The 111245-nt window shown below is 41.3% G+C and overlaps 5 protein-coding genes across 6 annotated transcripts in view; all 5 read right to left on the reverse strand.

Annotated features, from left to right (window-relative positions):
• Nucleotides 1-19898: 19898 nt before the first annotated feature.
• LOC128513128 (serotransferrin-2-like) lies at nucleotides 19899-43846 on the reverse strand. Its single transcript, XM_053486781.1, has 17 exons — nucleotides 43793-43846; nucleotides 39465-39598; nucleotides 37645-37747; nucleotides 37212-37412; nucleotides 36262-36385; nucleotides 35931-35986; nucleotides 35615-35775; nucleotides 33116-33263; nucleotides 31869-32035; nucleotides 31680-31776; nucleotides 26008-26028; nucleotides 25597-25761; nucleotides 25302-25443; nucleotides 24374-24441; nucleotides 23350-23528; nucleotides 21741-21879; nucleotides 19899-20086 (listed from the first exon to the last, which is right to left on the reverse strand). The coding sequence occupies exons 1-17, from the start codon at nucleotides 43830-43832 to the stop codon at nucleotides 20040-20042; spliced, it is 1992 nt and encodes a 663-aa protein (XP_053342756.1). The 5' UTR covers nucleotides 43833-43846; the 3' UTR covers nucleotides 19899-20039.
• Nucleotides 43847-53599: 9753 nt separating this feature from the next.
• ubxn7 (UBX domain protein 7) lies at nucleotides 53600-73299 on the reverse strand. The gene is made up of 11 exons (XM_053487155.1): nucleotides 73194-73299; nucleotides 62888-63041; nucleotides 62741-62808; nucleotides 62569-62634; nucleotides 61548-61660; nucleotides 61294-61440; nucleotides 57453-57543; nucleotides 56797-56924; nucleotides 56085-56538; nucleotides 55439-55518; nucleotides 53600-55314 (listed from the first exon to the last, which is right to left on the reverse strand). Exons 1-11 carry the CDS (start codon nucleotides 73297-73299, stop codon nucleotides 55153-55155), a joined length of 1569 nt encoding a protein of 522 aa, XP_053343130.1. The 3' UTR covers nucleotides 53600-55152.
• A 916-nt stretch (nucleotides 73300-74215) lies between these two features.
• On the reverse strand, nucleotides 74216-82958 carry ppp1r7 (protein phosphatase 1, regulatory (inhibitor) subunit 7). The gene is made up of 10 exons (XM_053486991.1): nucleotides 82904-82958; nucleotides 81139-81234; nucleotides 80805-80860; nucleotides 80157-80222; nucleotides 79924-80054; nucleotides 79531-79693; nucleotides 78889-79005; nucleotides 78700-78804; nucleotides 78239-78325; nucleotides 74216-76898 (listed from the first exon to the last, which is right to left on the reverse strand). Exons 1-10 carry the CDS (start codon nucleotides 82941-82943, stop codon nucleotides 76722-76724), a joined length of 1038 nt encoding a protein of 345 aa, XP_053342966.1. The 5' UTR covers nucleotides 82944-82958; the 3' UTR covers nucleotides 74216-76721.
• A 3274-nt stretch (nucleotides 82959-86232) lies between these two features.
• On the reverse strand, nucleotides 86233-94723 carry gk5 (glycerol kinase 5). The gene is made up of 16 exons (XM_053487081.1): nucleotides 94392-94723; nucleotides 93900-93993; nucleotides 93542-93617; nucleotides 93373-93466; nucleotides 92973-93104; nucleotides 92765-92840; nucleotides 92247-92308; nucleotides 91974-92047; nucleotides 91831-91891; nucleotides 91228-91354; nucleotides 91010-91114; nucleotides 89762-89856; nucleotides 89401-89504; nucleotides 88923-88982; nucleotides 88709-88842; nucleotides 86233-87932 (listed from the first exon to the last, which is right to left on the reverse strand). Exons 1-16 carry the CDS (start codon nucleotides 94518-94520, stop codon nucleotides 87739-87741), a joined length of 1617 nt encoding a protein of 538 aa, XP_053343056.1. The 5' UTR covers nucleotides 94521-94723; the 3' UTR covers nucleotides 86233-87738.
• A 1809-nt stretch (nucleotides 94724-96532) lies between these two features.
• xrn1 (5'-3' exoribonuclease 1) overlaps nucleotides 96533-111245 on the reverse strand; it is a 24506-nt gene continuing 9793 nt past the window's right edge. Inside the window, exons 19-40 of one of the 2 annotated variants that reach the window (XM_053486612.1) lie at nucleotides 111102-111205; nucleotides 110842-110970; nucleotides 110324-110486; nucleotides 109221-109334; nucleotides 109040-109138; nucleotides 108807-108922; nucleotides 107898-108134; nucleotides 107461-107596; nucleotides 106898-106954; nucleotides 106669-106801; nucleotides 106304-106373; nucleotides 103647-103863; nucleotides 103450-103536; nucleotides 102718-102813; nucleotides 101705-101782; nucleotides 100710-100841; nucleotides 100224-100362; nucleotides 99954-100087; nucleotides 99644-99757; nucleotides 99076-99178; nucleotides 98442-98593; nucleotides 96533-97835 (exon numbers count right to left, since the gene is read on the reverse strand). In XM_053486612.1, the coding sequence (XP_053342587.1) occupies nucleotides 97572-97835; nucleotides 98442-98593; nucleotides 99076-99178; nucleotides 99644-99757; nucleotides 99954-100087; nucleotides 100224-100362; nucleotides 100710-100841; nucleotides 101705-101782; nucleotides 102718-102813; nucleotides 103450-103536; nucleotides 103647-103863; nucleotides 106304-106373; nucleotides 106669-106801; nucleotides 106898-106954; nucleotides 107461-107596; nucleotides 107898-108134; nucleotides 108807-108922; nucleotides 109040-109138; nucleotides 109221-109334; nucleotides 110324-110486; nucleotides 110842-110970; nucleotides 111102-111205 (2874 nt within the window). In that variant the 3' untranslated portion in view covers nucleotides 96533-97571. Of the gene's footprint in view, nucleotides 97836-98441; nucleotides 98594-99075; nucleotides 99179-99643; nucleotides 99758-99953; nucleotides 100112-100223; nucleotides 100363-100709; nucleotides 100842-101704; nucleotides 101783-102717; nucleotides 102814-103449; nucleotides 103537-103646; nucleotides 103864-106303; nucleotides 106374-106668; nucleotides 106802-106897; nucleotides 106955-107460; nucleotides 107597-107897; nucleotides 108135-108806; nucleotides 108923-109039; nucleotides 109139-109220; nucleotides 109335-110323; nucleotides 110487-110841; nucleotides 110971-111101; nucleotides 111206-111245 lie in introns of both variants that reach the window. The other variant, XM_053486611.1, reaches the window with a different exon arrangement.

Raw genomic sequence — 111245 nt, forward strand, 5'->3', positions numbered from 1 at the left:
CTGTCCTCCCCACTCTCACTGATCACTCAGGATTGTTGACACTCATGTCTGTGTTTCCTTCTGGCTCTCCCTTTCAGTTATGATGTCATAGTTAGTCCTGCCGGAGTCTCTGCTTGCACTCTACAGTAAATATACATTGACATTATACATTGTTTGACTGTGACCAGACCGGACTGCCAACTCTTCTTCTCTTCTGCTCTCTCCTCTTCTTTCTCTTCTCCCCTGTCTGTGCATCTACCTGTCTCTCTGTCAAGCTATGCATGTCGCTCCTGAGCTGCCAGTGATCCAGACCCCCTCTGCCCTCTGGACCTCTCTGACTCGTCCTGGTGTCCCTCTTCTGGTTGGAGATCTTGTCACGTGGACGCCCCCCTGTGGGGGATGCTGTCTGGGATGTGTGTGGTGACTGCGGACGGTTCAACTTTACCATGAAGACGGTCCTGTCCTTGGCTGATGCAGACAGCTGTTCTCTAAGGACTTGTGACTTCAGTCGCTCGACAGTTCAGGACTGGAGTTTCCTACAGTCTACCTGAGCCTCCAATAACCAACTGGACTCCATTTTGACTTTAACACATCTCCTGTTATATCGAGCTTCCAGTCTCACACAGTATGATGCAGATCAATCCCTGCTATCCTTATCACCCAGATGAGGATGGGTTCCCTGTTGAGTCTAGTTCATCTCACAGTTTCTTCCTATTACCGTCACTGGGAGTTTTTCCTTGCCACTGTTGCCATCGTCCTCGGCTTGCTCATCAGGGCCTTTGAGGGTCTTATCATTTTGATTCATACACATTCACATTTCATACATACAAAATTGTTAAATTGTGTAAAGCTGCTTTGTGACAATGTCAATTTTTAAAAGCGCTGTACAAATAAAATTGAATTGAATTGAACTGTATATTAATATGGCTCTGCTTTTTTTGGTGTTGTTATATATATATTTGTATCATTTTGTATATTTTTTCTTAGTAAAGTTACTTTATTTATTGAACTCGTCAGTGGCGCTGTCTACAGTGAAGGTCCTGAATTAGCCGACATCAGTTGCTCAGGAATCGATTTTTCACTCTTTTTGCATGACAGTGTTAAGAAAGACGGCACTTTCTATGTAAATTAAACATGGCACTAAATTCTTTTAATAATGTTTATTTCGACATGGGTTAACTTATTATTAGCATGCCATAATAGACAAATATCTAAATAAAATCACCAAACTGTCGCTAATATTTTAATGTAACCTGTAGTGACAGTGAAACAAACCGAGTATACAATCATAGTTGATTGACAAACAGCTGACAACACTCTTCAACAGCTTCAGAAACAATGTGAAGCATGTCAGTGGTTGGGGTTGTAAAGCGCACTTATGGAATGAATACGATGAGATGACAGAGTACAGGTTTAATTCCCCTACAGTATCTCATCCAGACGGTTTCGCGCGGTGGCCGTAAGTATGGTTCATCATGATTCAGCGCGAGTTTTGGTGCCGTGGTTAAGTTTACATTTTACCACGCAAAAAGATTCAACATGTTTAACATGCGGAAGCTCACGGACCTTGCAGATCTTCGTGGAACCCCGGGCAGTAACTCGAGGCGGCTCACGGTGCCTAATACCCCTATCTCACCTACTGTATGCGCTTTGACTCACGATGAGATGCGATGTTAGCCGTGAGCTGCCGCGATTGCCCGCCGAGTTCCGCGAAGTTCTGCAAGCTTGGATGGAAACGTAATCACATCTCTGTTTTTGTTTTTTAAGTTTGTTTTCAGTGTTTTAAAATCGGCAAAATTACCACCATGGTGTACATTTGTTATGATAGAGACACTCTTGTTTCTATTGGTATACAATGTACTCACAATTCAACATTTTTAACTCCGGATCCGAGCTGGCCGAGTGAGATCCTGAGGGACAACAAAGGACGCGACGCAAAGCGGCGGCCCCGAGGGAAACGAGCCGGCGTCAGGAACAGGCTGAGAGCTCGTGCACACCACACACCTCTGCCTAGCATCCTGCTCGCCAACGTCCAGTCACTGGAAAACATGCCCGATGACCTCAGGGCCAGGATAAAGTTCCAGAGAGACATTCAGGACTGCAACCTCCTCTGCTTCACTGAGACATGGCTGAACTCAGCGGTGCCAGACCACGCCATCCAGCCGGCCGAGTTCTTCTCAGTTCACCGCATGGACAGGACGCGGGCCTCGGGGAAGTCAAGGGGAGGCGGCGTGTGCTTAATGGTGAACAGTGCTGGTGCAACAGCGCGAGCGTTGTTCCTCCCACACGCTTCTGCACACCAAATCTGAAACTACTGTCCATCATATGTCGTCCTTTTCATCTACCTCGGGAGTTCACATCGGTCATAATCAGCGCCATTTATATTCCACCCCAAGCGTACACGGACACTGCCTTATGCGAGCTGCATGAGGCACTCACACAACACCAGACACAACACCGGGACGCTGCGCTTATTGTGGAGGGGGACTTTAACAGTGCCAACCTCAAACGCGCAGCGCTGAACTTTCATCAACATATCACTTGCCCCACCAGGGGTAAAAGGACACTGGACCACTGTTACACTACAGTCAAGGACGGCTACAAGGCACAATCTCGCCCTCCGTTTGGTAAATCCGACCATGCCGCCATCTTCCTCATGCCAAAATACAAACAAAGGCTGAAACAGGAAGTTCCGGTTCAGAGGGAGGTCACGCGCTGGATGGACCAATCGGTGGCCGCGTTACAGGACGCACTCGATGACGCAGACTGGGGCATGTTCAGAAACAGCTCAGGTGATGATGTCAGCGTGTTTACGGAAGCGGTTGTGGGATTCATCGGGAAACTAGCGGATGATACAGTGGAGAAAAAGACTATCAGAAAGTTTCCCAACCAGAAGCCGTGGGTGGATAAAACCATCCGCGACGCTCTGGGATCTCGCACTGCTGCCTACAACATGGGACTTGCGTCGGGGGACATGGAACCATACAAGGCTGCGTCATACAGCGTCCGGAAGGCGGTAAAATAGGCGAAGCAGCGCTACGGGAGGAAACTACAGTCACGACTAAGTTCATCGACTACAGCTCTGCATTTAATACCATAATTCCCTCCACACTCACCACCAAGCTGGAGCACCTGGGACTCAGCTCATCAATGTGTCAGTGGATCTCCAATTTTCTGACTGGCAGACCACAGGCAGTGAGGATGGGCGGACATGTCTCAGCCTCACTCACTCTCAGTACTGGAGCCCCCCAGGGTTGTGTTCTGAGCCCCCTGCTGTACTCTTTGTACACCCACGACTGGCCACTACCACGTGGCCACTACCAACTCCACCGCCATCATCAAGTTTGCTGACGACATTGTCGTGGTGGGCCTGATCACCAACAATAATGAGTCGGCCTATCTAGAAAAGATTGTAAATCTGGAGAACTGGTGCCAGAGGAACAATCTCCTCCTGAACGTCAGCAAGACAAAGGAGCTGATAGTGGACTTCAGTATAAAGCAGGAGAGGAACTACCAGACCCCCATCATCAACAGGAGCCCAGTGGAGAGAGTGGACAGCTTCTGATACCTCGGTGTTTACATCACGCAGGACCTGTCATGGTCCTGTCACATCAACACTGTGGTGAAAAAGGCCTGGCAGCGCCTCTACAACCTCAGACGCTTGAGAGACTTTAGACGGCCCTCTAAGGTGCTCAGGAATTTCTACACCTGTACCATAGAGAGCATCCTGACGGAAACAATACGACCTGGTTTGGAAACAGCACCATGCAGGACAGACGAGCTCCACAGAGGGTGGTGCGATCAGCTGAGTGCATCATCCGCACCAAGCTCCTTGACTGTTAGAATTATTTTATATATAAAGGAGTAATTTCTACTCTCTTGCTCTCTTCCTCATAGATCTGATATTAACGTGTTAAATCTTTCCTGCTGCTATCTTCCTGTCTCCTCTTGGATCTGCTCTTTAAGGTGTGAACGCTCCCACGCTCACCTACCCATTGTCTCTTTATGTCTCCCCCCCCCCCTCCCCCTCTGTCTCCTTCCCCCTCTCCCCCTAACTCGAGCCAACATTTTGTGATCTGTCTCTGGACGGACACCTCTCTATCTTCCTCTCCTTTGATTCTTCAGGATCTCACCAGGACATTTACAATGGTTCATGTTCTTTGTAGTAACATATGTCTATGGCACAGGCGTTTGGTCAAACATATAAAAACCCCATCTTTTGCTGTTAATAAACAGAGACCTTTCTGACAGACAACGTGTGTGTGTGTGTGTTTGACTGAGTCTCTCCTGGTGCCAGAGAAGCTTACCGGTGCACAGCGGACAGACCGAGCAATTTGACTCTCCTACTACGTAACTTTGAAAAAACTTTACAATCTGGGGGCTCGTCTAACCTTTTCTCTCCAGGAAGGTAAGTTAAGCATTATTTTTGCTATTGTACTTCCTTTCTTGGTCAGAAAAGTTTTTGAACCAATAGTTCATTTTACGTGGTAAATTGGCGTATATTTGGGGTATATTTTGGAAAAAGAAACTTTGCTACTTCGTGCTACTTCGGGGGTGTTTTAAAAAGTTCTACGTTCACTAACTTTTGTTGTTGACGTAATTTATGCATTACAATATTAGTTATTTAGTGAGGCATTTGTAGCGTGCACTTTGTGTATAAGCTGGCCCTGGCGTAGAGGTGCGTGGTTAGAAAATAAATACATTAATTGGTTATGGCCATATTCCTTAGAGTGTTCTTTGGAACAGGGAGTGGCGTGCAGTTGCAGTTATACACGTGGGATGTGCATGAGTTTTATTGTCTCCCTGACGTAGAGGCGTGCGAACTCAGCCCGGTGCACCTGAGGTTCGTTTTTCTGAGAGTGTTCTCAGATAGATTGTCTGAATGCCTTATTAATTCACTATATTGGCATTTGATAAATGTGTGGATAATCTCCAAAGGTGTAGAGGCACGTGAGATTTGAAATAGAATCCATATTCCTGGTAGTGTTATCAGGAACGCGGAGATATTGCACATTTTGATAATACACTTATAAATTACAGTATTCTTCAGTTTTAAATAGATTCTGATACACTCTGTTCGAACGTCACACGCAAAAAAGCAAAAAAGCTTAAAGTGTCCGCTTAACTTCGATAAGCTTGGTTTGTTTACTAACTGTAACTTACTAACAAAATAGGAAATGGTCGTTCCAAACAGTCTCTTACTCCTAATGATTGGATGTATAATTAAGGATTTGGAATTTTATTAAACCTTTTGTGTCACCTATTCGACAGGAGTAGGTTTTAGGAATTAAACAATATTAAAAATTAAAAACTGCATGGTTTTTACACAGGGACTTTCTTCGTTAATAATCTAGATCGCAATTCTGCTAAATCTCTTAAAATTTTTCTAGCAGGGACCGGACACTAACCTGCCATACAACTCATGGGAAGAATGGTATGTGATCTGGATGTTAAAAGCAATTTTATTGCCTCGCTCAGAGGAAAATCTAATCACACATCACCTACAATAAGTGCTAATGGTTCAAAGAAACCTGTTAAATGCCACACTATTATATGCAGAAACTGCAATGGACAAGGACACTGGGAACGTCACTGTAAAGAAACAATTTGCAGATACTGTAATAAATCAGGACATTGGGAACAGGAGTGTAGAAAGAAAAAGAGAGATATCGAAAATGATTGTTTCTTCTGCTCCGCAGCTCACCAGATGCCTCAGACCATCCCATTATATAATATGAGCCCTGCCAGGCATATTCTTAATATGATACAGTGGCTCTTTATGCTTATGATGTCACACATGATTTTGGAAACATGTCACATGCTAATCTTGTCTTAATCTTTTACAGGCTAGTTTACCCCCATCGCAATTGGCTATAGTGACGGTCAAAGGTCATAAATCTGGTGACTCTGAAGAGGTTTTAGGTAATTGTTTAGCTGATGAAGTTGCCAAATGGGCCGCCAAAGAAGCACCTTTGTCCCCACAGGTTTGTAGGGATACAGTATTCTCTTTGAATTAACATTTTAATGCCACTTTAAAACATTTAAAAATTTTATATATATTTCCCCCCATATTCCTATTTTTCTATATTTTGTGATATTTTTACATGCCCTTATTTGTACAGTTTGTTAATTTTACTAGTTACATTTATTTTCCTCTGTATTTCATTTCTTTTTATTAAAGGGGTCATACAGGCCTACATGCACTTTTTTAAGCTGTTTGGACTGAACTGTGTGTTGGGAAAATGCGTACACAACCACTCTACGATGATAAAGAGCCTCCCAGTGGTTTTCTTTTCATTTATTACAATAACATCCCCCTTCTGAAATCAGGCCAATCACAAATGCCTGTCGATGTGACGCCAAACCGACAGAGGCCGCTCCTACACTAGTTGATTGACACTGGTGTTTTAGCAAAGACCCGCCCCGAGTGAGAAGAAGCTGTCGGCCATTGTTTTTCGCCGCTGGAGCAAAATGTTGCCTAAGCGAGTGTTGTGTATAGTTGTTGGGTGTAATAGCAAACACAGCAGTCGTCATTCACTACCTAGGGTTAGTGACCTAGGGTACCTACCTAGGGGTAGGTATCTGAGCCACTGAGGATGCAGTGGCTGAATTTAGTTTTTGAAGCTAACGTCCCCGCTGATCTACCTAAATGCGTTCATGTTTGCGATAATCATTTTTCACCAGACTGCTTTATAAACGCGGGTCAATATAAAGCAGGTTTTACTAGGAAGCTGCTCCTAAAAAATGGATCTGTACTAACACTTCGTGTTCCTGCTTCATCTTCACCAGGCTCGTTGAGTGTGATTTGTTTTACTATGACTCTTTGCAGATCGCCTTTTCTAATAATCACGATGAATGCGGAGTGTAAGTTAACTCTCATAGAACATGGTTATGGCTTCTTCTCTATGTACATCCATCTCTATATAATCCCTAATCGCCCGTTTATAATAAAAAATGCATTAAGGTCTAGTTGCAAACTGTGTACGTAGTCGGAAAACTATATTATGCTTACCTTTGTTAAGTTAGATGGTTTATAACGATGTCTGTCGAAGATTAAGAAGTCATGTAAACACATCAGTAAACACATCGCGTCCGTATCTCTCTCAGTAAGCTTCTCCGGTTTTTGTTGTTGTTGCTTGCGGCAGCGCAGCCCGTTAATTCATGCCCATGCAGTGATGAGAAAGACAAATCGAGTCGATGCATGTTCATTCTTTTAATTTCTGCGTTGTCAGGGGATATTAAAACTTCCACGTAGGTTCCGTACTTAAATCAAACCAAAAACGACTGAAGAAAACAGGCTCAGGCTCTATAATCCAGCGTATAATCCAGAACAGAGCTAGTTTTTACCAGGTAAAATTAGTGTTTTTTTTACACAATGATTTTGAATTTTTAATTAACGTATAATACAAACTTTTCATTAGGACCCTAAAGATCATATTAACATTTAATGAAAAATATGATGTGTAGGACCTTTAATATTTATTTCTTATATATAGTTTTTATTTTCTTTTTTAAGGTCACTGGCGGTCGTACAAGCATTTCACTGCATATCGTACTGTGTATGACTGTGTATGTGACAAATAAAATTTGAATTTGAATCATGAAAAATAGCCACCTCAGGAAAAATATGAAAAGGGCTGAAGTTTTGTCTAAAGGCAAAATTTACATGAACCTCGTGGCTCTGCGGACTGCTCCGTCTTCAGTTTAACACAACAACACGCTGTATCACTGCCAAATTGTTTGCCACCTGTTTAATATTAAAAGTGCTCGCCAATTTTAGTGCATTAGTCAGATTATAAAATAGGATAATTTAAAGTCACTCTATTAGTTCTGATATCAAAAAAAAAAAAAAAAAAAAATCTTAAGGCCCCCAAGTGCCGCAGTGGTAAAGCGCTCGCCCTATCATCCGGAGTTCGCTGGTTCGAACCCCGGGTGATGCTGTTTTCCTCTCACAGCCGGAGGCACAGAGAGAGCTAATTGGCCGAGCTCTCTCAGGGGGGAGGGATGAGAGGTACTTGTGCTCCCACATTAGTCACGGCGCTACAGCCAATCAGGGGCGTCTGTAAGCTCGCGCACACGAAAGGAGCGGCTAGCGCTTTCCTCCGAGTGTGTTACTCCGCCCCTAACGGTGCGTGAGCGAGCAGTTCGAAAAGATGCGGTCGGCTCGCGTCACGTGGTTCGAAGGAAACACGGGATAGCTTTCGTCCTCCCGACTGAGTGGTTGTAGTAGCCTTGATGTGTGTGGGAGCCCCCTAGTGACAGGGAGTAATTGACCACGACTAGATTGAGGAGAAAATCGGGGAAAAAAGAATTGGACAGGAAATAAAAAAAAAAAAAAATAAAAAAAAAAAATCTTAAACAGGCTTACAGTATATTCCATCATTAATACGACTTTAATAACGTGCCATAATGTGCTTCCATATGCACGACTAGCGTCTTGAGCTGAAACTACGCTAAGAGTGAGTTAAGGTTGGTCCAGACCAACCTTACGAACGTGTGACTTACCTAAGAGATACTTAGCGTACGAATGTTTTGGAAAATGCGCCATAACGTTAAGAGAGAGGTTAAGTTACAACTTAAGAACTATTTAGCGATAAGAAGCTTTCGAGAAACCAGCTCAGGCCTATATGGTAGAGCGGCCAGATGGAAGCCACTTCTTAGTAAAAGGCACATGGCAGCCCGTCTGGAGTTTGCCAAAAGGCCAGCTCTAGGAAGAGTCCTGGTGGTTTCGAACTTCTTCCACTTACGGATGATGGAGGCCACTGGGCTCATTGGGACCCTTAAAGCAGCAGAAATTTTTCTGTAACCTTTCCTAGATTTGTGCCTCGAGGCAATCCTGTCTACAGACAATTCCTTTGACTTAATGCTTGGTTTGTGCTCTGACATGAACCGTCAACTGTGGGACCTTACATAGACAGGTGTGTGTTTCTCCAAATCATGTCCAATCAACTGAATTTACCACAAGTGGACTCCAATTAAGCTGCAGAAACATATCAAGGATGATCAGGGGAAACAGGATGCGCCTGAGCTCAATTTTGGCGAAGGTTGTGAATACTTATGTACATGTGCTTCAAATATTTGCAAAGATGGTAATATCTTCAGGAGCCGACCATGCCAAAATAATAAACCAACCCCACTACCTAGAGATACAAAAGTCTACCTAACCTAACAACAAAAACATACCAAAATACATTGAGTCTTACCCAATTTCCTGTTATTATTATTATATAATAAATAATTTCCTGTTATTACCCAATTAGCATAACCAGGAGAAAAAGAGCGGAGGACAAAAAGGGAGTTGACTCCCTATTTACCACTATGTACAGGATGATATTTACACAGTATACAAAGTTATGTACAGTATAAAGGGCAATAACAAAAATCGAGGTCGAAAAGAGCAACAATACACAATAAGTCCAATATACACCAGCAAAACACCATAACAAGTCAAGCAGGTGTCTCTCGAGCAGCAGGCAGGATGGCGTTTAAATACAGTTGCGTAAAGTGCTAGTCCAATAGAGATACAGGAGGCAGGAGTAAGGCACACAGGTTCAGGAAGTGCTTGTCCAATAGAGATAAAGGAGGCTTGAGTAAGGCACACATCACTGACCGATCCTCCAATCAGCACCCCTCTCCACAATAGAGGCCAATTAAACCTGCTTTACAAACAGAGAGAGAAAAACACACCCAAGAGAGCAGGCAACACGGAATAATATAAAAAATATATACACTACCGTTCAAAAGTTTTAGAACACTCTCTAACTCCATGATGGTTCCTGATTTTTATTTCTTTCGACATTGTAAAGGAATGCTGAAGGCGTCCAAAAATTTATTAATCTCCTTTGAACGGTTAATGGTGAGATGTTTCTGCTACTTCCTCTAAACTGAGGTGCTGTTAATTGTTCATTTTTCAGGCTGATAACTCTAAATGAACTTTTCGTCTGAGGCAGAAGTAGGTTTTGGTCTCGCCCTCCTGGGATGGCCTTTATGAGAGCCAGTTTCATTATGGTGCTTGACGGATTTTGCAAATGCACTTGACAATACTGTTCCCTGCAAGAACTACAGAAAGACTGACCTCTGTGTCTTAAAATAACAACTAGCTCTTGTTGTTACGTAATTACCTAATCCCATATGTGTTATTTTAGAGTTTTGGAATCCCCAGTATTGTTGTAGAATGTAGAAAATAAATCACTAAACAAAAACAAAGAAATTTGCAAGTGTTCTAAAACTTCTGAACGGTAGTGTATGTATATAATACGTCAGGGATGTAACACCCTCCCCCTTAGGATTGAACATCAAGTTCAATCCTTACTCAGACTCACAGCGAGATAAAGTGTCTGATACAATGTTTTCAGATCCCTTTTTATGTCGAATATCAATATTGAATCCCTGCACAATTATGGCCCAGCGCATGAGTCGTTGTTTACTATTAGTCATACGTTGTAAGAACACGAGTGGGTTGTGATCAGTAAACACCACTATGGGTTCAGAACTGGATCCAATATACACCTTAAAATGCTGAAATGCAAGTAAGAGGGCAAGAGCTTCCTTCTCAATGGTACTATAGTTAAGCTGGCAACGATTAAATTTACAGGAGAAGAAACTCACAGGGTAATCGATACCATGCGCATTTTCTTGGGTGAGTACTGCACCCATCCCGGTACCACTGGCATCTACCGCAAGTTGGAAGGGGTTACTAAAGGTGCACTGTGCAGCAATCGCTTCACAACATTAAATGCATCTTGACAAGTAGCAGACCACACAAAAGGGATCGAGTCGAGTTCTCGTTTTGTCCTAGGGGCTGGAAATGGTGTGTATGGAGTTAATTACGTGCCAAAATTTAACAAACAAACACAATCTGCTTTGCAAAGAAAAAAAATCTACTTTCTCACAAATGCAGCGTTTTGCAAACAAACACAATCTGCTTTGCAAAGAAAAAAAATCTACTTTTTCCCCAAATGCAGGGTTTTGCAAACAAACACAATTTGCTTTGCAGAGAAAAAAAATAGACTTTCTCACAAATGCACCCACCGTATTTTCTCGCAAATGCACCCACCGTATTTTCTCACAAATGCACCCAACCTATTTTCTCACAAATGCACCCAACCTATTTTCTCACAAATGCAATGGAGCAACAGCAGTTGACGCTATCATTCAATTTACTTCATAAATTTGACGTTTGAGGTCTCGGGAGAATAGAGTAAATTGACCGATAGTGCCATCTGCTGTTTTGGAAGAGGAAGTTGCTCCATTGCATTTGTGAGAAAATAGGTTGGGTGCATTTGTGAGAAAATAAGGTTGGGTGCATTTGTGAAAAAATACGGTGGGGTGCATTTGTGAGAAAATACCGTGGATGCATTTGTGAGAAAGTCGATTTTTTTTATTTGCAAAGCACATTGTGTTTGTTTGCAAAGCGCTGCATTTGTGAGAAAGTCGTTTTTTTCTTTGCAAAGCAGATTGTGTTTGTTTGTTAAATTTTGGCACATAATTAACTCCATACTACTCCTGTCATTGGACATTTCCGTTCCCACGCTGTCATGCTCTTCATCACGCACCCTTGTTTTCCCACGCTGTCATGTCACTTTCACGCCCCCACTCCGCCCCGCCTGCACACCGGTTTCTCATTCAGTGCTGATTTCCCTGAGCTTATAAGAAAGCGCAGTGCACCAGGTCTTTGCCAGATTATTGTGTATCTCGAACCAGTTTTCTCGCGGTTACTTTAATAGCCTTCACATTGCCAAGTTGTTTTCCGCTTCTCATTTCTCTTCTCCTCGCCTTTCGAGTCTGATTTGTTTGCTACCCTGACGGATTACATGGCTCACGACCCAACGTGTGCTCTCTCGAATATGGCTTATCTTCACGTCTCGGCACAGACACCGCGCTGACTGACTTCCCGGCTCACGACCCAACGCGCGCTCTCTCGACTACGGCTCGTCTTCACGTCTTGGCACAGACACCACGCTGACGGACTTTACGGCTCACGACCCAACGCGCGCTTCCACGACTACGGCTTATCTTCACGTCCCAGCACAAACACCACGCTGACGGATTTCCTGGCTCACTATCCAACGCGCGCTCTCCCTGACTTCAACCCAGCGCCACGCTCGCGGCACGATTTCAGCGCCAGCGGATTTGTCTGCTTTGCACGCGCTCATTTATCCTCGACCAGTCAACGCCTCGTTCCTGCACCTGCGTCTGGATCCGCCTCTGCGAACCGACGGACACCACGTCTCTTCGTGACAGATCCTCACAGAATAATCTGGCAATACCATGAATCCAGCAGGATTAGACAGGATGAGACAGGTGCTGGAGAATCAAGGCGCTCTCTTGGTAAACATCAGGAGGAGCTGGTCACTACCAGACAGATGCTCACTGACGTCACTGCCCAAATGCAACGCCTCCAGATGCCTGCATATGACTATGCCATTGGATCTTAGCTGCCTCAAGTGGATGGAACGACAGAGCCCTAGCCGACGTCTTCCTGAAAGGTCTGTCGGAGGCACTCAAGGATGAGTTAGTTTCCCGTGAACTTCCTTCTGACCTCCATGAACTCATGGATATCGCTGGGAGGATTGACTCGCGCCTTCGCTCAAGGCAGCCAACCCCGGAGGTCACCACCCGCCAGAAGACCTTCACCCCCAGGTCGGCCCATCCCTTCCTTTCCTTGCCACAGATTAATCAGGAGGAGCCTATGCAGCTGGGCAGAACCCGCATCTCCAATGAGGAGAGACGTCGCCGCCGCCTAGAAAGAGCCTGCTTCTACTGCGAGGGGTCAGGTCACATTCTGAGGGACTGCCCTTTAGAAAGAGGCGCCCTCTAGTCAGACTGGGAGCCCTAGAGGGCGCTTCTCCCAATAAACTTCCAGAACCACGCCCACTGCTCTCTGTAACACTAGTTATCAGCGGCCAACCTCACCCCATCCAGGCGCTTATCGACTCCGATTGGAATCTGATCAGCTCCGAGATGACCAAGGCGTTGTGGGTTCCCTGCACGCCGCTGGATCATCCCCTGTCCGTCCAAGCTCTAGATGGGAGCCCCCTTCCAGCCATCACCCACAGATGGCTGGGGTCACTCTAAGAACATCTGGGAACCACTCTGAGGAGATCTCCTTCTTCGTTATTAATAAGTCCCACGCCGCCTTAGTCCTCGGTCTTCCATGTCTAGCTCTTCACGGTCCCCAGATTGACTGGATCAAACATGTGATCACGGGTTGGAGCCCCTTTTGTGCCACGTCCTGTCTTCATTCTGCACTCCCTACACTCCCTACTACAGCCAAGGCTGAGTACACCCCAGATATCTCCAACGTATCCGCTCATTATCACGATCTCCAGCAGGTCTTCAGCAGGACCCGACCCATGTCGCTTCCTCCTCATCGCCGGTACGACTGCCCCATCGACCTTCTCCCAGGCACCTCTCCGACCAAAGGCCAACTGTACTCCTTGTCTCGCCAAGAGAGAGAATCTATGAACACATACATCACAGAGGCCCTCGCTGCCGGAATCATCCGCCGATCTTCCTCCCCTACAGGGGGAGGCTTTTTCTTCGTGAAAAAAAAGACAGGTGCCTTCGTCCATGTATAGATTACAGGGGCCTTAACGAAATCACCGTCAGGAACCGCTACAGAGTCTCTTGGAGAACAACCTCTATGTCAAAGCGGAGAATTGTGAGTTTCACACATCCTCCACCACCTTCCTGGGGTTCGTCATCTCCCCGTCCATGTTGGAGATTGAACCAGCCAAGGTCCAGACTGTCATTAGCTGGCCCACACCAACCTCACGGCGAGACCTCCAACGGTTCCTGGGGTTTGCCAACTTTTACCGCCGCTTTATACGAGGGTTCAGCTCCATCGCGGACTGAGCTACCATTTCTAGTGTGGACTGACCATAAGAACCTGGAGTATCTACGCACTGCCAAGATGCTCGCCAAGCCAGATGGTCACTATTTTTCTCCAGGTTTAATTTCATCCTGTCCTACCGGCCAGGCTCAGGGAATTCCAAGCCAGAAGCCTTCTCACGCCAGTTTTCACCCTCCCAGGAGCCCACGTTGGAAGATACTATCCTCCCGTCCCACTGCCTCGTCGCCGCTATGGAACTGGACATAGAGAGCAAGGTTCGGCACGTCCTGGCTCAGGAGCCCAGACCTAGTGATGTTCCACCCAACCGTCTCTTCGTTCCCCCTTTGCCTCCGCTCACAAGTTCTGGAGTGGGCCCACAGATCCAAGCTATCTTGCCACCCAGGCGCTGCTCGAACTCACTTCATTATCCAGCAACGATTCTGGTGGTCCACGTTGAGGTGGGACGTGCCCAGATTCGTGGCAGCCAGCGACATCTGCCCCTGTTGTAAGAAGGACAACCGGCCGACTGCTGGCCTTCTCAGACCTCTACCGGTTCTTTGACGCCCTTGGTCCCACATTGCAGTTGATTTTGTCACCGGCCTACAACTGCATCATGACCATCGTGGACCGCTTTTCCAAATCGGTGCACCTTGTGCCCCTTCCTAAGCTGCCATCTGCCAAGGAGACCGCAGAACTACTCGTCCTCCATGTATTTTGGCTCTATGGCCTCCCCAAAGACATTGTGTCAGACCAGGGTCCTCAGTTCACCTTGCGTTTTTGGGGTGCGTTTTGCAGGCTCGTCAGGTCCACTCCCACCCTATCGTCAGGTTTCCATCCCCAGTCCAATTGAGAGATTGAGCGTATGAACCAAGCACTAGAGGTCTCCCTCCGCTGCATGACGACCTGGGACTCAGCAAGTTTCTCTCTTGGGTCAAATATGCCCACAACTCTCTGCCCTCCGCGTCGACAGGCTTGTCCACGTTCCAGTGCTGCTTAGGTTACCAACCTCCACTCTTCCCAGTCCAAGAAATGGAGGTGGAGACCCCGTCAGCCCAACACTTCGTCCGTCGCTGCAGGCAAACGTGGCTAGGCGCTAGGCGAACTTTACTACGAACCATCTCCTCTTACAAAAAACAGGCGGACCCAAGTACCTATAGGAGACCGAGTCATGCTCGCCACGAAGGACATCCCCTTGAAGACTCTGTCACATAAACTGTCCCCCCGTTTCGTCGGACCGTTTACTATAACCAGGATAATCAACCCATGCTCAGTCCGACTTCTACTCCCCTCGTCCATGCGACGGATTCACCCCACGTTCCACGTATCCCAGCTACGACGTGTCATAAGTTGTCCATTAAGTGATTTAGGTGATTGTGTAAAGCTGCTTTGCGACAATGACAATTGTTAAAAGCGCTATACAAATAAAATTTAATTGAATTATTGAATTAAGTGTGTCAAGGTGCAGCGAACACCACAAGCTAAAACTCTTCTTCTTTTAGCTTAAAAACCTAAAAGTGTATTGTACAAAAAATATACCACACTATAAAAAAAAAAAAATCCAAATTGCAAATTTTTTTACTAATTTTATTCCAAATTAGGTGGGACCATAATTTTAAGCACAGTGTTGAATTTACTTATAAAATCAATTTAACTGAATTTTACTACTTTTTTTTGTCCAACAAATATAAACTATAGAGGGATATCCAGGACAATATTCAAAAGGAACTGCTAATTTTTTTTGTGCAAACTTTGCATTACCGTTTGCTTTTTCATCTTCGCGAACGCACACTGACTTTTAAAATGAAAAAGAAAAGTCCATTTGCATTTGCATTTTCCATGTCTTACAATTCATAAGCCTGTCATATTTAAATAGCTAAATCAATTACCACGTTTGCTTATTCACTTTCTCTGCGTCAAGCCACCAAAATTCAAACGCAATCGCTGATTTGCAATTGCATTTCCAACATGTTACACAGAAACCTGTCAATCAGTGTCAGGGGCGGGTCTATACTGTGGGGCGGGATTGTGTGGGAAGTGACGTCACTCGCAGTCGCCGACCAAGAGGGAAAAATTTGAGCAATAAATAAAACTCTAGTTTGATATTTTACACCAAGCTCAGACTGCTATTTAGGTATTTGTGGAGTTCACTCGCTTCATTGAAGGCAATGTTGAGTTTACTCTCTAAAACTTGAAGAGAATAAATAAAAATATTATATTGGAGTGTGTAAGTTAATAAAATTAGCTATATTTAATTTGATTATGTGTTCATTTCGTTCCCTAACGTTCGCTTTTTTTCTTTTTCTTTTTTGTTATTCTGCACTATTTTGCCGCTTGGAAGGCTTTAAGACCCAGCAGAATTCTTTGCCGCCTGGTCCATTCCATTTCACCGACCGCCTTTTGATTTCAGCCAATCAGTGTTTCTGAATGCAAACCATGTATTAGTGTTCATCCGGCCGCACAAAAAACAGGAAATCTGTCTGAGGGAACAATTGGTCGACATGGGAAGTCGTTATTATCTTAAGTAAATATTGTTAAACAGATACAAAACAGTAAGTTATAGGGTAACCTTGTTAACCTTGTGGTTCTGTAGGCGTACAACAGCAATGTGTTGCACATAACGTATAGTCTAAAACACTGAAAATATATAAACATGTTAAATAGCACCTAGTATTTCAGAAGATGTGGTTTTTTTTTTAACATAGATCTTTTTAGCACTATTTAATATACTATACACACACAAACACAAACAGGGCCATACGTATTGGGACAGACAAGACAAGAGTGTTTGCTATGGAGTTAAGACATCATTATAACTATGATTAAAGGATGAATAATAACAAAAGTATGTCACAAATTATTTCTGTCAATTTCAGTATATTCATGTTTTACCAGCTGAGGAGAACAGCGTATAAAAAGTTTCATTCCCCGTTCTAATGTGAGCATATAAATATTAGGACAGTTGGCTCACAGTTGTTTCAGTTAGTTAGTTTTAGTTTTATCTATTGCTTTTGCATACTGTCTACATATAAACCATTGTAATCAAAACAAAAAAGATGTCTTGAAATAGCCAACAATAAAATTTGTCATTCTGTTCTTTTGCCTTATTTATCTTTTAATTACATTTACAAATGTCTGTGAGTCCACAGCAAAAAAAGAAATTTTGTCTTTGCTTTCCCAGTATGTATGGAGGACACTGTATATATTTATTCATTTAATATTTTTCTTTTCTGTATGTAATATTTATTTATGTTGTGTTTTAAACAATGAATGTCAGTTTAATTTTTAAACTGATTTTAGTTTGTCCACAGTAGCTGAGAGGTCCACTTGAAAAGAGAATTGTTAGTTTAAGTATCGGCAGTCTCTACTGTATGAATAATTAAGCACTGATTTCGTTCTTGTTTGCTCAGTGGATGTATCTGTACAACATCTGCCAAAAAACAGTTTTAAATTTTATTATAAGGTTCTCATATTTTTAGGTATTTTTGATGACTGGAGTAAAACTTTTTTTCAATTTTAGCATTCGTGCTGACAAATGTCAGAACTGTCAAATAAAATATTTTCTTTAATGATGATATTTTTTTGTATTGTTTACAATGTTCAAATTCAATTTTTTTTATTTGTCACATACCGAGTCATACACAGTACAATAATGCAGTGAAATGCTTATACGACCGCCAGTAACCTTAAAAAATAAATGATAGCTTACACATATGGTTTGCAGTACCTGCGTTTGATTTTCTAAAGTGAGAACCTTACAGGAATCTATGCATTGGATTTAGAGCTGTAAATAAAAATAATTAAAATAAGTCGAACCGACCCTAAAAATTTTAATGCAACCAGCTGCAAAACTTTTTTGAGTTTACTGAACTTTAGTTCTGTGTAGTTGTGACTACCCATTTCTTAAAATTCACTTAACCCCTTTTTTGGGGATTAGTTAGATGTACTTTTTTAGGAAGGTATAACTAACTTAAAACAGCAGTTTCAATCAGCTTTTTAAAATCATTTGTCTCAACTTCAGCCACTAAAGTTGAGTGAACTCAAAATTGCTTTGCAGACCGTTGCCATAACTTTTTAAGTTGTCAACTTTTTATTAAAAAAAAACTTTTTACCCACTGCTGAGTAAAAAGTTAAATATTTTCAACAGGTGTTACGTTATCGCTGGTACTATCTGCTTGAGAAAATGTCAGTATAGGGTCTAATACACAGGTTGACGAATTAGCAGAAGAGATGAGTGAAATTAGTTAGACCAGTCTACAGTTCCTGACATCTAATTTATCAAGTTTGAGCTTTTCACAATGGGAAATGTTCTAATGTCCTGAAGTCTGGCATTACAAGTCTGGATGGAATAAAGTTATTTAATAAGTTTAAATGTTGGAATGGAGATAAATGACCAAAACTTTTAAAGAAAGATAAGTCCTGGCAGTGCGTACTCAGTCTGGCTGAGATCAGATCGGCTTGAGAGCTGGAGAACTGGAGCTTTTGATCTTTCTTTTTTCTTTGTCTTTGGGCTGTTCCCTTTCAGGGTTCGCCACCGCGAATTATCTGTCTCCATCTAACCCTATCCTCTGCATCCTCTTCTCCTACACCAACTAACTTCATGTCCTCTCTCACTGCATCCATAAATCTCCTCTTTGGTCTTCCTCTAGACCTCCTGCCTGGCAGTTCCAACCTCAGCATCCTTCTACCGATATATTCACCATCTCTCCTCTGAACATGTCCAAACCACCTTAGCCTGGCCTCTCTGACTTTATCTCCAAAACATCTAACGTGGGTTGTCCCTCCGATGAATTCTTGATCTTATCCATCCTCGTCACTCCCAAGGAGAACCTCAACATCTTCAGCTCTGCTACCTCCAACTCTGCCTCCTGTCTTTTCTTCAGTGCCACTGTCTCTAAGCCGTAGAGCATCGCTGGTCTCACCACTGTCCTGTACACCTTTCCTTTCATTCTCGCTGATACTCTTTTATTGCACAACACACCTGGTACTTTTCTCCACACATTCCAACCTGCCTGTACCCGCCTTTTTTCTCTTTTCCACACTCTCCATTGCTCTGGACCATTGACCCTAAGTACTTAAAGTCCGGCACCTTCTTTACCTCTGCTCCCTGTAGCCTCACTATTCCTCTTGCTGGTTCCTCTTATTCACACACATGTATTTCGTCTTGCTGTGGCTAACCTTCATTCCTCTGCTTTCCAGAGCATACCTCCACCTCTCCCAATTTTCCTCCACCTGTTCCCTGCTCTCGCTACAGAGCACAATGTCATCTGCAAACATCATAGTCCATCGAGACTCCTGTCTAACTTCATCTGTCATCCTGTCCATCACCAAAGCACACAAAAAGGGGCTTAGAGCCGATCCTTGATGCAGACCCACCTCCACCTTGAACTTTTCTGTCACACCTACAGCATCTCACCACGGTCTTACAGCTCTCATACATGTCCTGCACCACCCTAACATACTTCTCTGCCACTCCAGACTTCCTCATACAACACCACAGTTCCTCTCTCAGCACCCTGTCGTACGCCTTCTCTAAATCTACAAAGACAAAATGCAACTCTTTATTACTTTCTCTGTACTTCTCCACCAGCATCCTCAAAGTAAATACTGCATCTGATGTACTCTTTCTAGGCATGAAACCATATTGCTGCTCACAAATGCTCACCTCTGCCCCTAACCTAGCTTCCACTACTCTTTCCCACAGCTTCAGCGAGCTGTTGTATAAATATTTTGTGTTGACTACATGTTTCTGAACTGCACTTCACTCAGCTGTTGCAGACAACCGTTAACCCCGAGAATCATCACAGCTCAGCTACTGGAATATTTGCAATGTAAGATTTTATTTATCTCACCCCTAACCTCTGCAATCATTCTGGTAATAACTTTACTGCTCATTATGCAGTTTTCAGGATATTAGTAGAAAATTTATTAAGTTTGATCCAATCCCAGTCTCAGCATTTCACAATAATATTGAGCGCTAGATCAGTTTCAGTCATGTTATTATTTACCGTGTAATTAGTGTGTAGCGTTGTGTATTTATTCTTGTTTCAGTCTATAGTGATTCTGTATTAATCCAAGACTCAAAACGTTGGTTGTAATATATTTTTTTATTTCAGACATCTAAAAGAATGGAAATCAATGACACCAAGGTGTGCTTTATTCCAAGAAGGTCAGAAACTGAGGAGAAGTGAGAGAGATCCACAGAGGTTGTGTGACGAACTGGACCATTTTAGGCCGTGGTTGGACACGAGCGAGCGGTGCACGCCTCCTCCAGTTCTGTGAATGAAAAACAAAATAAATAAAAGAGACGTGACTGTGTGGAATGTCAAGGTTGTGATACACAGTTGTGTAGGCGTATAGTACAGTATACAGGTGTACTGTAATCAAATGTAAATAATTATATTGTTTAAATAATTATGTAAGGCACAAAGGATTATCTCATATTTCTACATGTTGTATTGAACAATGGTGCAACAACAATAATAATACATTTTTATACATTAATCTGCAGCACAAAGTGTAGTCCCTGTGCAAAGGACAAAAACAACAACATGAGTATTTAAGATTGTAAAAAGATTTGGGTAGAATCGTGGACTAGTAGCTAAGAAAAAAAGAAAATAAAAAAAAGTAAAACGAATTGTAACTGGCGTTAAAAATAAGTAAAATAGTTTTTCAAAGTATTACTTAAAAATGCATAACAAAAATATAATTATATAATCATCTTAAAATCAATAAAGATACTAACGGGGAAAAGTTTGCTCACAGTGATGTTCCATAAGTTTACTTTTTAACAGTAATTAATTTCTTGTGCTAGCGTTACACTTACATTGTTCCACCACTTCACTGTTTACAGTTAAGGGGGAAAAAACAGTCTCCTTCTTATGTTTTTTTTTTATCGGGGTCTAAACAGCAATTGTAGACTCAGGTAGCAACAGCTTTTGGAATGTAGTTTTTCCCAAAAAACTTGAGAATTTGGAAACCATGTGGGAAAAACTAATTAAAGCACGTAATTCAGTAACATTTACAAACAGCTAGATTCTGCCCTAAACTCCATTACAACACCCCACAACACATCACAGCCTACAGCAATGTCCACCGTGGACTACGATTCCCAACACCGCACTACACAGTCACGCTCAGACTCACACTGAGTTCTAATCAGATGCACTCTATTTAAACAGACTCTGAGCTCACACGCCTGACTCTTCTGTTTGTTGTTTTTTGGATGTTTGGCGTTTTTGGCAGAGCATCCTGTGATACTCTGTTTGCTCATTAACCGACCTTCTGCCTGTCCATGTTTATGATCCTGTATCCTATATATGCCTGCACTGTTTTTTTAGTAAAGAAACGGTAATTTGCATTTGTATCTGTTAAAGTTTCTTCATTACATGACACACATTTAAGAACAACTTGGAAATGTCCTAATGCCATAAATGTAAACGTAACATGACACAGTGCTTGGGGCTTTTATTTTTAACTGAGTATTAAACAATTTTTGGACTGAGTTTCCTGAAAAGCTCACTCTGACAGGTGACATGAAGGCCCTCCATTTGTAAACAGTCTTTCTCACTGTACTTTGTTTAGTTCATTTTAAAGAGTTTGGAGATGCCCTTATAACCCAGAAAACCTAAAAAGCTGGTCTGTTAGTCAGAGTTATAAGATTAGTTAATTGTGTGCATTTCATTCATAACATTCTACTCCTAATTACTAATTATTAATGAAATCGGAAGGGTGTACTCATTTTTTCCCATCTGGTTTCAGAATCTTGTTCTTTTTTTATTATTGCATCACACAATTGTTATTTATTGCCTGATAAATAAAAACATACACTTGAATTAAGGCATATTTTCTTTTCCCCATTCCTGTAACTGTATTTGAATTTGTATTTCTTCTTTAATTCTCTCTCTCTCTCTCTCTCTCTCACACTTACCAGACTTGCTCTGCTTACACTCGTGCAGAGACTTTATGGAGTTTAGGTATTTTGATCCAAGGAAGTCCTGATAGGATTGTTTAACTTCTTGGAGACACTTTGTAGATTCTCTGAAGAGTGTTATGGTGGAGAAATCAATCTTGAAATACAAAAAGGAAATTTTAACAGTTAATATGTTAATATTAACATCAAAGATTGTGTAAGCTGTGCCAGTACTAATGTCTCAGCAAAAATCATCAAAGTGATTAATAAAGAGACAGTGAGAAGAAGATTTTAATTCTGGTCACAGGCATAATGTATTAGAAAGGAGTATCTTTGGTTACACGCAGCGTTCTGCTCTATCAATCATCTAAAAGCCACTAGTAGGAGGGCGGTGTAGTACAGAAAACCTTCAGCTACTCGTAAGTATTGTCGATGTCAAGATATAATTTAATTTACACAGGGTAAAATCAGGAGCAGTGACAATAGATTTTTTAAGATGCCTTCCGTGACTAATTTCTGAAAAGAGCCTAAAAACAAATCTAGTGACTTCTAAGCATGCATTAGTTGTGTTCTTCCTAAAAAAGTTGGCACACCATGTTCAGTTTTTTATAATTTGCACAGTTTATTCAGCAGGTAAATTGCCTTCAGTCATTCTCTAATATTTGGAACATCTGGCAGGTTCTGATAGTGAAACACAAGAGTTTAAACGGCTGTTACACTTTTATCTAACAGACTATTAAGAAAATTACAAATAATTCAATCGGATTTCATTGAGGTTTGACTCAGATCATTAACGGATTATTATGCTGTATGTAAACACAGATACAGTTAACCCTTGGATTGCGAGTAAGGATGCTTGTTTATCAAAGCAGTTGCATATCGAAGCAAATTTCCCCATAAGCAATAATGGAAACTCTGACGATTCCTTCAACAACCCAAAAAAATAATATAAAAATAATGAATACAAACTATGAAGTAAAAATAAAAACAAATTAACCTGCACCTTGGTGTTAGACAAAAGCAGAATCAGGAGTGGCGGGACTACTGTGTAGGAAGACTTTCACACACTGTGCGCAAACACACACAACACACACACTACCAGAATCACTCCTCTAAACAGATTGATCTCCTGCACTGCTACAGCCTTTTTAACTTTTTTTTCTTCATGGAGGCCGTTGTTGCAGTACAGTTTCTACAGAATAATCACTACACTTGGACATCGAAAAAAAAAAATCCTTTACTCGCACACACGCACACACACACACATGGCCACAATATATTATAGTAAATAGTACACAAGTGCACGGATGTTGACAATACAAGTGGCGCACGCACACAGAAACTGACGCTTGGCAGACAAAGGGTATACGCTCTACAGTACTTGTATATCAAGACCCCGCTCGTTTAACAAGTTAAAATGAATGTAAAAATTTATCTCGTCTTGCAAAACACTCGCAGACTGAGTTTGGACATAATCCAAGGTTCCACTGTACTAATGTACTAAGGGTCATAGCATTTATTAATGGATTACTAAATTATATTTGAAATATACAAGCGCACAGCAGAAAGCACTAAATCTGATACAGGATGGTGTAGCAGATGAGCTGTGTTTGGTGTTTCTACTCACCTGCTGGTTCTTGAGGAACGACACAATGTCATCATGTTTCTCTGGACGAGTGACAACAGCGTGAGCTGGAACTTGGGCTAAATTACAATTCTTATACTCAGTAATTGCAGCAGAGCCAGTGGGACAGATGAGTTTAAAGTCTGATGATTTTAAACCTTTAGCCCAATCTGGTCCATTGCCTGGAGAGACATGTTGAATTCATGAATATAAACCCAAAGATGATTACTAATGCATATAGATATGAGATGTTCAATACACTATAGTTCAAATAAGAATGCTTGCTTTAACCAAATAAAGTATTACACTAAGGAGTATGTGTGTTTCTGCTACAATAAAATCAATATTTTATTCAGTATTTTTTTAAGCAATAGTTAGACAGCAGATCAGCATCAGAAATGTATAACACCATTAATTACTGCATAGTCAATAGTAAAGTCCTATCAACATAATTGCTGTGTAATTACTAGTAATGAACTAATATTAATTAGTGTGTTATAGAAAATGTTAATAAAGAACTACTTGTTTTTTTTCTGCATAGACACCTATGAGTATTATAAATGCTACTAAATTTAATGCTGCGGATTTAGTAACAAAACAAGCGAGTTCCTGTTCTCACTTATGTTATTGCATATTGTTATTACAATAACAACAACAACAAATGCATCTTGTCATGGTAATGAGAAACTGTAAAAATGTATAATGATCTCTTCTGTCTACAGAAATGATTAAGTATCAGAACGAGGGCTTTAATATAAGCCTGTGATTTGCAGATCTAAATTGGATTCCTGTGCGTCCCGATTACATTTAAATGAGTTTTTAAAATGTACATTAATTCTAATTTTTTAAATAGAAAAAAAAACTTTCAGGGATTTTTTTTTTACTTACATTTAAGTACATTTACTTACATCTTTTATTTTTCCATTACAAAATTGAGAATTACTGCACGTGTAGCGTGATGCTAACCTGACCCCAAGATGACGCGCTGTTTAACAAATCATTAACATTAATTAGATCTCTGACTCACCGTCTGTGTTTTCTGCTACAGTGCTGTGCTTAATAAACGCCACTTCACCAGCATTTTCAGCCATACACCTACAGGACACACACACACACAAACACACACACACACCCACACACACCATCTTACTTTAGTAATGAACCTGTCTTTAGACTCTCTGTCACACCTGTGCCACCACGGCCCCGGGGAATAAGGTCAAGTTCACCGGATTACTGAGCCACCGCTTTGTCTCCCCCTAGTGTGTCTGTGTTGGTATGTCTCTCAGGAATGTATGATTAGTTTCACCTGTGTCTCGCCCTTGTGTGTCCCTATTTAAACCAGCCGAACCCGTCGGCATATGTCCGTTCACTGTTGTTTTGTCATTCCCGTCCATGTGTGTCCATAACGTTTGTTTGTGTCTTTGCTCTCTCCTCCTCAGGACTAAACGGTGTCTGTAGGGTCCGGGCCGGTGCATGAAGGGGAAGTGTGTCAAGTTCAAGGCTGAGCAGTTCTCAGTGAAAGGCTGTGATCTTTGTCTTATTTTCGGTACCTAGAGACTCTTTAATTGTGGTTGTCCTCCTGAGATCCCGCCTGCAGACCCGGCCTGAGAGAGTGTTTGTTTTTTTTGTTAATAACTAAGTTTATCCTTTGTTCACCTCTGACACAGCAATAAAAGACTTGCAAATTAACCCCTGCATTTGCATCCATCTCATACCAGCTCGAATCATGACGCTCTCCTTTAATCCTGACCTGGCTGCTGCTTCTGTTAATAAATCCCACTGCATGACAGAGAACTGATACAGTGAACAGGAAATCTCCCAAATCAGCTGTCAACTACACTTCAATATACATAAACCTGCATCTAGACGAGGTTCTTCAACAACATGCTGGTCTCTAAGGGTTATAAATATAAATGTAAATATAAATATAATGAGTGATGTGATGTGAATCATACCTAAAGGCTCCACTGTAGCCGTAATAAGGCTCATCACTGCTGGCTTTGCATTTGTTTTTTCCAGCTTCACCTCCCTTACATAATGCACACAGGGTTGAATCAAGATCTGCACCAGGAGCACAGCTTTTACTGAAGTACGTTGCTGAAAAACAAAAACATGAAGCTCTAGCATGTTATATTATAAAATCATTTTTATCTGCATGACCAGTTTTATAAATCACTCATAACGAGTTTGTATGAAGGAGGTGTGAGGTTGATGATGTTATAAAACAGGAAGCCCGATTTCTGGACTCACCGAAGTTACAGTGTTTGAATTCTTTATGGAGGAGACCCATGGGAATGTTCCAGCCTGCTGTACGACCCACTGCAGTGTGACACGACGTCTTGCCTTGCATCGTATCCCAGGTCAAGAGAGAGTTCTTTCGCACTACAGCCACTGCGTAATAGGTCGAGGGGTCTCCTGAAGAGAGCACATGATGACGCAGTAAGGAGTGGTGTTGAGTTTGACGCATGATGTTACATTTGTGTTAAATCATTTATATTACATAAACACTGCAATGTGGTCAGTCGAATGAGAGAGAGAGAGAGAGAGAGAAAGAGAGAGAGAGTAGAGGAGTGCTGGTCAGGGTGAGTTTAAGGAGAAATTTTCCCTCCAAACTCCATTTCTTTGTATACTTTAGAAGACTGAGGAAGTGAGTAAACGTACCTGATGCAGTTGTACACTTTGCTGTTGAGAAAAAAAATAACAAAACTGAATTATTAGTTATCCTGCTTTATGAACTAAAAAAACATAAAAATACTTTTACTGTCCATAACTTGATTATTTTTCTCTTACAGCACATCACCAAGTGTTTTATTCCTCTTATCTGTTTCTTGAAAAAACATGTCATACTTTGTCTTTGTTTAGAGCTATATTTAATGTTGGGCCACGTCAGTGAAACTAACCCCTAGGCTTTAGGCTGTCACTTAAATTATAGCTGCTATGAACACTTAGTCTTTATCAGTCACTATTCTCTGTCTTTAAGTTATTTAAAAAAAAAGGAAGCTTGTCATGCTACTGAGAAACTACACAGGAGCTTAAACTCCTCTGTCCTGATAAAAATGTAAAACCTAAAATTACAGTTCTACCTCTGACTGTTACAAACCACTGACATTGGAGACTCCTTCCTTACATGTTAGGCCCCCATCCCACTGAGCCGAATTTACTACCAAATCTAGACCAATGCAAATTCGTTATGACCTCTGGTGTCACGCACACTCGCTTCGCGACCGTCACTAGGACCCGGAAGTAGTACAGTTGCGTTTCAGGAAGCATAAAAGGAGACTAAATGGCGCTTCACATCCCTCAGGCATTGAGTTCGCCCATGTCAGTTCTGACGGTTTGCCAGCCATTTCATGAGTACTCACTGTCATGCACACTCGGAACGCGACCAGCACTAGGACCCGGAAGTTAAGCGGTCGCGAACCAGGAAGTATAAAAGAGGTAAACAAACCATAGCACCTCGCTCAGTCATTGAGTCGCCGATGCTACGTCGGAATTCTTCAAACCGTGAGTACTCACCTTCTTGGTTTAAAATCCTGATCGAGTGTGTATTTATAGGACGCGGGTTAGATTGTGTCTTTCCCTTGCTCCCCATTCGTGAGAGTCCTTAGATCAAATAGCGTGATTATCCTGCCCACTCGTGTTCGTCCACGTTTGGGTTTACCATTCACGCAACAAAGGGCTAACCGCTAAAGCTACGTCTTCTGGTCACTCCAGGTTGGTTCTTGACACTCACTTTCTTGAGTTTACTTTCTGATTTAAGTGTGTGTTTATAGGACGCGGGTTAAATCTGTGTTTTTCCCTTGATCCCCTTCTAAGAGAGTCCTTAGAATAATTCGCGTGGTTATTCTGCCTACTCATATTGCTTCCGCGTTTGGGTTTACCATCCACGCTACAAAGGGCTAACCGTTAAACTGCTAAGTCTTCTGCTCAGACCCGGTAAGAAGAGAGAGAAACTCACCGGGCCTTTTCCAACACTCCACCACGATAACCCTCGTCTTACGGTTCAGGACACTATGAGAGCAAGTTAGGTCAGGCCATATCTGCTCCACTACCGTCATGCTCAACACTGGTGTACCACAGAGCTGTGTGCTGAGCCCCTTTCTTTACTCCCTCTTCGCCCACAACTGCAGGCCTGTGTATGGATCGAACAACATCATCAAGTTTACAGACGACACTACGGTGATCTGCCTCATCAGCAACAACGATTAAACTGCCTACAGGGAGGAGATCAAGCACCTGGCCACTGCACGGATAATAATCCGTAGCAGACTGAGGAACAGCTTCTTTCCTAGAGCTGTCTCCTAATTGAACTCTGCCCCCCACTGACACCTGCCCACCCCTCACACACCCCTATACTCTTCCCATTACCATTACACTATTTAATATGGACTGCACTTAAATGTACATAACTGTTTGAAAATACAAATATCCACTCGCAATACATTTGTAAACTTCTGATTGAATATATATTCGCACATGTCTACTCATGTCTAATTCCTGTCTATAAAAAAGCAACCTGCACATTAAGTTCACATCTATGTGTGCATGCCTACTTGTAAATTCCTGTCTATAGAAAATAGCAACCTGCACATTATGTTCATATCTATCTGTACATGTCTACTTGTAAATTCCTGCCCATAGAAAATAGCAGCCTGTATATTATGTTCATATCTATTTGCAACTTCCTGACTATAGTTAATAGCAACTTATATATATTGTTTATCCATTGTAGATTTATAATTATAGTTACTAGCAATCTTTATATTATGCCCACACAATATCATTCTGTAATAGTTACCCATAGCTTCTCCCTGCACATATCCCTTTAGGTGTACTTAGAACTTATACCTTTTTCTGCACTTTCTGCTAATTGCACGTCTGGTTAGACCTAAACTGCATTTCATTGCCTTGTACTTGTGTAATGACAAGCCTCTGCAATGGACCCGCCGCCTTCCAACAATTTATCAACTATGTCCTCTGAGACATGTTAGGGCGGTGGGTGTTTGTTTATCTGGATGACATACTGATCTACTCACGCACAGTTGAGGAACACGTCCAACATGTCAGGGCAGTTCTCAAGAAATTGCTCGCCCATCAGCTGTAAGTTGGAGAAGTGCGCTTTTCACAAGCGCTCCACCACGTTCCTGGGTTTTGTCATCTCGTCCCAGGGTGTGGCCATGGACCCGCAGAAGCTTGAAGCTGTGCGTCTTTGGCCCCTACCCAAGCCCCTCAAGCAGCTTCAATGGTTCCTCCGGTTTGCGAATTTCTATTGTCGCTTTATTCAGGACTACAGTACAGTTGCAGCACCTTTGACCGCCTTGACCCGACCCTCATCTCACTTTACCCTTAACCCTGCTGCCATCTCCACCTTCCACGAACTTTGTCACCGATTCACCACCGCACCAATCCTCCTCCATCCGGACGCAAGTCAACCATTCGTTGTGGAGGTGGACGCCTCGTATGTGGGCACCGGGGCCGTTCTCTCCCAGCGAGGTCCAGACCAGAAACTACACCCATGTAGTTTCTTCTCCAAAAAGTTTGACCCCACTCAGCAGCAATACGGGGTAGGGGCCACGAGCTGCTGGCCATAAAGTGAGAGTGGAGGTTCTTCAGTGGGGCCATTCGTCTCCCCACTTTTAACATCTGGGCACTCGCCGCACCTTCCAATTCATTCAGCGCGCCTACTGGTGGCCATCCAAGAAGAAGGATGTCGGTGAGTTCGTCCAGGCGTGCCCTGTGGGTGCCTGGGCAAAGGATAACAACCAGCCGACACCGGGGGAACTCCAACCATTACCCGTCCCTGGCCAGCTCTGGACACACATAGCTGTCGACTTCATCACAGACCTGCCGGTCTCCGAGGGAAAGAACACCGTCCTGACTATTGTCGATCGGTTCTCCAAGGCCGTGCACCTGGTGGCCCACGCCGGACTCCCGTCAGCCAAGAAAACAGCCAAGCTGATACTAGAACACATAGTCCGCCTGCATGGGTTCCCAAAGGACATCGTCTCGGACATTCAACCTGCAGTCTGTCCTCTGGGTACCACCCCCAGACCAATGGTCAGACGGAGCGGACCAACCAACAACTGAAGCGCTACCTAAGACCGCCAGCGCTCCTGGGCCCGCTACTTCATCTGGGCAGAGCTATCGCTCAACCTCTACATCTCGTCTGCCACAAACCTAATCCTATTTGAGGTATGCCACGGTTTCCAGCCTTCCATGTTTGAACACCAAGAACCGGAGGTTGATGTACCGTCAGCCCAACAGTTGGTCTGCCGATGTACCCTCCGGGACGACTGTACAATGTAGGTGACAAGGTATGGTTATCAACCAAGAATCTTCATCTCCATACAGAAGCACGGAAACTTTCACGCCCTATAGCATCACCCTCTGGATCAATCCTGAAACCTACTGGCTACAGCTGCCTGTGGCGCTCCGAATTCTACACCTCCCAACTCAAACCCTTCACCACCTCTCCTATGATAAGGAGGTACTGTCACACACACTCGCTCCACGACCGGCACTAGGACATGGAAGTAGTATTCAGGAAGCATAAAATGAGACAAGATGGAGCTTCACATCGCTCAGTCATGGAGTTCGCCCATGTCAGTTCTGACAGTTTGCCAGCCATTTCGTGAGTACTCACTTTCTTGAGTTTACTTTCTGATTCGAGTGTGTGTTTATACGATGCGGGTTAAATCTGTGTTTTTCCCTTGCTCCCCTTCTGAGAGAGTCCTTAGAATAACTTGCGTGGTTATCCTGCCCACTCGCATTGCTCTCCGTTTAGGTTTACCATCCACGCTCCCTCGGGCTAACCTCTAACTGCTAAGTCTTCTGGTCAACCCGGATTCGTGCCTGACATCTGGAATGTCATAAATTAATAAAATTAATTTTATGACCATTTATGGAGACCTTACCAATTTTTATCACCTCCTTACCTGTTCAGCAGCATTACATATTAAATGTAGATGGAAGTAATGACAAAATTAACAAAGTGATATTTTAAGGAAAACAATCATAATTAATATATATTACATGTTAAAGTCCGGTGCACAATAGATATGTTTTAATCTAAAATGTTTGGGACCAATGTTTGGTTTGATAATTCCTCTCAATTTCTTGATAAAGTTCAATGACAAATTTACCATCTAAATTTTATTCCTAAAATATCTGTGGCATAGCTGCCAACTTCTCAGAAAAGCTTGGAGTGAGATTTTGAAAATAAGGGCATTTGTTTTGCGTGCACACACATGCGACGCCCCCACCGCACATACACCTTATCCTGCATGATTCAGGTTCTGTTTTACTCTATTAGGACAGAGAAAATTACAATATCTGCATTGAGTTTAATTAAACACAAAACACTGCATCACTATTTATATTCACGGCAACATTTAGAGATAACACACTTGATTAAGAGAGAATCCTACAAAACACATGCAATATTATGTGTAACATATGACGGCTCCCGACTACTGCCGAAGATCAGAATCAAGTCACAAAACAAAAACAGAAATAGATTTAAAATATATACATGAATTTAATTAATTCCTCATGTCACTTTATGCAGTCAAACATAAAGTGACAATAGAAATGAAAACTAATAAAGAAGTAAAACAAAAAGCAAAGGTAATAATAATAATAATAATAATAATAATAATAATAATTAATAGAGAAAGCACAGTCAAAGGAGAATCATTATTGATACAAAAGAAGAAGCGAAGCAAAGAAAATGAAAAATAAAATTTTGAATATAAAGTGAATCTTTCATCTCTCTCTCTGTCTCACACACGCGTGGGTGTACAATTTTCTCTTAATTATGTTTTTTAGCTGTTGAGTGTCATGAATATTAAAAGTGCCACATGATTAAACTCAATGCAAATATGTAGTTTCCTCTTTTGATGAACCTATATCACTCCTCGCACAGCAGGTGCTTTGACAAACGCTTTTTTCTCTTTGCAAGTGTTTTGGTAAAAAAAATTATATTGTAGCAACCCAGGAAAAATATGTAGATAAATGGTTCTCGTCTCCACACCCAGTAGAGACCACCTTAAATTATTATGTAGCAAATACGGCTCGGTGGAATGGGGCCCTTTACAGTACATGTTAAAATTTTAACATATACTGTAAATGGTGCACACGTCCCTGTGAGACACCTGTTACTATAAAAACGAGAAGCACATTAATAAATGTATAAACCTGTGAACTTCTGACCAATCGTAATTCAGTATTCAGCAGCACTGTGGTGTAAGGATAATGTGGTTAGGGATTGATGATAGTTCTTTAGCAGGGCTTAGGGTGCGTTCTTATAATGATCTTCATCTGATTTCTCTCACCTTCATCGTACTGCTCCACCATGGCCGGCACCAGGCCACACGTTCCAGCAGTGTACACTTCTCCTCCATCAACGGAAATAGCATCAGCCCGATCATACTGCACACACGAAGAAAAACATTTTCAATAAAAAGAAATGACTAAAACAACACCTTGAAGCTGTGGAATCATTACACTCATTTTCTCTTTACCATGATCTTTTTGATGCAATCTTGCACCGTTTTTTCAGTTTCACACACAAGCCTGCTGTTGCCTTCATCATCACTGAGGGATGCGCTCCATTCATCACACTTTGCTAACTGAACTGTACCCACAGTGCACCATCTAATCTTCTTAGATGAATCACTGGGTGTTTTTTCTGGAAAGAAAAAAAGAATTGATTTGTTATTTTTTATTATCCACACCATGTTACCTTTCAGTCGCTGCAGGTTTCATTGTTAAAATAAAAACTGGATCTAAATTCAAACAAGGTGAAGTACAGTATATAATTTTTACTTGTTCTCATTCTAGGGAAGCTGATTCCACTAGTTTGACAATAGAAGGTTTCCTCTAGATGTCCGTACATCAGAGACTTTGACTATCTTTAAACGACGACTCAAGACTCATCTGTTTCTCCAGTACTTGGACTAACCCCCCCCCCCACCGAAAAAAAAAAAAGAAAAAAAAAAAAAAAAAACACTTAGTTGTGTTGGACTAATGGCACTTAGTTATTAACCTAGTTAACCCAGTGTAAGTATGTATCCAATTATGTAAACATTAAAGCACTTTTTGTAAGTCGCTCTGGATAAGAGCGTCTGCCAAATGCCTAAATGTAAATGTAAATGTAGAAGGAACCTGATTAGAAGGAGTGACATTATAACTAGTGTAGATGAGAAACTCACCTGTTGCTATTTACTTCTAAGGCGTTGTCATGGTAATTGCTCTCATAGATACCCAGACTTGTATTCTATCATGATAGCAACTATGGCACTAGATTAATTCCCAACCCACACTGATTAAAACTCTATCAGCCCAGGAAAACCGTTCACGTGGTCATATTTTCTACTGGAAACATAACCAATCAAATGAGTTATTTGGAATAAACACCTGCTCATTTCAAATTCATCCAAATTAAATGACTTTTTATTAGATTTTTATTAGATTTTATTTGATTTTCAATTGTGGGGGGTGGGGGTGTTTGGTTATGTGTTTGGTTATGTAGGATTCAAATGACCATGTGGTCCAGTAGTGCTGATGAATTACTGTAAGACTGTTCTAAAGAAGACACTCGTTTGGAAAGTCGAGTTTCAGTATCAAGAAAAAAACTATTTATCCTTGTGAACATTGTGGTCCTATGGTTTGTGACCCAAATTGGTGGACAGGATATTGGGAGGTGATGCAATTTTGTGGAGTTTATATTTAAATATGCATTTTCAGTAGTGAACAGTGTGTACGTTACCTCTCTTGAGTGAGTGGATGGCGTTCCAGTACTCTCCTCCCAGGAAGATGTAGGAGGTGGTGAGCTCTGGAAGCCTCTGCAGCTCCGTCGTCGCGTCTTTAAACATTAAGTCTTTCACAGGGCCCTCAGAGGTGAACAAACCCTTGCCCTGTTCAAAAGCATATTTCATATTTTTTATTGTTCAGCCTTAACTCATAGTAAACAATGTGTGTACATATGCTTGTATATGTAGTATAAAACCCTCAGTCATGAAACGTGTCGTATTTGATTAGCGAAACTGCTGGAGTAAAATGCTTACTGTAAAAACAAATAATCAATCACTGAACAGACTTTCACTGGTTGTTTCTCTAAAACAAACTCCTAATGTTTAGTGAAGGATGATAAAACTGTGTAGGACAACAGCCCTTAACTAGACAGGTACATTTTCTGAAGAAATAAACTGGGGCCTCTGGGCCTTTTATAATGACAGTTCACAGGATCAGTTGCTAAAGTGGTTGCTAGGGCGTGGCTTGAAAGCTTCACAATGATTCTGAGGGACTTATTGGTTGCCTGGGTAAAATGAGCCCGCCCCCATGTCCCTGTGACAATGGGATCCACAGTTAGGTTCAGTTTATCCAGTTCCTCACTATCACTAGGGGCCCCATTAAAGCTGCTACTACTACTACTACGATTCAGTGTTTCCTCCAAATCATGTGACGTTAACCCTATCCTATGTAACACACTTGGAGGACGCTATTCCCCCCCTTCTGCTTGCGTGAGCTCACAGTCGCCCCTGATTGACTGTAGAGCCGTAATTAATGTGGGAGCATTCCTTTCATTTCTCCCCCCTGAGAGAGCTCAGGGCTCTGGAGCCTATCCCAGGAAACTTAGGGCACAAGTCAGAAGTCAGGTCGAGCAGCTGGCTGTCTGGTGCAGTCACAACAACCTGGAGCTGAACACGCTCAAAACAGTGGAGATGATCGTGGACTTCAGGAGAAACCCACCTGCCCTTCCCCCACTCACCATCATGAACAGCACTGTGACAGCAGTCACACTGGAGTCATTCCGGTTCCTGGGCACGACCATCTCTCAGGACCTGAAGTGGGACATTCACATTGACTCCATTGTTAAAAAGGCCCACCAGAGGTTGTATTTCCTTCGCCAGCTAAAGAAGTTCAACCTGCCACAGGAGCTGCTCACACAGTTCTACTCAGCCGTCATTGAATCCGTCCTGTGCACTTTAATAACTGTCTGGTTTGGCTCAGCTACAAAAGCAGACATCAGAAGACTACAAAGGATGATTCAGACTGCTGAAAGAAGTATTGGCACCCCCTGCCCACGCCGCAAGAACTGTATACATCCAGAGTGAGGAAAAGGGCTCGGAATATCACTTTGGACCCCTCACACCCAGGCCACCTTCTATTTAAACTTTTGCCGTCGGGTCGATGCTACAGAGCACCAAACACTAGGACAGTCAGGCACAAAAACAGTTTTTTTCCCCAGGCAATCTCCCTCATGAACAGTTAAACATCATTTTTTTGGTATAACCATTTCAAAAGTTTCATGTTAACTGCTCCAGCGTGTTCTTTATACAGTGTGTAGGCGACTGATTCAGACACGTCACATCCATAACTCCAGTTTTTTCCAAATCATTTATCACAAATCTGCACTATTTGTGTTCCTTCGAGTGTCTCGTAGTGTAACGCTTTCTGCAGATTTCATTAAAATCCAAACCATGTAGTGAACCTGTTCTCTCTCGTAAATGTTTCTCAGTTTAATATCACGTCCATTACTGATAAAAGGCTGTGTATTTTCAGGGTGTAAATGATTCTAATTATTTTGAGGATTTTTTTCTTTTTCGCTGAGAAAAAAGAGGAGATTATATTTAACGTGATAAACTGAAAATTAAATTCACTGACACTAAGCTTTGGTGCTCTGAGGCCTTTTGGTTACTGATATGTCACATCCATAACACTGGGAAAACGCTGGAACGCTAGTGCACCATGTAGGGAGTACAATCCCTAGTTCCAGATTCCGAATAGTGCCCTTGATCAGGGGTTAGAGAGAGATTTGGTATACAGCCTTGTGTTAGAAGTGAGTTAGCTTTGTAGCTCGTGTTAGCTGTGAACAGAACAACACGGACGATTCAGAGGTGATTCAGAACAACTTAGAAAAATCAATAATGTGACATTAATGTGTTGATTAAAATGACATAACATTATCAGATGTGTTTTCTTGCTCAAAGGGGTTTGAACGTAAGTTTTGGCAGGCAGCTGCTCTCTCCTCAGTACTGCCATAATGCCAACTTTATCCCATGCTGACAGGTTATAGGAGTTAAGCAGAAAATTATTTGGATTCAAAAAAATGCAAACTAATGAAAAAAAAAGTTTAATATTTTTTTATTAGCAGGTTTAATCTCGCCTTTCCCACCCCTGCTAAAGCGTACAGCACATTTAAACTCACAGACTACAGTATATTTTCAATAAAGAGCAAAAACTATTAATTTATTAAACCACGTACCTTTAGTGTGTTAAGAACATTTTCGATACGGTCGGCCAGGTCTTTGTCAGAGCGACTGACGACGGCGTGAGCAGGAACTCGGGCCCAGTTGCAGGTTTTATACTCAGTAACAGCCTTCCTGGTGCCGTCTTTACACAGCAGCTCATAATTGTCCCCGTCATCTAATAAGAATTTACCTTAGTCTTAATACTTACTCCTTAATACTTTATACTTCACCTGCATTTAATGAAAGCCATGTTTTTAACATATTCATGCACAAAACTGGTCTTAATACTTACTCCTTATTAATGTTTATTTTATAGAATCCTTTACTTACTGAGTGCTGTGAGGTGTTTCACAAACGCCACGTCTCCAGCTCCATCCTTCAGGCACCTGCAGGTACAGGAAAGGTTTTACACCATGCAATTAATTATCATCTACAGGGGTTTGTAGAGAAACACAAAGAAATGTCCAAAAAAGTTCAAATGAATAAAGAAAACAAAGTAAATATGTAAATTATTCTGCAAATCTGCTTTGTGACAATTGTTAAGGTTGCAACCACTGTTAAAAGCCCTAAAGAAATACAACTGAATTGTTTGAGCTGATATTATTACAAGCTGCATGTGTGTGTGTGTGTGTGTGTGTGTGTGTGTGTGTTTTTTTCTCACTGGAAAGCTCCACTGTAATCATAATACGGGTTCTCATGAGAGCGCTTGCAGTTCTTACACAGCTGGCACAGTTTTAGGTTTGTCGCTCCTGGCACACAGCTCGCTGAGAAGAACTCTGCCACCGCTGCAAAACAACAACACACACACACATAAACACACATTTATCCACATTTACATTCAATTTGAAATCTCCATAAAACAAGTTAGTTTCTTTTGTCCCTTTAGAGTATAGCGGTTATAAACTGTGGTTCACCAGCTTCACCTCTTTACCCTTGACTGTTCTGACACTGGAGACTCCTTACATAAAAAGTAATCTGCTTACAAAAAAGTCAACATACAAATGTATACGTATATTTTTAAATATATTGACGTGGAGATACTGTACACATCCCTGTGAGCGAGCTTTTACTGTAGAATCAATTATGTAATAAAACGGGTGCTTTAATATAAGATGGAACCTCAGTCTGCGAGTGTTTCACAAGACGAGCAAAAATTTTACGTAAACGAGCGAAGTCTTAAAATACGAACAGTATTGTGGGTAACGTCTCCCATGCTCAGTCTCAATGCGCGTCACTCGTATAGTCAACATCCTCACACCCATATACTGTTTACTATAAAACTGTTACCACGTGTGTGTGTGTGAAGCATTTTGTGTTTGCTTCACACACACACGTCATCCCAGGGGGGCTTCTTTGTCATCCTCTCCCTCTGGTCTCAGTCACTACAGCTACAAGTAAATTGAAGGTTAATTTGTTTTATTTTTACTTTATATTTTGTATTAATTCTTTTTATATGAATATTTTTCAGTTGTGGAACAAGTCGTCAGAGTTTCCATTATTTCTCATGGGGGAAATTCGCTTTGATATTCTTTAATGTTTGATGTACAAGAACACTTCTGAAACAGATTATGCATGAATGCAAGGTTTAACTGTAGTTGAAAACTCTCTTACCATCCTCCAGAGGTTTCTCGTCGATGCCACCCCATGTAATCCCCCCATTCTTCTCTCCCATCTCGAGGAGAGTGCCGATGGGGATGTTCCAGCCTGCAGTTTTCCCCAAACCAGTGTGACAGGACTTCTTCCCACGAAGATTATGGATATCAAAGTCAGTGCCTTTCTTTACTACAGCTACAGCGTAGTAGCATGTCGCTTCTGAAAGACATTAAAAAGTCATTACTCATACCATGCCTGAAGTAAGGGAACTTAGGGCACAAGGCAAGGGATACACTGGATGGGGTGTTAACACATTACAGACACACACTCAATCATACACTAATATATAAATATTAGTAATAATGATGTTGTAAAGAGAACAAACTAGCTTTTTTTTGTTTGTTTGTTTGTTTTGTTTTTACATTTTATTTTAGGATTAGTTTAGACCTACCTGTGCCGTAATGTTCTGCGAGGATGGGGTGAAGGTTATGGGGCAGAAGACCAGCTGTGTAGATATCTCCTCCATCCAGAGTGATGGCATCTGCTTCACCATTCTGATTAAACACATTCAGATCATTTACAGATTTCACTATTAAGTCTTTTCTTTCAAAGGAAAACAGCTAAATTTAAAACAATATTAATAGAAAAATCAGATATTACTCAAATAAAAAGCCAACACCGTAAGATCACACAAAATTCTTTAATTGAAATCACCAGGCCGCAGACCGGTACTGGGTCATGGATGATTTGGTACCGGGCCGCACGGAAAGCGATGTGCAGATGGAAGCGAACGGGAGACGATCTGATCATTGTTCAAAATGAAACACTGCAGAATCTTATACTGAATATGAGAAAAAAAAAAAAAAAAGTTGGGTTGGGGCTACTGCAGTACACTACGTGTTTATTTCAGCACTCAGAGACAGAGCTCACCTTTGTGTTGCATTTTGAGTGTGATTCGCTTAGTAGATTTACACAATGTTTACACAATCAAAAATGTGGTGCCGTTTTATCAGTATGTGATGCATCAAGTATGCAATATACAGTATACAAAAAGGACATCGTTGTCCAGATGCACAACACAACATTAATGAGACACCTGAATGTGTGTGGAATAAATACAAGAGTTCAGTGTTTGACCTTAAGAGGAATGAACCACATACATCCGTATAAAACTTCATTAGAAACCTCCTCCACTGGGTTCCACTCATGTGTTAAGACTGGGGTTTTAGCAGCAAACGTTTAGGAAAACAAGTATTCTGAATTCTTATCCATGTTTCATGTTTTTTTAATTTAACATTACTGTATTAGGTGTGTTTGAGTTTACATTTAACCTTTGGAAAGAGCTTGAGTAATCAAATGATAAATTGTAAATTTAATAAAAGGTTCAGGAGATACAACTCCTTTATTTACTGATGTTAAGTAAAAGGTCCAAACTAAATACAGTAAACTACTGAAGTGAACCTGATCCTTTCAATGTGTGTAAACTTGTGAAGTGTGAACCTGAACAACACTGTTAACAGATGACATTGTATTGTGGTAATTTGATTTATTCTTTATGTTGTGTAACTGCTTTAAGTGAAAAATTGCCAAGTTGCTAAAACATAAAACTGTAGAGCTACCTATTGAAGTAGAAAAAGTGTTGACTTTTAAAACTATTGAAGCAGAAAAGGTTAAAATGTTAAAGTTTTGAATGTATGTTATGAAATAACTTTGAGTGTGTAAACATGCCAAGGAGCTGATAATACTAAAACTAAAGACACCGTATGTACCATAATGTGTCATTTGATTTTGTTTTTGTTAAAATGTAACTTACAAAAATGAGATTGAAAAAAGAGATCATTTAATAACTGATATTAAAGTCAAGGTTTTGATATCAGTACCTGTATCAAAAACCCTGAATGGTAACTTCTTAACTTCTTAATTCTTGTCACTACCCCAACTCATAACCTCAACACCGTATTATTACGTTATGTTGTCGCACTGTCACTTAGTTGCGCTTTGTTTGCACATCTGCACGTGCACTTTATATTGTCTGTTGTCTGTAAAAACTGTGTAGATAGTCTTCCTTAATTAGTTAGTTTTTGTTAATTTATGTTGTAAGTTTATGTTGCATGTAGCACCTTGGTCCTGGAGGAACGTTGTTTCGTTTCACTGTGTACTAACTGTATATGGTTGAAGTGACAATAAAGCCGACTTGAACTAGAACTTGATCCACAGGTCTATGTGCAGCGGTGTGTCAGTGACTCAACCACAAATTCACTCCTATTTTACCTGAATGGCTTTGATGCAATCCAGAGTTCCTGGCTTCTGCACGCAGGTTAGTGATCCGAGCTTCTGGCATTTCTTAAGCTCTTGTTCTGACTTTAAACACCATCTGACTGGCTGGGGATCAGCCTGCACTAAGGCTGAAATGACAAAAACAAAATCACAATTAAAAATTACAATGTCAGTCACATCTGCCTCGTGCATTTACTGCCTCATGCTTTTTTTTAACTAGTTTGAGTACTTTTCCATTGCAGAAAATGAAAACTCCTTTGTGATTCCTCATGCATGTTGTTTTAGTCAAGACCTTTATAATTATTCTACCATCATCACTCAGTGAAGTTTGGCCCATAATCTGTTAACTACTAATACCCCCATCTCACCTACTAATACCCCTATCTCACCTACTAATCCCCCTATCTCACCTACTAATACCCCTATCTCACCTACTAATACCCCTATCTCACCTACTAATACCCCATCTCACCTACTAATACCCCATCTCACTTACTAATACCCCTATCTCACCTACTAATACCCCTATCTCACCTACTGATACCCCTATCTCACCTACTAATACCCCATCTCACCCACTAATACCCCTATCTCACCTACTAATACCCCATCTCACCCACTAATACCCCTATCTCACCTACTAATAGCCCTATCTCACCTACTAATAGCCCTGTTTCACCTACTAATACCCCTATCTCACCTACTAATACCCCTATCTCACCTACTAATAGCCTTGTTTCACCTACTAATACCCCTATCTCACCTTCTAATAGCCCTGTCTCAGCTACTGATACCCCTACCTCACCTACTAATACCCCTATCTCACCTACTAATACCCCTATCTCACCTACTAATACCCCTATCTCACCTACTGATACCCCTATCTCACCTACTAATACCCCATCTCACCCACTAATACCCCTATCTCACCTACTAATACCCCCATCTCACCTACTAATACCCCCATCTCACCCACTAATACCCCCATCTCACCCACTAATACCCCTATCTCACCTACTAATACCCCTATCTCACCTACTAATACCCCCATCTCACCTACTAATACCCCTATCTCACCTACTAATACCCCCATCTCACCTACTAATACCCCATCTCACCTACTAATACCCCATCTCACTTACTAATACCCCTATCTCACCTACTAATACCCCATCTCACCCACTAATACCCCTATCTCACCTACTAATACCCCTATCTCACCTACTAATACCCCCATCTCACCTACTAATACCCCATCTCACCTACTAATACCCCTATCTCACCTACTGATACCCCTATCTCACCTACTAATACCCCATCTCACCCACTAATACCCCTATCTCACCTACTAATACCCCATCTCACCCACTAATACCCCTATCTCACCTACTAATACCCCTATCTCACCTACTAATACCCCCATCTCACCTACTAATACCCCCATCTCACCTACTAATACCCCATCTCACCTACTAATACCCCTATCTCACCTACTGATACCCCTATCTCACCTACTAATACCCCATCTCACCCACTAATACCCCTATCTCACCTACTAATACCCCATCTCACCCACTAATACCCCTATCTCACCTACTAATACCCCCATCTCACCTACTAATACCCCTATCTCACCTACTAATACCCCCATCTCACCTACTAATACCCCATCTCACCTACTAATACCCCATCTCACTTACTAATACCCCTATCTCACCTACTAATACCCCATCTCACCCACTAATACCCCTATCTCACCTACTAATACCCCTATCTCACCTACTAATACCCCCATCTCACCTACTAATACCCCCATCTCACCTACTAATACCCCATCTCACCTACTAATACCCCTATCTCACCTACTGATACCCCTATCTCACCTACTAATACCCCATCTCACCCACTAATACCCCTATCTCACCTACTAATACCCCATCTCACCCACTAATACCCCTATCTCACCTACTAATACCCCTATCTCACCTACTAATACCCCCATCTCACCTACTAATACCCCCATCTCACCTACTAATACCCCATCTCACCTACTAATACCCCTATCTCACCTACTGATACCCCTATCTCACCTACTAATACCCCATCTCACCCACTAATACCCCTATCTCACCTACTAATACCCCATCTCACCCACTAATACCCCTATCTCACCTACTAATACCCCTATCTCACCTACTAATACCCCTATCTCACCTACTAATACCCCCATCTCACCTACTAATACCCCATCTCACCTACTAATACCCCATCTCACCTACTAATAGCCCTGTTTCACCTACTAATACCCCTATCTCACCTACTAATACCCCTATCTCACCTACTAATAGCCCTGTTTCACCTACTAATACCCCTATCTCACCTACTAATACCCCTATCTCACCTTCTAATAGCCCTATCTCACCTACTAATACCCCTATCTCACCTTCTAATAGCCCTATCTCACCTACTAATACCCCTATCTCACTTACTAATACCCCTATCTCACTTACTAATACCTCCATCTCACCTACTAATACCCCTATCTCACCTACTAATACCTCCATCTCACCTACTAATACCCCTGTCTCACCTACTAATAGCCCTGTTTCACCTACTAATACCCCTATCTCACCTACTAATACCTCCATCTCACCTACTTATACCCCTATCTCACCTACTAATAGCCCTGTTTCACCTACTAATACCCCTATCTCACCTACTAATAGCCCTGTCTAACCTACTGATACCCCTATCTCACCTACTAATACCCCTATCTCACCTACTAATACCCCCATCTCACCTACTAATACCCTTGTCTTACCTACTAATAGCCCTGGTCTCACCTACTAATAGCCCTGTCTCACCTACTAATACCCCTATCTCACCTACTAATAGCCCTGTTTCACCTACTAATCCCCCTATCTCACCTACTAATGCCCCATCTCACCTACTAATGCCCCATCTCACCTACTAATAGCCCTGTTTCACCTACTAATCCCCCTATCTCACCTACTAATGCCCCCATCTCACCTACTAATAGCCCTGTTTCACCTACTAATCCCCCTATCTCACCTACTAATGCCCCCATCTCACCTACTAATACCCTCATCTCACCTACTAATAGTTTTGGCGCTGTGATTAGGTTTCCATCTTTCTGCGCGTCGGTCCCCGTGTAGTCAAACCGCACAGGTGAGATATGGGTATAACAGCAGGAATAACTGTGGGAGGGGCGGGGTCTCACTGCTGTGCAGCTCACGGATTACATAAATTGTCTGAACAATGGATTACACTTTTGAAAATATATATAAAGATTTAAATGGTGGATCTAACGCGTTAGATTACTCGTTACATCAAAAAAGTAATAAAAAAACGTGTTACACCCAACACTGTTTAAGACAATGCCATGCTAATGTAACCAGTTTTACTTACAATATTTTAATCATTTAATTTGGTTTAAGATAGTTTAAGAATATTAGTTAAAGTGAACTGGTGAGGAGGATTGTTTGTGTAGGTTTAAGAAAAGATAACTATTTCATATTTCTTGATCTCATCCAGAGGAAACGCTGCCTGACCTCAACATGCACTCAGTCACCAGTGATTGACAGGAGAAAGAGAGAGAGAGAGAGAGAGAGAGAGAGAGAGTGTACAGGACACTTCATACAGTAATACAATAGACTGTTACTGTATACAAGACTCTTATTAGATTCTTTTAAATGGGCTCAAACTTTCACCTTTATACTGTATATCATGGTATTAGTCAGTTTTATTTTTCTAAAAAGGCATTTAGGAATGTAGTACAACATCTTACAGATAAAAAGAGGATTAATTGCTGTACATTTATTTGTTATTTATAGAATAAATAAAAACTACTTTTGAGTTTGCTAAAGACAAGCATTACATTGGACATGAATTGTACTCTCTCTCTCTCTCTCTCTCTCTGTGTTTCACGTTTTAGCACCAAATTTCGTCCAAAATATTCCATGTGATGTTTGATGTTCTACTTTAATTGTAATGAGAATGTTTGGACTTTAGAGAAGGTCTGGTGCAGTGGGCTGAGCTGTGTGTGTGTATGTGTGTGTGTGTGTGTACACAGTCAGTGTTACACAATACAAGAGTGTAAATTTCAGAATAAACCATGAGCAATGCAAACCATTCAGTAAGAAATAATTACAACAGCTCGTATAGTGGTGAAGATGATCTAATGGAAGTTCCAGGATCAAACACATAATCTCAAAATAAGTTCACGTTTTAATTCAGATTCAAACACAGTTTAAGTCTTTAAACCCTTTACAACATGATGAACACTGTATGTATCGTCTTACCGAGGCAGGAGAGGATGCCACAGATGATGAAGAGCTTCATGCTGGACTCCTGGTTGCAGCAGACAGTGTGTGTGACAACGAGGGAACATTTATAGGGAGCCTAGAACTGAGGGGGCGGAGTCAGGATTATAAAGAGGTGGCGCTTATTTACAACTTACCCTAAATAAGATTGAATAGGGTGATGTGATATAATGGACTTCTGCACGCTGTACTGCACTACTTGTTTAAGAGGGGACTGATTGGAATGGGTTTTTTGGGAAATTTCAGGAACAGTCCATTTTTTCTTCCATCTTCTGTGAACGCATGAGAGGTTTAGAGGGCCGTGTTTTAAATTAACCAGTAAAGCACAAAAGGACGTTCTTAGACATTTCACAGATCCGGATATAACACAAATTTACACACACATTTGGTAAAGTCTTCGTTTTATAGATACGCAACACAGACGCACTTACAAACTATCACAAGAGCTCTCCATGAGGTGCAAATCGACCCCCCTCTCTGCATCTGTGTCTCTGTGTAAAGAGGTTTGGGTTACATAATGATCTTTCCTATTTATATACATAACATTCTGCTGTAATTGCACTGCATTACACTTTAAATGGATAAAAGTTAAGGAATCTTAATCAATCAACCAAGAAAAAAATAAACATAATGCTGCGGCTTGACAAAAAAAGTCTAAAATATTTCTAAATATATCTATATAGTAATCAGAAATTGTGCAGGTCACTGTACTGAGGATGAACTGTCGCTATGGGAACGATAGCTATCAGAGCGAGTGCATTAATATAAACCTGCACTACTATCAGAACCTCTGTTATAGAGAATTAATCAACGCCTTCTCAGGACACGGGATTAAACCACACTGATGTCATTTTCATGTGTTTGAAGTACTGATATTGTTACATTTTTGCTATAACATTATAACTATTTTTTAATATAAACACATATTATTCATGAAGCTCTCTTCAGTTTAGCGGCGCACTGGCTGATTTTTCGCGGGGTTTTGGTGAAGCGGTCTGATGTGTACACGATCAATATTACACAGCACAGGAGCTGAAAGTTCACATCGAATCAGATCACCGAGCTCACTATCACCGGCGCTGACACACACTCTCCGGACCTTTTAATTTCTTTTAAAGCTTTTTTTTGTGGTTGTACGTACCAGACATGAGCTTAATTCCATGTTATCGTGAGGTCAAGCCCACACAGTCTTACACACACAACACTCAGTACATGAAGCAATGCTGGAAAATACAGGACATTTGGGACAGAATTTCACAATATTATTGATTTGCTTTCTTTTCTGTTCCATACTTTGTTCCAGCTAGGAGCCATTTGGGTCACAAATAAGTTCAAAATAATAATGTTATTGTTGCTTTCGCATCATTTAGGACATTTAATGTAAATTGCATAAAAATCAAAATATAAATGAGTCTAGAGCTTCTTAGAAATCCAGACATATGATGTGTCCAAAAGTATGTGAACAACTGATACAGTAACACCTCTGTTTTTTCTCTAAACTGTCACCACAAAGACTACAGCAGACAGTTGTTCAAAACGTCTCTGTGTGCTGTAGCATTACAGTTTACCTTTACTGCATCTAAGAGGCGCAAACCCTTATTCAGCCTGACGACGCCCCTGTGAGATCCTCAAAGCCAGCTCCATGGAGACATGGCAGGTGTGTTAAGAGCAGGGGTGGACTGGGACCAAAAAGTGGCCCTGGACTTCATGGACATCGCACATCATAATACATTAGCTCATTTATGTGGATTAATTTTAACACAATTTTACTAGTATGAAAATAATATTATTGTTTCACACTATTACATTATCGCTGAACATATATTGGGTCATATTTGTAAAAGAACATTAAGATAAACAACATATAAAACTATAAAGACAATATTTTAGCTGGTCAGATGGGATCATCTTGATGCAGTGTAAGATATACCACTTGTCAGTGTAAGCTGAATGTGCAGCAGGGTCAGTGATGATGAACCAATGCCTGATGATGATGATGATGATGATGAGCATCACCTCTCCAATTCTGAACCCGAGCCAAGTGAAAAGAACAGCAATCAAACTGAACAGGTAAACTGGAATTAGTAATAGAACTGATAGTAGTAATAAATCTCAAATGGAATGCTCAACAAACACATCTGACTGTGATGGTGGGGGTGCACATACTTATGTTGTAGATTAAAATTTCTAGTGAACAATCTTTAAGATGTTTCTCTTTATGTAACATTCACTGAAACATAAAAAATAAAACAAATAAAATCAGCTAAAGTATTAACATATCCACTGTCTGTCTGTCTGTCTGTCTGTCTGTTCCATGTCTGTCTGTCTGTCTAGCTGCTGTTTGTCTGCTTCCTGTTTGTCTGATTTCTGTCTATCTGCTTCTTGTCTGTCTGTTTGTCTGATTTCTGTCTGTCTGCTGTCTATCCAGCTGCTGTTTGTCTCTCTGCTGCATGACTGTCTGTTTTCTGTCTGCTGCCTGTTTCTCTGCTTTCTGTCTGTCTGCTGTATGTCTGTCTGCTGTCTATCAGCTGCTGCCAGTCTGTCTGGTGTCTGTCTGCTTTATATCTGCTTCCATATTTCTGCTTTTTGTTTAGCAGATGTTTATCTGTCTGCTGCCTGTCTGTCTGCAACTCATCTAACTCAATATTTCGGGTAAGAGGTGAGAAATTATTTCCTAGTTATGTTTTTAACAAAGACTTTCTCTGTTATATTACTGTGTTTGATCCATCACATGGCACACACACACACACACACACACAATCATCCACAGCGGGTTGATTAGCACGTCGTACAGAAATAGATTAACTTTGACATTTGAAATCTCAATATTGGAAGGAGATAAGAGGGCAGGTTTTCAGAAAGTTAAAGCCAGAATATCAAAGGTCAGGACTAGAGTTATGTGTTCAGTACGCACTCACTGCACCTTGTCACATATAGAACAGAATATTTCCATCTCTTCTTCCTGAGTATAACGATGTTTGATTTTGATGTTTGATGGTTGATTTGGGTTATTTATTTATTTATTTATTTATTTAATTGTTTGTTTATTTGATTGTTTGTTTGTTTTTGTTTATATAAGCATGTGTCTGACAGTCCTCCTGTACACCACCACAGTCGATTTAAATAAGATCAAATTAAAGTGTCGACTTTCAGATTTAATTTTGCTAAGTATTTTGCCTGAAGCCATGACAACCATGGAGTCCTCCCCAAATTGCTAAATAACCACTGGTGGCTTCCATTGAAGCCAGGATGATGAGCTCCTTAAGGTGAAGCTTGCACTTTCAGTTCCAGGTCCTTTACCGTGGTCCTTCATGTGGTCAGGGGTAATCTAGCTAGAAAAACCGCCAGTGCATGACCACAGGCTAGCTGAGGACTTCATCCATGTCTCAGCACATGTTGCAGCAATGTAGGACTGACCCAAGCCACAATAGGTGGGTGAGGTTTTGTCACTGCTAAAGCTTTCCCAGCATGCTGCCCAGTGTTCCCAGGGGGAAAACATCCTGCAGTACCTTTTCCTGAAAAAGTTGGTGTTACAGCAAATTACACCTCAGAGCAACAGTGTCCTACTGTATGTCTGCGCACTTGTCTTTCACAAATTCCAACACATTCCTATTTGTGCAGCAGCTTCATGATGTCTTTTGCCAGTGGGTGCTGGCAGAGGGCCACAGTATGAGGGAGTGGTCAGCCTAATGGGACTGGAGCAATTTCTCACTCAACTGCCACAGTCTGAATGGGTCCAGTGCCACTGCCCTACACTGTTGTAGAATGTGTTCTGGTTGGTAGAGGATTATCTGGTGGCATATATAGGAACAGGTGGAACAGGGAAGGTCCTCTCGATCCCCCCCCCCCCCCCCCTGCCCTTACCCTCAAAAACCTGTGCATTGAAGCCATATCTCTGCCCCTTCTTCTATGTCCATGTGTTTGTTTACTCTTCTCTGCTGGTGGGCAGGTATGAGCAATGGAACTGGGGACAGTGGTCTGAAGCGATTAACTGCAGTTCTTTGAGAAGGTAACTGAAATGCTGTGCTGTTTCTTGGCTCATTCCATCTGTCAGGGTGCGGAAGCTCAGCACGAGATCTGGTCCTTCCTGGTATCAAACTGCTAGAGCCAATGCAAACTCTTTTACTGAGTTGTTTTATTGTTTAACAAACCTGATCCTGACAAGCATAGAAGCATGAAACCTTTGCACTCCACAGGCACTTTGGAGTTTTTCTATGGATAATCGATGAGCATTTCAGTGGCCTGGGGTGATGGTAAGGGTGGCCTTGATAAGATGGCACAAAAATTACAAAAACTTATTTGCGAAACATCTCATTTTTATATTATTTTGTGTTTATTATTTTATTTTGAGGATCCTGTGTTCGTGGGTTTTATATGCAGTGGATGAGTGAAAGGTCCCCAAGTTTATCTACATTCAACTTAATTCTTTTTAGGCCAAAAATGCTGCGTTCTTCTGTTTAAATGTTTACAGAGTAAAGTTCACTGACGCTTCCATGTGTGACATAACTCAACTGCCTGTGCACAATTAAAAGAATACACAACATTTCTTTCTTTCTTTGCAGCGACTTTGTGAACATGTTTAGCTCACATGTGAAGTTTCATTCGATATCACACTTAGTGTGTCATGCTAATAAGCTAAAACCCATAGCACAGTAACCCATTAACTAGCTTCATAGAAAGTGAACTGATTCAATCTTAATTTATGCAACTCCATTAACTTTTTATTAAATGACACTCAGACTCAGTTAGCTTTAAATGGGTTTTTACATTTTCTTTTCAATTTACCTGCAGTTAACATGTTCTTGCATGATAAAAATGTTAAAGAAATTCTATATTTGTTTTATGCAACATTGATACTAGCATTAAGTTTCTTACATAAATGCAGTGCTACAAGTTAATTTAATTTTTTTTAGTTTACACTGATTTTATTTATAATAGATAATATTCATTCTATTTCTAATTATTGAAATTATTACAAAAAAATGTTGATTAATGTAAATAAATGGAATATTTGTAAATTTTAAAAATGTTATGCTGCATCATTCCATACATTAACAAATGTGATATAAAAAGCCATTTGTGGGATTTATTTTATTATTCATTATTTTTGCACTGTATTTTTTTGGGTTAGATATATCATGCTAGTCTGGGGTACAAGTTGAAGTGAAATTTAACCTGCGCTTCAGGTCAGTGTCCTGTGTGTTTAAACAGCTGCAGAAATGTGTTTATTTTAGCATTTTAACCACTCATTTTCAAATTTCATTATCTGAACCTTAGCAACTTTGGGTAGACTTTGTTCTGACACTCTGCGTTATCATCCTGTGTGTGATGCAAAGCGTACGTATCCCCGCATCAATACACTTTACACACACGAGATGTATACAGTTTTATTCAGCTGTATCCCTTTTTGTGGATTAGAAACAGAAAAAAACAAAAAGTTTTGTGACAAAGGATTTTCCTCAAACACTCAAAAAAAAAAACACTTTGTAAGGGGAAACAGAGTAATGCTCGTGTGCCAAGGTCTTGAGCCCTCGGCTCTTTTCATTAAATTACATTTAATTATGGATATTAAATTAAAGGAACTGGAGCAAATGTTTTACTGTAACTGTTTTTTTTTTTTTTTTTGCTATATTTTTTAAATAAACTGACTTTAATTTCGTTAACAGAACTTAAATCTTAACAAAACAAGACGTTATTATAGACGTCTGGAGCGACACATACACACGGCCTCAGGATTCAGGCACCAGTCTGTCATATTCCACACAGACTCACAAAAGTGTTGGTAACTCACGTCAGGAAGTGAGAACAAGATCTGAACAAAACATCACAAACTTTTTTATCTGTGTAGAAATGATGCAGCCTTTACACCACCCTGCTCCTGAGCTCTGGTTTGTGATTGGTCAAAAGAGAAAGTGTTGGTTCATTTTAATAATAGCAGCTCTGACAGCAGTCCGTCTATTAAATGACACTCAGACTCAGTTAGCTTTAAATGGGTTTTTACATTTTCTTTTCAATTTACCTGCAGTTAACATGTTCTTGCATGATAAAAATGTTAATTAAAGAAACAAAATTAACATTTTTGTTTATTGTATATCAGTAAGCATGTGACCTTTAAGTGACCTGTACAAGGGGAAAACTGTTGCAGCGTCAAGTAGAAGTTCGTATGAAGGATACCAGATTGATCGGTCTCCACTGACAGGAAGCTCAGACTGCTGAACTCTCCCACTTCCAGATAAGTGATGGTGTTTAGGGAAACCTCTTATACAGTGGAACCTTGGATTGCGAGTTGCGAGCATAATTTGTTCCAGAAGCTCTCAGCCTGCAGTGTGTGTGTGTGTGTTTACGCAAAAGAATCATGACAGAGCCTTGTTTCCGTTAGAGTGTGTGTGTGTGTGTGGAAGGCAAGAGGAGGAGGGGAGGGGCACAGTGTCTAATGAAGCCCACACACACACACACACATACACAAACAGTGCAGTCTGATAGAAAGAGAAATAAATTGGATCTTTAACCTCTCTAATGAGACTTGCTTTTGCTTCACACACACACACACACACACACACACACAAACAAACCTGAAATAAAATATCTTTTATGCACACACGTGGTCACAGTGTTATAATAAACAGTACACACGTGCACAGATGTTGATTACACCAGTAAGAGACGAGCACTAAGACCCAGCAGGGGAGACGATTACCTACAATTCTGCAGCACAAGAGAGAGAAAAACCAATTGTGATCCCATGACGCTTGGCGTCAAAACAAGAAGTGCATGCGTGATACATGATACTCGGTACTCGTAAACCAAGACTTGCTCATTTTTCAAATTTATTAAAAAATTTTGCTTGTCTTGTGGAACACTCCAAAAGTACAGTGGACACGATGCATGATGGGAGCATCGCTTCATGTCCTTCCCTTCTCACCCTGACACGCCCATCACTCTGGAATAGGCTCAGTCTGGACTCATCAGGTCACATGACCTTTCTCCATCACTCCAAAGTCCAGTCTTTATGATCTCTAGTAAACTGAAGCCTTTTTTCAGATGAGTCTCAATAACAAGTGGTTTTCCTATGGACACACAGCTGTTTAGTCCCAATCCTGTAAGTTCTCATCACACTGTGTGTGTGTGTGTGTGTGTGAAAATGCTCTTACTTTCACTATTAAACATAGCTGGAAGTTCTACTGGACATTTTTGACTATATCGCCATCACACTTATTCAGAATTTTTTTTTAACACATTTCTTCTGTTAAGTTGAGGATTCAGTACCGGGAAAAAAAGAAGAATAAGAAGGAAGGAAGCAAAATGAGGAAAAGGGGAGAAACAGGAGGATAAGGAGGTGAAAAGCACTAAAAAGAAGGATTAAAAACTAGAAGAAGAGACAGGAAAAGTGGGAGATGAGTAAAAAGAGAGAAAACAGAAGAAGACATGATTGCCCCCTGGTGGCATTACAAAGTTATACACAACATACGGCCACTAGGGGGCGATGATGTTCAGTAGTTTTTTTTTATAAATATAAACAAATGTTATAATTTTTTTCATATTCATTATTAGACAAGTTATTATCCTCCTCCATCTCTTGCGTCTTCTTTGTTCGGTTCTACTCCTCTTTATGCTCTTTCTTCTTTTCATCACTTATAAGTACTTTTGTACTTAAACATTTTAGAGCACATACTACGCTGTGGCGACCCCTGAAAGGGAACAGCCGAAAGACAAAGAAGAAGAAGAAGAAGAGCACATACTTAGTACTTCTACTTAAGTAGAAATTTGAAGTGATACCTTTACTTGTAAACCTTTTCCTTTTACTTGGGTTTGTGTTCTTCCACCACGTCTCATGGTTTGTAAATTGCTGCGGTGCAAAAAAAAAAAAAAAAAAAACATTCAAGGAACAACTCAGAATCGACACGAGACATGTTAGAGATTAAAAACTGGAGTTAAAATTTCTTTCCATTCACCGATACCAAAGATACATTTACATTTGGGCATTTGGCAGACGCTCTTATCCAGGTGGCGTGTATCGCCCCCTAGTGGCCGTATGTTGTGACCTCAGGATTCATCAGTCACTGACAGGAAGCTCAGAACTCTAGACTGTCGACATGATTATAATCCATTTTATATTATTACAATTATAATTTTACCCACAAATATGCTTAAGAAAAAAAATTGAAGTCACAAGCTTGAAGATTAAATCCCTCTGATCATCAGGGTGAGACGTCACTCGACACACATTCGTTTACCAGATTTCCCCCAAATTTACAACACAGATTAAGGAGGACGCGACTAATACACAAACCCAAATCCATGTTCCCATAACGTCCCAAATGCTGTTAGTGTTAAGTCCGTATTCACAGACTATAGCCTGCCCTGCTATAATGAATTTGCGTCGAAGCGGTAAAAAACCCACTAGCATCAACGTTAACTGTTGTCGTTGGTAGATTCACTAGCGAACTTGAAGTAACTTACACTTTTCTTTGAAAAAAAAAACTCATGTTCAGCTTATTTTATTTTTTTTGCTGCCGCCATCCTGACATGTACGTCACCCAACACACCTTCTTGCACAGAAAAAAAAAAAATCGACTGCATTTGGCGCTGCTTGAATCTGAACACAGCCATAGCCCCTCACATGATAGCAGGAAAAGGCACAGCCAATCAAAATGTTCATATGTGTTTTGGGCGCGGGAGGACTCAAGGAGAGAACGTAATTTATCCCTTTCTGCGTGTTTAGGTTAATGTTGACAGCACAATTTTTTTTAAGTGGATTAAATTATTGGTGGGGACATTTTAATGGTCGGAGGATATTGGTGGGGGCACATCCCCTCCGTCCACCCTAAATCTACGCCCCTGGAGCATACAGACCATGAGAGTATTGGTTTAAATTCCAATTTAGAGACTAAAACATGGGTCCAGAATAAAACTTCATGAAGGTCCAGTCTACAAAGATTTTAATTCAAGCCGAGGTCTGAATTTCATGTTTTGTTAAGATTCAGAAATCTATACATGCAGTTACCTTGGATTACGAGCATAACTCGTTCCGGAAGCGTTCTCGTATTCCAAAACACTCCAAATTTAATTTTCCCATAAGAAATAATGGAAACTCAAACTATTCGTTCTACAGCCCAAAAAAAATAAATAAATAAAAATAATTAACACAAAATATAAAGTAAAAATAAAACAAATTAACCTGCACTTAACCTTTAAAAAAAGTAAAAATAAACCCCGACAGATAAGTGTTTTCGTTTATGCGCCCAGGCGCTGTGTGTGTGTGTTTGGGCCTGTCGTTATGCGTGCGAGTTATTTGACACCGTGCCAGGTCACAAACACACGTGTGTAAACTGGCCCGGTGTCAAATCACGCGCGTGCACACATCATGACAGGCTAAGGGAGAAAAAGCGTGCACGGATGTTGATTATACCAGTAAGAGACGCGCACTAAGACCCAGCAGGGGAGACGATTACCCACGATTCCGCAGCACAAGAGAGAGAAAAACTGTTGGCTCAGTTGTGACCAAGTGAAACTCGGCCACAAAACAAGGAGCATATGCGTGATACATGATACTCGGTACTCGTAAACCAAGACTTGCTCATTTTTCAAATTTATTAAAAATATTTGCTTGTCTTGTGGAACACTGCCAAACCGCATTACTCACAATCCGAGGTTTCAATGTATTTTAAGTCTAAAAAAAATTAGCCGTTTAAAATTTTTCATAGTATTTCAATTATATTTATTACCAATTTTTTGTAACTACATTAAACATGTGTACGTTAGACAGTTTGATCTGTGATGGACGTGTTATTTCCCGGTATCTGTATGAAAAACAAACAACAGCCTGGAGTTAGTCTTTAGTGAATCTTCAAATGCACGGCTGCAAATAAATGTAAGTCGACACCGGGTGCTCCGTCACACCGGGCTCTCAGTTCGGGTATCGTACACGCCCTCACCTCAGACTGCTTTTGATATGTTTCTGTACATTCATCTTTGAAGGTTCAGTTTTCAGTCTACTTGTATTTTCTTGCAATAAGTCATGCTGTCGCGCTTTTGTTTGTGTTACTTTTGCGCACTCCGTCTATACAAGGTAAACTATCAGATTGATTGGCTGTTGAGTGACTTGTATAGCCACACCCACCCTGAGGGGGACCCTGATGCTTTTATCAGAAAAACATCACGGTCCGGATAGAATTGTCACTTGGTCCAGATCCTGACTGCGGGCCGCCATTTACAATAGTGATGCCTGATCAAAAACATTTGTGTATAAGCAGAAGCCCTGCGTGTGTTTGTGTGTGTATAAAGCCAAGGACATAATGTAAATTTTTTGATATGTGAAATTATGGGATGCCGAAGTGTTTGTTGACGTGTCCTATAGTGATCTCATTTTACAGCTGGATTACCGCCTCAGCTTTACACACTGCACACCAAAGTTAATGAAATAATTACACCAACCTAACCTACGTACAAATACACACACGCAGCTTTTTTTCATGGTTATATTTGAGAATCAACTTTTTTTGTGGAAATGATGCAGCATATAAAAAAAGAGACAGAAAAATTCACTATAAATGTAACGCCCCACACGGTCACTGCTCCGTCCTGACGAGTCGGCGCTTTTAACGCTTCCTCTGAAGTCTGAAGATCCAGTTAATTCCACCGCTAAGCTTCGAGAGCCGCAAGAACGTGGCCACGCCGTCGTCCACTTCCCCATCGGCGCCGCACAAACGAGTGGGACAAACCATCAAAACACTCGCCGTAAAGATTTGTGTTTAATTCTTTACTTTATATATATTAATAAGGTGATTAGCCTGCAGACTAGTTATAGAACAAAACCAGATGGTCTGTTTATTAGTTGGTATGCTAGTTACCTAGCTAACCGGTTAGCAGAGATGTTTCGTTATGGACGTGGAGGACGTAGGAAAGAAAAGACATATAAGAAGTATTATTGTAAAATACTGTGTGGCACATTCTATTGCTCATGTACTTTTTTTTTTTTTTTTACTCATTAACTCGACCAAGGGGAAGTAGACAAGGGCGTGGCTCAAACCGTTTTAAAACAGGTCAGGGTTAAAATCCTCACAGAAACAAATGATTCGGTTTCATTAAAGTCACTCGTTATTTGATCCATCGTCTGAACCTGATCGAACTCTCCTCTCACATTATTCCACGATCGCTGTTTGGAAAACCGAAAAAGACCCGGAGGGAGCAGGGATGTGCTGAAATATTCACAAATAAATATGAACGTGTGGTCCGTTTCCAGGGAACGCGATCCTTTTCGGCTCCATGGGGAACAACGGATGAGGGACGAATATGAAAATTAACAAAAAAAAAAAAAAAAAAGCGAGGAGAGGGCGGAGTTAGTTCCTCTCCTGCACAAACACAGTCTCTTGAGGGCAAAGCCCCGCCTCCTGCAGCGTGATGTCATAGTCCAAATGAGCCAGCTTCCTTCGTGGAAAGTTGGTCACGAGTTCGAAGCGTTCGTTCGGATATCCGTTTGACTGAACGTGTCTCACCAGAGCCTGGGGGGAGGGGGGGGGGATTGGGGTTGGGGGGGATCAGAGATACCAGCTTTTAGCAACGTGCTACACACAAAAACAAAAATTAAGCAAATTAAGCTTCATGAGATTCTGGAGTCTTAAATACCATAAGCTTAGCGTTAGCAGACAGCGCTATCTGTTCCCTCCGACCGTCTGGGTATCTGAGCATTAGACGAGCCTTCGGACCTTAAAAAACAAACAAAAAAAAACAGACCAATCAAATCACAGTGCGAGTGTGGCAGCTGACAAGTGGGCGTGTTTTTATTTATTTTACAGAGCTTTAAAGAAAAAGAGTAAAATAAAGATGAAACGAAGAAGGACTTGGAGGAGGAGGACAAGGAGGGAAAGCAGATGAGAAATAAGAGGAGGAGCAACAGAAGGAGGAAGTGAAATGATCAAGAAAAGAAAAAAAGATGAGTAGATGAAAAGAAGATGAAAAGGAGGAGGAGAAGCAGAAGAACGAGAATGGACTGGGGAAAAAAAAGAAAGAAAAGAGACATAAGGAAGAAGTAGGAGGATAAGGATGTGAAGAAAAAAACATGTTAACACCACTTAGACAAAAGAGAAAAGGAAGAATGAGGAAAAAAAAAGTAACTGCAGTTGCTAACCTGACTTAATATAGTGTTTAGTGGCCCCTAGTGGCTCTACGCTGAACTGCAGTAATAAATGTGAATATATAGATATCGAGCGCAGGTTGTGTGTGTGTGTGTGTGTGTGTGTGTGTGTGTGTGTGTGTGTGTGTGTGTGTGTACCGTTGTCTTCAGGCGGTGTGCTTTGGGTTGTCGTGATTTTGTGACTTTGGTCATGATGACGTTGTTGTGGCGGTGGTGGTGGTTGTTGTCGTGGTTGTTGTGACTCTATGGGGTTGTGATTCGGTTGTGGCGGCGGCTCCACGTGGTTTTTCTTGCTCTCTTCTTTTCTGTGGTTGGACTCTTTGTGTGGAGACTTCCTGCTCTGGGCGGGGCTATTTGAGGAAGTGGGCAGGGCCTGTTCTAACAAAGTGTTCCCGTCTATGGAGTCTCTCCCTCCTCCCTCGTTGTCCGACCCGTCCAGTGAGATCATGCCCTCGCTGTCGGAGAAGGCCTCGGCGTCCGAGTCGTTTTCTGACTCCGCCTTCTCCTGCTTCGAGTCGTAGTGCGTTTCCTGGAGAGACGCTCTGATCGCCGCCTCCAGCTGACTGTCCTCACTTGCGTCGATCAGACTCTCCTGAGAGGAACAGCAGAGAAAGGTTAGAGCCACGACAACAAAGCCTGCGATTAGCAATTAGCCTTAAAACTCATTAAAACTTTTGCATAAAACTGGGTATTTTCTCTGACCTTCCCAATTTTTTAATTAGAGCAGTCCGATACAATAAATAATCAAACAAACAAAATAATAAATACACTGAGTGACCCCTGCATCACAGAGAGAAGGACAGAGAGACAGAAAGACTTTGTGCTGTGTACAGTGAGTGTGTGTTCGTACAGAGCGAGCTCGTTTGGCTGGAGGCTGACTGGAGAGTCCGTCTAACTGGCCGTGTTCTCTTAAAAACCCCGTCACTTGATCCAGGAAGGAGGAAACGTCCAGCTGATTCCACTCCACCATCTTCTGACCTGTTGATTACAAAACAGTGCAGGGTTACAGTCATCGCCATCTTATTGTTACTGACAGTAATACCACAAATAACAATCTTACCATATAGTTACAATATCTTACATTTTTGTGCAATAAGACCATTTCTTAAACTGTGCAATATTATTATATACTGCACAATTAGTAATTAGTAATGCAATTAGTTTGGCGGTGAAACTATTTTATTGTTTTGCTTTTATATTTATACACTGTACTGACCCGTCTTTCTATCTGCACATTTTTCTACACTGCTGTGGCAAAGAAATGTCCCCACTGTGGGACGAATAAAGTTTTATCTTATCTTATATTAAATATCTCTCAATGTCTGTATGGTTTATATACAACCAGTTCTTCTATTCGGTAACCAACAGGTGCCTCTGCCACTGGGGTTTTATTTTAGCATCACCACTTCCTGATTGTTGCCCCCCACCAACGCCCTTAACCTTGTTTGGTAGACAGAATACAAGATAAGCTCCACCCATGGTTTAGTGTGTGTGCGCGTGTCTTACCTGTACGAGGGTCCAGGATGGAGATATAAGGAAACTTGTTGAGTTTGTAGAACTGAATGTAGCGCTGACCCTCCTCACTGTCATGGTAGACCTTTAAACAAACAAAACGAGTTATGAAGTGATAACTATTAAAAGGTTTTCCCCTGGGAAAGTTACAAACACAAACCAGAACCGAATCAGCTGCATTTGATCCTTATATTTTAAGGAGGAATGATTTTTTTTCACCCCTGAGTGGAAGGACGCGAGATCCATCATCACAGTCTGTAACACCCTGGGTCTCATTTGTCTTAAGATTCTTTAGTGCTGTTTAACAATCATATGTAGAGATAAAGCGTGGTTTGTTTTTTCGGTGTGCTCATGACCTCGGCACCAACATGCCCCATGTGACTGTGGTCTGATTTTCGACAGGTAACGGGCCTTCTTTTAAACTGGTGTCCTTCAAATGATCTGGATGAAACAACGCTACAGATGTGGATCATCATAAAACATTATGGAAAAGTCTGGCTTATAGCTGTTGTTTTAAACCCATCACCTCTGTGCACACAAACACACAGAGATCTTCTTCTTTGTCTTTCGGCTGTTCCCTCTTAGGGGTCGCCACAGCGAATCATCTGCCTCCATCTAACCCTATCCTCTGCATCCTCTTCTCTCACACCAACTAACTTCATGTCCTCTCTCACTGCATCCATAAATCTCCTCTTTGGTCTTCCTCTAGACCTCCTGCCTGGCAGTTCCAACCTCAGCATCCTTCTACCGATATATTCACCATCTCTCCTCTGAACATGTCCAAACCACCTCAATCTGGCCTCTCTGACTTTATCTCCAAAACATCTAACATGGATTGTCCCTCTGATGAACTCATTCTTGATCCAATCCATCCTTGTCACTCCCAAAGAGAACCTCAACATCTTCAGCTCTGCTACCTTCAACTCTGCCTCCTGTCTTTTCTTCAGCGCCACTGTCTCTAAGCCGTAGAGCATCGCTGGTCTCACCACTGTCCTGTACACCTTTCCTTTCATTCTCGCTGATACTCTTTTATCGCACAACACACCTGACACTTTTCTCCACCCATTCCAACCTGCCTGTACCCGCCTCTTCACCTCCTTTCCACACTCCCCGTTGCTCTGGACCGTTGACCCTAAGTACTTAAAATCCTGCACCTTCTTTACCTCTGCTCCCTGTAGCCTCACCGATCCTCCTGGGTCCCTCTCATTTACACACATGTATTCCGTCTTGCTGCAGCTAACCTTCATTCCTCTGCTTTCCAGAGCATACCTCCACCTCTCCAAATTTTCCTCCACCTGTTCCCTGCTCTCGCTACAGAGCACAATGTCATCTGCAAACATCATAGTCCATGGGGACTCCTGTCTTACCTCATCTGTCATCCTGTCCATCACCAGAGCAAACAAAAAGGGGCTTAGAGCCGATCCTTGATGCAGACGCACCTCCACCTTGAACTCTTCTGTCACACCTACAGCACATCTTACCACTGTCTTACAGCTCTCATACATGTCCTGCACCACTCTAACATACTTCTCTGCCACTCCAGACTTCCTCATACAACACCACAGCTCCTCTCTTGGCACCCTGTCATACGCTTTCTCTAAATCTAAAGAGACACAATGCAACTCCCTGTTACCTTCTCTGTACTTCTCCGCCAGCATCCTCAAAGCAAATACTGCATCTGATGTACTCTTTCTAGGCATAAAACCATATTGCTGCTCACAAATGCTCACCTCTGCCCTTAACCGAGCTTCCAATACTCTTATTTACAGCTTCATTGTCTGGCTCATTAGCTTTATACCTCTATAATTGCCACAGCTTTGCACATCTCCCTTGTTCTTAAAAATTGGCACCAATACACTTCTCCTCCATTCCTTTGGAATCCTCTCACTCTCCAAGATCTTGTTAAACAAACTTGTCAAAAACTCTACTGCCACCTCTCCTAAGCACTTCCATACCTCCACAGGTATGTCATCAGGACCAACAGCCTTTCCACTCTTCATCCTCTTCAACGCCCTTCTCACCTCACTTCTACCAATATTTGCTACTTCCTGTTCCACAACAGTCACCTCTTCTACTCTTTGTTCTCTTTCGTTTTCCTCATTCATCAACTCCTTAAAGTACTCCTTCCATCTTCCCATCACCCTCCTGGCATCTGTCAGTACATTTCCATCTCTATCTTTAATCACTCTAACCTGCTGCACATCCTTCCCATCTCTATCTCTCTGCCTTGCCAACCTGTACAGATCCACTTCTCCCTCCTTTCTGTCTAGCCTAGCATACAAGTCCTCATATGCTCTTTGTTTGGCCTTTGCCACCTCTACCTTCACCTTACTCTGCATCTCCCTGTACTCCTGTCTACTCTCTTCAGTCCTCTCAGTGTCCCACTTCTTCTTAGCTAGCCTCTTTCCCTGTATACACTCCTGGACTTCCTCATTCCACCACCAAGTCTCCTTGTCCACTTTCCCCTTTCCTGATGATACACCAAGTACCCTCCTACCTGTCACCCTGATCACATTGGCTGTAGTTGTCCAGTCAACTGAAAGCACCTCCTGACCACCCATAGCCTGTCTCAACTCCTCCCTAAAGACTTCACAACATTCTTCCTTTCTCAGCTTCCACCACTTTGTCCTCTGCTCTGCCTTTGTCCTCTTCGCCTTCCTCACCACCAGGGTTATCTTACACACCACCATTCTGTGTTGTCTGGCTACACTCTCCCCTACCAACACTTTGCAGTCACTGATCTCTTTCAGGTTACAACGTCGACACAAGATGTAGTCGACCTGAGTGCTTCTGCCTCCACTCTTATATGTCACCCTATGTTCCTGCCTCTTCTGGAAGAAAGTATTTACTACTGCCATTTCCATCCTCTTTGCAAAGTCCACCACCATCTGTCCTTCTACATTCCTGTCCTGAAGACCAAACCTGCCCATCACATTTTCATCACCTCTGTTCCCTTTCCCAACATGTCCATTGAAGTCTGCACCAATCACCACTCTCTCCCCTCTGGGGATGCTCTGCATCACTTCATCTAACTCACTCCAGAATTTCTCCTTCTCTTTTAACTCACATCCTACCTGTGGGGCATAACCACTAACAACATTGAACATTATCCCTTCAATTTCCAGCTTCAGACTCATCACCCTATCTGATACTCTCTTCACCTCTAGAACATTCCTTACATACTCCTCTTTTAGAATAACTCCTACTCCATTTCTTTTCCTATCCACACCATGGTAAAACAATTTAAACCCTGATCCTAAGCTTCTAGCCTTGCCACCTTTCCACCTGGTCTCCTGTACACACAGTATATTCACCTTCCTTCTCTGCATCATATCAACTAACTCTCTTCCCTTCCCTGTCATGGTCCCAACATTCAAAGTCCCCACTATCACTCCTAAACTCTTGCCTTTCCTCTTCTCTCTCTCTTACGAACACGCCTTCCTCCTCTTCTTCTTCGACCAACAAACACACAGAGATAAACTGTTAAAAATATACCTTTTTTATACTTATGGTTAATAAATTGGCCACGCAAGTTATGTTCTCTTCATTCGTGAGCATCACTCGAGTCTCCTCGTACCCAACTTCCACCCGAAACCTCTGGTATGCAATAAAAGAACATTCGGAGGTGCGGAGGAAAATTCTGAGAGCTCGTAACAGCTTCCAGTGTAATAAATCACTCCCTGACCTTCACCTGCAACCAACATCACACAATATTAAGACACAACGTCATGCACAAACACTCTATAACCGGCGCACGTACGTCCCTGTTCTAACTCAGGTCCACATGTCTCTAACCAGCGTGTGTGTAATGATTCCTGAAGGCGAGGTTCAGCACCTGCCAGAAGATGAAGTGTTCTCTGATGATGGCTTTCACCGCCTCGTTACTCCACACGTCTCGGTTTAAACACTGACAGGAGAAATCCTGGACGTTCTGGATGTTTATCATCAGCCACTTGTTCTCCAACTGACCGCAGTTCTTCGCCTGGAGGGTTAAAACAACACACAAATAATGAGTAATTAAGGACGCATGTAAGGTTCCGCAGGCATGTTTGTGTGTGTGTGTGTGTGTGTGTGTGTGTGTATTCACACCGTCTCAAAGCTGCCTTTGTGCATAAGCTCGATCGGGGGTCTGAACAGATCAGCCAGAGTGCTCAGCTTTTTATCCATCGCTCCTCCGTTCCTCAGCTCCTGCTCCTGTCTGACTGAAAACACACACACACACGATTCAGTTATGTCACAATTCATGTATCGCCAGTAGTAAAATGTTGCAGTTTCTTTATATTCCTTCAGGTGGTGCTGTCTAACCTATTTACACCCTGGCAGTCAGTAACGGCATCCTGTGTGGCTGCAAGGAAATACACAAGCTAAGATGGGGACCGGGATACAATTTTTTTTTTTCCCCCGAATCCGAAAATAGGTCTCATGATATCATCGGACCAGCGGGTCCCTGGTAATTCACAACCCTAACAGATATAGCCTCCTAATAAATATATTTTGTTATATATTGTATATATTTTGTTATATATTGTTGTTTGTATAGCGCTTTTAATAATCGTCATTGTCGCGAAGCAGATTCTCACAATCAAAAAAAATTTTGTACGAATGTGAATTTCCAGAGAACCGAAATTGAGGTGTGTGACCTGATTGATTAAACCTGTCCTGTTACTTCCTGTTTTCGTTCTAATAAAGAAGAGGGAAATCTTGTTCCGGTCAGAGGACGAGACTGACCGTTCTGTCACTTCATAAAATAAATTTGGCTTTGTAGTACTTGTACTTGAGAGAAGGACACACACACCTCCTGTGTCAGCATGCACGGCTAAAGACCTCTGTATATACGGGAGGTTCATCATTAGTGAGACGTCCATCCTGCACTTTAGCATTTGAGCACCGCACGCACATCAACAAACTTCACAAACTAGAGTTCTGCTGCAAAACCACAAGAACAAACCGGACATGTGGACCTGCAACAAACTGCGCACCTGTCATATTATATATATATATATATATATATATATATATAAAATATATATAAAAGCCCCGCCCCATAACAAGTCCACAAGCTTTCCAGGGTACGAGTGTAAAGAAGAAGCTATGAGCCCTGGGAACTTACTGGTTTCAGTCTGGAAATCCCGAAATCCATCGAAAATGGACCGAGCCGGTCTCCGTCTCTTCGGTACTAAAACACAAGGAGACAATAAACACAAAAATAAACAAACAGATTATTACCAGACAGGTGTTATACCCGCGTCATCACCCAGTCCACACTGCTGTGTGTAACTCACCTCCGAACAGCGGCTCCGGCTCCACCAGGATCTCCTGTTTCTGAGGGATCGGCGCTCGCACGGTCTCTCTGTCGGGATGTAAAACACAGCGTCTGTGAGAAACGCACCGGGACACGAAACAGCTCTGAGTGTTAAAGTAAATCTCACTCTGAGTGGCATCTGCTCCCGGACGCTGCGGCCGCGCTGGAGCTGGTACTCGGCTCCTCCGGGATTCCTCCTCCATCCAAGAACATGGTGACGGCCATCTCCAGGTTGTTGTTACACGCCTCCAGCATGTGTTTCCCGACGCTTTCCGTGGCCCCTGCGACCAAAAAACAGAAAAACCATCAGTACAAAAACAAAAACGATTCAAATCATGCAATCTTACAGAAATGTATAATTAAGTTATTATAGAGCTTTACGTGTATCACTTAGAATAAAACCGAATTATTAAATGTGTAGACGTGAATGTAAGTATAGAAGCTTAAAGATTTCTGTGCATGCATTGCCATTACTGTTTAGATACACATACAGTACATTATATACATACACACACACACACACACACACACACACACACTATTACCAACATTATCACCTGACGTGCATTGGCTGCTTTGAGACAGTGACCATTGTATAAAAAGTGCTATATAATTTTTTTTTTTATTAATTGAACTGATTTAGTAATTCTGCAGCATTTTGCATAATAATAATAATAATAATAATAATAAGGAATAAGTAATAATTCAGGAAAATCTTCTAAGTCACCTCCCGAATCAACTGAGTCTCTCAACAAGGGATGAGCAAATCTCTGATAAGACTCAAAAGATTCACAGCTCTAGAGTCACCGGTCACTCCATTTATTAAAGTGTACTGATATAGAGAAATAAACATGTGATGCATGGCTACGTAAAAATCACTGCAAGTTGATTCAAAAAGAAAGTCACTGCAACTGGAACAGTTCTTACAAGAACAGTATTGTGTTAAGTGCATTTGTAAAACCCATCAAGCACCGGTGACTTTTTCCAAGATGGCGCCGGTGAGGTCGGCTGCCGTCACGACTGCTCCGACCACCTTTTCTTTGTTTTTGTTCTTTAAGTTAGTTTTTAGCGTTTTAAAACCAGTCAAATTACCACCATGGAGTACATTAGTTATGATAGAGACACTCGTTTCTATTGGTATACAATGTACTCACAATTCGACGGATCCAAGCTGGCCGAGTGAGATCCTGAGGGAAAACAAAGGACGCGACGCGAAGCGGCGGCCTCGAGGGACACGAGCCGGCGTCAGGAACAGGCTGAGAGCCCGTGCACACCGCACACCTAGGCCTGTCGCGATAGTCGATAAATCGATTAATCGCACGATAAAAAAAAATGACCTCGATAATTTTTCCGGCCGCGATAATTTCATTTGCATACTTGTTTGTTATCCGCGACTGAATGACAACTCTCGTTTCCTTAGCGTAGGAGAAGCGAACCCTCTTGTCAGTTGCATTGTCTTTTGTGTGGGGAGGCGGCGCTTGTCAGTCACATGGACTTTGTGTGGGAAGGCGGGAGTGCTTGAGGCGACTGCAGAGAAGAGCAAAAAGACGAGACGCAAGTTGTGACATGGAATTGGTTTCAAAGCCAAACGCGACAGCTGCCGTGTGGGAGCACTTCGGATTCAAACCGAATGACCATGGTGAACCACTTAACCTGAGCGAGCCGGTATGTCGCATTTGTTGTAAAACAGTATCGACTAAAACCGGTAACACAACAAACATGCACATGCACCTAAAACACAATCATCCGTTGCAGTTTTCCCAGATGGGAAAAAAAAAAGCTACAACAGCTTCGTCTTCTCGACAGTGCACCATAACTGGGGCATTTAGTCGACAAACAAAGTACAAACAGGACAGTGCAAAATGGTGTGCACTCACCGACAGTGTAGTTCGCTTGATTGCTAAAGAGATGCTGCCCTTTAGTATCGTCGAAAAGCCGGCATTTCGACGAATGCTGCAAACATTTGACAGCCAGTATGAATTGCCTGGGAGAACATACGTGTCACAAACGGCAATTCCACAACTGTACAACAGCATTAAAGATGACATACTAAACGAGATCAAAGACATCCAATTTTTCTCTGCCACTACGGATATGTGGTCAAGTTCAAACATGACCCCCTATATGAGCTTGACTATACACTATATAAGTGCTGACTGGAGCCTGCACTCCAAGTGTTTAGAGACCAGGTATGTCCCAGATAACCATACTGCTGACACCCTTGGAGAAAACCTGAAGTCTGCTGTAGCAGATTGGGGACTGGATGAGCACAAACTAGTTTGCATCACTACAGATAATGGTGCTAACATTGTTGCTGCAATAAGGGATCTTGGCTGGCCATGGCTCAATTGCTTTGGTCACAACCTCCATCTCGCTGTGTCCCATGGTCTGGACAGCAACAAAGATCGGACAGCGCGTGCCATAGGACTCTGTAAAGGTTTGGTCAACACATTCAACCTGAGCTGGCTTAAGAGGAGAGACCTGAGGAAGGCACAGAGTAAGGATAATCTTCCCCAACACAGTCTAATACTGGTGAGTGGTGTTTAATTCATAGATAAAATATTTATATAATATGCTCATTTCGGTTCATTTTCCCGACCGACAACCGCCGCTCGTTATCCGATTTTTATCGTTATATTTATTTTTATAAGATTATAATATTGAATTGGCATTAAGTAAAAAATAAAATTGACACGTGTCTGTGATCCATTAAAAATAAAAATCACGGGTTTATTTTAACGTGCAAACGAAACATGCAGAAGAGATCAACAACAGAAGTTACAGAACCTGGATTCACATAAAATTTACGCACCTGCAGCATTTCTGACAGTGACAACAGAAAAAAAACAATAAAATAATATAAATAAAAAACATAAGATAGGCCTACAATAAATATATTTTATTAACTTAAATAATTAACAAATTATGATGACAAAAAGAAAACACTGAATCAATTTGAAGCTTTGAAAAAAAACGGCATTTTTTTCATCAAATAAAAATAGCAGGCCTACCTTAATCCACAGCTTGGATTATATATATATATATATATATATATATATATATATATATATATATATATATATATATTACCATGCAGCACAAAAACAAAAAAGGAAAAAAAAAAACCTTTACCATAGTATTATAATCGGTCAAAATGTTTACTTTCGTTTAACGGTTAAATGGTCAATATGAGCATTACTAAAAATAATGGACATGTAAAAAGAAGTTATCTTATTTAAGAATGTTGATAGACAAACTAATGAACAAGAACAATATTATCTTTCACACAGGATGTTGTCACACGATGGGGCACTAAGCAGAAGATGGTAGAAAGGGGGCTGGAGCAGACATCATCTCAGGAGAAAAATACGTCATGGTGTCCTCGGTTAAGCCTGTGTTGGAACTGATTAAAGACGACCTTCTCTCTCCAGGCCCTGATGACACTGCACTGACAGCCAGTATTAAACAAAACATGTGCAGGGTACTGACTGAAAAATACAGCTCACCTGCAATCAATGTCCTACTTAGAAAGGCCACCATCTTGGATCCAAGGTATCGTGGCAGCATGGAGGCAGGTGCATTGGATGATGTCAAACATCAGCTTGTGCAAGAGCTACTGGACTTAGGACCAGAAGAAAGTGGAGAAGGTACAAGTGGTGAGAGCTGCAGCAAAGCCACTGGAGGAAACGAGGATGAACCTACTGCTGCCGCACTCACCAAGAAGAAGAGGCTGAGTGACCTTCTTCAAAACAGAAGAGCTCGTAATCTCAGTCAGGCCCAGGCTGCATTTCCAAAAAGAGTGCTGGCTGATGCAGAGCTGACTAAGTTCCTCCAAGAGGATGCAATTGATGCATCTTGTGATCCCTTGGTGTGGTGGCATGACAATCAAAGAAGATATCCTTTGATGGCCAAGTTGGCCCAAAAATACATGTGCATTTGTGCTACAAGCACCAGCTCTGAGAGAATGTTTAGCACAGCTGGCAACATTGCTACTCCTGAGAGATCCTGCCTTAAGCCACACAAAGTCAACATGTTGGTATTTCTTGCACGGAAGCTGCCATAAAATCACTATCTCTCTCCCTCAACATTGGTGTACATAGACTGCAATTCACTTTTTTTTGCTGGAGAAATTGTTTTTCAAAAGTTTTTTGCATATGGCTTGAGGCTTTTTGTTTGTTTGTTTACAAAGGTCTTAACAGGCAGTTTTGCCTGTTATGGAATGCATGTTGAGCCTATTGTTTAATATTTTTTGAAGTGCAATTTTGTTTACATCCATTTTATTTATTGTTTTTGGTATTTATTCAAGTGCATTTTTTGTTAACAGAGACTGAGAGTCCATTGCTTTTATTGTTTTTGGTTGTTTTGTTCATTGTTATTGTGGATATTTAAAATGTTTTCCATTTTCAGTGTTAAATAGTCTAAAAATAAAAGTTTTTGAATTTTGAAAGGCGTATGTGCATTATTATGCCATTATCATTATGCTAGATGAAAATGGTCTCAGATCGACAATATTATCATTTATCGCGATAATTTCTTGGACAATTTATCGTCCAGCAAAATTTGTTATCGTGACAGGCCTACGCACACCTCTGCCTAGCATCCTGCTCGCCAACGTCCAGTCACTGGAAAACAAGCTCGATGACCTCAGGGCCAGGATAAAGTTCCAGAGAGACATTCTGGACTGCAATCTCCTCTGCTTCACCGAGACATGGCTGAACCCAGCGGTGCCGGACCACGCCATCCAGCCGGCCGAGTTCTTCTCGGTTTATCGCATGGACAGGACACGGGACTCAGGGAAGTCAAGGGGAGGCGGCGTGTGTTTAATGGTGAACAGCAGCTGGTGCAACAGCGCGAGCGTTGTTCCTCTCACACGCTCCTGCACACAAACCTGGAACTACTGTCCATCATGTGTCGTCCTTTTTATCTACCTCGGGAGTTTACATCGGTCATAATCAGTGCCGTTTATATTCCACCACAAGCGGACACGGACACTGCCTTATGCGAGCTGCATGAGGCACTCACACAGCAACAAACACAACACCGGGACGCTGCGCTTATTGTGGCGGTGGACTTTAACAGTGCCAACCTCAAACGCGCAGCGCCGAACTTTCATCAGCACATCACCTGCCCCACCAGGGGCGAAAGGACACTGGACCACTGCTATACAACGGTCAAGGACGGCTACAAGGCACAATCTCGCCCTCCGTTTGGTAAACCTGACCACGCCGCCATCTTCCTCATGCCAATACAAATAAAGGCTGAAACAGGAAGTTCCGGTTCAGAGGGAGGTTGCGCGCTGGACGGACCAATCGGTGGCCGCTTTACAGGACGCACTCGATGACGCAGACTGGGACATGTTCAGGAACAGCTCCGATGACGTCAGCGTGTTTACGGAAGCGGTTGTGGGATTCATCGGGAAACTAGCGGATGAAACCGTGGAAAAAAAGACTATTAGAACGTTTCCCAACCAGAAGCCGAGGGTGGATAAAACCATCCGCGACACTCTGAGATCTCGCACCGCTGCCTACACCACGGGACTTGCAGACTAACGGCTGCAGACAGGAAGACACTGCCAGCACCGGAAGCACGTTCATCATCACCGAGCAGAGACGTGAGGAGAGCCTTCAAGAGAGTGAACACCAGGAAAGCAGCAGGACCAGACAGCATCTCAGGCCGTATTCTCAAAGCCTGCGCAGACCAGCTAGCACCTGTGTTCACTGAGATATTCAACATCTCTTTATCTCAGTCGGTGATCCCCACATGCTTCAAAGAGTCCATCATTGTTCCTGTCCCAAAGAAACCTCGTCCTGCTTCCCTCAATGACTATCGCACTGTAGCCCTCACCTCACTAGTGATGAAGTGCTTTGAACGCCTGGTCAGAGACTTCATCATCTCTTCACTACCAGACACACTGGACCCACTACAGTTTGCACACCGTCCAAACCATTCCACGGACGATGCAATCTCACATCTCCTCCATACATCTCTCACTTACCTGGACACTCGGAGGGGGAATTATGTGAAAATGCTCTTCATCGACTACAGCTCTGCATTTAATACCATAATTCCCTCCACACTTACCACCAAGCTGGAGCACCTGGGACTCAGCTCATCAATGTGTCAGTGGATCTCCAAATTTCTGACTGGCAGACCACAGGCAGTAAGGATGGGTGGACATGTCTCAGCCTCCATCACTCTCAGTACTGGAGCCCCCCAGGGTTGTGTTCTGAGCCCCCTGCTATACTCTCTGTACACCTATGACTGCGTGGCCACTACCAACTCCACAACCGTCATCAAGTTTGCTGAGACACTGTTGTGGTGGGCCTGATCACGAACAACGATGAGACGGCCTACCTGGAGGAGGTTGGAAATCTGGAGAACTGGTGCCAGAGAAACAATCTCCTCCTGAACGTCAGCAAGACAAAGGAGTTGATAGTGGACTTCAGTACAAAGCAGGTGAGGAACTACCAGACCCCCATCATCAACAGGAGCCCAGTGGAGAGAGTGGACAGCTTCAGATACCTCGGTGTTCACATCACGCAGGACCTGGCATGGTCCTGTCACATCAACACCATGGTAAAAAAGGCCCGGCAGCGTCTGTACCACCTCAGACGCTTGAGAGACTTTAGACTGCCCTCCAAGGTGCTCAGGAATTTCTACTCCTGCACCATAGTGAGCATCCTGACGGGAAACATCACGACCTGGTTTGGGAACAGCACCATGAAGGACAAACGAGCTCTACAGAGGGTGGTGCGATCAGCTGAGCGCATCATCCACACCGAGCTCCCTGACCTGCACTCAATCTACACCAAGCGGTGCTGGACCAAGGCCAGGAATATCGTGAAGGACCTTAGCCACCCCAACAATAGACTGTTCTCCCTGTTGCGGTCTGGAAAGCGATTCCACTCCCTGAGGGCCAACACAGAGAGACTGAGGAGGAGCTTCTTCCCGCAGGCGATAAGGTCTCTCAATCACACCACTATGCAGAACTAACACAATCTTTTCACAATCAATCAATAAATCTTTATACATCCATGGACACTATGGACAATTCCACGCACATCTACACTACATGTTTACAATTACACTCTGGACCATTGCACAAAGACACTTTTTTTCTATGCATATTTGCACACCATCTTTCTCCCAAAAATATAAAATTTTACAATTTCTTAAATGTTCTTGTACAGTATATTTCTATCTTCGTACAGCATATTTATATTTTTATTTCTATTTTTATTTCTATTTTTCCTAGTTCAATTTTACTTTTATTTTTTATTTAATTTTTCTATCGTATTTCTTTTATTCATATTTATTACGTATTATAAGCTTTAATTTTCTTTTTAAGGTCACTGGTGGCATTTCACTACATTTCGTACTGTGTATGACTGTGTATGTGACAAATAAAAATTGAATTTGAATTTGATAAAACCGTCTCTCATGAAGACCTTCCCAGGATAACAAGACCAAAACTGAGCTCTGCTGCAGAGGAGAAGTTCATTTAGAGTCAACAGCCTCAGAAATCACCAATTAACAACCAGCACCTCAGATTAGAGCCGTTATGAAGCTTTACAGAGCATCTATCAAGAATTACACACCTTCAATCTGACTTTTCCCGCCCAACTCTTTGAGCGAATTAGTCTCAAACACACTCATTACACATGTCAGCGCTAATTAGTCACAAATCGCACGCATTAGAAGCCGCACGTGCCTGCATGCTCGCAGGCGTTCAACCCACATGCTCACTTTTAAGTTTTGAAGCGTTTGAGGAGGTAAAACTTAGCTGTTTCTACATAAACCTACAAATAAACTATTTACACATCCTCATCCTGTGTGGTAAAATGTTAAACTTATGTATTTAAAGTTATTTTGTAGTGTTTAAATGCCGCGCTTGGCTTTTAAGTGAGAAAACATATTATAAGAAATAGGCTACAATTAACTACTCTTGAAAACTTTTAAAAAATGTTTAAAACTGTAATAAAATCAGATGAAAATGTAATACTTTAGTCGAACCTTGGATTACAAGCATAGTTCCGGAAGTGGGCTCGTATTCCTAAACACTCATAAATCAAAGCAAATTTTCCCATAAGAAATAATGGCAACTCACATTATTTGTTCCACAGCCCAAAAAGTCTGATAAAGTGCAGGCTGACACACAGAGAGGGAGAAAAGATCTTTAACCTCTCTAATAAGACTTTTCTTTGCTTTACACGTGCGCACACACATGTTATAATAAACAGTACATGCACGCTGTACACACACGCATACAGAAACAAAATAAAATATGTTTTACACACACACGTGGTCACAGTGTTATGGTAAACAGTACACACAAGAACGGATGTTGATTATAGCAGTAAAAGACGCGCACTAAGACCCAGCAGACAAGACGATTACCCACAATTCCGCAGTGCAAGAGAGAAAAAAACCTTTGGCTCAGTTGTGATCACATGACGCTCGACATTAAAACAAGAAGCGCAAACTTGATACATGATACTTGGTACTCGTAATCCAAGATTTGTTCATTTTCCAAGTCAAAATTTATTAAAAATCTTTGCTCGTCTTGCGGAACGCTTAACAGTGTTAATTGCAATCTGAGATTTCACCATCACATTGGGATATTGTTAAAAAATAAATAAATAAATAAAAAATAAAAAAATCGCTATACTTATAGAATCACAATTTTAATCAAATCAGCACCTAAGAATCATGATAATATTGTATCGGGAGGTGACTGGGGATTTCTGTTCTTACTTCCTTCCCTGATCTTGTCGTTTTGCTTGGTGTCTTGAACTCTTTGCTGGCTTTTACCGGGCATTTCCACACACACACTACCTTCTCTACTTGTTCTGCCTTAGTACCACTCTGCAGCTACAGCGTTCTGCAAGTTGCATCACCGTTACCTATTCACCTCACTTTCTATCTACTTCCTGGGCTTTTAAAGCAGACTTTCCAGTCCAGTCTTCTTTAAAAAAAACACACACACAAAAAAAAAACATTACATTCCTTATTCCAGTGACTTTCCAATCTAGTGTGAACATCAGCTTCAGTAAAAGTGACATATAATGAGGGCGAGAGCAATTACTGACACATTTCCCAGGAGAACTGATGTCTAAACAAGGTCCAAAGGAGGGGATATGGGGGGTTCACTAATCTAAAACTTACCAAAGGAGACAGAAAGCAGAAGGATGCTTGTGTGTGTGTGTGAGAGAGAGAGAGAGAGTGAGTAGAAATTATTTCATAATTAACCATTCATCTAAAATAATTATTTTAAATAAATAGTTTACTAAGGAATGTGCCACTGGATCAGCCAATCAGCAGTAGGTATTAAATAATAATAATAATAATAATAATAATAATAAATAATAATAATAACAACAACACCAGCAAGAAGTCTGGAATATAATTTCTGCTAAATTCAGGAGGAGTGTGAATAATGACAGAAGAAGTTTCCAGAAATTGTAGGAAAATGATCTCCTGGGTTTTAACTGTAAAATGTGTGCACTATTACACACATTAAATGTGAATTTAAAAAATGAATAATTAATAAATAGGAAAAAAGCGACATTAAATTAACTATTATTCTATTGAGCAGGAGCAGACCACGCCCACTCCGTTCCGCGCATGCGCACACGCGCCCCAGCCTCGTCCTGACGAAAAGAAGCGGCGAGTCTTAAAAACACAGCGCCGTGCAGCAGAGTGGCTTTAAAACAACAAAAAGTGAAAGTGGTGACCCGAAAAAACACCGCGTGTCGAATTCTACACCCCAGTAAACACTGTGCACACGCGCGGGTCTGACGTGTTTAACAGTTAATGTGACGTAAAAACAGCTTCTGTTTCATCACAGATTCTCTGATTTTAGAGTTTAAACCCGCGAGTCCGCCATGTTGCTTCTCTCTCTCACACACACACACAGGGCTGGGGTTACACACCTACAGTGTGGAGAAGTGTTTCTGTACACACTGACAGGCTGTAGCACGACTGTGCAGTGAGTTTAGTGAGTTATAAACGCTTTAAGAGAGCGCAGGATGGGTTTGGGTCATGATTGGGGTCTCACCCCCCCCCCCCCCCCCTCTCTGAGACTTTACTCCACTCTGAGGGAGAACTCATTAGCACATTAGCACCGGGGTTACCACAGTGACTTTATTTCCCTCAACACGTCCATCAGTTCCTCGGCGTGTTTAATGTATGATTTCCACTGACTGAATTAAATACTGCGTGTTAAATTCCAGGCCCGAACTTCAGCTCCCTCTCCATACAGCTGCTTTTCTCTCTCTCTCTCTCTCTCTCCCTCACACACACACACTCAGACTCTGGTGCAGCATCAGCTTCTGCTCACTCTGTTTTTACCACAGAACAAGTCTCTTCCTTCGTCAGTGATAAAAATATAAACTCACAAACCCGAACAACTCAGAATTAATCCACATATTTACCTGTAATGGCTGTGAACTGCTGAATTAACCCATTAAGCCCCGGGCCTGAAGCATCTCCGAGAGCCGCCATCTTGCCGCCACTGTTAACAACAACAGCACTGCGCATGCGCACTATTGACCAACAGCGGCGCGCGAAGTCACGTGCGTCACCTCGTCGCTTCCAGGGTTCTAGGGTAATGTAGTAGTAATAATAATAATAATAATAATAATAAACAACTAAATGGAATGGAAAACGTCGGGGTAAAAATGTCTCAAATAAAATGTTTATTTTGACATGTGGTATAAAATTATTATTATTATTATTATTATTATACAGTACATTTCAAAAATAATAAATCACAAAATAAAATAAAAAATAAACAACTACCTAAATATAGGTAAACATGCTATTGTATAAAATAAATAATAAATAAATATAATCATATAATAGGGAATATAATAATAATAATAATAATAATAATAATAAATAAATTAGCTAAAAACACTCACAATTTATAATTTTTTTACTCAAAAATATAAAATAAATAACTATAGTGTTAGTATAAGGTGGCACAATGGCTTTGTGGGCAGCACTGTGGCCTTGCACCTCCAGGGTCCGGGTCTGGGGTCTGTGGTCTGTGTGTGTGGAGTTTGTGTGTTCTCCCCGTGCGTGGTGGGTTTCCTCTGGGTAGTTCAGTTTCCTCCAACAGTCCAAAGACATGCAGATTAGGCTAATTGGCATTCTCAAGTTCCCTGTAGTGTGTGCATCAGCATGTGGGAGTGTGTGTATGTGTGTCCTTTAATGGATTGGATACAGGTTCCCTGTGACCCTGTATACAGGACAAAAACTTACAGACGAGTGAGTCAACGAGTATTAGTATAATGTTCGGTTGGAGTATAAAATGGAGTAAAAATGTTTTGGGGGCTTATTTAAGTATTTACCTGTTTATTTTAAAAAACTGTATATTTCCGTAAACATAAATTAACTTATATTTATTTTATTTTATAGCATGTACAGTAAAGACGGCGGGAATCTGTCCAAACATTTTTCAAATTAAGTTTATTGTCATTTATATTACATTCATCTTAAAACAGTCAACCAAGCAGTTGTGAAACAAACAAAAAATCATAAAAAATAATAAAATAAAAGGTCGAAACAGCACACAGAAACAGTTAGTGATTAAAACCGATATGTTCTAAATGACAGAATTTCCGCAGCTTAACGCAGGAACTCTGATGCGTCTTCTTTTCCGATCGTCCAATCTTCAGCTCACACTCCTCCGCTAGCTGTGTTACTTTTATTCCTGCACACCTATTTACTGAAATAAATTTCACCATGTCTGTGAAAGACTCCACTGCAAGACCACTGCACTAGATCGGACGATATCATTTTAAAGCTACAATCAGTATGCGATTGTTTTAAATACTTATTTGACACTTTTATTAAATAGGAAGCAGTGAGTAAATGTTCTGGTTGTATTTAGTACTGTATGTATAACAAAAAATAGCTAGCTTAAAGATTACGGTAAAAATAATCAATAAACAAACAATGTTGTGGGAATTTTATCTGTATCGTAAAAAAATCTATTTTTATTTTAAATTAAAGATTACATTTCCTTAATTAAATTAGATTTTTTTTGCTGTTCTTGTTTAAATTTGTTGTAAGAGTGTCAGCAATGCTAATCAGTTCCATGAGTTAGAGGTTAATACTAACAGCAATCAGGTTGTAACTGTATTTAAACTAAGCATTTGTCACTAGTTTATTAATAGATCTGAGGTAAATGTTGACCTTCTGGATTGTTCCTTAACATTTCTGTCCCCACTCCGTCTTTACTTTGTTTGTTCTAAAGCGCTACTAGCTAAATCAACCTTATTCATTAGCTATTAGCATGCTAGCAATTATACTGGAATGTAACCATGACCACGAGGACATACAGCAGCAACGAAGTTTGTCTCTAGCAAGAAAACCATTAAACTAATCATGACTACTACACGTGACATGAAAATGTTTAAACAAGAGGTGACGAGAACAGCATAAGTGATGTAACCATAGCAACAATCAGAATATGGTGGTTTAGTGAGACATTGGTGGACTAAACAGCTAATGCTAAAACTAAAGATAATAAAGGAATTTTGGTTTTAACAATCAGTAAGTGTGTTACGAGGGAAAAATCTGTATGACATCACAAACTACCTGCAGATTTTATGTTACTGATTGTAGCTTTAAAATACCGTCATTAGAAAATCACTCGGAGCCGGAAGACGCAAAACCGAACCGAATGCCCAAGGAATCTAACTTTTAAGACTTCAAAAATAAACAGCAGTGATGAAGGAACTTTGCCAAATTCATTCCGGTGCGAAGGCTGTATTTTTATTTTATTTTTAAGCGATACTACGCGACTTGTGCAGCTAGTGTGTGTAACGCGGGATCAAACGAACAATTAAACACAAACACTCTCGTTTGGTGTATCACATGCACACGGCTTCATACACTTTATACGCTTAAATCATGAAATCTTATCAGAGAGCATGTGATCAAATGGAAACGCTACTGAAAATAATTATAGTGTTCATCAAAAGCCCAGAAAGTTATTCTATTATTATTATTATTTTTTGTAGACTGAGGTGCATGAAAGAGTAGCTGGAGTCTGCTTTTAATAAGGTTCAGAAACCCTTGGAGAAACTGCAGAAGGTTCCTGATACAAGTTCCTGTTTAGAAGTAAGAACAGATGTGCCCTGTGAAGCTGTTTGATCTCTTGTGGGCGTGTCCGGTCCTGTTAAACTGTTTAAAAGTAATAATCAATTAAACTGGTTTCTTTCTTACGACTAAACGATCAGTCAATCACATGTCCTGGTGGGCGGAGCTCCAGTGGCTTAGACATGGTGGATGTACAGGTTCAGTTTGAGTGACCTGATTAATTTTGAGATAATATGACTTCATTTTTTTTTATACTAAATTACATGGATTAATGATTAATCATCAAACGCCCAAGTCCAAGTCCTGTTACATGAATTTCGCGAGCTTGAGGAGACAAAGGAGAATTTAACCACAATCTTGATATAATGGAGCAGAAACATGAACGCTAATAATAACAATAATAATTTTGCTGTTTTTGTTTCTGATCTGATATTACTCTAAAACATTGCATGTTTTTAAGCGTCTCAACACTGATCACCATCAACATCCTGTCTTCCTACTTTTTAAATTAAACATTAGCATAGGGATAGGTGTGTGTGTGTGTGTGTGTGTGTGTGTGTGTGTGTGTGTATATAAAGGTTACTCTTGCACATCATCTGTGTCTAATTTGACCCAAAATGGAAGAAGCTTTAGAAATGGACAGTGAGTGAACAGCTCATGTGTGTGTGTGTGTGTGTGTTAGTAAAGGGTGTTTGCGTATGAGCATGGAAAAGCCGGGTGCATGTGTGCAAGTTGGGGGTGGGGGTGAGAGAGAGAGTAAATCTGACTAATGGTTAGGAAACACTGATCTAGAGCAGGAAGGAGCCAGAGGAGTGAGTAAGTGTGTGTGTGTGTGTGTGTGTGTGTGGAGGTCAGAAGCGGATAAATGTGGCGTCGATCTGCCGCACGCTGGGCAGCGCCAACATGATCTTGCGTCTGTACTGAGGGTCTTTCTGCAGCGGGTTGCGTTCCAAATACACCGTCTCTAATCCTTTAGCATTCTTTAGCTCGTCCAGGTCGCTCCAGTTCTCTATCTGATTATCATTCATCTGAGAAACACACACACACACACACACACACACACACACACACACAGAACAATTAGTATAGTCCATTTCAACACTCATTAGTTTAATATTACTGTATATCGGCTCCAGTCTGAAAGGAGCCATAGCATGGGATCCAAACCCTGAGCAGCTTCACACAGGGAACCTCAGTCTAAGGAACTTTTGCTGTGAGACTATAGATGTGGAACCAGGAACCCTCCTCTGTAAACCCCATCCTGGGAACCCGAGCCTAGACTCTAATCTTGTAACCTAATTTGGTCAACCGAAGACTATCAGTCAGACTAAGAAGCCGTTGAGCCTGGACACTACGAGGAGCAGAACCTACAGCCTGAACACAGGGATTCAGTCTTCACTTATCTCAACACTTCATCCATCACACATACCTCATTTCAACTACACTGGTGCCAGGTGGCGGCCCGCATTTACACTAGACAGGAGCTCAGCGGGAGCTGCATGATAATACGTCACAGGCCACGCCCACTAAACAGAAACGACCATGGCCGAAGTCAGTTTACTGGTTATTCTCCAAACTAGTATGAAAATGTATTTCAGTATCCAAAAGCAGTTTATTCGACGTGTTATAACCACTGAAAGTCTTTCTTCAGTTTTTTTAGTTTATACACTATTTGGTCGGTTGTTCGTGTGAAGCCTATTAGAAGCCACTTTTTTTTTATTTCTTAAAGCACTTTCCAATTTCTGCTGAATCTCGGCAAATGTCCAAAATGCAGAAAAAACGCTTTTGTTTCGTCCGCGCTCCACATTAACGGACTTTGGGTCTCCGCCATTTTTTAACGCTTCCTATAACTCCGCCCACCGCTCGTGATGTCATGGGTCCTCGCAACTAGACCAGCAGAGTTTAGGGGCCGGTTCGGTGCTTATTTTAGGGCACCGGCACCAAATTTTTTCTGTGGAAAAGCACGGCACTGGTTCCAAAATTGGGAACCGGCACGGGAACAGAGCAGTGGAAAAGGGGTAACACACAGTATGACTGCAGATCAATCCCTGCTATCCGTTATCACCCAGATGAGGATGGGTTCCCTGTTGAGTCTGGTTCCTCTCAAGGTTTCTTCCTATTACCATCTCAGGGAGTTTTTTTCTTTGCCACTGTCGCCCTCGGCTTGTTCATCAGGGACGATAAGAATCGTATTATTTTAATTCATACACGTTCACATTTCAGACAAACTTAATTCTTTTGATTGTGTAAAGCTGCTTTGCCCCAAATGTCAATTGTTAAAAGCGCTATACAAATAAAATGTCATTAAATTGAATCCATGACCCTGAGTGATCTGCTCACATCTTTAACACCTGAACACAACACTCACCCAAAATTCCTGCAGTTCTGTGAGGTGACTGATGTTTTCGATCTTCTTTATCCTGTTCGCTGCGATGTCCAGAGTTGTCAGTCTTTTCTGGGGAAAACATTTAAGATATGAAAGTGAATAGTGTCAACGAATAAAAACATCGGACTCACCAGTTGTTTAAGAGATCTCCCATCACACACATTCAGTTAATGGTTCGGCTCTATCCTTTCAGGGCTGATTAATGTCTTGGACTTTATTTATTCTCATTCTTTACTCAACCCTCATTCTCCTTAGTGATGATATAATTCGACCCTTATGATATGACGACTTTTTATTTGACCAGATGTTGTACAAATTACATTACACTACACAATGCACTCTGGTTAGTTTTTAAGTGGTGACTTTCATATACTCAGTACAGGAGTAAATAGCGACACTGATCATGTGGCACTGTTTGGATTGAGAGAGAGTTTTGGACCTACGTTGTTCTCGAGACCTTCAATGACCTCGATGCCGTTGTGACTCAGGTAGAGCTCCTTTAGGTTCACCAGGTTCTGCAGTCCCTCTAGTTTGGTGATGCGATTACTCTGGGGGGAGGAGGAGGAGAAGAATGTAAAGGTAGCGGGGGGGGCCGAGTCAGCCTGAGCATGGAGCTGGGCGTCAGGACTTACCTGGATGCTCAGGACCGTCAGGTTGTGGAGCCCGTCCAGGTTTTGCAGCTGCGTGATCTTATTCGTGCCAAGGAACAGACTGTCCAGTGTGGTGAGTGCGTCCAGGTTCTCGATGACCTACAGTAGAGGAACAGAGAACGTAAAGAGAGAGAGATAGAGAGAGAGAGAGAGAGAGAGAGAGAGAGAGAGAAGAGCTACTGGTTTAGAGCACGCCCGTCAAACTGGTGAAAGGCTTTTTAGCAATTTTTCATCCAAATTACTATAGGATGATGTCATTTGTGTGTGTGTGCCTCTTATTTATATTTATATAATTATACAACACTGAAGATACAGCTTATTCATTTGTGAAAAACTTTTCTCCAAAAAAACTGATTAATTTTTATTGCTACTAATAGGAAGAGGCGCACACTGATGACATCACCACCTCACACGTGAGAGGAGAAGGAGGCACGGGTCTGATGACATCATTCTGCTTAAACTGATCCAGAGCTATTTATTTATCAAGATCTTTTTTTTAAGCACACATTAATGACATTCAGCTGTGCCTGGGAAAACAGTTAAAGTCGGGTGCGGCTCCTGATTGGCTCACATGGTGGTTTTTTTCTGTCGTTGAACTTAAAGGGACTCTGCGCGGGAACTCACCCTGATGCGGTTGGAGCCGAGCTCCAGCATGTGAAGGCTAGTGAGGTGTTCGAGGTTAGCGATGTTCGTGATCTTGTTGTGCAGCAGGAAGAGCTTCTTTATCTTGGTCAGACGCTCCAGACCTTCGATCTTCCTCAAGAGGTTAAAGGATACGTCCAGCTGCCTGTCGCAGATTAACACAGAACCCAAATACATCAGCACATCAGCGCTTTGGGAAGAACACGACACACGTCATATCGCCGTTAAAACTGATTCAATTTTTTAAATGTGTCTTTTACTGAACACACACTTCTTATATATACAATATATTACATTAATCAGATATAATTTAAAACACAGGTGTGTATGTATGTGAATTCAATTTTCGTGTGTGTGTTGCTGTGTGTGTCTCACTCGAGCTCGGTTAAAGCCTGCAGGTTCTCCAGTTTGCGGATCTGGTTGTCGTACAGGTCCAGCTCCCTCAGCGACACCAGGCTGTCCAGGTTCTCGAGCTTTTTAATCAGGTTTTGTCTAAGAGAAAGCGTCTGACGACACACACACACACACACACCGCTGATTACGACTTCCACATGTGTATAAACCCTCTACAAGCCTCACATGTACAGTGTTTGGGATCTGGACTTTACCTTGGCTTTTTGCAGGACCTCGAGTCCCTCGATCTTCCCGATCCGACAGTGGACCAGATCCACGTCCTGAGAGGAGAAACAGATGTCACGGCTACGTCTTAGCACGCGTCCCTCCAGCCACGCCCATTTAGACCAACCATGGGGTTTACGAATCTTTCCAGTAACTCAGATCGTTTGTTTTGGTTCACCAGTGAGAACTGACTCTTTCGGTTCTCAAGCAGCTCTACTACTGAACACAGTCTGTGATCTGTAACTGCTTCTCTTTGACTAACTACAGGGTTTCTATTTCTATGGAAGCATTTTTATTAAATAAACTCACAGTACTCTTAATGTGAAAATATACAAGAAAAAAATATAAATCAGGTACTTAACAACTTAAGAGACAAAAACACTCAGAACCAAAAGTAAATGTAACACCATCTTTAAAGGACTTTCCTCTGTGTGTGTGTGTGTGTGTGTGTGTGTGTGACCAAACTTATTTACATTGTACTTTTTTTTTTTCATTTAGTCACTGTCAATGTTCGCGCTCCATGAGCTACACATGGTTACAACTGTGTAACCATGGCAACCAGCCGAAAAAACATCTGGAATGACTGCTAATCTCCAGTTTATAGATTCAGGCTGATGTCAGGGTTTATATTTGCTCACCTCCTCGTTCGGGTCGAGGGTGATGGTGTCCATATCGACAGGAAGCTCTTCTGGAGCTGGAGGAGCAGAACAAAGAAAAACAAACAGAAAGTGTGTTAATGCTGAAAAAAATGAGAGATCACAAACACAAACTGTTTATTTTTAATAAGGGTTAAATATGGAGGTTCTGGTATTTGGCATATGAATATAAGGCATATGAACCGAATTCTTGACATGGAGGAGAAATACAGGTTCATCACACTTCAGAAAAGATTAAATCTGTGTGTGTGTGTGTGTGTGTGTGTGTGTGTGTGTTGTGGCAGAGAGAGGGCATAAACTCGACTCCTGGCGTCACCTATGGAAGCTCTCTGTAGGTCTTCGACGTCTCCATTGACGCTCCTCCTCTTAGTCTCGTCATCGCCGGACTCCTCCGACTCGGCCCTCCTGTCGACTGAACCACAGGAAACCAGACGTTTAAACAACAGGCTATCCTGCAGTACAGGGTTGCCAGTGCCAGGCTTTTCATACAGAGGTGTGAAGGTGCTAATGGGGATTTGGTGTGTTCGGACATTACGTACAGAGCAGCCATTTCAGTGATTCTTTCTGCTGATTAAAATACTATAAACTGTTTTCCTGCTGCCATATCGTGCACTAAACTAACCTTATGTTGCCATGGAAATGCTGGACACGCCTCTAAACATCTCAGCCTTTTTATGCAATTGCTGGAACTGACTATAGATATAAATTTCGCTAGCTTGAGAAGACGAGAGGAGAATTTAACCACATCTTTATATAATGGAGCAGAAACATGAACGCTAATAATAACAATAATAATCTTTCTGTTTTTGTTTCTGATCTGATATTACTCTAAAACACTGCATTAGCATAGGGATGGGTGTGTGTGTGTGTGTGTGTGTAAAGGCTACTCTTGCACATAATCTAAGAATGTGTAAAAAAGTTTTTTTTCGAATCTGACTAATGGTTAGGAAACACTGAGATCAGGAGCAGGAGTGAGCCAGAGGAGTGAGTAAGGGTGTGTGTGTGTGTGTTTGGAGTCTGCTCAGGTCTCCAAGAATGCACTCCGAATTACTTACTGTGTTTATTATAAATTCCTAATAATCTAATCACTGTTTCAAGAAATCATGTTACCTTTATTAAACATTTTTGCCTAAATCTACAGAAAAAGTGACAAAAAAGTGACACAGTAAACATTCACTCTGTATTTTGTACTGATTCAGTTTAAACTGTGGTTAAAGACATCAGCTCGTCACCACGGTGTGTGTGTGTGTGTGTGTGTGTGTGTTAGAGCAGGGAACCTTGTGTTCTAGTTCACCTGGTCAGGTGAATTAAAATAGCTCAGAACCTTTCTCTCCTTTTTTTACTTAAACATTAAAGGATCAGATCCTCAGCTCCATAAAAACCTAAATTGCGTCATAAAGCTCAGCCTGTTCCTGCTCCATCCAGTCCTGTGTTTTGGAGGTTAGCATGCTAACTGGCTAGTTTGACATCCACGACTGGATTTGACGCGCCCTATTGTGTAATGTTTATTCACTTATTTATTTTTAAATAAACATCAATACATTATTTTATGATTTTGGCTATTTAAACAATAACTTAAATAAAACTGAGGACTGATTACAGCTATAATATTCGTGTCAGGGTTGTTTCTTTTTCCTATCCGTTTTCCTACACGTCCCGCCTCATGCGCTGGGATTGGTCAGTACTTCGTCCTCGCCTACAGTCCACCAGCTTCAACATCCAATCAGCGTTAAGGCTTAGAGTATTACGGCCCGCGACTCCGATTCCTCTAACCAATTAGGATGCACGAAGGCGGGATTTATCAGAAAACCAGCGGATAAAAAAATAACGGCGTTTCAGCTACGAAACCAGGCTATGCTAAGCTATGCTAATGTTGCCAGTCTATCGAACGTAAACAATCACACGATGCTAACATGCTAGTTAGCCGAATGAATGGTCAAAATTATTTGTTCGCCGAGTTCAAAGAATTACAAGATAAATAATTCGCCCGAATGTGCGGATAAAAGTGACGTGTAAATATATCATGAATGGATTAAGAGCGGGAGAGCGGAGCTAGCGGCTAGGAGCGGGTTTTCACTCACCTTCCATCTCCTGAGGCTCGCTAACAGACAGGGTAGCCATGTTCCCCCTCGCGACCCACCCACGGCCTAATGAGTGACAGCTTCAAGGACCAATCAGGTCGCTGCTGTAGAAACGCGTCATGTAGAAGAGTGTGTTACAGTATATAGAAGGAAAATATGGAAATAATTTTATAAATAAGACTACAATCAATTTGAATACTGAATCATATTTATGGGAGGCATTTAAAAAAAAATATTTCTTGTGGTCAATGCATAAATATGTCTTTAAATAATGTAGAAATATATTTAAAAAAATAATTTCCCAGAATATCATTGCTTATTATAATTTTTTTTAATAAAAAAATTAATAATCTAATCTTATTAACTCTACCTCCATATTTACCCCAATCCATTTTAATGAGTAATATTAGCTCAGGACACAATGACTTGGATTACAGTATAGTGTAAGTGTTCACGGTGACAGTGTGAGAAAGCGACACCAGGAAGTCAGACAGAGAGAATAAAGCAGCATGGTTTAATGAAGATGACTTTAATGGGTTGATAAGGACAATAATCACATCAGGGTCGTGTGAAGGTTACATAAAGGTCATAGACAGAACATTTCCAGCGTAAAGTGGTCTTTAGTTCACCGTCACCGTGTACAGGGTCATTCAGTCACAGACCAGCTTTCATCCTTCACCCGGTTCTGTACAGAACTAAAGTCTACAGTGTTAAAGATGCAGAAGCCTGAGGTGCTCAGCTGGAAATTACAGGGTCATACTCAGAACACAACATCAAAGCATTTTCATTCATTATTTATTTTTAAAGTTAAGTAGTAACTTTAAAGTCTCATTCAAATAACCTGTTAAAAAGTGTACAGAGAACCAGAACTTCATGTTCTAGGTATAAAAAAAGAAAATCATGAACAGTAACCATCATGCACACACACACACTTTAAACTTCCTAGCAGGGAACCCCTAATTATCCACAGAAACCATACAGAACCAACAAGGGTGTGTGTCTGTGTGCGTGGGTGTGTGTATATGTGTGTGTGTGTGTTCCAAATGTCTGTTCATTATTTTCTTCTAAACATCTAGAACCTGTCAGGAATTTAAAACTCAGCTTCCTGGGAGCTTTAAAATCTTGATCCTCTTTAAAATCGACTTTTAAAAGATAATTAAACCTTCAAATATCAGAAATAAGGTTCGATTCTGAACCATTGGTGTTTGGGAGATCAGGAGATACGATGTGTGTAACAGAGACGCCCTGCGAAACTTCGACAATGTGCTTTTCTTTTTAATTACTGATTTCAAACATTACCCAAAAAAAGTAAAAAATCTGTAATAAGAATATTTATAGACATTAAAAGGTGTACAGAACCTCCTCCCCCCCAATCCCATTTCAGTGTTGAATTAAATTTATTACGCTTTTATAACAAATTATTTTTTGTAAGTTTGTCACAGCACTGAGCTGACTCCTGGGCGGCTCCTTTACACAGTGTTTATCATCCCGTGTACGGCCGTGATGGCTTTGATATGTCGATGTGATCACCAGAGGGGGAAGGTAACTTTGGTAAATTTACTTCTTTAAAACAGAGTTCAGGAAGCAGAGAGAGCAGTCTAATTGACAAGTTTGAGTACTTTTGATACTTAAGTAAATTTAAAAGTACTTTTGGACTTTCGCACGAGTACATCTTGAAGTGGAGGACTTCTACTTTTACTTAAGAAATACAGTACCTAGTGTGTCTCTGCTCTTACTCCGGTAAAAGGATGTGTGTGTGTACCTTGCGCCCACCTCTGGTGTTCACATCAGCCAGCCTCAGTGAGAAGAGTGTAGTGTAACCCCGAGTTCCAGCTGAACACACAACACTTAATGGTTCTACATGTTCCAAGAGCGTACATTCAGTCAGATGTTGAGAGAGATGATTAATGAACAGATTTTTTCACATTAGAATCATCACACACACACACACATAGTGACACCATTGTGACTCTCACACCTCTGACTGTAACCCTACACGTGGGTTTTGTTCGTTTAGCTCGGGTGTAAAATTCACATAATCCTCTAACACAATGGTTTATAATGAAACGTCTCTCAAACCCTTCACAAGTCCATTTATGTAAAAAAAAATAAAAATAAAAAAATGAAAGACTCGAGTTCACAAAGTGAAATCCTTCATCTAAATCCAATTTAAATCTCACCATTTAAAAAAATAATAAATTAGAAACCACATGAGGAAAAAAAGAAAAAAGAAAAGATGATTCAGGCCTAGGTAAATGAATAAGTAACTGAATGACACCTTCATAGTGTTTTTATTTAGTTTTATCTGATTTATTTAAATTTTTCTATCAGGATGTTTATTTTCCTGAAGCCTCGCCCACTCTTTTCTGCAAGAAAAGAATCTGCAAAAGATCTGCACCACAATGATTTTTATTTCATGATAACTGTGTAAAACCTGTGATTATTAAAGTTTATAAGATCTAACCGCATTACCTTTATCTGTATTAAACGTTTAGACGTATAACCTTCTTCATGTGTCAAGATTTATTGTCACTGACCTGGAGGTATAATAATCAAAGATCAGCGAGTTAGAGCTGTAGTGCTGATTTAAGTTACCATTGTTGTAAAAGTAATAAAATAATAAATTCAGGAAATAAGAGGTAAAAAAAAAATAACTGCAAAAGAAAAAAAAAAAGTTTGGATACATATACAATAAGGATGAGAATAGATTTACATCAGCAGCACAAAATCACCTCTAAACATCAATAACGTAAACTCTGACGATCAGAAATCATGCTGGAGCATTATTATATTGTATATTTATTATTATTATTATATATTATTATTATCATAGTTCCTGTTGGCATTGAAACAGACTTAGACCTCGCTTTCTTATAATATAGCTGATTTTCCGTATGTTAACCCTCTCAGTTTAAACATTAAAAACTTACTAAAAAGGCACTTTATTCTTGAACTTTGTTAAAAGAAAGATAAAAACTTCAATGTTTCATTCTCTCTTTCGTTTTTTAAGGCGACTTTAAGGTGAGGGGAGAAAAGGAGGAGGAGCTTTTGTGAGCTTTGAGTAACGTTAGTCTCGTCACTCAGTTAAAGAAAGCAGCACATCTCGGCGGGTGGTGGACCGGGACACACGAGAGACACATCCGGAACATAAAGTCACACTGGCAGGTCACTCGAGAGTTCAAAAACATTATAAAATATATATAAATGTATAAAACTACTTAGTGTAACACCGTTTAGCAACGAAGTGTGAACACGATGAGAACACCACAACGTCATCACGCCTTCTGTTCATTTATGATTCCTCATCTTTTGACACAAGTGGGCATACCAACATACAGGACAGGTTTGGATCCGGCTATGCTTAGTCACTTTAAAACTGCAGGGTTTAATGTTATATTTAATAATAATACATTTTATTAAAATGGCTCAGAACCGTTCGCTCCTGATGATGGAAACAGTTCCATCTAAAAAAAAAAAAAAAACCCTTTACTTCAGACTGAATATTTTTGTTTAACCGTTTGTTTTTATATACGTTTTCCCACTCAAAAGGAAAAAAGGGTTTAAAATCCTTCAATGCAATAATGAATCAGATTAGACTTTTATTCACATATTAAATAAATTTCCCCACAGTGGGATGAATAAAGGTTTTCAAAATCGAATCAAATCCCAGAAAGAGGTGATAATCCCTCGCTGTGTATTCTGGGTAAAACTCGTTAAATTGGTCGAATCCATCCAGTGACGCATCACGACCTTTTTGTGGGACACTGACATTTAAACTAAAATTTATTTGTACAAGTTTGTACAATGTTGCTGTTCCTCTATGCTCCTATAGGTGGTGCTCTGAGATATTTATTAAATGCAATCAGCACCTGGGTATCGTGATGACATCGTATCAGCTGGTCCCTGGTGGTTCCTGTCCATAATAGTTAATTAAATGATTAAGGATTCAACGAAGATCATTTTAATTTGGCTGAAAATATCACCGTCATGCTCATGAAGTAAACGACAAATAGATTTGTGTCAAATGTACTGACTGATGGTTTTAATTTGATAAACAAAAATAATACATTTAAGGACTGCAGGTTTAATAAAGGATAAGGTTTGTTCATATAACCCGACCTTTCACATACTGAGGGAGAGAAATATTCCTAAATTTAAAAATACTAAATTAAAAGAAAACAGATGTGGTTAAAAAGTGGATTAATTCCAAAACTAATTATTTCACTGAGCTTCATTTATCATCAAACTGAAAACAAATGAATTGATTTATAAACCGTTGGTTTAAATGTGGGACTCCTGAACCTTTTGTGTCACATAACCACAACCCCACACACACCTTTGCTAGAAAACTTTGCATTTGTATTCCTTCCTCTTTATTAAATACTTCGGGTCTGTATAATTTTGTTGTTAATAAAAAATGATAATAATTTTTGATGCCAATACGAAATAAAAATACTTAAGAGAAAAAAGTATTAAGGGAATTAGTGGTTTCCAACACATGCTGCTCAATTCACATGATCAAACCTCGGTCTACTGATCAACTCTAGTACATCTTAGATTACTTTAAGTCCTAAACGACTCTGTAAATACAGAAAATGAATGAAAGTCTAACGTGGCTAAAGTCAGAGGTGTGTTACATTTAAGGCACATCAGAGTAAAACATGGCTCTTCATCTTCATCATCATCATCTTCGTCATCTTCATGGCAGGTTGTAAACAGATGAAACGTGGGTGTTGAGTGCAAAAGAACTCTGACCGTTTGGCACCGAGAAGTATGTGGGTGAAGGGTGCGGGCGTGTGTGTGTGTGTGTGTGTGTGTTTGTGTGTGTGTGTGTACTAAGCTGTGTGGCTGTACCAGTGCATGGAGCGCTGCAGGGCCTGCTCCCAGCTCTGCAGGACTGGTTTATACACACCACCTGCTCCTCCTCCTCCTCCTCCTCCTGCGTCTGCGTCTCCTCTAACGTTCTGAGGGAGGAACTGACGCTCCGTCATCTGCAGCTTCTTCAGCTCCTCTTTACTCTTCCAGTAACCTGCAGAAATATAAACAGTTTTCATACCCAGGCTTCAGAGCAAACACTAAACATTTAAATAAATTAAATGGTTATTGAGAAATCTCACATCACGTTGTATATATGACTGATTAATATAATAAACTTTTAAATCTTTTACAAAGAAATGTCTATAGAAATAAAGAAAAAAACTAATTTCATTATTTACTTCTATAGGCATTTCTTTGTAAAAGTGCTGCGGAAAACGCAATTTAACAACTACGTATGTAATTATAACATAAGAAAGAAAATGTTCATAAATTAAATAAATCCAATGTGAGAACTTCATTTAAAACAAAACACGGTCCGTCCGTCCCTCCTCGCCCCGTAGCAGACTTTATTACACACAATTTTTTATTTTATATTTAATTTATAAATATTCTGTGTCTTGGCACTCTGACCCCAGCTAACTGGAATATGTGAAACAACTGTGCTGTAGGGTCAATGTGACAGATAATATTAATTATAATATTGATTCTTAATTGATTGATTTGCTTATTCATGTTCTATTGCACCTCTAATTGACTCCCTTTGACAGCTCATGTGATTCTTTAAGGCTCCATATGACTCTTAAATTCCTCATGTGACTTGTTTGTGAATCCATTTGACTCCTTACGATTCCACGTTTCATCTCCAGATGGATTATGCTATATTACATTGTATTTGAAATATAATAGAGCATAAAGTATCACTGTGATGTAATCACTATTAGGGTTATTTTCTTTAGACGATGTGTGTAAAGTGTTTCGCCTCCTCACCGACTCCTAACCCGGCCACGAACGCCGCCCCGAGACATGACATGTCGAAGTGTGTGGGCCGTGAGATTTTACGCCCCAGCAGGTCCGCGCTTAACTGCATGACGAAGTCGTTCATAGACACACCGCCGTCCGCCCTGTGAACACAGCACTGTGTTATTACACGCTTATTACATAAAAGAAGACCGAGGGTTTGGGTCGCGCGTCCACTTAGTACCTGATCCTAGTGATAGGGATTCGAGTCTCCCGGAGCATCACGTCAAACAACTGCTTGTTCCTGTTAAAAAAAAAAAAAAAAGTGTTATAAACGTGTTATTACAAAATATAGGCTGCTTTTACACACTGTCTGAGCTGAATGGAAGAGAGAGACAGGCAGATACCATAGGGCAGACAGATAAACAGTGAGAATGGCACACAGACAACTTGAAGGAGAGACAGGTAACAATTAATTATATACAGGTGGGCAGACAGACAAGTAGCCAATAAGACAGACAGACAGGGCAGAGCAGAAAGACAGAATCAGACAGTTTAGTACAAAAACAGCTAGACAGTCTATTAGACCGACAGGTCTACCTACAGACAGACAGACAGAAAGAGACAGAACAAAGCACTAATAATACAAACAAAGAAAAACAGATAAATGAATGGATGAATAAAGCAAGAATGCGTGTGAAAGTAAACGCACACACACACACCTGAAAGCGATGGACTCCAAGATGGCGCGGACCAGGTGACTCTTCGTGGTGGACGGTTTCAGGCCCATAAACGCTGCACACGCTTTAGGGTCATTTAACGGTGCCTGAGTAAAACACACACACACACACTTATTACCAATCACACAGTTATAACGATCACAGAGTAAACCTGTACACACTATTGTTTATGTATTGTGTAAATAATCATAATTAAATATAAAATAAGAAATATCACAGAGACGTGACTTACAATAAAAAGCCTGAAATCAATCGAAAGCAGGAAAGAAAATAAAAAGCGTTTAATGTGTTATAGATAAATAACAGAGTCTGAGAGAACTTCGAGCCGCAGCGTCACACACACCTGCAAACCGCTGAACGAGGGAACGAAACACACTCCGTCTGAGTCGCTCACACTGCTGGCCATGGCTGAGGTTTCATTCACATCTGTAAACAGCTCTGCAACACAAACACACACACACACACACACACACGTCATATGAACAAAACTTCATATGATCATGAGCTCTCCGAGCACCGTGGATGAGGTCACGTGACAAAGTCATGATATCCACAGGGTGACCTTTTCAATGAGAATACAGTTTCAGATCAACAGAAACATTTCACTTCAACTTTATTTATACATGAATGTAAGATGATTATTAATTTGTGAGTTTAAATAAAAAAAAAAAAAAACAACGTTTGTTAGACAGATGAAGGACGCTGAGATCGGCTGATACGCCACCGTGACATCCTACTGAATGACTGGATCCTGAACTGACAACAGAATTTGATCCGATAATGTTCAGGTGATAATATTCAGATTCAAGTCACAGCCGAATATGAAACGCAGAGGATGAGGATCAGCACCTTTAAATCACCACATAGTCATGGATTTTTAGGTTTTTCTACAAACATTTTTTTTAGAAAAATTTTATTTTGTTTCATGGATTTTAAGATTTTTCAGCAGGAAACCAATAGATCACCTACTCCAGGTAGGGAGCGGGTCACGACCCTAAATAAAAGAGTTCAGGTATCTCGGGGTCTTTTTCACGAGCGAGGGAACGCTGGAGCGTGAGGGTGTTACTGCATTCGCTTCAACACACCATTGTGACAAAAAGAGATTTGGATCAAAAGACAAAGCTCCTGATCTACCGGTCGTTTCTCATTCCTACCCTCACCTAGGGGCATGAGGGGTCGGGTCATGACCGAAAAGACGAGATCGCGGATAGAAGCGGCTGAAACGTGTTCTCTCAGGAGGGTAGCTTGCTTCTCCTTTAGAGACAGAATGAAAAACTTAGTCAACCCTGAGAAACTCGGAGAAGAACCGCTGATCCTTTGCATGGAAATGAGTCAGTTGAAGTGGTTCGGGTATCTGGTAGAGGCGAGGTGTCATGATCACGCCCAGTGGGGAGGAGGCCACGGGGCAGAACGAGGACTAGAAGGAGAGATTATATCTCCAGACTGGCATGGGAACGAATCAGAGTCGCCTGAGGTGGCAAAGAGAAGAGGTTAGTGTGCGTGTGTGTGTGTCAACCCCTCTCCCCCCTCCCACCCCCCTAACCAGAGTTCGGATGAGCAGTTGTTTTCCAAGAGGTGTGTGTTTGCTCACCAATCTCCTGAGCCCATCTGATGGCTGTTCCTGTATCAGCAGCATTTCCTTCAGCAAGATACACAACTTCAGGGCCGATCTTCCAGCCGACCAGGGGATACAGGCCTAAACACACACACACACGTTTGAGCATAACAATTTTTTTTAATTGAAATGTAAAAATAAGACTTTGTCGAAGTACGTGTGTGTGTGTGTGTGTGTGTGTGTGTGTAGCGTACCTGCTACAGAGGTGTGAGGTTTGTTCCCTGTGTTGATGTCCATAAACGTTCCTGTTCCCATGGTGATCTTTACATCACCAGCATCAAAGCAACACTCGCCAAACATGGCCGCCTGCTGATCCGCCATCTACAGCCATCAGATTAACCTCGTTATCACACACTGTTACACTTCAACATACCAATCTGCAATGTTGCACACTATTACACACACAGCTTTTGTACTCGCTATCTGTCATTTTTGTTCTTTTTGTCTTAAATAACTGTGTTTTCAAACGCTCTGTAATGTTCAGTGTGTTTGAGTGATGTTCCAACAAGCTGCACCATGATTGGTCAGAGGCACAAAGGTTATTCAAATCCACCCGGGGCAAAAAAAATATATAAAAATCTCTTCACACGAATAAAATTCCATCACTGATGTTAAAGGAGATTATTGGGTTGAAAAATATTACCGACATGCACAAAAAAAAAAAAAAAAAAAGGTGAAGGTTCACCTCAGGAATGTAACGACTGTAATCTAAAACATTTAAAGCGAATAAGTAAAGCTTAAACAATAAATAAATAAATAAATAAATAATAATAGATATTTGAAAAATAATTACTCACAACTGACATGATTGGAATAGAAACCCCGAAGATGTCGGGATCAGATGAACCAAAATGGTGACTAAAGAGAGGGGGGGGGGGGGGTGTTAAATCAGATACTTAACTAAAAATAATTTCTAAAGCCGTGTTTAAACATGTAATACCTGGTGTTGTGCACCGTGGGAAGAATGGAGAGAGGTAGAGAGAGGAGAGAACACAGAAACCCACTCCAGCACATCTAAACACACACACACACACACACACACAGGGAGACAATAAATAAAGAAATAAATGTGCACTCCAGTCTTGCTCATGTGGTTTAGGGACAAGGCCATAGACCCTGAGTGGTTGCCATAGTAACCCAAAAATAAATAAACAACTGCATTCTGCACTTTACTCATTTTAATGTTTAAACTTGGGCGTAGTTTATGAAATACCTGATAGGAATCAAAGATTGCAGTTGAGCTGGCGTTGGAGTAATCTGTAGCGTGGACCAAACCTGCAGAGATCATGTGACGAATTCATGTTAATAAAAATTAAATAAAAAAAAAAAGAATCATAAAGGTAATGATTAATCATTTAAAACGCACAACAATTATGCAACAATCCAGCTAATCAAAATACAAATGTGTGTCCCCGTGTGTTTGCTTATTTATAAAATGTTACATTTTTGAAATGTCACTGACATCCAACTACAGCCCTACAGCACAAGGCCCCAGCACGGGTGTAAGTTAGACCAGCACAAGCTGACACAAAGCCCAGGATGGGTGGCAAAGGGCCCTCAAGGTGGGTGGGACAGGGCCCATCAAAGGCCTTGAATTTGGGTAGCACAAAGCCTAAAGTTGAGTGGCACAGAGCCTGAGGGAGGGCAACATAGAGCCTCGGGGTGTAAGTGTGACCAGCACAAGGCCAGGGAGGGAGGGACAAGGCCGTTCTGTCATTCTGGTGTTTTTACCTTTAGTAAGTTTATAAAGCAGCCATGTGTCAATGGTCCCAAAACAACAAGTTCCTTCATCAACTGCCTCCTTCACCTGAGAGAGAGAGAGAGAGAGAGAGAGAGAGAGAGAGAGACAGAGAGAAACTAGGTCATACAGCCTGAGAATGAAACCGAGATGAACAAGTGCTTCATAATAAAAATTATAATAATATTAATAATGATGAACCTGAGGGATGTGCTGCAGAGCCCAGGCCAGACGCATGGAGACGTGCTGTGGCGTGAACACCACCAAACTCGCCGCCAGGAAACGCTTCCGTCTGCTGAGGAAGTGTAGCATCTTCATCACACCATGCACTGCCTGGTACACACACACACACACAGTTAGCGCTGACAGTAGGTTTTTGATCAGAAATTCAATTTGTTTCTTTAGACCACAGTCGCGAGGTCTCACATATGCACATTGGTTGCTATAACACCAGCATAAGCAACAATTTGCTAAGCAGAGATAGCAAACCAACATGCAGATTTCAGCACAGATGAATTTTAACTATTTAACATGAAACATCAGACTGTTGTTACTGATCCTGACCCCCCCACCCCCTGCAGGGGCAGGTCGCTTCCCTCACCTTCATTGTGCACGAGTTGTTCCAGGACTTGACCATCTCAGCCGCGCGCAGGTCCTGCCAGCCGATGAAGTTATGAAAGGGTTTCCCTGTCTTCCTGAAAAAACAAGAATCAAAGGAGATAAAGTAAAACTCACTGATGCAACACACACACACACACACAGTACTGTACCTGTGCCAGGTGGTGAATGTGGCTCTCTGAGTTGAGATCCCTAATGCCTCCATCTGACTCATCTGTAATCCCGAGTCTGTAACACAGACACACACACACTTCAATTAAACTTATTCACAATAATAAAAAAACAACTGTGTAAGTGTGTTTCTGGTGTTTATTCATTCTACTGGGCTTTAACACAAGGAAACAGGACAACACACAAGGAGCGTTACGAAACGCAATAAAGTCACAAGGCCATGATGTCGACAGACGCACACACTGGAGTGTGTCCAAACATTTTTTTGACAGTTTTGGATTATTCATTTAAAGAGGACTTATTTGTGGAGTGTGTGTGTGGGGGCGGGGGAGCTCTGACCATGCACCGCTCCCTTGACCACACTGACGAAGCTCTGCCACAGTGACTCTGGGTCCATCTCCACCCAGCCATGCTCAGGGTACAGCAGACACACCTGGGACGAAACACACGCACACGTCAAACAAACAGCACACAAACACGAGCGAGCACAGGACGGTGTCCTATGAAGGACGTGTCTCTATCAATAACCTATCCATATCCATAAATAAAAGGGAAGGTTTAAACTGGGAGCAATGAGTTCATAGAGGAATGAAAGGGGCGTGTCTAGGAAAACCCCGCCCACACCTTAGTTAATTCTAAGGAGAAGTATGTTAATGAGCTAATTAGGATTTAATATAATATTAAAAACTAATTAATTAATTATGAAGCACTCAAAGTGTGTGTGTGTGTGTGTGTGTGTGTGTGAGTGAGTGTGTGTGTGAGAGAGAGAGAGAGAGAGCGCGCAGGACAACCTGAGAATGCGGTGTGTTAGCGCGCAGGTGGGTGAGTTACCTTCCGGCAGCAGGATCCCCGGATGTTGGCGTGTTTATCGTAGACATGGCAGCGCACAGAGGTCGTGCCCACATCCACCGAGAGAATGAAGCCCTCTCTCTTCGCCCAGCCGTTCCTCAGCGTTCCCATAACACACCACACCGCGGAGCGACGCTCTCACAGGCACCGGGAACCGCGCTGAGCCGCCATGTCCGCCACCGAGCCGTAAATATGTACACCCGTCCCCTCACCGTAAGTTTGTACACCCTCTCTCTCTCCCTTTCTCACTCCTGCACTTCTCTCCACCAGAACTACTTCGGGCACGCGCGGATCAAGGCTCTCCGCCGCTGATTGGCTGAGAACGGGGTGCACGCGGGGAACAAACGCGACAAGCTGATTGGCTACAACCCGGGCGCGCGCTTCTTGTGACGGCATCCACACACGCGCGCTTACGTTTCCGAATAAATCCGAGTCATAAACATGAGGCTCTTCTTAAGTGTATGAATTTAGAATCCATTAAACATCAATATTCATTATTACTAAAACTTTTTAAATAGAAATAAGCATGTCGAGATATTTCATCACTGAGGCACCGCCAGAGTTTCTGTTCCTCCTCTGTGTGTGTGTGTGTGTGTGTTAGTTGGTTAGTTACTTAATGTAACAGCACTAGTGTAAACCCGCACCGCTGATAAAAACACCCGAGCAACGAAACAACAACAGGAAGTAAATTAGCAAGAAGTTTAGCTGCTAACCGATTAAACCACAGACCGCGCGCGCCGCATATGACCCGGTCACAAAATGGCTGAAATCAGCGGAATAATCCTCTCTTTAGTCCACTTTTACCTCAGAGTTAGACGGGGTTAAGAGCTATCTGATATCCAGCGGCATGTTTAGCAAAAAAGAAACAAATATTAAAGCAGTACAGGCGCTGACGTCACACATCAGCCGATTGACGGGTGGGTGGAGCATTTAAAGAGACAGCGCGCCATTTCAGTCTGTCCTTTAAAGGGGCGGCGCACTATTTAGGTCTGTCACTCACTTAAAGGGACAGCGCACCACACCATCTCTCTCTCTCTCTCCAAGGGACAGTGCACTATTTCAGTCTCTTTCTAAGGGCAGACTTTAGCCTCTGGTCAGACACCCTAATAAGTAGGGGGTATTGATGGTCCTAATAATAGCTAATAATAATAATACTTATAATCAGGACAAGTTTTATCTTAATCAGTTGTAATTTAATGTGCAGTGTGAAGAATCTCTGCGCTGATCGATAACTGTACAGATCAGTAATCTGGCTCCTGGATGATGGACGTCAATAATTGTGTTCGGATCTCTTACAGCGCGAGCAGGTCCAGGGTCCACATTTCAACTCACCTCACCTGCACATGGACCTCCAATTCTCCCTGCTAAACCCAGACTATACTCCATGCAACAGTTTCAGGTTCAGACAAAAACACTCTGTACAGTGTAACATTGCTAAGACTAACTCTGCTTACACAACAAATTGCCTTGGAGGTTTCAGGAATTTAGTTTGAATAAAACTTTGTTGGAGTTGTTAATAAACAAAGCAGTCCAGGAGATCCATTAAACCGATGAAAATACAAAACGAGTTATATACAGCACGTCTTTCTCAATCAATAATATATTATATATAATAAATATATATAGTCCCCCAGCTGTAAAAGGTCGGTGCTTTTACGGTAGCTTTACTAGGGGCCCGGGCCCCGCTCCCAGTAAACTTGGTATATACAAGTGTGAAAGGGAGGTATAATTTTAAGCAGGCGGGTCACACCTGTGTAAATAATAATAATAATAATAATAATAATTACAATGTTAATTATAGCTTAAATATTTAATGATTAAGTAAACATTTAAAACCTGCATTACAACATGTTCCTAAGCTATTGACGTGGCTGGCATCAAGAACCCGAGCAGGTTCTCAGTAACTGGCTGAAGCCCATCTGTTTCAATGTTAAAAGTATTGGCACCCTCTACCTCAGCCCAGTCCTTTAAAGAAAATAACTTACTGAGCAGATTTAATTTGGGCTGTAAGGTGATCTAATTTAAATAAATACATACATTAAATACCCAAGTGTTGTTCCATGATTTACAGAGTGTAAAAAAAAAAAAAAACAATAAAAAAGGGGAAAAGAACATTATGAAAATGCTGATAACAAAAGTAGTTTATTAAAGATCTATATACAGCACTTCCCAAACCGGGAGCCACAGTTTAATTCTTCTATGAATCTGGTTCAAGTTCATTTCAAAATACCACTGCACACGGACGCAGTTCCCAGTCCACGAATGAAAATGGACGCTGGATGTGTGACGCATCCCAAGGAAAAAAAAATCCTACAGTGTACAGAGCTGCTGGTAAGAGAGACTGCTTTTCTTTTTTTAAAAAAAAGAAAGAAAGAAAGAAAAGATGATAAAATTCAAATACCAAAATTTTAAAATGCAAACCGAAGCGTTTTACAGAGAGAAGGACTGAACCGGGTATCTGACCGAGCTGCGAAATAGATCCTGTACAGGTTTAACTGTAGATGTGCTACACTCTGCTCAAGTTACTTTGTTGCAAGTTTTGCCAAACAGCATTTCCTCTGATTGGCTGAGAACAGCATTCTCATTTGCATAAAGTCGCTTATTGGTCAGAAAGACATAAGCAGACACGCCCTTCTACACGCCAAGTTCAGGCCCAAGTTTGAACTTATTTGGATTTCTGGAATGTGGTGAGGGACAGCAGCGTTTTCCCGAAATCCAATCTGATTGTCTGTAACTGCAGGATCGTAGCTGGGATTGTGGATTAAAAACAAATCAAACAGTAATATTGAATTTGTTTTTAGTGTGCTGCGATTAGAAAAATAACCATTCAAATATGCAAGAAACATTAAAAACCCAGAGTTTGAAAAACAATAACAATCAATGGGAATAAAAGCGCAATTTAAATTCGGAAAGCGAGAGTCGTGAAGATCATTCTGCTCCTGAAATTAACCTGGATTAAAGTTTAAAAGAAATACTCTCTTAACAAAAAAAAAAAAAAAAGATCACAATATTTGATGTAATACAGGTTTAGACCTTTAAATCACTGTTTCCTCCCGGATGCTGCATAATTATGATGTTTAAAAAATATCCATTGTAAAACCCGAAAAAAAGAAGAAAAAAAAAACCCAGTAGGAAGAGGAAGAGGCGGAGCTACTTCATGATTCAGTCCGTCACTTTGGCAGCGTCGAAGTTCACCGCCAGTTTCCTCTGTTTACGTTTGGAGGCGGAGCTTGGGCCGTGTGTTGGTTTGGAGGGTTGTTTGGGCGGGCTCTCGGAATCCTGCATGCTGATTGGTGGAGGGGTTTTGTGGGTGAAGGGACTCGCAGACGCAGGGTACGAGGTTTCAGCGTTTTCAGGTCGAGCGGCGTTCCCAAAGTCCGGCCTTGCGTCTTGGTTCTTCCGGCCTGAAACTCGTTTCTTAGTCACCTAGAATTAAACAATTATTTTTTAAATATTAGATAAAAAAAAACAAATCTAATAAAAAAAAAAAAATTAGGTGCCTATAATAGTGCTTTTTGTTCAGGAAGGCTAACTTGGAAAAATTAATTATTAATTTCGCTAGCATGTTTCTCTTAGCTTAAGCTAGCTGAGCTAACAGCACAATGAGAAAAACCTTAGTTTTGTTAAATACTGTGAAAAAAAAGTGAAAGTTAAATACTGAAGGCTTGTTGAGGCGATAAAATGAAGTTACAGTTGTTTTTCTATAACAGCACATTCCTGAAGTGATTTATGTGCCATTGTATCACGGTATATTGCAATGACTTGTCATAGGTTTTAAATCTCTCTAGTTATACGTTATACATAGTGCTGTGAAACATCACTCACATGACAAAACACTAACACTGGAGACTCCTTCCACTAATCAAAACATTTTGATATTTATTGTGCATTAATATACAGCAGCTGTGATTTACAGCCGCACCTCTGTCAGGAAAATAATCAATATTTAGAATAAATCTGACCAATCAGAATTCAGAACTCAGCATCGCTGTGGCGTAAAAGCGCGTGTGTGTGTGTGTGTATGTGTCTTGCCTGCAGTGGGATGAACTGGTTGTGAGATCCGACGTGGGGCGGGGCTGCTCGAGCTCCAGGAAAGGTCCCGCCGAAAAATGGCTGTCCCTGTGGGGGGAACTGGACCCCCCATGGCAGAGGAGGGTAACCTTGAGGGGGCATCAGAAGACCACCTGTGAAAAACAACCACTCGGGTCAGTGTCGAGATACCGAGATTAGACTCCTGGCATTATTAAAACTCCAGAATTAATACCAGCAGGTGCAGAAGGAAAAAGTTTCACACACATAAAAATCATGGGCAAAAGTTTATACACCCATAGGACACAATGAAAGGCAAAAAAAAATAAAAATTTACTATCATTTACTTGTTCTAATGACAGAATGGCTGACTGTTTGCCTTTGTAACTGCCCTCAACCCTCTCTCTCTTCTTCTCCATTCGTGTGTTTGTTTAACATTTAAGCTTTACGCAACCGGTGCACGGAGAACAGATCTGCTCAGAAAAGGTTTTTCATGAATGTAGATAACCGCGCTGTTCACTGGATAAACACGGGTTATATTTATCTAGAGTCCGTTTGTTCAAACAAAGTAAACGAGTAAATAAAGAATCTGAGAATGTGATACACGTAGAGCAGTGACACACTCCTGCACGCTCACCTGGAGGCTGTGTGAACACCTGAGGATGAGGAGCGATTGGACGCATCGGCTGCATCCCGCCGAACAGAGGAGGAGGAGCAAGAGGGAACGAGCCCACGGAGTTCTGCAGCGGAGCACAGCAACAACACACCTTAATATACACACCTTTAACTCTGTGTGTGTGTGTGTGTGTATATATGTGTGTGTGTGTTCCCATCAAAGTGTGTGGTTAGGAGGAAAGAGAGACATCAAACACGGGTCATTACTCGACCTGACCGACTGGATTCAGATTTTACGCCAATGAGTCACATGATGAAAAAAAATTAAAGTAAAGATGGAAAAAAGGAATAAAACAGAAAGACGGAAAAAGAAACAGAAGAATGACAAACACACAACAAAGGATGGAGAGAGATAGGTAGAGATAGTGGTGTGAGAGACATTATCAGGCACTGCAGAGTGAACACAGACAGACAGACAGACAGACAGACAGATAGACAGACAGATAGACAGACAGATAGACAGACAGACAGACAGATAGACAGACAGATAGACAGACAGATAGACAGACAGGTGTGGTGTGAGACGTTACCAGACGCTGTAGAGTGAAGAGTGCTGCTTTCTCCTTGGCTTCAGTTTCAGACTGACATTGTGGGCCATGAAGCAGGAGACCATTGGACAGTTTCACCTGACACACCGTCAGACCCTGTCTCACACACACACACACACACACACACACACACACACACACACACACACACAGTAAGTGTACAAAACAGAGGAGAACTGAAGTGAAGTGAGCCAGTCCTCACGGCCTGGATTTATTTTAAACCAAACATGGCAAATACATCAGGGTGTCTTGTGTGTGTGTGTGTGTGTGTGTGTGTGTGTAAAACACTAACCTGTCTGTTTCGTAGGAAGGTGAACTCGGGCGGCCCCATGTTCAGCCCCACACACACTCGGCCGAGCTCAGCAGCCATGCAGGGCAGGAGAGGGGGGGCGGCGGGATCCCCCGGAGCCGAGTTCATCCTCGCCGCTGGGACGAGAACATCGTTAACACCTTCAACAGCGTTAACATCATTAATCATCTTCAGGAGAAACCTGTAAGGCTCGTTTCTACCAGTCCGGTCTTATTATCATGGAAAAAGAAAAAGAAAAAAAAGAAACCTCACCCAGTTTTTTAGAGGAACGTCTGCGGTTCTGCTGCTGAGTTCCAGGATTGGAGGGGTTCGGAGGGGTGGAGTTAGGGGCGGGGCATGCAGATGCTGAACTGTCAATCTTCAACATCTCTTTCAGCATCATGGTACCCATCTGCTCAAGTCACATATACACACACACACACACACACACACACACACACGCACAGCGAGGAGGAGGCGTCATTAATGAGATGCTGCAACTAATAGAAGAATAGACGTATTATAGTTGTCAGGTTTTCTTTTAAACGTTGCAAAAGAAAAAAAAAGATGAAAGATAAAATGTAAACGCTTGTACATTAAAACATCCAAAGTTTAACCTTAACCAAATTAATTTCTCAAATATAAGTAATTAAAAAAGATAATAAATGAGCAACAGACAAACCGTAACACTAAGCTTTACATCAGTTAATCTAACTCTCACACACACACACACACACACACACAGTCACGTGACCTCACCATGGCGAAGGACTGAGGAGACAGCGGTTTCTCCTCCTCATCCACACGCTCTCGAACCGGAGAACTTCTCGAACCCTCGGCTTCCTTTGAGAGTTTCAGGTTGGCGATCAGCTCCTGGAACTCTGGGGTGACCTGCATGTTCAGAAAGAGTTCACAACCTCTCAGTGCACACACTCTGCATTAATACAACACCGACACAGGTTTAAATCCAAAACCCTTACTGTGTTCTTTCTGTATTCTTTAACATTTAGCAGAAGCATGCAGAGTTTGTATTAGAACACTTCTCACTTATTGCTCACTGATGGTTTAATTTAATAATTAATTAACGCAGTAATTTATTAGCATGTTAGTAATCACTTACGACTCTGAACAGAGGACCTACGACACGTCACGATCGTCTATAAACCGTCTAGAACTAGTATTTAAGGACGGCTACAATTTCTCTCAAACCCTCTCCGATCTGAAGAGCCTCGTCTTTTCATTCCTGTTCCGTGAGCTCACCGGGTAACAACAGGTGTTTTTTTACCTGTGACTACAGAATCCTTAAAGTCAGTAACCTTTTAACATTTTCTGAAATGTAACATGCTATACAAAACTCTTAAACTTCCCGATGATCTCCCTTAAATTTTTCTCCCTAATTATGAAGCCTGAGCCTTACTAATGTCCCAGAAGTAAGGAGGTGAGCTCCAGGCCTGAACACACACACAGTTCTAATAAGAATGATCTTTACAGGTAGAGTTTTATATCAAACTTTATCTCATTAACCGCTGAAAGGCTGCATTAATTAATTTTCATTTCCCTTAAATACAGGTTGTCCCTGTATTTCTGTAATTCTGTCCGGGGAGCACGTTCTTAGGCAGGATTTGTTCTAAGAACCAAGAATATTGTATATAATTGTAAATATTGGCATCCGGTGCACTGCAGTGTCTATTTTTTTTTTTTGTCCTTATTTAATCCAGATTCTTATCTAATATGTCGTTAGGATGGAGTAACACCTTGCTGGAAGGCTTCTGTGGAGAGACTGCGTTCAGGTCTTCGTTCCTCTTCAGTAACCTGATGCTGCCAGTCTGACCCTGAGGGACACAAGAGTGTGAGAGTCAGTACACCAGAGTTTAGAGTCAGTACACCAGAGTTTTGTCTGAGTTTAGACACAAACTGGGACATTTTTTGGTAAGTCTGATTTGAAAAAATGTGCCCAAGTAATCAGGAACCGAAAATCATGCACAGGTAGGGCTGGGTATTGTTTTGGGTTTTTTTTTTAGAAACCAGTGCCTAAACATTACCTGACCTAAAAGTAAATTTATTTAAATTAATTTATTTAAATTAAAATTAATAGTTGATTCGCCACAAACTGGCTTTAAACTTCAGCAGTTCTTTTACAGACGTATGACCGTATCTGCTTCATCTGTTTCCTCCTTTACACACAATTGTTAAAAGACATCTGTTGAACGTCACAGTAGTGGAATCCATTGTGATGAAACACAGGCACACTTCAGAACATTGTGAGCATTTCTAGGCGCAAGGCATTTCAATTTAAACGTGATTATCTTAGCGAGCTAGCGCTACCTGCTGCCATCAAATCTGCATCCCGATTCGGTTCTAGTACACACCATTACATGGGTACCAGTGCCAGATTGGCACCAGGTTTCCAACCCTATGCACAAGTATGTATATTACATGTATTACATACAATTTCCCCAAAAAAGTGTTTGTTAGTAAACTGACTCTGTGTTTTAGAGCTTCACTGAGCGGTGCGTTCCCTCGTGACGAGGGAAGTTTTTTGTTTATTTATATAAATAAATAATGTTTTTTCTTTAAGCAGTCCGTGGTCTCCATGGCAACCAATATGATTTACGCTGACATTAAATTGTAAATAATTCACAGTTAAGAGTTTAATGATAAAACATGATCTGGTGTGAATGTGTCACACTTGTGTTTCTCCACTGCTGAGCTCCACTCCCTTTATTAACCTGGGACACATTAATGATCAGAACACACACACACTTACATGGTTTTGCCAGTGAGCTGGTGGTTTCTGAGGCAGCGCTGAAGACTGAAGAGACTGCCACACGTTACTGAAGTCCTCCTCCTTATTCACAGAGCCCTACACACATACACACACTTCAATCTTATTGGTATAGTGATTTTAGGAAACCCATCCTCATCTGGGTGATAACGGATAGCAGGGATTGAATCTGCACTCATACTGTGTGAGAATGGAAGTTCAGTATAACAGGAGATGTGTTTAAGTTCATATGGAGTCCAGTTCGTTACTGAAGGTTCAGGTAGACTGTAGGGAACTCCAGTCCTCAGATAACAGCTGTCTGCATCAGACTAGGACAGGACTGTCTTCATGGTAAAGCCTGAATTTTTTCACCTAAAATTTACGATTCTGTTCTTGACAAAGTTCCTGAAGTCCTCACTACTGCATGTTGTTGTTGTGGAGATTTCTGCAGTCGTCTTATTCCTGATTACTAAAATATGATAAAATTGGATTATTTTTTGTTACTTTGTGGAGAGATGCGTCGATCCAGCAGCACTAAGAGTTCAGGACGCTCTCCTTCCATTTCTGAAATACTAACAATTTAGTTCGACGCCATTTACATTTATTCTAATTCTCGAGCGGTCTGTTTTAAAGTGAGTTAAAGTTTTATCATTATACACACATTGTTGACCTCACTCACACTCCTTTCTAACCCTACACACACCGTACAGACTTACAGACCTGCAGTAACTTTACCTTGTGCTGTGTTTTTTGGTTCAGGCCTTTTTGAGGAGAGTCTCTGTGTCCCTGAGTGTCGCCTCTGAGAGCCTGCCTGCTGTTCTGCTGCTCAACACACACACACACACGTCATGGATGACAAAGTTTATATAAAGTCATGATATTAGTGTGTGTGTGTGTGTGTGTGTGTGTGTGCGTGCGTGTGTGTGTGTTACCTGTGCAGGTTTAAACGGTGAGCGTGGCGAGTGGTTCAGGCCGTCCAGCTGGTGTTTGTGTGTGTGTGAGTGTGTGTGCGGTGACGAGGAGGAGGAAGAGGAGGGCTGCGGTTTGACGATGGCGGTGAGCTTGTGAGGGTTTTGCTCCTGACGCTGTCCGTGACTCAGATTGATTAAGGCACAAGGAGGAAGTCTGTAACCTTTGCCAGCAGAGCACCTACACACACACACACACAAATATATATGTAAATATGTACAGTATATATATATATATATATATATATATATATATATATATATATACACATACACACACACACACACACACACACACACACATCACCATCATGTACAGTGGAGCCTTGGATTGTGAGTAACTGAGCAAAATGTTTTAATAAATTTTATCTTGTTAACAAGTGAGGTTTTGATACACGAGTACTGAGAGTCACATGATCACAACTGAGCCAATAGTTTTTCTCATGTGCACGCTGTGGGATTGTGGGTAATCGTCTCCCATGCTCAGTCTCAGTGCGCGTGCATCACTTATAACATTCTGACCGTGTGTGTGTACCGCTTATTATAACATTCTGACTGTGTGTGTGTGTGTGTGTGTGTGTGTACTGTTTATTATAACATTCTTACCGTGTGTTGTTTGTTTGTTTTTGGATTTATTGCCATATCAGCTTCTCAGGCTATTTCATGGCAAGATTCACATCAAATATTAAGCTGATTTATTATGTTATGAAAATGTCAGTAATTAAGAGAGAAGTGAGAAAGTTAAAAGGATATAATAATTATAGATAACATAATAGCATGGTCTGGGTCAGAAGAACGAGGTTTTACATTTGGTTCTGACCGTGTGTGTACTGTTGATTATAACATTGTGACTGTGTGTGTGTGTGTGTGTGTGTGTGTGTACTGTTGATTATAACATTGTGACTGTGTGTGTGTGTGTGTGTGTGTACTGTTGATTATAACATTGTGACTGTGTGTGTGTGTGTGTGTGTGTGTACTGTTTATTATAACATTGTGACTGTGTGTGTGTGTGTGTGTGTGTGTGTACTGTTGATTATAACATTGTGACTGTGTGTGTGTGTGTGTGTGTGTACTGTTTATTATAACATTGTGACTGTGTGTGTGTGTGTGTGTGTGTACTGTTGATTATAACATTGTGACTGTGTGTGTGTGTGTGTGTGTGTGTGTGTGTGTGTGTGTACTGTTGATTATAACATTGTGACTGTGTGTGTGTGTGTGTGTGTGTGTACTGTTTATTATAACATTGTGACTGTGTGTGTGTGTGTGTGTGTGTGTGTACTGTTGATTATAACATTGTGACTGTGTGTGTGTGTGTGTGTGTGTACTGTTTATTATAACATTGTGACTGTGTGTGTGTGTGTGTGTGTACTGTTGATTATAACATTGTGACTGTGTGTGTGTGTGTGTGTGTACTGTTGATTATAACATTGTGACTGTGTGTGTGTGTGTGTGTGTGTGTGTGTGTGTGTAATGTTTATTATAACATTGTGACTGTGTGTGTGTGTGTGTGTGTGTGTGTGTGTGTACTGTTTATTATAACATTGTGACTGTGTGTGTGTGTGTGTGTGTGTGTGTGTGTGTACTGTTGATTATAACATTGTGACTGTGTGTGTGTGTGTGTGTGTGTCTGTGTGTGTGTACTGTTTATTATAACATTGTGACTGTGTGTGTGTGTGTGTGTGTGTGTACTGTTTATTATAACATTCTGACCACGTGTGTGTGTTAGTGATGGGAAGTTTGAATCATTTTTAGTGACTCGGTTCTTTGAATCTCGTTCATCAAAATGAACAAATCTTTTCTTGAGTCATTTCGTTCATTTAGTTCTTTTGATCAGAAATAAATTAAAATGTTGCGTTTTCAATAAAAATACCCCCAATACATCTACATACACAAATTTTGGCTACAGTTCCAGTTATGAAAATATTACAATGTAACCAAGGACATATTATAATAAACAGAATGAGCAGCTCACTTCTCATATCTTTTAATCTGAGTCGCTCGTTCTTTTAAATCTATTGCACTACATAGCGTCTATGGGAGTCACGTGACAAAAGAACGAACGACTCGGGACTCAAAGACTCACTAGCACAATCGTTATATATACTGTTTCCTGTGTACTGCACTGCATAGCGTCCATGGGAGTCACATGTAAAAAGAACGAACAACTCGAGACTTGAAGACTCATTGCTGAGATTCGTTTAATACTGGTTTCTGTATATAACATACATGGGTTTCGTGATGCTTTGCGCGTCCAATAGAAAATGAACGACTCACTCTTTGAGACGACTCACTCATCTGAGTCATGTTAAAGATTTGTTCAAAAAGAACGAATCGTTCATGAACGACCCATCACTAGTGTGTGTGTACTGTTTATTATAACATTGTGACTGTGTGTGTGTGTGCGCCTGTAAAGCATCGTGAAGCAAGAGGTTATAAAGTCTGTAGCAGTGCGCGAGATCACTTTGTTTAACAGCGACGCAGCGTCACATTTCTGCCAAATTATCCTCAAAAGGAGTAATAGAGTTAACTGTAATTGTAATATGTTTATTATAAGGGGTATTAGAGGTACAGTTACTCTCATTATTGTGTAGTGTGTGAGTGTGTGTGTGTGTGTGTGTTACCTGATGGTGAGTCCTCCTGCAAACTCCTCATCAAACAGAACCTCATACAAAACTTCAGCCTCTCGATCGGCTTATAAAGAACAACCAAAAAAAAAAAACATTATGTAAACAGTCAACACATTTTTGCATCATAAATAAACAATAGAGTTTTTAAACATAAGCCATTCTTTAGTAAATTTACTGATAATATTATTCAAAATACACAAAAAAAGTCTTCAAAATAACTTAAAACATCTTAAAATCTGGGTTTCTTATCGTTTCATTTGAATCAGAAAAGTTACGTATCCGTATGACATCATCACGTCGCCCGGCCCTTGGACGTCACGTGTGCAGTGTGAGGGCGCGAGTGCACCGGTGTGCCGTACCTCCTTTGATGCCGATGATGGTTCCTCTGAGGCCGAGCGGGACGGAGAAATTCTCCCTGACGTTAATGACGCGGTCAAAAAGGTGATACTCTGCATCAGGGTCAGGAACCACACCGTGCTGCTGCTCCAGGGGCTGCGACACAAACCATAAACACCATCATTTAACTGCTCTTACACCACAGCATTAACAGTGTGTGGAACTCTGTGGACGTGTGTATGAGACGTGCACCTGGAACAGCAGGTGAGGCTTCACAGTCACGCGCACTTTCTTGTTGCTCTTCTTCATCTGTAAGTAAAATAAAATATAAAATATATATTATATTTAAATATAAAAACATGTGAAAATGATTCCTGATGGTCTTTTATACTCTGAGTGTCAGTGAAGAAGAAACCCTCCACAGATGTGATAACCTGGTGATTCAGTACATTAATGTCAGTGGTCAGCTGACTTCATTTTATTGCCCCATAACGTTACTGAGTCTCGACCTGAGTAACTGATCAACCCCAGATCATAACACTGTCTCCAGAGGCTTGTACAGTGGACACTATGCATGATGGGAGCATCGCTTCATGTCCTTCCCTTCTCACCGCATTTCTTCTGTAAAGTTGAGGCTCAGCACCATCCTTTCTAATTAGGGTTTAATAAAGTCTGGGCGAGGTCTTAACACAATTCCAGCCACTTTAATGTTGTTTTTTTTAACCAATAATTTTTATGAACTTTTATCGACTCCTAGAATAAACCCTTTAAAATACCTCATTGAAATATTTTATAGAGAAATGAACCATGATCACCTTAACCTTCTCCAGCTCTTCCTCAATCTTTCCCACAATGCCTGTGTCCAAAATCTGGAGGTCACATGACGCTCGGGAGGAAGAGCTTACGGGATGAGTCTTCAACCAGGTGGTGATTTCCTGAACCTTTTCTGCTCTGAAAGAGAGAGAGAGAGAGAGAGAGTAAGAGAGAGTGTGTGAGAGAGAAAGAGGGGCAATGTGTGTGTAAGAGAGAGAGAGAGAGAGAGAGATGATTACAGTCTGATTCTGTCCTTTATCGTCCCCTGTGTAAATGTCCCTCCCCGTAAACATCCACTTCCCCTCAGCACGTCACTCAGTGTGGACACAAGCCGAACATTGACACTGAACCATGGACTACTACAGGGTGGTATTAGGCAAGGTAAGGGGTGTGTGTGTGTGTGTGTGTTATTGTGTGTGGGTTAGTGTGTGTGTTGTACCCATTCTCGTCCTCTCCTGGCCAGATATCGTCCTCATAAAATAAGTCGTCGTGGCTGTTCCTGGACACGTAGTCGAACACCTCTGAGAATCGCTCCAGATACTCGGCTAACAGCTCCTCTACTGCGGCCGAGTACAGCCACTCCTTCTCCGTTCTCTTGGTGTAGCCCGGGACCTCCTCGTTCTTCTTGTTAAACTTCAGATTCAGACCAACGTTGGCTCTCTGCTCACCATGAGGACTGAAGGAGAGAGACAGAGAGAGAAGATGAGCAAGCATATAAAACAAGAAGACATGTCTGTAATAGTGATGATTTCAATCATCAAATATCATATAATTAAAAACGAAATCTAGTTTCAAACCCAAGAATTTAACCCTAAAACCTTCAGAGTAAAAATTTATTCAGTTTAATATCTATTCTGTAACATAAAACTCAAACACTGTATGCTACAATTATGATAATTCATACAAAATAAAATTATAATAATTAAGATCCTTATAGCTTAATTCATAATAAACTCAATAAATAAAAGGTTTATTATAATATAATAAATGTAAACATACTATTTAAACAATAATTATAACGGTAATTTTAAATTGTAAATGAATCAATAAAAATAGCTTGTCATTAATTTGTTATATTTATGTATAAAACAGGTCTCAATTGTGGTCTAACATTTTTTCATCAAAACTCTGATTTTTTTTTTTTTTGCAAGTCTAAATTAAGATAAACATTTTGAAAGCCTTCATTTTAAAGTGTGTCGTAAATTATTATATAAATATTTGTTACTTCTGATGGTTAAATGTGTTTTCAGCTTCACTTAAAAAGCATAATAAGATAATTTTGGTGATTATAGGACAATCAGGACAGTGTGAGCAGGTGAGGTGTAACGTGAACCCGAGCTGCACTGACTTCCTCTTGGACCCTCTGCCGATGAAGATGCTCCCGGAGAACCTGGAGACGAGGTAGCTGGTGATGCCGAGGCGTGAGGCCAGGACGTAGCCGGGACTGTACTTTATCGAGTATTTCTGAGTAAAGGCAACACGAGAACAGCAATTTAATATTTATCACCAAAATGGTCATTATACAACACTAGAACAACTAATTAATGAACTCATTAGAGGAAAAGTCAAAGTCAGACTGACATGCTGGTTCTGAATTAAGGCATCGAGGTGAGGTTCACACGGCATAGTGAAGACCACACGTACACGTCCCTCAGTGATGACATCACTCGAATCTTGCACCTAAAAAATGAAGAAAAAAAAAATCTAATTTCCGGTAAAAGTTTATAAATCATTTAACCCGTGTGACCATGGGAAGTCTCACCTCTCCCATCGCTCCGTAATATGGGCTTCCCACCATGAACACTGTGGTGGAGACGGGGAAAAGCTCCTCCAGCGTCTTAAACCGAGACATGGACGAATCGAAGGCCTTGATGTCCTGAAGAGAGCAAACACACCTCCATTACAGAGACTGTAATAAACACCTGCTTTTACACTTTCAGAAAGAACACACATCTGATAACGTCATGTCGTCTTAAACAACACGCCGTCTCTGCACTAATCACTTCTAAGTCCTTCTGAATCGCCTCTGAACCGTCCGCGTCGTTCTGTTCACGGCTAACGCTTAGCTACAAAGCTAACTCGCTTCTAACACAAGGCTGAATCCCAAACCCTTTTCTAACCCCGGATCAAGGGCCCTACTTGGTGTGTGGAACAAAGGATTGTACACCCTACATAGTGCACTAGCTTTCCATATTGGGATTCGACCCCAGAACCTGGAAGTTAATGTTACTTTCTTCTTTCATAGGTTATAGTTAACCATAGATTTTTGGATTAAAAGAGTTATTATTATTATTATTATGCTAGAGGCTGGTTTATATATGATGCATAACATCCAGAAAATACAGAAGGCAGTTACATTACATACATACATTTGGGCATTTGGCAGACTCTCTTATCTAGAGCGACTTACATTTTTATCTTATTACACATCTGAGCAGTTGAGGGTTAAGGGCCGCGCTCAAGGGCCCAACAGTGGCAACATGGTGGTTGTGGGGTTTGAACCTGGGACCTTCCGAACCGTAGTCCAATGCCTTAACCACTGAGCTACCCCTGGCCCCCAGGTACGCAGAATAATATGAAACACAGTATAACTATAATACGACCTAATCCCCAGTCAGACCAAACCCTTTTTAACTGTTTTAATTAAACACTACGGAATTCTATTCATTTTATATATATATATACACACATACCTGTGTGTGTGAGAGAGAGAGATATAGAGATATTACACTGTTGTGTGGATTTGTTTCCATAAATCATAATCAGCATCAAGTGAGCTGTTCTCAAATGTGTTTAATGAGAATAAAAAGTAAAACACTGCTGTGACGGTCTGATGTTCTGGCTGCTGATGATAATTAATCGTACCTTAACGATGGTTTGGTAAGCGAAGGGCAGGATCTGTCTGGCCCACTGTTTCTCCAGATTGACCTGACCGCTCGGGGAGATGACATACTTCCTCCCTGTAAGGAGCTGAGCGTAGATCACCACAGACGTCTCGTTTATCACCACACCCTTACGCTTATGATGGCTGCAAACAGACAGAGAGAGAGAGAGAGAGAGAGAAACAGAGAGAGAGAGAGAGAGAGAGAGAGAGAGAACAGGCTGATGTTACAAAATATTAAGAATATTTTCTTAATGATAAATGTGTGTCGTGTGACTGCGCCTGTCCCGCACCAACACTGGAGACTCCTTACACTCAACATATAGAAACATCCTCCTACTTTAAGAAAATTTCACCATGGCAACAATTATGAGCCGTTAATATAGAAACCATGAAGTACTGAAACAAGCACATTAAAATAAACCTGCGCTGCTAACATTGCTTCTGTTTTAAAGAATTAATCAACACCTTATTTTTTGACCAAAAAATATCAGACTCTTACTGCTCAGTGAGGCCCTGCACCTCTTTAACCCACTCCTTCTGCTCTTTATCGCTCAGATACACCACTTTAATGGGGGGAGGCGTGTTCTCGTACAGCTTCTGTACTCCAGCCGTCTCCTCCAGGAAAAACCTGAGATAGAGAAACATTATTATTATTATTTAACACAAATGCAAAAATTCTTTTTAGAAGAGTGACTTTGTCCAGTGAAAAGGACGTAGCTCCGCCCATAACCCTGCCCACAATTCAGGTAAAAGTCTTACTTTGTCTCTCCGTCTGATACGGCGATCACACGCGCCTCCTCCAGGTGAGGCCAGTTCACAAACACACACTTTCCCAACACAAGTGCTGCGACGTTCTCCAAAACCTAAAACACACACACAAAAAAAATTATAAAATCACACACA

Source organism: Clarias gariepinus, chromosome 25 (genome assembly GCF_024256425.1).
Source record: "Clarias gariepinus isolate MV-2021 ecotype Netherlands chromosome 25, CGAR_prim_01v2, whole genome shotgun sequence".
Taxonomy (NCBI): Eukaryota; Metazoa; Chordata; class Actinopteri; order Siluriformes; family Clariidae; genus Clarias; species Clarias gariepinus.

Excerpts from the sequence above, each read along its gene's own strand:
- gk5 (XM_053487081.1), bottom strand. The coding sequence starts at position 94,520 with ATGGGAACGCTGAGGAACGGCTGGGCGAAGAGAGAGGGCTTCATTCTC. Across the intron at positions 91,115-91,227 it reads ACCTCACACCTCTGTAGCAG|GCCTGTATCCCCTGGTCGGC; the intron begins GTACGCTACACA and ends GTGTGTGTTTAG. Across the intron at positions 87,933-88,708 it reads CGTGGCCGGGTTAGGAGTCG|GTTACTGGAAGAGTAAAGAG; the intron begins GTGAGGAGGCGA and ends ATATTTCTGCAG.
- ubxn7 (XM_053487155.1), bottom strand. The coding sequence starts at position 73,299 with ATGCGCAGTGCTGTTGTTGTTAACAGTGGCGGCAAGATGGCGGCTCTC. Across the intron at positions 61,441-61,547 it reads ACAAAGGCAGCTTTGAGACG|GCGAAGAACTGCGGTCAGTT; the intron begins GTGTGAATACAC and ends TTAACCCTCCAG. Across the intron at positions 56,925-57,452 it reads CATCCTGGACCCTCGTACAG|GTCAGAAGATGGTGGAGTGG; the intron begins GTAAGACACGCG and ends TGTAATCAACAG.
- ppp1r7 (XM_053486991.1), bottom strand. The coding sequence starts at position 82,943 with ATGGCTACCCTGTCTGTTAGCGAGCCTCAGGAGATGGAAG. Across the intron at positions 80,861-81,138 it reads CCTACAGAGAGCTTCCATAG|CTCCAGAAGAGCTTCCTGTC; the intron begins GTGACGCCAGGA and ends CTGCTCCTCCAG. Across the intron at positions 80,223-80,804 it reads CCCTCGACCCGAACGAGGAG|GACGTGGATCTGGTCCACTG; the intron begins GTGAGCAAATAT and ends TTCTCCTCTCAG.
- LOC128513128 (XM_053486781.1), bottom strand. The coding sequence starts at position 43,832 with ATGAAGCTCTTCATCATCTGTGGCATCCTCTCCTGCCTCG. Across the intron at positions 37,413-37,644 it reads CGCAGAACATTACGGCACAG|AAGCGACATGCTACTACGCT; the intron begins GTAGGTCTAAAC and ends AATGTCTTTCAG. Across the intron at positions 20,087-21,740 it reads GTGTAAGCAGAGCAAGTCTG|AACTGGAGGAGGCGTGCACC; the intron begins GTAAGTGTGAGA and ends TTTCATTCACAG.